Source organism: Polypterus senegalus, chromosome 5, assembly GCF_016835505.1.
Source record: "Polypterus senegalus isolate Bchr_013 chromosome 5, ASM1683550v1, whole genome shotgun sequence".
In the NCBI taxonomy this organism is placed as follows: domain Eukaryota; kingdom Metazoa; phylum Chordata; class Cladistia; order Polypteriformes; family Polypteridae; genus Polypterus; species Polypterus senegalus.
The window spans coordinates 55487050-55631228 of NC_053158.1; the positions used below are offsets into that span (position 1 = coordinate 55487050).

The 144179-nt window shown below is 36.9% G+C and overlaps 1 protein-coding gene across 1 annotated transcript; it reads left to right on the forward strand.

Moving 5' to 3' along the window:
- The first annotated feature begins 48290 nt into the window (after positions 1 to 48290).
- On the forward strand, positions 48291 to 76536 carry dsc2l (desmocollin 2 like). The gene is made up of 16 exons (XM_039754668.1): positions 48291 to 48596; positions 51593 to 51683; positions 52088 to 52293; positions 52794 to 52898; positions 53283 to 53438; positions 55688 to 55829; positions 57474 to 57631; positions 57852 to 57986; positions 58929 to 59114; positions 60938 to 61182; positions 61304 to 61446; positions 64612 to 64833; positions 70342 to 70563; positions 70933 to 71045; positions 71417 to 71740; positions 76001 to 76536. Exons 1-16 carry the CDS (start codon positions 48525 to 48527, stop codon positions 76196 to 76198), a joined length of 2718 nt encoding a protein of 905 aa, XP_039610602.1. The 5' UTR covers positions 48291 to 48524; the 3' UTR covers positions 76199 to 76536.
- Positions 76537 to 144179: the final 67643 nt, after the last annotated feature.

Genomic DNA, 144179 nt, shown 5'->3' on the forward strand with positions numbered 1-144179 from the left:
TAACAGTTTCCTCCATGGGTATTCATTTTATTACAGAGTGTAATTGCTTTCATGCATGTGCATTACGGGAGCATGTTGACAGCTTTGGATGAGGCATACTTTCTAACCTGTCTTCGTTTACTAGTCCTAAAAAGGAGAGACCTCCAAACACCAGTGACAACATTTCCAATCTGCACTGCAAGCCCCGCCCCTTCCAGTCATCCAGCTATATAAGAAGCAATGCATTCATTCATTGATCTGCATCTGAAAGAGCAAGACAGCCTCCAGAAGCAACCAAAACTTGATGATGAAATGATCCTACAAAACATTATTTTGCTACTGCTTTTTTAATTCCCTTCTGTTTATAAAAATAGCTACTTTTAAACAGAGATCTCACACTTTACTTTGTCCTGTTTCTTTTCATTCCACACTGCATGCTCTTTAAATTATTACCTGTAAATTGGAATAGTGTAGGTGTAGATATAACTGTAACCTGTAATAGAGCAGAATCCCATACAGCAAGATATGATTAAAGGATTTAAAATTCATCTGCTATAACCACATTGAACAAAAAGTCAAAAGAAGAATTTGCATTACTGAAAAGCCAAACTAGTTAAGCAGCCTTTATCAGAGATAGTACTGAGAGAAACAGGAAGATGACATTTGAGGAGAAAGATTTAGAACACACCATTAAAAGCAAATTAAACAAGACAGAAAATGAATGGGGGCATCAATGGTGATGGATGGATGAACGTCTCTCTAAAACTTATTCTAAATCTTCCATTAAAGGTATATTGCTTTATAGGCTAATATTCCAGAATAGATAGAATTAGTTAGTGGAACTCTCCCTGAGGTTTTCACTTTTACCAATATGCTCTTTTTTCCCTATCTTCTTTGTGACAGAAAAATTAGCAGAAATGTATGTTTATGCAAATTAGCTAACCATCAGTGTAATTGTGGAAGAAATAAGAAAGCTTGGTGAGGTGAGTGTAGATTTTCACCCTTTTGACTTTATTAAGAATGTGGAGAAGGAAATACATTAAAGGCTAATGGTATTAGTATTTCATATATTTACAGGATAAGTACAGGAGCTGAACCAAGAATGAACCAGCAAACATGACAAATTAATATCCTGAAACATGCCATATATAGGAGAGAGCTCCCTAACTCCAAGGATTTAGGCCAATGTTTATTATTTTTAAGGTATTGGTCTGAAATTTACATTATTTTGGAGAAATAAAACATAAATATAACACAAAGGCCATGTGAAAAGACAATTTCTCCTTGAGGACTACCAAAACCAAAAATATTCAAAGTATGAAAAATCTCCTTGCCATCCATATCCTTTCTTCTGTGTTTTACAACAAGTTGCTGGTTTCCACAATACATATAAAATGTATGGTTAATATTTTTCTTTATTTGAAGAAAACATAGTGATTCCTCAAAAAAGAGAATGAAGAGAAAGTTTGGTATAACACTCAAAAATGGTCTCAGTCACATCTGAACAAATGAAAACAGCATATTTTTGCATACAGCATTATACATTTAGCATTGTTTTTTCAGTCAATATTTAATTTATTCTTGATCTTTAGAGAAAATCATTTTAATTTTCTAGTCATGTTTAAGTCATGCCTTTAGCATTAGTTGTATTTAAAAGTTCAGAAAGAGGATGAAATATTAACTAGCCTGCTTTTGCCCTGTTTTATTTTTTAAGACTTTGTAGAGAAACCTTCTCATAATTAAATACACAAAACTATGCAAACTTTTTAGTTGTATATGATATACATATTGGAAGTTCAGTTTCAGTCTTTTGATGTATATGGAAGTGTAATTCGCTCAAAATCATCTCTAAATAATAAGCGATACAAGTGGTTGCATAGGGTCCCACAGCTACCAGAGTGCCCCCCTACCTAATTAATTGTTTAATAGAATTTGCTCATGAGTGAGATACAATATTGAAAATTCTGTTGCAGCAGCAGAAAGTCACAATGATGCCACAAGTAAAGTGAAACCTTTAGGAACAAGGAAAAGGGAAGAGAAAAGGAGAAGAAAAACATAAAAAGATCTGTTACTAACCATTAATTATTAATCTGATGCACATACCACAGACACAGCTGTCTGACCTACCACCAACTCATCCCCCCACAAGGTACACAATTCTCTTATTTATTACATTCTTTTTTACATTCTTTTTTCAATGTACTGGTTAAAGAAGGTATACATTTGATATTTAACTGTATTTGTTTTTGTTGTTATTCAGCTGCTAAGTTACATTTCCTTCTCAACTCAGTTATTTTACATTTGTTGCCATTAAAATGCCTAGTTTATTGAAAAATGTATCCTGCCCCATATTATTTTTAGTGCTGTCAGTGGTAACATATTATTTATTCTGTTTAATATAAAATGTATTGTTATATAGGTATAAATATATTTAGACAATTCGTAAATGACTGCATCCAACTAACTTAACAGATCAAACAATTGTTTTCTACATTGTTATTAAGTGGATGTTTATATAGTATATTGTAAATCTAAATAGTAAATTTTTATTTCAATATTACTTTACTATTTATGGGGCTCAAATTAAAATCCCACTCAGGGCTGAAGCAGCGATTTTTGACATGGAAAGATTTAGCAATTATATGGTAGCTCCAATGGGACTATCGTTATTTGTGACAAACATTTAATACCTCGGGCGGCACGGTGGCACAGTGGGTGGCGCTGCCGCCTCGCAGTTAGGAGACCTGAGTTCACTTCCCAGGTCCTCCCTGTGTGGAGTTTGCATGTTCTCCCCGTGTCTTCATGGGTTTCCTCTGGGAGCTCCGGTTTCCTCCCATAGTCTAAAGACATGCAGGTTAGGTGCATTGGCAAATTGAAATTGTCCCTAGTTTGTGTGCGTGCCCTGCGGTTGGCTTGCGCCCTGTCTGGGATTTGTTTCCTGCCCTTTGTTGGCTGGGATTGGCTCCAGCAGACCCCTGTGACCCTGTAGTTAGGTTATAGCATTGTTGGACAATGAATGGATGGAGGGATTTAATACCTCATATTACTAGAAGCCCTTTTAACAAGCTATGAAGTTTCAACAAAAATGTTATAGCAGGTGATAAATGATATATGCAAGTTAAGGATTGATTAATTGATTGATTGAACCTGCTGTCCTGAAGTGAAGACACTGAAGACATCTGGCGGTTTTTTTTAATGACCACTGGAGTACACCAAAAGGGCCATAAATTCTCCACATTTCACCATTGACATACAGTACATAGTTTAGATAATTTTATTTTTAAATATAATCAAATATTCTCCAATTTTCCCATAAATACCTGAAGAAAAATGCACAGAATTCCAACATATATACCCATCTGTCTATCCATTTTCTTAACCCACTGATGCCAATCCCAGAAAATATTGGGCACAAGGCAGGAACAATCATTGGACAGGACACCAGTCCAAACCAGGGAGAACACACATTTAAAGTTAATAAACTTTGTTGTTGGTTTCTGCAATTGCAACTATGTAAGATTACTGTCAAGGAATTATGGGTAGAATATAACCGCACTTCCCTCTATCTCTGTTGGTGCCATCTCAGAGACTGAGAATGGCTAATGACATGGCGTATCTCCATCTCTCTCTGTCTATGTGTATCAGTAGTTTTTTGTTTAGTTCTGTCTCTAATATTACTCACCCTGGATGTTCTTCTGTTTCCTTTTTTCCTTCAATTATTCCTTCTATAATGTATTGTAATATCTTGCGCTTTTAAAATTCTTTCTATTTATGTAAAGTATTTAACATTTCTTCTTTTTATTATATTTTCTATTTCCAGTGTCTTATTCAGTGTATGTAGAACCACTTCATTGTTGATTTTCTCTGTCCACAATATACATAGAATGCACCTGTACGTCCACATCCTGAATGCATTTACCCTGTGTAGGCTTTTTGATATTAATGGCAATGACTCACAACTGTAAAGAACTGTTGACCAAATATAATATTTTAGAAGTTTCCATTTTAGATTGAATTTTCTATTATTAGGATGTTTTTCACTTTTACAAAAGTAGAACATGTTCGCTCTGTTCTAGCTGTTACTTCCATCTTAGTGTCAAAGTGGTCATCTTACCATCCATTCCAGATATTTGTATTTTTTAGCTTGTTCACTTTGAGTGTTGTTCCTTCTAATATTGATGTTAATCCTGTTTAACTTGCAATCATGACCTTTGTTTAATTCAAATTCAGATTTTGACCTATTTGAATATTTTCCTCTGCAATTGCATCCAATATATCCCTTAGTATTTTTTAAAGCATTTCACAAGTCAGCTGATTCTGTGAGTGTGACTTTAAAATATAAGTCATCTTTCATTCTTTTTCACTGTCCTCCCTTGTGTCTGTACCTTCACCTTCTGAATAGTTCTCTTAGGAATATGTTATTAGTTTATTACTGGCAATTTTTCTATGTTTAAAACACATCTATCATGACCAACAATTAGTTGTGTTGTTAGTGTTATTTTCTCAAACACAGAGACAGGCGCAACAACAGACAGACATAATAGACAGCCTACACAGACATAATCTGTCCATCCATCCATCCTCTTCCGCTTATCCGAGGTCGAGTCGCGGGGGCAGCAGCTTAAGCAGAGAGGCCCAGACTTCCCTCTCCCCGGCCACTTCTTCCAGCTCTTCCGGGAGAATCCCAAGGCGTTCCCAGGCCAGCCGGGAGACATAGTCCCTCCAGCGTGTCCTGGGTCTTCCCCGGGGCCTCCTCCCGGTTGGACGTGCCGGAACACCTCACCAGGAGGCGTCCAGGAGGCATCCTGATCAGATGCCCGAGCCACCTCATCTGACTCCTCTCGATGCGGAGGAGCAGCGGCTCTACTCTGAGCCCCTCTCGGATGACTGAGCTTCTCACCCTACCTTTAAGGGAAAGCCCAGACACCCTGCGGAGGAAACTCATTTCAGCCGCTTGTATTCGCGATCTCGTTCTTTCGGTCACTACCCATAGCTCATGACCATAGGTGAGGGTAGGAGCGTAGATCGACTGGTAAATTGAGAGCTTTGCCTTACGACTCAGCTCCTTTTTCACCACGACAGACCGATGCAGAGCCCGCATCACTGCGGACGCCGCACCGATCCGCCTGTCGATCTCACGCTCCATTCTTCCCTCACTCGTGAACAAGACCCCGAGATACTTGAACTCCTCCACTTGGGGCAGGATCTCTCCCCCAACCCTGAGAGGGCACTCCACCCTTTTCCGGCTGAGGACCATGCTCTCGGATTTGGAGGTGTTGATTCTCATCCCAGCCGCTTCACACTCAGCTGCGAACCGATCCAGAGAGAGCTGAAGATCACGGCCTGATGAAGCAAACAGGACAACATCATCTGCAAAAAGAAGTGACCCAATCCTGAGTCCACCAAACCGGACCCCTTCAACACCCTGGCTGCGCCTAGAAATTCTGTCCATAAAAGTTATGAACAGAATCGGTGACAAAGGGCAGCCCTGGCAATGCGGACCAAGCTCTGACACTGGTTGTACAGAGACCGAACAGCTCTTATCAGGGGGTCCGGTACCCCATACTCCCGGAGTACCCCCCACAGGATTCCCCGAGGGACACGGTCGAATGCCTTTTCCAAGTCCACAAAACACATGTAGACCGGTCGGGCAAACTCCCATGCACCCTCCAGGACTCTGCTAAGGGTGAAGAGCGGGTCCACTGTTCCACGACCAGGACGGAAACCACACTGTTCCTCCTGAATCCGAGGTTCGACTATCCGACGGACCCTCCTCTCCAGAACCCCCGAATAGACTTTTCCAGGGAGGCTGAGGAGTGTGATCCCTCTATAGTTGGAACACACCCTCCGGTCCCCCTTTTTAAAGAGGGGGAACACCACCCCGGTCTGCCAATCCAGAGGCACTGTCCCCGATGTTCATGCGATGTTGCGTATCTCATCCACCCCCGGGGCCCTGCCACCAAGGAGTTTTTTGACCACCTCGGTGACTTCAGTCCCAGAGATGGGAGAGCCCACCTCAGAGTCCCCAGGCTCTGCTTCCTCGTTGGAAGGCATGTTAGTGGGATTGAGGAGGTCTTCGAAGTACTCCTCCCACCGACCCTAGCGTCCCGAGTGAGGTCAGCAGCGCACCATCCCCACCATATACGGTGTTGACACTGCACTGCTTCCCCCTCCTGAGACGCCGGACGGTGGACCAGAATCTCCTCGAAGCCGTCCGAAAGTCGTTCTCCATGGCCTCTCCAAACTCCTCCCATGCCCGAGTTTTGCCTCCGCAACAACCGAAGCAGCGTTCGCTTGGCCTGCGGTACCTATCAGCTGCCTCCAGAGACCCACAGGACAAAAAGTCCTATAGGACTCCTTCTTCAGCTTGACGGCATCCCTCACCGCCGGTGTCCACCAACGGGTTTGGGGATTGCCGCCACGACAGGCACCGACCACCTTGCGGCCACAGCTCCGGTCAGCCGCCTCAACAATAGAGGCACGAAACATGGCCCATTCGGACTCAATGTCCCCCACCTCCCTCGGGGCGTGGTTGAAGTTCTGCGGAGGTGGGAGTTGAAGCTACTTCTGACAGGGGACTCTGCCAGCCGTTCCCAGCAGACCCTCACAACACGTTTGGGCCTACCAGGTCTGACCGGCATCTTCCCCCACCATCGAAGCCAACTCACCACCAGGTGGTGATCAGTTGACAGCTCCGCCCCTCTCTTCACCCGAGTGTCCAAGACATATGGCGCAAGTCCGGCGACCGACCACAAAGTCGATCATCGACCTGAGGCCTAGGGTGTCCTGGTGCCAAGTGCACATATGAACACCCTTATGCTTGAACATGGTGTTCGTATGGACAATCCATGACGAGCACAGAAGTCCAATAACAAAACACCGCTCGGGTTCAGATCGGGGGGGCCATTCCTCCCAATCACGCCCTTCCAGGTCTCACTGTCATTGCCCACGTGAGCATTGAAGTCTCCCAGCAAAACGAGGGAATCCCAGAAGGTATGCCCTCTAGCAACCCTCCAGAGACTCCAAAAGGGTGGATACTCCAAACTGCTGTTGGCGCATGCACAAACAACAGTCAGGACCCTTCCCCCCACCCGAAGGCGGAGGGAGGCCACCCTCTCGTCCACCGGGGTAAACCCCAATGCACAGGCTCCAAGTCGGGGGCAATAAGTATGCCCACACCTGCTGGCGCCTCACGGGGCAACTCCAGAGTGGTAGAGAGTCCAGCCCCTCTCAAGGAGATTGGTTCCAGAGTCCAAGCTGTGCGTCGAGGTGAGTCCGACTATATCTAGCCGGAACCTCTCGACCTCGCGCACTAGCTCAGGCTCCTTCCCCTTCAGAGGTGACATTCCACGTCCAAAGAGCCAGTTTCTGTAGCCGAGGATCAGACCGCCAAGGTCCCCGCCTTCGGCCACCACCCAACTCACACTGCACCCAACCTCCTTGGCCCCTCCCATAGGTGGTGAGCCCATGGGGAGGAGGACCCACGTTACCTCTTCGGGCTGTGCCCGGCCGAGCCCCATGGGTGCAGGCCCGGCCACCAGGCGCTCGCCATCGAGCCCCACCTCCAGGCCTGGCTCCAGAGGGGGGCCCCGGTGACCCCTGTCCGGGCAAGGGAAAACGTCGTCCACAGTTTTTGCTCTTCATTGGAGGTTTGTTGAACCGCTTTTGTCTCATCCCTCACCTAGGACCAGTTTGCCTTGGGTGGCCCTACCAGGGGCATAAAGCCCCGGACAACATAGCTCCTAGGATCATTGGGACACGCAAACCCCTCCACCACGATAAGGTGACGGTTCAAGGAGGAGGACATAATCTGTAATAATAATAATCTGTAATAAACAAAATGGTGAATAATTGTAAAGTGATCAAGTGATGAAACACATTAACCTATTATGCACAGACATAATGACATTTTATGAAATATGATATTCCAAAAATACAGTATGTGTTCAAACAATCTGTGTGTGTGTTCAGGAATTTAACAGTCCCAATAGTTCAGCATGTTGTTTGTTATTAGTGGGAGTTGAGTAGTCTGATAGCCTGTGGGAAGAAACTCACGAGACTGGCAGTCTTGCACCACACACTGCAGTAGCGTTTGCCAGAGGGCAAAAGTTTGAACAGTCCATTAGGGTCTCTGACTATCTTGGTGGTTCTCCTAAAGCAGCGTGACGAGTACAGATCTTGCATAGACAGTAGGGTGGTTCTGATGATTTCTTCTCCTGCATTTACCACTCTCAGGATGAAGTTCTGATCTGAAATAGTGCGGCTGCCATACCGGGCTGTGAGGCTGCTGGTCAAGATGCTCTCCATAGTGCACCTGTAGAATTTTATGAGGGCAGTAAGAGGGAGGTTTACTCTCCTAATCCGTCACAGGAAGTGAAAGCACTTGCTGTAGTTTCTTGACAAGGGAGGTGCTGTTTATATTCTATGTCAAATCATTCAGGACGTTGGTGCTTCTTTCTGACTTCACAGTGATGCCATACTATATTTTAGGATTATATTTTAGGATTAACATGGTTTTCTACCAGTATCTACTGGTCTCCTGCCTCTTTGTATGTAGGATAAGTTCTTTGACGTAATATTTCAACTGTATTAATACATTCCCTGTAGTTGTAACTCATATATTTTTAGTTTGTGCATGACATAAGTAACTTCAATTTTTTTTCATGAACATTTTGATATTGTACGCTAACGTTTAGTGTTTGTCTCTATTGGCGCATATTGTATCAGGAATTTTGTTATCTCTTTTTTTAATAAAGACATTTTTCTCAGTCTTCACTATAAACTATGAAGGGTAAGTGACAGATAGATTATTCCTTTAAAAGACAAATAAGCTAAAGTATTTATCGCCATGCATTAATTTTTCAGATGATCAAGAAATATTTTGGTCCAATTTAGAAATGTTACATTTAAGTAAAAAGAACAAATAATAGCAAGAATAGTAGTTGCTAACCAGAGAACAGAGAGAACTGCAGAATGAAACATGAATTCTGGAAAATACTGTAAGAACAATTAATAAACTGAATGTCATGGCAGGACTATGCTCCTGGAAATATTTAAGACATTTGTGAGTTTAAAGAAGAGTGTGGTGTCTAGTCACAGTGTCTGTAATGTCTGTGCAGGCTGAATGACATTGGAGCAATGAAATCAGTGTGGAATGACTTGAGCCATGAGAAAACTGCCAAAAGAAATACATTGGATTCCAGCAGTATTCAGACCCCTTCACTTTCAGCACACTTTATTATGTTGAAGATTTAATTTTAAACTAATACATTTTACAGTTTTGCCCAAGAATCTTCACTCAATAACCATAATAATGAAGTGAAAACATGTTTTCAGAAAGGCTGCAAATGTATTAAAACTCAGAAATTGAAAACCACTGAATATAAAATTCACTGAATATAGTGGATACAAAAACAAACTCACTGAATATGGCCTAAATAAATACATAAGGAAGATGGGTCACATATAAGATAGATTTATAGCTTTTTTCTTCCAATGGCACTTATTTCAAATTAGTTTTATCAGGAGCTGACTATAAATAATGTATATAAATATAAATCACATGTGGGTCTTTTACGGTCAATTAAAATGTTAAAATATGCTCACTGAATACTTTACTGCATCTGATTATGAAATAAACTTGCTTAGTGGTTAGTGAAATGTTTTGTTTTAATCTGTTATTATTTCTTTGAATGAGAATCTGTTAATTAGCTTGAGGCTGCATCTTGTGGGGGATGGAAGACACATCATTATTAATGACTGGCTGAGTCAGCCCAAAATACAGGTGTTATCTTTGACACTAGTATAGCCTTTATTATATAGAATTTGCATTATCAAAGAGATGACTTTCCCAGAAAAATAAGCTTAATTAGTAATTTTATTTGAAATATAATCTTAGAAGTTATTAATGTAATACTTTATTTAGAGGTTGTTAAAATTGTTCTGTTTCAGCTTGCAGTTACTTCATATGACTGGCTTAAAAATACTAAAGCTAAAATGAATGTCCTTTTGACTCTTTCAATAGATTCCAGTTAAGTTAAGGGATACTTCTGAAAACCTTTCTTTCTAAAAAGAGATTTTTTTCTGAAATATGCCTTTGCCCCCTTTTATGAGTTCTTAGTAATTAATTATTATCATAAGGCATAGGCTTCCTAAATAGAGTATTTATAAGGTAGATTGTGAACTTCATGAATCAATAGTTGACAACACAGCACCATCTATTACATTATACATTTGTTATGTGCTTCACCAAGTAATAAATTAAAGCGTAGAATATCCAGAAGTAGTATGAATGCAGTCAGTAAAATGGTGACTTTACCTTTTCTGAATAATTGTGGATGTCCAGAAGTTTATTTTATCCAAAAATGTTATTAACTTCAGTTTCTGAGTGTCAACAGGCTATAATTTTTTTATTTAGAAATTTTGTCAGAAAAAAATCCTATTTAAACCAAAAATATACATCTCAGTATTGTTGCTTATTTAACTGTTTGTTTATGCAAATTGTTTTTGGTTACATACATTATTGTATGTAGCCACAGGGGATGCACAATCCAGAGTGTTTCTTCATGCCGCTCCCAAGCCTGGATAAATGGGGAGGGTTAAGTCAGGAAGGGCATCCGGTGTAAAATTTTGCCAATCAATATGTGGACAACAATACCAATTTCCATACCAAATCGGTCGAGCCCCAGGTTAACAATGACCGCCGTCAGTACTGTTAGCCAACAGGGTGCTGGCGGAAATTAGGCAACTGTTGGCTGAAGAAGAAGAAGAAGGAGAAGAAGAGGGGGAAGATGTGTCCAGAGGCAAGAGGAGAGGAGAAAGGTAAAGAGAATGGAACTGAAGATAGGAACTTTGAATTTGGCAGTATGACTGGTAAGGGGAGAGAGTTAGCAGATATGAATGAGAGAGGGAAGGTTGATATATTGTGTGTGCAAGAGACTAAATAGAAGAGGAATAAGGCCAGGTGGATCGGAGGTAGATTCAAATTGTTCCATCATGGTGTGGATAGGAGGAGAAATGGAGTAGGGGATATTCTGAACGAACAGTATGTCAAGAGTGTTTTGGAGGTGAAAAGAGTGTCAGACAAAGTAATAATTATGAAGCTGGAAATTGGAGGAGTTATGATGAATGTTGTTAGTGCATATGCCCTGCAAGTTGGGTGTGCAATGGATGAGAAAGAAGATTTTTGGAGTGAGTTGGATGAAGTGATGAACAGTGTACCCAAGGGACAGAAAGTGGTGATTGGAACGGATTTCAATTGACATGTTGGTGAAGGGAATAGAGGAGACGAGGAGGCGATGGGTATGTATGGTGTCAAGGAGAGGAATGAAGAAGGTCAGAAGATAGTTGATTTTGCCAAAAGGATGGACATGGCTGTGGAGAATATGTATTATAAGAAGAGGAAGGAACAAAGGGTGATGTACAAGAGTGGAGGAAGATGCACAATGGTAGATTACATCCTATGCAGAAGAGTCAATCTGAAGGAGATTGAAGACTACAAGTGGTGGCAGGAGAAAGTGTAGTTAAGCTGCATAGGATGGTGGTCTGTAGGATGACATTGGAGATCAAGAAGAGGAAGAGTGTGAGGGCAGAGCCAAGGATTAAATGGGAGGAAGTTGAAAAAGGAAGACTGCAAGGTTGAGTTAACGGAGAAGGTGAGACAGGCACTGGGTGGTACTGAAGAGTTACCAGACAGTTGGGAAACTGCAGCAGATGTAGTAAGGGTGACAGCAAGAAGGGTGCTTGGTGTGATATCTGGACAGAGGAAGGAGGAAAAGGAAACCTGGTGGTGGAATGGGGAAGTACATGAGAGTATACAGAGGAAGAGGATGGAAAAGAAGAAGTGGGATAGTCAGAGAGATGCAGAAAGTAGACAAGAGTACAAGGAGATAAGGTGCAAGGTGAAGTGAGTGGTGATGAAGGCTAAAGAAAAGGAGTAGGATGAGTTGTATGAAAGGGTGGACACTAAGGAGGGAGAAAAGGACCTGTACCGATTGGCTAGACAGAGGGACCGAGCTGGGAAAGATGTACAGCAGGTTAGGGTAATAAAGGATAAAGATGGAAACATGCTCACAAGCGAGGAGAGTGTGTTGCGCCAATGGAAAGAGTACTTGGAGAGGCTGATAAATGAAGAGAACAAGAGAAAGAGAAGAGGTTGGATGATGTGAAGATAGTGAATCAGGAAGTAAGTACAGCCATGAAGGGGATGAAGAAAAGAAAGGCCGTTGGACCAGATGACATACCTGTGGAAGCATGGATGTGTTTAGGAGAGATGGCTGTGGAATTTTTAACCAGATTGTCTAATGGAATCCTGGAAAGTGAGAAGATGCCTGAGGAGTGGAGAAGAAGTGTACTGGTGCCAATATTTAAGAATAAGGGGATGTGATAGCCATCAGCACACATACGTTGTCACTAGTAAAGTAGCACCAAGGATCCCATGAAATGGCTGTAGGCCTCAACCCAAGGTCAGTTCAAGCACCCTGCAATAACTTCCTGGTTCAAGGTGGTCCTATCTTTGGTGTAGGGATGTAAGATTAGAATGCCCTGTAGTGGTTCCTGGTGTTCCTACACCCCAGCACAATATCCAGAATGCTTGTTTCTGGGACTACTAATCATCATCAATTTTTCTTGCAGCAAATACTATCAAGTTTAAATTGTATCATAGAAAATTAAGTAAAGAAATTATAGGTGGCACATTATTGCAGTGGATTACTTTTACTAGCTCACTGCTTTATGGATCATAGCTCAACATGCAACCTAATTGTTTTCTTTCAGGAATTTTTACTTCTCATTGTATTTTCTCTGAGTACTGCAGCTTTTTCTACATCCCATAAATGTGTATGTTAGTTCAGGCGGCAAATGTAACCTGATCTAGTTTGACTGAGTATGGGCAAGTGCACTGTATGACTGAGTGTTACCCTTTCTAACATGAATTCCAGATCTGTAATAACTACAGGGGAATAAAATTGATGAGCCACAGCATGAAGCTATGGGAAAGAGTACTGGAAGTTTGGTTAAGAAGTGAGGTGATTCTTAGTGAGCAGCAGTATGGTTTCATGCCAAGGAAGAGCACCACAGATGCGATGTTGGCTCTGAGGGTATTGATGGAGAAGTATAGAGAAGGCCAGAAGGAGTTGCATTGCGTCTTTGTGGACCTGGAGAAAGCATGTGACAGGGGGCATCGAGAGGAGCTGTAGTATTGTATGAGGAAGTTGGGAGTGGCAGAGAAGTATGTAAGAGTTGTACAGGATATGTACAAGGGAAGTGGGACCGTAGTGAGGTCTGCGGTAGGAGTGACGGATGCATTCAAGGTGGAGGTGGGGTCACATCAGAGATTGGCTCTGAGCCCTTTCTTATTTGCAATGGTGATGGACAGGCTGACAGACGAGATTAGACAGGATTTCCCATGGATTATGATGTATGCTGATGACATTGTGATCTGTAGCGAGAGTAGGGAGCAGGTTGAAGAGACCCTAGAGAGGTGAAGATATGCTCTAGAGAGGAAAGGAATGAAGGACAGTAGGAACAAGACAGAATATGTGTGTGTGTGAATGAGAGGGAGGTCAGAGGAATGGTGAGGATGCAGGAAGTAGAACTGGCGAAGGTGGATGAGTTTAAATACTTGGCATCAACAGTACAGAGTAATGGGGATTGTGGAAGAGAGGTGAAAAAGAGAGTGCAGGCAGGGTGGAATGGGTGGAGAAGAGTGACAGACGGGTATCAGCAAGAGTGAAAGGGAAGGTCTACAGGACAGTAGTGAGACCAGTTATGTTATATGGGTTGGAGATGGTGGCAATGACCAGAAAGTAGGAGACGAAGCTGGAGGTAGCAGAGTTAAAGATGCCAAGATTTGCATTGGGTGTGACTAGGATGTATAGGATTAGAAATGAGTACATTAGAGTGTCAGCTCAAGTTGGACAGTTAGGAAACAAAGTCAGAGAGGTGAGACTGCATTGGTTTGGACATGTGCAGAGGAGAGATGCTGAGAATATTGGGAGAAGGATGCTAAGGATAGAGCTGCCAGGCAAGAGAAAAAGAAGAAGGCCTAAGAAAAGGTTTATAAATGTGATGATAGAGGACATGCAGTTGATGGGTGCAACAGAACAAGATGCAGAGGACAGAAAGATATGGAAGAAGATGATCCGTTGTGGCAACCCCTAATGGGAGCAGCCGAAAGAATTAGAAGACATTATTGTGCTATTTTTGTAACTCTGTATAAGTGTTGTGACTGTGAGGCTGTGCACAACTGTATAAGATAATTAACCTAAAATGATTAGTGCTGAGAAGCAATTAGCCTTTTTCTTTATTACTTGATGTACTTTCTCTAAGAATATTAAGATAAGAAAAGATTTTTCCTTTGTATTTTGATCCTAGTGTGCAAACATGCTTTAAAAGAAAAAATGACTGAATATTAACAATGATAAATTTGCATTCTTAATGACACCTGGAAAAAAAAACCAAAATGATGTTGAAAAAGATGCAAAGTAATTGTAAAATTCAAAATGAAGACTATGAATAAAAACTGACATAGGATAATGGTCTCTGTGTCAGAAAACGTGACAATTATTCTTATACCTTCAGGAAAACTAGAGAGAAATTTAAAAGCAAATGGGAATTACAACACTCCATCCTTTCTTCTGCTTGCTCTCTACAGTTATTTCACTGATCTTATAAAGCTTTTTGCCATTATCTGAAGTTTAAAAGCTATAATTGTGTTTCCAAATTCAGCTTACACTTCTAACATCTGCATTATATACACTTGTTTTAAAATGGTTCTTATTTGCAATTAACAAAAACATGCATTGTCACCCAACAACTTAAGCTTACAGTATGGTATAGTTTACTACACTTTCCCCTTAAACTAGTTATCAAAGTAATCAGGTATTTTCATGTTTCAGGTTGTTTTAACACAACATGCTGCTTTAGCATAGAAAAGAAATGAAGTGTCTTTGTAAAAATGCACTTTTTAAACAGAGAAGATTTTTTCCTTTCTCCAGAACCACAAAATAGACTGGGATAATAATAGTGTGAGAGATTTTGCAATGTCGAAGCCTGAATTTATGTTTGATAGCCATCAGCACACATACGTTGTCACTGGTAAAGTAGCACCAAGGATCCCATGAAATGGCTGTAGGCCTCAACCCAAGGTCAGTTCAAGCACGCTGCAATAACTTCCTGGTTCAAGGTGGTCCTATCTTTGGTGTAGGGACATAAGATTAGAATGCCCTGCAGTAGTTCCTGGTGTTCCTACACCCCAGCACAATAACCAGAATGCTTGTTTCTGGGACTACTAATCATGCAATGGGCAGGAGGTGTTTCTAGTGCTATTGCTCCCTAAACTCACTTCCTTTTTAGATGTAGGGTCAGGCATCTTTGGCAGCTGCTGGGTTAATCAAGTAAATTAAATCAAGTAAACAGGAAGTAAAAATAATAACTAGAACCAAAGTAAGTATATTATTTAAAGCATATGAAATTTTCATTCAGTGTATGACAAATTCCCTTTTTAAAGAGATCTTACTTAAAATTAAAAGATGCCTAGAACCAGGAGATTGGCTTTGCTGTGGTTCCTAGTTTTAGTGGAAAAACAAAAAAAATAAAATTTAGATTTTTTTTAATTTTAAGACAAAAATGTATTATTCAGTTACATTCTCTTCAAGAACAATATATTTCAAAGATTACTATATTTACCTAAGAGTGGTCAAAGAAGCTACTTATACACAATATTCAGTATGTATTTTTCAGTTTCAGTTTAATCTTTGACAAGTAAAATCTAGCTAACAATGATTTTTGCTTGCAGCAAATACCATCAAGTTTAAATTGTATCCTAGAGAATTAAGTAAAGAAATTATAGGTGGCACATTATTGCAGTGGCTTACTTTTACTAGCTCACTGCTTTATGGATCATAGCTCAACATGCAACCTAATTGCTTTCTTTCAGGAATTTTTACTTCTCATTGTATTTTCTCTGAGTACTGCAGCTTTTTCTACATCCCATAAATGTGTATGTTAGTTCAGGCGGCAAATGTAACCTGATCTAGTTTGACTGAGTATGGGCAAGTGCACTGTATGACTGAGTGTTACCCTTTCTAAAATGAATTCCTGCCTTCTACTCACTGCTCACTACAACTTTGGAATGCAAACAGTGGCGTCAGAGAAAAAGGTGGATGAATGGATAGATTGATTATGAAAAAAGAATATTTCCAAAAGCCCTCAAATGGGAGTTAGACAGCATTGTTTATTATTAAGAAAAGAATAAGTAAGGTGGTCTCCAGTAGTTACCAAGTGCATCACAGCACAGATGGAAACTGATTAAGGATATATTCTACATATATGTTAGAATATATTTCTTCACATAGAGAACTGTCTATACTGTACATAGAAAACGTTTTAAAGCAATGTGGTTCAAAGAAGCATTCTGGGAAAGTATAAGTCTCAATTTATTCATCTATTTTCAGAATCTGCTTATTCCATTCCAGAATAGAACTTATCACAACAGCATTAGGCACCAAAGAAGAATCAGCCCTGATATGGATGCAAGTGCACATCTACACACCCATACAATTTTAAAATGAGAACAATTCTGAGTCATGAACCAAGCTAAGAAGTACATCTCTGTATGTGTCAGAAAAAAGGAGTATCCAGAGAAAACACATAATGCACTGTGCAGAATGTACAGACTCTACACAGGTGGTGATTTGGCCAGAAATCAAACTTATGTTGCCTGAGTTGTTGAATAATATCTCACCACTGTGTCAATAAAACATGCAGGCTGTGGGGACCCTGAACTAAAATACAAACTGGTGTTGCCTATATGATTCATGTCTGATTAATGAATATGTTGCTTACAAAGTGAGGTCAGAAGATCTACCAGGTGTCTGCTGGTCTTGTATTCTCTAACAGTTGATGTGGATGCAACTTTATTTCATTATTTAAGAATTTTTATCTTTATTGGTTTATAGGGATAACAACCATACCTAGAGAATAATCAAAATAAACTTATTCTGTAAATGTATAACCAGTCAATAAAGCATGTCAGACTCAAAACAAGTGGTTAGAACACAGTACTAATTTTAAACTTAAGCAATTTTCATTTGTTTTGATTTTACTGTTTTAATAAACTTCTTTGTCAGATTAACACAGTCTCTAGTTTACACATTTATTAGTGTTAAAATGTATTACATATCGACTATATAAAAACAGTGTGGCACAGTTCTGGGTTTGAGTTTCGTCTAGTTACTGTGTAATATTTGCACATGCTCCTTGTGTCTGCACGAGATTTTCTCTGGTTCTCCCACAACATTCCAAAGACTGCCTGTTAGATTATATCCCAGCTTTACACTTGCCTTGTATGAAGGAATGTGAAAGAGTACATGAGTGTGCCTCTGTGAATGGCTGGTGCTCCATCCACACTTGGCTCCTACCATGCTACTGTGATAGGTTCAGACTCCAGGCACCCTGTACTGGATTAAGCAGATTTGAAAATTAATGTACAAATTACAAAAATGCTTTTATGTTGAACAGGAAGAACTAATGTTTACCCTTAATGTGAGTTTATTATAACTTAATATATCATCCATCATCATCATCATACATCATCCATTCTCTTAGATATTATTGTGAACTTCAGTGTAACTTGAGGGGTTTTACATGTGATTTTCTAGGATGAGTTTGAAGTAGAGTGTATTTCTAAATATTATCTGCAGAAGAAATCCAACAAATTACCTTTCCTAAAATGATGTATAAAAGCATAGTACAGTAGTAATTTACACTTTTATTTTTTATGCATATGCAGTTAAATGCTAACGAATTAGTTTTACCAACATGTCTACCAGCAGCTTTTGGCAATTTTTTGGAAAATTGAAAACAAATGCCTTAACGTCTCTGGTAATCACATCACCTGGCTTACAGGCCTGGATTTGATAATCTCTAATTTATAAAAAAGAATAAACAAATGGAAGCTTTTATACTTGACGAGACCTGTTACAGGAATGCAGGTGACATGCTAAAGATTACGTAGTTTAGAAATTTGTCCTACACCCTAATTTATTTTAATACCAGCTTATCCACACATTCTGATTCATGCATTTCAGACCACTGAACGACTGTATGGAGCCTGCGGGAATAAAATGAATGCCTGGTCTTCAATTTGATTTTGAGTTTCTTTCTGCCTTTGTGATAGGCAACATTAGCACTTATCTAGAACTCCGCAGTTTTATGATTTTTATCTAATCTTTGCCTTACTTGAAGTCATGAGACCTTGATGCTTAATTAGCCTGTGGAGAACTTCAGTGCCAGGTTGCTTTTTGTGCAACAGCAGGCACATCCCTAACTTGAAAGAGTTGGCAGTGGTTTCAAGGATTATGGGAGTGAGCCTATCTATAATATAAAAGTACAGTTATAATGGTTTGTTGGGCAAGATTCACTAAGCACATGTACAAGTGCTTGAACAAAATGAAACATAAACTATTAACACACTACACTCTAGTCACTTTTCACAATCTTAGATGAGCTTTTATACCATTGCATTTGTGATGTACTGTAATCGTCATGCTCCTTCCAAAGCCACACCAATAACAACGGGCAGTTGTGTCTTGACAACATCCCTGCAAAATTGATGAGCCCACAAGAAAACACTTCATGAACAAAAAATAAAAAGTGACATTGATAAATACATAAAAATAACACACAGACTTCATTCTGCATGGTGAAAAAACCCAAATCACTTTTAAAAACTGGAAGAAAATTTTATCTGAAGAGTAATACATTTTGAAATACCATAAATCATAGCAACTGCAATCTGCTATGTTCTGGAACCTCTGCAGACTCACACTAAGGTTGCCCTTTTTAAATACTAAATGCAGCACATCATTGTGGTTTTGTCCATTTTTTTTCCAGGATTAAATTAATTTTTCCATGAGACTATATTTTTCAGGACCTCAGTAACATAAAAATGTATCCATTTATGGACATCTTTTTTCATTTGTTGTCTGAAAATTTCCATGAATTTCTTCTCAGTTAATCAGGTGAGTCAAAAAGGGACATGCAGCTTTATATAAAGAGGGAGAAAGAATAAGGCTCTTTAAAATATAAACTTTTGTCATTGCTGTGTAAAAGCAAATAGCTTGGCCATGATTAAATTAACTGTGTCTTTTGTGTGTTAATTCACGTAACCTGCGACTGAACCTACTACACTTTTGTTGAGCTGATCTGTTCAAAACTGAGTTTCCACAACACCAGCCATTTGGTTAAACATAAACTTGCCAGTGCAAATCATGAGACTTTGGAAAGCTGTCAGACAAACAGTTAAAGCTGAGTAAACATGTCTGCTGGTTTCAACAGAAAGTTGTTCTTGTCATGTAAGAAGCCGTTGCTATCTGTACAGTAAATCCCTTCTTTATTCATACAATTCAAAAAGCATTTATTTCATTTATGGTCTCATTTTCATTTTAGTCTTTGGATTAAAGCACTAATAAAACTTTTGTCATATTTGTGTGCCAAACAAAAAACACTGAAACAAGAACATTGTAGTTTTGTGCATGTTACTTGTTTTGGGCAACAATGTAAATCGCACTGTGGTTCAATTGCTTGTGCTTAGCTCTTCTGTAACATGCTTGGTGGAACAAGCTTCATAGTCCAGGGAACTAATATGTTTTGCAAATGGCATGAAGTGTAAAGATATTTTCTTAGGTGCTGGCAGAAGAATAGTTGGGGATGTTAGCTGTGCCAGTACATGGAGTTCTTTATTCATTCATTATTCATTCTTTATTCATGTATCTTTCTTCACTTTTTTAGGAATGAACCAGAAGTCATGAAACAAAACAGTAGTCAGAACCAGATTATCTTTCCCAAAATGTTTTTTTTTACTTATGTTTGGTGTTTGAGCTCTAATCTCTAACAGAGTCATCCTTTTGAGCAGAAAATCTTTGAAAGCTTTGTTGTTTGTAAAACAATCTCATTTATAGTATACTAGTGCCAAAATGGGCACAACACATTGTGCATTACAACAGGTACACACGTCGTAAATGTGGGAAAGACGGTTCTTGCAGCACGGAGAAAAAAAGAAAGAGACAAAAATATATGGGACATTGGGAATAAATTTATGGTACTTGTAAAAGTTAGTTTTTTTCAGTTTTATTTTCTCAATCACAATCACGCTATAACACTACCCCGCCTATCCTGATCTGAGTAAATTCACACCCAATCTGACTCTGTTCGTTTTCAAAAAGTATTCCATTAGTGAGATGATGTTTTCTGATTGGTACTATTCAGGTCATAACATGATTTCTTCAAAATATCATATATACCTACGTCTGTGTTTTTTTTTCTTGACATCATACACCATAAGGTGCATACTAATTCTGTGTGAGCAGGAACACTCAATAAAACGGAATAAAAAAAATAAACTGACGGTGAGATACAAATAAGGCACATTCACCAGCATTTGTGTGTCAGCTTTTATCCCTCCAGATCAGAGAATGTCCAGTTCCATTGCCTCAAAACACCACTCACATCTACAGTTATTCCCAGTTTCAAATAAAACTAACAGGCAGATCCCTAGGGCAGTAATATGCATTGTGATCGTGAGTGAGAGAATAGAAGTGAAAAAAAAGTAACTTTTACAAGTACAGTACTATACTGTAAATTTACATGGTCTGTTACAAATGCAAACCAAATGTATGTGTGTACTGTATAATATTAACAATAAGAGCAGCTCACTACAGAAAACAGTAAATATAGGAGACAGTCATGATTGAACAAGAGACTCTCGAGTATAAGTCAGCAAATCTTACCACTACGCCACGGTTGCTGTTGTATCCTCCTTGAACCTTTTGTGAAAGTGTTTATTTGATCTTTGGACTTCAGGCTTCACATATTCTATAGTTTATGCCTACATTTTATAACATTTATTACTAAAATATGAAAAAGTTTCTGTTTTAACAATGTGTTTACACAGATTACTGTAGAAAGGGAACACACATGAAATGCATGTGTTCCAAATAATGATCTATTATTTCCACTCTAAAACGCCAGCTGTTCATTCCCAGATAATCAAACAAGGCGTGAGCTGGTCGAACTTAGTGAATGTTCTGCGATGGTGGGGGATGGAATAGCAGGCTGCTTGTTGCTTGTCTTAATTGGCACATTTACAGGACAAAAGACGCTAATGGAGAGATACGAATGGATTTAAGGTCGGCCGGATTTACGAGTTTTCTCTTAGGCTCTGGTAATTCTAGTGTTAACCACAGAAAGAGGAAGTGTTAGTAAAGACAGCAGACAGAAGACTAAACTAAAAAAAATAAATTTACCCTTGTTAAATGGAGACTGGTCATTTTTGCTTAATTTCCTTTGGCATAAAAGCAAACTCTCAAGCCATTGCATATATTCAAACATGCATACCCAGCTGGGATGCCTGGAAGGACCAGGAGAGGGACTATGCCTCCCCTGCACCTCAAGAGGGCAGCCGCTCTGGTTTGTATGGGGGTCACGGGAACTGCGCATGGAAGCTCAACCCTGCAAGGGCCCGTGGCCACTGCCAGGGGGTGCCCAGAGGATTGAGGACCCCTGGATGTCAGCACTTCCATCACACCCAGAAGTGCTGCCAAAAGGATTTCCAGGGACACCCGGAGTGCTTCCGGGTGCTCATGCTGCACTTCTGCCACACCTGGAAGTGCCACAGGAAGATTGTCAGAAGGGCACCTGGAGCACGTCTGGGTGGGTTTTTCCTCCAGTCATGGGCCAGAGTCAGGAGGAAAAGGACAAAGCTTGGGAAGGAGGAATGGAGGCGGTGAAGGAAAAAAAGGACTGTTGGAAGGCCCGGACTTAAGGGTGTTTGGTACAGGGACACTGGGTTGTGTGCAGGACTATTGTAAATAGTGTAAATAAATGTGTGTGTGTTTTGGAACTGCTGGTGTCTGCCTGTTGGTGTTCGGGCTGGTTTACCACAGCTGATAAGGTCTGTTGAAATGACATTATACATATAGGTGCTAGGGATGTTCACCTTGGGTTTGAAAAGCTTTAAAAAGTCAGCTTCAAGCATGAAGGAGTATAAGGAACTAGGAAAGAGAAGGAAGAGCATGAAAGAGATCCAAACATGAGATGTAGCAATGAAACCTTAAGAAACAGAATCCCACACACATTGGGTGTGTTGACCAGCATTGTCTAAGACAGCTCCTAAAATATGCCAGGTGTACTGCATTATTGAGTTTGACACACTTTACTTTTATATTCTTTTGCTTTTTTTCACTTTAGGAATTTTAAATACTATAATGACTGAATTAAAGTTTATTACCTGCTTCCTTGCTTTCATTTAATGTTTTAATCTAATTTTTTAATCTCTCCTGCTTCCGTTTGAAGGAATTAACTGGATAGGACTAGTGACCTGTGTTGGGCTGACTGGCCTGTTCGTGTCTAGATTAGATTCTAATGGGGCATAAATGAATAAAGAGAACATGTCCTCGAATAGGGAATGTGAAGCAGAGTGGGCGGGTGTAGAATGAATCCATAGTCCCACATATGGGTAAATTGCAGCCACAGGCTGTGTCTTCTGCCAGGCCCGGTGAGTCCAAGGAACAGACAATAATAGTAGGGGTGGAGAATATATGTGTGGGTCTATATATATGATCACCCACAGTCTTGGGGAGGGGGGTCAGCCATGATTCTGAAATGAGAATTTGTATTACAAACAACTCATTAAAACATTTTGGGGTGAATAGCATCCATGCACTTGAAACCACTGGGAAACTGAACAAAACACTAAAACTGATGTTATTATTTCAGGAGTCAACAAATACCAGGAAACTGAAGCTTAATGATTAATTTAAACATTGTAATAAGCACTGCGACAGAAGGGGCACACTTGTCTCCATCCATTTGAGAAGTATTTCTGTCTGCTATGAAATGTTTCTGTCATTTTGACTCATGCATCACTATATGGAATAACAACAGCAAACAGAGTATAGATAACCATTGGGTCTATGGATATGCAACATGTTAAAGCGTTGCGACTATATTCCAACTTGGCATGTTTGTATTTCCAATTAGACTGTAATGTTAACTTATTTTAGTTTCGACATGCAGTGAAACGGTGTTGTTCAGCCATGTTTGTTATTATACTGGTACCATTTGGCATATTTACTAATCAAGGTGTTTTGATTAATGGTATCTGCATACTCTCTTAACAGCAGTCCTTTTCACCTTCTTTTGACAGGTTGTGACACATACAATAGTTTACTTTGAATGCATATGTTGAAATTCATATTTTCTCAAACATAACTTCCAATTCTTGTAACCTGACTTTAATCATCGTCATAATTGATCAACAGAGAGCACACTCAGGACTTGGAAGAATGTATCGTTCACTTTTAGCACTTAATCATTTGTGTCTTTGAAAGCCAATGTCTGATGTTGCAGAAAGGTTTTTCCCTTGCAATAGGTTATGTTTATTTTTAACACATACAATGTGCTCTCTTCACAACATTAATTAAAATATTTTTAGTACACATTTCCGCTATAGATATTGTAATCAGAAGCTTGCTCTCTGTCATCCCAGGTTAACAAGAGAACTATTGCTCTTTACTGTTCAAAATCACCTCACCTACTTTGAGTTTGGCCTTCATGAGGCATTGGATTTGGTTTAAAAATGGGCCATCTATTTGTTCCTATCTAGTTTTAAGCAAAATTCAATCATGCTCATCTCCAGATGTATTATGTAATTATACATCTGGCTCAGTGGGAATAGATTACATTAAATTGATAAAACACTGATAATGACTCCAGGAATGGCCTGTAAATTTCCTATGGGACAGTCTGTGAGTGGTTTAAATAACAAGAAGAAAATCAAAAGACATTTTGGATAACAATTCACACTATCACATAGTTAGAGTAGCTAGAAATATATGTAAGAAAGAGACTTCTGTTTCTAGAGTAACAAGTCAAGTTAAACAAGCATTCCTGAAACAGCTATAATGACTGTTCCATAATTAGGCCTGCACAAGTGTGCCATTTTCATGTAGCCGTCATTGTTCATTCTCTGTCTTACCCCTCCCTACATAATGGGTGTGTGCAAGCCAAATCTATTCAAAAAAGGAAAAAGAAAAGAAAATTAGCATTTGTAGACATTTTTCTCAGGCTCATGACCGGCACAAGTTGTGCATATTTGTGCACTTTTGACCTATCTATACATACACATAGATTTTGCCACAATAACTGGAATGTATTTCTTTGATTTTAATTTGTTTCACTCTTTCAGCATTATTATAATTTTATTTATTTAAAATGCTTTCCGAGCATTGGAAAGGGTCCTGCCCGGGGCTTACACCAAGTTCCAATGTACTACCAAAGCCAATGCTGAAACCACTAACATGGCTGAAGGGGAACACAAACAATACTCATCTTTTAATCTTTAATAAGCATTTATGCTAAAACTAGCATAGACATGTTGGAGAAAAGATGATGAAAAGCAAAACCACATAATATACAGTAGAAATATGCAGAACAAATTTAGCTTGTAAGTCTGCTCTGGGATCAGGACTCATCTGCTAATGCTTTTACCAGTCTCCTTTGACACTTGAGGATGTCCTTCAAAGTACAGTTGTTGGCTGGAGCTGTTAACGCTGGCCATTGGGTTAATAACATAACATGAGTCTGTAGGAGTAGTGTAGCAAGGTCAGAAGAAACAGGGACTAATGGTCTCCCATTAATGATTGCTGACACTTCCAGCAACTAAGGACAAAGTATGTCATGAGTCAAATGAGACCTTTTTGCTAATAACAACTTGGAATCTAGAATTCTTTGGGTTATGCCATTCATGTGATCTCATGTGGAGGGCTGAATTCCCATGTACAGTCATTCTCATGAAGATAGTTCAAGTGACTGGTATTGCTCCTAAAAGGCTGAATGATGACCCTCTTCGCTGCCTCATGTTCTTTAGGAGTGTGAAGTCTATTACACTGATGCCATCCTTTGCAAGTATGGGATGAATGTAGGATTTGAATGTTGAACAGAAGTTAATTTTTTTCCTCCTCTCACAGTGGTAAGAAGCCAAGCCACTGGAAAATCCAAGACGTCACAGAGGCACTGCCTTTTCTCTTATTCCTTCAAAGTTACCTTGAAAAACCCACCAGAACAAGAAGTGCATATCATTTGAGACCCAGCCCACAAGCAAAACTAATGTTGTCAAAACCTGCATTTTTCCCAACTGTTATCACATCATCTTATGTTATTATTTGAATAACTTATAACTAAGTATATCTCCCTGTTTTAGCCCTACATATATATGCATATACTGTATATTACAGTTAAAATGAACAAAGAAAATCAAACAGGTTGATTGGAATTGAGTCCCAGATAAGAAAATCCCTGTTCATTGGAGTGATTATTAAAGTTAATATTATTACTCTCATTGTCAAAAGTTGCAAAAATGTGTTAATAATGTTAAAAATACAGTATAATAGTGTGCTTGTCGTGAATAATGATACTTCACTGGCAATGCTCCAATGATGAATTATTAGGAATATGTGTGGTTTCTCATGACATGAAAAAGTATGTTAAAGAATTTATTTTGCTAATCATGTTGTTTAAACAGCAATCAGTTAATTTTATTTTTATTTGTAGGGGTAGTGCATATCCTACAGTAAATAAGGTGTTAATTTATTTTATCCATAAGCAGGGCTCAAAAATACAGTAGTTCTACTAAGCATGAGCAAGCAGCAAAGTTAATATATGTGCCTGACACCAGGTTGCACTTTAGTCTGTGTTTAGGGGGATGAGTAGGGTGTACAGTTTTAAATTGTGCTAATCCATGTCTAGCACAAGAAAAAGCATTTTTAGTGTCTTTCTTACTACAGTATGTGAATTTAATTTTAAAATCCAAAAGCCAAGAGCTGTTTTAGGAAGTCAAATGGGAGGTCTCAGTACAGCATTTTTAGAATTTTGAGATAACTTTTACAGTAATATCTGTGGGGTTGTTTAGTAGTAAATACTCTATGTTAGAGAAGGCACAGAATGGAAAACCGAGATGTGCAATCAGAGTATTTTAATTCAGTTCAGCTTGTTTTTATACTGCCCCGAAACATGATTAAATGGGATCTAAAACTAATGGAAAGATCAATTGATGAATGGACAAATTGTTAACTGATTATTGTCTTGGTTCGCTCTTCTCTCCTCTTCTCTCCTCCACCTTGTGATGCATTTCTGGGAGAAAGGATAATGAAGTCTATCTGCCTTAGGGCATATTGTACGTTTTCCAGATGAATCGGAAACTAGGCACAAATAAAAGCCCTCCAGAGGGTGTGTGGAGCACCCAAGTGAAGTCAGTGACCCCTGGAAACAGCCCAGCCACCTCAGTTCACTAAGACAAACCGAGAGAGAGAGAGAGAGAGAGAGAGAGAGAGAGAGAGGGAGGAAAGATGGATTGAAAAGACTTAACACTCTAAGTCTGTGCCTTAAAACTAATTACTTCTACTTTAGGAGGACCTTGAACTCGGCCTTAGAAGGGCCAAGTATTTTTATTTTGAATACTGGAAATAAACAGAATTTTTGCAGAATGCAAATCTTTACTTGAACACCTGAGCACATGTTGCCATCCCACTATTTATAAACCAAGACAGCTTTACACATTTAAAAACAAAATATGCTTAAAATACAAAATAATATTTAATAAAAAGCCAAAAGCAAAAAACAACATAGAAACATCCAATATGTTTAGAGAAATATTCATATAATATGTTTATTTATCTACAATTGAGTGTGGATTTCTGTTTAGAAAACTTGTTACTTAAAAAATAGAGGCAATGTGAAGCATTTAAGAATGTAAGTATGTATGTCTGGAAGACCAGATAAAATGTTAAGTACTTCAAAGGGTAAACAGGAACAAAAAAACCCAACCTAAACAGGAGGATAAAGAGAACCGGCTGGGCAACGTCATGGAGATTGATGAATTACTTAAGCATGTCTGTGTAGACTAATAGCTAAGGTGAAGACCTAGGCTTTAAATTTTACTTAAAATAAAACATGGGGTCTTAGGTGAAAGAAGGAGGCACTACATGTCACAAATCTAGACATTGGAACAAAAGGCCATGAATAAACAAAACTAGACTAAGAATCTGGAATTGCATTATGTTCAAAACATTTTAGGTATGAATTTTGCTATTAGTGTCAGATATTCCATTTACTGATCATCACAAATGCAGAAAAGGTTAATTTATTTAAAATGTTTAAATATATATATATTGTGTAAGATAGAGAGAGAGGCACAAGGTAACAAGCATAATTATTGTACATTTTCCAAACATGAAGATAACATTAATAACTACTGGCAAGAATGCCAGATTAAGAAATAATAAAAGGATCACTTGAAGCCATTATTATAAGGATGATCTTATAATGGAAGGATAATGGGGGACAATAGGGAAATATACTTGTGGTCCAGTACACTGATAGGTAGCAGTTCAGAGGAGGTAATTTCTGGTAATGCACTTCTCCTTGATTCCCACTCAAATGGAAAGGTCACCTTGGGATTGCCTGGCACTTTAAAAAGATGGTTTACAACAGACATACCTTGATCCACCATAGAGTTATCTGAGAACAGCCAGAGCTCCAGAGGTTAGCCCAGATTCCTAAGGTAGTATGGGGAATTCACCCTGAATTTCTACCTAGGTGTAGCTTTAATTCTTCTTCCAAACAGACCGCCAATGAATTAAGTCAAGTGCTTATTTAGCAGAAAAGGGGATTTCTGTTTAATTCAAGAAAAAGTGAAAGGAGACAAGAAAATGTAGTTCATGTGTGGTTATTGGTGTGTGTAAGTGAATCAGTAGTCATGAAGATTAGTTAGGAAATTCTTCTATATTAGGTAGGTTCAGGTAGAATATATTGTTAATGTTTTCTACAGTTAGTGTCAGATATATATCACTTCAACTGCAGAATAGTTTAATTGCATTAAAAGGTTTATTCATACATTTATTCATATATAAACATTTGAGATAGGTGAACATCTTAAGGAGGCTGGTTGAAGTAAATCAGGGGACTGGGGGTAGGAAACAGGGATTTCACTGGCTCTGCACAGACAAATCTTTTCCTCAGGCTCACAGAAGTCTCTCCTGAAGATGAGTGTTGTCCTTTCTTCCCTTTACAGGATCTGCCCCCTCCCAGTCTATGTACCATAAAGACAGTTCAGCCCAGAAGTAAACATCAATTGATCACACCATCCTCATCATGACACATCACTGAACCAGTGTATCTTTTTAAACTGGAGAATGATTGATCATTCCATTTTTTTCTCTTCAATGAATTCTTCATTTAACTGGGTTTCTCAGCTTGAACTCTTCTAGATATCTCCTTTTGATTCCTTTCACAATATAAACATAAACAGGAAAATAATATAATGTAATCATCTGTAAACAGTACATTATAAAGATAGCTTAAGGGATTGTATAAAACATATTTGTGTTAAATGTATTAAAAACATAATGAAATACATACACAGGCATTCCATCTATTCTATGAATCTAGATTATCAGGTACAGAGCCATAAAAAATGTTTCCCAGTTTTTTATAGAATGAAAGTCACAGATGACACTAAGTGATTTGTTGTAAATAGTGCAACATAAACATATTTCCCAAATACAGAGAATATTTTCTTAATTGAGCAATTCAAATTCACTCTCTAATAGCCATATACTGTACATTTGTAAAATTACAATGCATTAGCCTTTGAATTGACATTCATTAGCAGTCTCTGAGATTCAGGACAAAATGTGTAACAGTTTGCTTTGAAATGTCTGAGATATGAAGTACTTCAGAGAGAAATCAATAAAGAGCTTAGTTAATGGAAAAAGGTAAAAGAAAAGCTAAAGTACTTTAGAATGATATCAAACACATATTACTTTGAATAACGTTAATTAAGTTACTCTAATTTAGAAATCCAATGTACTCTGTGTTCAGTTTGCATTATGTACTGCCTTTTACAACAACAACATCATTTATTTATATAGCACATTTTCATACAAAAAAAATGTAGCTCAAAGTGCTTTACAAAATGAAGAATAGAAAAATAGAAGACACAATAAAAAATAAAAATAAGTCAAAATTAATTAACATAGAATAAGTAAGGTCCGATGGCCAGGGTGGACAAAAAAACTCCAGAGGCTGGAGAAAAAAAATAAAATCTGTAGGGATTCCAGACCAAGAGACCGCCCAGTCCCCTCTGGGCAATTGGAATTAAATGTAGCAAATACATATTTATTCACATGTACAGTAACAAAAGTATTAAGAAGGTGGCTATTGTGTAATTAATTGTCTTAATACCTGAAATGATTGCTGAAAAAAGTCCAGAGGTTTATGTTCATAACTTAAAGAATATAATTATCTAAATTAACTCTTATCTGGAATGCAAGTTCATAAGAGATATGGATGCCTTTATATGCTGCAAATAAATTAATTAAAATACTGATACTGGACTTTTATTACATTAGATGATTGATGTAGTTTGCTCATACATTTAAATAAAAAAATTCCAACTTTGTTGCCAGCAGTCTTGTTACAACTCAAAACAAAGAATGGAGACAGTTACAAATCACAGAACTAAGAGTATTAGATGCATTTTGCACATACCACAGAAATCATTTTACCCTTCTACTTTAAAGTGGTTTCTTGTAGCCTCGATAAGCAAACTCTACAAATCAAAGTTGATTCAGCAAGCCAGCTACTTCCCACATGGCCTAGCACTTAACAAATATTACCTAATACCTAATGCATTCAGACACTGTACTGCTGTTCAAGAAAATTACAGAGAATGTTATATTTGTTCTGTTAAACCTTAGTTACAACATGATAAATTCATCTTAGACCACAAGTAATAAATAAGTGAATATAAATACCTAAGCACCCGACCAATGGCGCAGCAATCATATACAAACAACATATCATAATAATTAGATAACAGTAGAGTGAATTTCTAATTTTTATTATATGTATTTTCATATAATACATGAATAACTTTTTTATGTTGAAACTAAATGCTGTAGGACGTTATGCACTGAAGCACAAGAATCAGGAAAAGAGGTAAAATCGGAGGGAAAGGAAATCATGCTTGAGCACTTAGAAAAGCTAAATGATTAATGGTAGAAACAGTGTTATCTCAAAGAATTTAAACCATGCAAGGTTTGTTTACACTGACCTATTTTTAACAGGTTCACACCGATCAGAGCATCCTTATTGTTATTAAAAGGATTGCAAATAAGCTGATCCAATCCACACAACCTTCCGAAAAAAAGTTACAGTTTAATACTTTTGGCTGAATACTAGCCTGTTGCTTGCTTGTTCAAAAACAAACAGATAATAAACATATTTATATCAATTTGTTATTTAACACTGAAATTACCATTCCTCATAACCATAGAAAGTTGATCTCTTTAACCAGACAAAATTTAGGTGTTATCTTTGACACTGATCATTTACAGGTTTCACAGGTTCACAAATACTGCAAAATTAAGGCAGTTTCTTAATCTTAAAATGATATCAAAATGTTAGTTTATTAATTTATAACTGCAATGGTTTACTGTCAGCATTTTAGTCACAATTTATAAAAATACAGTTTTCTTCTTTTGTTCTGCATTTATCCTTGCTTATTTTTTGATTATTTCTTTAGTTAAAACATAAAGCAATAGTCTAGAACCATTAAGACAAAAATACTGATCACCAAAGCTCAATAATGAGATATTTATCAGCATGCTGCTGCTGGAGTATGTGAATTTCCCCTAGGGGGTTAATAAAGTATCTATCTATCTATCTATCTATCTACAGTATAAGGTATTTTATATGTGTAACTGGGCCCACTTTTTATCACAACTCTTTATTTGAGGTTTAATTTCCAATTTATCTATTTTAGAGACATTTTATTTTGTTCAAATATTAATTTCCGTTGTTTATACAAAACATTTTTGATGCATTAGATGACTGTGATTATCATGCCTATGACCTATCAGATGTGTTGATATAATTCTGATAAGCTGATTCCAGGGCTACAGGGGTTGAATTATGAGGACAGATTAAAAGAGCTGAGCCTATACAGTTTAAACAAAAGAGGATTAAGAGGTGACATGATCGAAGTGTTTAAAATTATGAAGGGAATTAGTACACTGGATAGAGACTGTTATTTTAAAATGGGTTCATCAAGAACACGTGGACACAGTTGGAAACTTGTTAAGGGTAAATTTCGCAGAAATAATAGGAAGTTTTTCTTTACACAAAGAATGATAGATACTTGGAATAAGCTACCAAGTAATGTGGTAGACAATAAGACTTTAGGAACTTTCAAAACTCGACTTGATGTTTTTGTGGAAGAAATGAGCAGATAAGACTGGCGTGCTTTGTTGGGCTGAATGGCCTGTTCTCGTCTAGATTGTTCAAATGTTCTACTAAATATGGTGGTGGTTACATTATAAGTGTTCCCTCAACAGATAAACAAAGTCTTCAAGGATGTCTAGGATAGTTATTCAAAAGCAAAGTAGGCCCTAGTATTTGGTTTTCGCTTTGTTTTTGACATTCCTTTTGGCTCTGATTTTGAAGTATCATTCTGCATTCCTAATTTCTGATTGCCTGGTTATTCTCATTTTCTTGGTTCTGACCCATTGCCTGTCGTGACTACAATTAAGCCTGTGTGTAATCTCCTGGTCTTTTTCTAGTTTTCTCACAAGAATCCTCAGACACTTACATGTCCCTTAGCAAAAATACTAACCTAAAACAAAACACTGCGATAAACACCAGAATCAGTTCTGATTTTGAAATAAGTAAATGCATGAGAAACTGTTTTAGAAAATCCAGAGACTTGGACACAGAAAGCAGCATGCTGCTAACTTATATATGGCTATGGACATACAAAACCATGCAAAATGGCAGTGACCTGATATCAAAATCACAACTCAAAACAACATTGTAGAATTGTCACAAAGATTACAATAAAAACAGTAATAATCATTAAACAAAAATAACCAAATTAATTTCAGGCTTTTACAGAATTCTGCAAAAATTATTGACATTAGCATATACCAGAGTACAATAAAGAATTTCATCTTGGGAATGAGAGGCTTCTTGTTCATTTAGCAAATATCAAAGATTTTCCTTTTGTCTGTAGACGTAAAGACACTGGTTAATGTCTTCCAAAATCTACACAGACTACAGTTTTGTGTTTGTATCCTCCAAAATTCAACACTTACTTATATTAATAATATTTGTGATATGTATGAACCTAATGTATAAAAGGATTATAGATAAATACATATATGCAGTTTATATTTTGTGACTGGTGGGACAGACCATAAAGAAACACCAGTGTGTTTAATGTAAAAAAAAAGAAGAAGAATAAAGAGCGCGTGGGTGCACAACAAAAAAGTCTGGCAATGGCCTAAGGCTGAAAGTCACTGTTAACAGTTAGGCTGAATAAATGTGGGAGCACTGTCCAATGCGAAATTCTAGTTAGAGTGAGACATCTCTTTCTGGGAGCCATCTGCTTTAATGGCGTCTGACTGGAAGGGGCATGGTCTGTAGTGCACACCGTAGATGGGGTTAATCAACCTCCCTGGACGTCTCCTCAGAACTGCAGGCAAAGAGAAGATACAGTTAGCAAAAGCACTCACTTTTATCCCAGAGTGGTATTGCTTATGTTAACAAGCAATGATCTCCCGGTGCACATGCATGATAATATATATATGTAAAAAATTTTTGTTTGTTATAATTATGATATATTCTGTATTTTTGTATATGAAACATAAATAAGCTAAAAAAAATGATACAGATGGAACTCGAACCATGAAGGTGCTGACTTGGAGTCTGACATGCTTTCATCTGACTTGCAGCTGAACATGCTATTGTGATGTTAGGAGGGTCATTAAAAGAAATGGAGGGGATAGGTTGTCAAGTCGATCATGTGACAATTGGAGGATGCACATTGTAAGGAAATGTGAGTAAAGAGATTGGAGTTTGGAGAAGCAACTGGTCTTGTGCATTCTTTCGTCAAGACACAACAGCTATCATTTGCGATCTTCTGTTATTTCTGTAGACCAACAGTAAGATGCCAATTTCCATTTATTAAATACAAAACCTCACTGTGGTTTTCCCATATTTTATCACCAATAATTAACTTTTACTGAGGTAAGGGTTTTCTGGGCCTCAGGGCCATGAGAATAATTCATTAGTGAAAGCTATTTTCCTTACATTGTTTACAAATTGCTAAGAATGTTTTTTTCCACAAGCGAATTAATATACCATATGTATTTATGTATAATTGATAGCCTGGTGACCCCTAGCCGGTGTGGTCGATGCTACCTTTCTCAGAGAGGTAGCCACCATTATTGAAGAAGAGTGGAGGACTGTGTACAAGGGCAATATGTTCCCTCATTACACTGGGTGGCAGCACACCTCTGGTATTGCTCCAGTTTAGATTTTCTCAGGGCTGCATATGGAATGAAAATGAAATGGAGTGAACAGCTGTGTCAGGGACCTTCAGGGTTGCTGTAGAGAGCACTTATTGTATGACTTCTCTACCCTCATTTGTCTGACCCAGAAGTTCTTCCAAGATATGTTTTTAATGTATCAGATGTTTTCCTGGGTAACCCTCATCTGTCACAATATACTGTATATACAGTATGTATCCAAGGACATACATATAAAAGGTACCTTCCTTTTTTTAGATACAGATTGACACTCAATTAATGACAGCATCAAATGCCTAGACAAAGCTACCTAAAGAAAGTAAGCAGGTATTAGTAAGTAGTCTCTGTAATTCAGAGAGAGAATGGGCAAGGCTATAGACTTAAATGATTTAGTACTGTGAAGGACAGCCGGGTCCCATGCCCAGCAGGGACGCCCCTGCTGCTTATGTTCCGGGGGAGCCGCCATGGACAGTCCAGTACCTCCCCCGGGACGCTTGGTGGCAGCCTCCCTGGCCGACAGTGTTTTCCCAACCACCCGCAGGGCTCCATGGGAGATGGAGTCCTCCACAGCTTGGTTGGGGCCCAGCGTGGCCGCTAGGGGGAGCTGCCTGCTTCCCACAGCCTGGCTGGACGAGCCTGCAGCCCCACCCGGAAGTGCAATTAGGACCAGGTGGTTAATCACCTGGAACGCTTCCAGGTGGGCTATAAAAGGGCCCAGCCACCACCACTCGGAGAGCCAGAGTTGGGAGGAAGGAGACGAAGCTTGTCTGGGAGGAGTGGTGGAGCGAGGTGGAGAATTGTGCTTTGTTTTGTGCTTTGGGACTGTGTTTGGGCTGTGTGGCACGGGGAAGACGTGTGACACAGCTGAAGAAAAAATAAAGCCTGTGTGTTTTTGTACACGTGCCTCTACGTGGTCTGTGCCGGGTCGGGCGCTATATATCGCCTTTTACAGTACACAATATGTTAGATGGCATCTGACATGCTGACATGAGTGTATTCAAGACATCAGCCCTTTCAGATTTTAAATACACCATACTATTGCAATTACAAGAAGAATAAAAAATGTATTTTAAACAGTAGTCCTGCTCACAATGAACTTCCTGCCAGACACTAGATGCAGTCTCACAGTGTATAGTATGTCTGCAGCCAGACTCTATTGGAGGCAATGGATGCCTGCTATGCAGTGTAACAGTGAGCTACTGTAATAAAGGAATATGAGAATGATGTCAAAAGACATATAAGAATCCATAATGTATCATACAGCAGCAGAGAATCTAAACAGGTTTTATTCTTGCCAGTGGAAAACAAGAATGTGAAATTGCCAAGTGTAAAAGAACACAAACATTAGAGACTTGATGATTAAAATATATTACAACTTCTAATTTATCCTGGATCATGCTGATACCAATTATTTGCTGATAAATGATAAGTGAGCAAGGATATGTTCAAAACGCCACAAGTCTTCACATCTGTATTAATGGTTGTAAACAGTTCAGCATGGTATAAAGTGTATTCATTTTGACTGTGTTTTTGTACCAAATGCAAGGTTCATTGATAGTACTAGTGTGATGTTTGAAGGTTAAATGACATCTAAATCATACTGCTGATCAAATGTATCACTTCATGCCAAGAATACCCCATCTAAGGTTACACATTTTTACTGTATAATGGTCTGCATTGCAAGGTTACAGGAAATTCTATTTCCCGCGTCAAGAGGCATTAGTCTCATTAAGAGTAAGTAGCATGAGATGAAGCAAGCAATTTGCATGAAGAGATGCACAAGCTAATTAGTAATTACTATAGAATGCACTGAAGTCAATGGGAGAGATGTGATATACTTTCAGTAGTTATTAAGGCAATTTTCTAATAGGATAGTGCAACTAACTAATAAAACTCCTGAACGCTGAAGATATAAGTGACAATAATGAGCCTAGAAACCTATATATTACAAATATTAGTTGTAATGAAATAGTTACAATATATTTTGCAAGAAGACCAAGGTGATTCCATCCCACCAAGTATTGCCCTGACATAATTCTCTATAGCTAAAGTTTGATAGTCTAAATCTTATAGACAATAAGTATTCTATAAAATGTGATCTATTTACAGAGAATCATGTCATGTTGGTCAAAAAGAGAGGAAAATGAACAGTACCCTCTCTTTTTCCCTCTGGCATCATCACATACCTTTGGTAAGGTCCAATGTATAACTAAAGAGGAAGGTATCCTTGCAGGTTTCTAAATTGCCTCAGATTAAGGCAAGCTGTAAGTGAATAGTCCAAAAGACTGAAAAAAATATGTTTGCAAAAGACGAAAGGACTGGGATATAGAGAGTTAAAGGGGCAAAAAGAAAAGAAGTCTGGGCACAGAATTGAGAATTGCCAGGAAAACAAACAAAACAATGGAGACAAAATTCAAAAGTAAAAAAAAGATCCTTACTGTAGCTACATTTTCATTCTTCATCATTTTCATCTAAAATCTTGAACAATGGGTACTGCGCTCTGGCATCTTAAATAATCTGTCACAAAGAATGGGTCTAATAACAACCTCATCAAAGACAGCCTGGCCCTAAACTCAAAAGACAGGCTGAAAGGCCTGCACAGGACCAAAAAGAGGCTTAGGTTTTTAAAGTTCAACAATATTCACAATACTCAAAAATGCCCTTCAAATGAGAGGATGACTGTAAACCATTGGTTTAAACGACAAAAAGAAGAGCAAAGTTCTGTTATTAAAAGTATACTGTATATCTAAATAATGAAAAAGTGGGGAAAAAAACAGACAAAGCAGGAAAAATGCAAATGTCAGTTTTATTTTTAAATTATTAAGATTTAACCGGGGCGGCACGGTGGCACAGTGGTAGCGCTGCTGCCTCATAGTTTGGAGACCCAGGTTCACTTCCTGGGTCCTCCCTGCGTGGAGTTTGCATATTCTCCCCGTGTCTGCGTGGGGTACTCCGGTTTCTTCCCACAGTCCAAAGACATGCAGGTTAGATGCATTGGCAATTCTAAATTGTCTCTAGTGTGTGTGTGTGTGTCATGCCCAGGGTTTGTTTCCTGCCTTGCACTCTGTGTTGGCTGGGATTAGCTCCCTGTGACCCTATAGTTAGGATATAGCTGGTTGGATAATGGATGGATGGAAGATTTAACCACTTGAACACATGGAGTCAGAAAACAATTAAAGTATTACTGGAGGAGTTGCTAGTAGATAAGAGGTTTCATGCTCACACTTCTGCTGTCTCATTCCTCCTTACTTTTTTAAAAATGCAAGCAGCAATCAAAAAGAAAACATTTTCATTCTGTAATTAACTATATTACATTCACTAACAATTAAGGTACAGTTCAAGTTACCTTACCTATACACACTCTTTCATTTTTAATTGAAAGTTAAGTTGACATTACAGAAAATAAATCGAAATGCATGTTAAAATACATTATGTCCCTACATTTTTGTTTGATTGGATAGCAAACTTCTTTGTCACTGCAAATCTAATTCCTTTTAAGCTAATTGATCAAGAAGCTGTACATCACAATAAACAAAAATATCAATGCAGCTAACATTTAATTACAAAGTTTCCTAGATACAGTGTTTCCACTGTGTTGTAAAGCTGAACAGTTGTTACCTTAGATCAATCCACAAATGAAATCAACAGTCATGTAATGTCTGCATCACTGATAAACATCTGAAAGTGTAGTAAAATTTAGTGTATTCTATGTCCATACAATGCAAATCAGGTCCGTGACGGAGACTGGGTTACTATGCTCACCTCCTCAAATGTTATGTTAGACAGAACACCAGCACTTCAAGATATTTACATATTATTTCTTTAGAAACATACAGTAAGTGTGTTACAAATAACAACATTATGGTTAACTCAGTCACTGCAATGAGATTACAAGAATTTCTACTGTCATACATTACACTGCTTTATTATTATGAAATTTAGGGGTATCTTTGTACTTGTTACACCCGACTCTGCTTGGATTATATTCCCTCTGCCCAGAGGGGACTGGGCGGTCTCTTGGTCTGGAATCCCTACAGATTTTATTTTTTTTCTCCAGCCTTTGGAGTTTTTTTTTTTGTTTTTTCTGTCCACCCTGGCCATCTGACCTTACTTATTCTATGTTAATTAATGTTGACTTATGTTTATTTTTTATTGTGTCTTCTATTTTTCTATTCTTCATTTTGTAAGGCACTTTGAGCTACATTTTTTGTATGAAAATGTGCTATATAAATAAATGTTGATTGATTGATTGATTGATATTCTACAATGTAATATAATTCTTGTATTTTAGATTTTTCCTTTCCAAGAAAATCACCCAAATGATTTGTGGCCTGAAGAAGATTAATAACTTCAAGTCATTCACTTTACATCTTCCATTTCTTTACAAATATATCATCAAAACAGATGAATGCATCCAGGAATGAATGGGACCACGTAAGAGGTGAACTGCTGGGTTACTTGTCATTCTGTCTCACTGTTAATTAGCTGCTGGTTAAGAAAAAACAAAGTTAAGATGAAGCAATTTAAAACAAAGAACGCAGCTATTTAACACTATAACTAAAAGTTTAGTAACTATTTGAAAAAGTGTTGCTTTTGATTGATTTGTTAAGTTTTAATGGGGTAGTTTGACTAAGTGCCTTATTATGAGTAACAGAAGTGATTCAATTTTTCATAATTGTATTTTTTTGCCCTATTCAGTTATCACAATACACATTCAAATCTGTCACCCATGTTAAAGCTGGTCACATACATACAACAACTTCACAGGAATAGAAGGAACTCCTGCACTGCCACTTTCAAAATGGGAATCTTATATTTCAAATGAGAGGATGCAGGGGACCTCTACGTGAAATAGAAATACCATCTTGGGCGTGGGATTTGTTAGGTCTGGGAGCCAAACCAGAGTGTTGACTGCTTTGGGGTTTAAATAGAGATTATATACATCTACCAATTGCAAAAGTGGTAAACAGGCTATGTGCAAGTTTCAGGATAGTTGGGAGTTTACACTAAATTGATTTTACCTGTTTGGAACAGGGTGGACAAACCAAGTTTTATTGTTTATCTTAAGTAATGGAAGTGATGTACTTGGGGTGTGACTTTGATTTGGTTCATTTGTAGGAAGGAGATATATATCTAAATAGGCTTGAGCCCAGACATGACATCAAAGGAGCCGGAGCCGGCAAGATCTTCCTACATAGGCTCGGACCCAGAAGTGACGTCAACAGGGCCAGGTGGAATCTCCCATGAATGGTCTGCAGAAAGGAAGAAAAAGAATCTGTGCATTCTGCCACATCCCCGTCTGATTCAGAATTGCCCTTACTCAAGCCCTTTAGCTGCCTCCCATGCGCACATGTGTGACAATATCCAAATTATATATATCAGGTCCTACCTAATATAAAGTTTTGTTGAGAACTAACTTTGATGATGGTTGCCTTTACAGGAAAGCCATATTATGATCAGTCCTGCATTGAATGTGTGTCCATCATAAAAGGTTCAGAAAATATGTATAGAAGACAGCAGTGTTCCTTAATTGTATGTGCATTCGATCTCAAATGATTTGTAAATACCTGCTAACAAAACTGTTGCTCTGAGGAGGATACAGGTAAAAATTCAATTAAATATAGGAATGTCTTTGGGTAATTATAAGGGCATTCTTGGAAAATGTGGCTAAAGATGAATACTTGCCCCAGTCTAAATGGAAGTTCAAAACATAGTATCGCAAAAGTTGCTTCAAATCCACTTTAACTTATTAAGTTTCCTTGTTTGTCTGTCAGTGATTGCCATTGCACAATAAAGGGTTTGCCAAACTAAAGAACCCTGACTAAAACAATGGATGCTGGAAAACTATACAATCTGCAAGTATTTGACACAAAATACAAAAAGGCCTCCCAGCCTTTCAGCAGAGAAATGTTGCTTCCATTGAAGAACTGGATGGGTTTAAAAAATGGGATGCTACTACCAAAACCACCATGAATCCTTGGAATGGCTAAAAACAGTAATAAAGTCCATGTTCGGACTGAGTCCATGGCTGTTGTGATTTGGTTAAATTCTGCAGCAGGTCCATTTTGGGGGTTACACATGCTATGACTCCAAAATGTAATTCACTGTAATCCACCAGAAATGTGTTGAAATTAACTCATTAATGTGTGTAATACCTAGCCACAACCGGTCCCTAGAATGTAAGTCATTGTAACCACTAGGAATGAAGTATAGCCACAGTGGAATTGCTATGTGTTATACAGCTTAACTGTGGTAAGATGGAGTATTATAGGCACAGCAAAGTGAGTTTAATAATTAAATTCTCTATAACTGAGAATGACCACCAAAACCCTGCTTCTTGGAAAACTACACTAAGAATCTGGAAGAGGCATGTCTGACAATAGCTCATTGGCAGAGTTTTGTGGTTTTTGTGGTGGCAAAGTAAAGGTATTTTTCTGGCTTAAAAAATTCTTTAAAACCACTGCAACATGTATGTAGGAAGATATCATCAACGGTAAACCCTTGATTCTGAATAAATATTAGATCTTGCCACTCTAACTCAAGTCTGCAAATAAAACTAGGGTAATAACAGTTCAGGATTTCATAACATTAGAAAAATTATGATAAGAAAGTTTGCTTCACATGTATATTGTTCACCACTAAGATGACAACTTTCATTGAACACATAATATGTATGTTGCTAATGGCCACCTATTATAAAGAAAGACCACATGGAAAGGTATCATCCAGTATAATATTATATCTTCAACAAAAATGTCTCCATGGAATCTATTGTGACAATGTATCATATGACAGGATATCATAGTAGCACTGCTCCAGCCATAAGACTGGAGCCAGATCGGTGTGGCAGAAGGGGACACCATGCCATAAATAAGATCTAAGTGCTTTACCTCTGCAAAGTACTTAAAATAGACACTGGAAGATGCTGATGCTTTTTTGGAGGATAGCTTAGACTTGTTTTTCCTTACCAGTGCTGTTGTTTTCAAGTCATACCCTCCTCTCAACCATACAAAACCATGTACACTGTACTCTCACCTCTCATTCGTGTGAATGCTTTTGACAGCTACAGTTCTTGCTCTCTCAGCTCTTATCAGTTTTAACGTTTTCCTCACTTTAATTTCCCAATTAAAGAAGACATATTATGTCCAAGTCTTATTGAAGAATTTCATCATGAAGGGTTATCAACAGTAAAATGGAGTACACGGGCAATCCTAGCACCGATAAACGATGAAGTCAAACAAATTAACACCAAAAATGATTGGTTAAATGCATATCAATAGACTGCTGAAACAGTTGGTGGTGATTGTGCAGAAGATGAAAACATCAACTTACAATATTCCGAAGAATATCTACAACCGTTAACACCATCAGGTCTTCCTCTGCATGAATTACTGTAGAAAGAAGGGTGTACCAAAGAAAGGGAATGTACTATATCTTCAGGGGATAACATTAGACAACAAAGGAGATCTTGATATGCCATCCGTATTAAAACGTTAACAATTTCCTGTTAGAATAGCTTTTGCAAAGACAAATTACAAATCTCAGAGCCAAACATTCGAGAAAGTCATTTTATTTAATAGAAACGAAATTCAGTCACATGCAGTTATACGTGGCGCTGTAGTTATATGTGGCATTGTCATGATGAAAGTCCAAACACAGAATCACAATTCAATGCGAGATTGCTGAAAATTTAATTCAAAAAATTGTTTTTACTTAAGTTTTACAGTAAAAGCGTAAGTTTTTGTGTGTTAATTTCAAAGCCAAACAGAACAAAATCGTATTACACTACAAATAACTCTAACACAACATGAAACATAATTTACATTCAAATTATTACATTTTAATATGTTTTCATATGGTTAATTACTCGCTGTAATGTAAAATAGATAGTAAATTGTACATCCACATCCCCAAATGCGAGCGGCAGAACTGCAAAGAGGCTATCGCGTAGCTTAAGCACTGGGGTTGGCGAGCGAAGCAAGCAGGGGGCAAAGCCCTCTAGTTTATATAAAAATCAAGAAACTGAAATGATGAAAAATTTTTCTTATTGCTCTCACATTAATTCTTTTTTTTATAACTTTCCATAACAAATATTTTTTTTTCTATTTTAGTTTTATAAAACTCAATTTAAATTCAAATGCACCAAACACCTAACAGGTTCTGATACTTATTTTCAATGTTTTTTATAAGACCATTGTACAGGTTATATGCTGCTTTGACATTTCTGCCTGTCACACCTCTGTAGGTGCCCTTGGGTCAGCTACAGGGTTGTCAGCTGAAGACCACCATTCATACCTGTTTTACCCCTTTGCCTTTGCAGTGGCGCATTAAAGACAACTCCCTGCCATCCCCTGCATCTTCCTTTACAGGGGTGTTCATCCCCAAACATTGTCCTTCTTTCGAAGTCACAACTGATAGCTGGCATTTTCTGCCTTCTCTCTCAGCTCCTTTATAGCGTTCCATAGGTTTGACCCTGTCATGCCAGCACCATCGGGCAGCTGAGCTACTGCTTTGCTAACAAAGCCCAACATGCGATCTCTATGGGGTAGACCCTGGACTCCCAGCCAGCATCTTGGCACACTTCTGTTGACACTGTGTACTTGAGATGTTTTCTTTTATGGACTGCTGTCATGCCCTCTTCCCAGGGGATGGTAAATTCTATCATGAGGATCTTTCTTTCCATTTCAGTAATATTATATGGCCGGAATAAAAATCATTGCAAAATATGGAACTCTAATGCTCTGTTGTCTTATGAAAAATTAGGATTTTTCATTTTTCTGGTTGGTTGTAGCAGTCCCTGTATAATAGAAAAAGGTTAACTTTCATGATATTCAGGAAGCACTTCTTTACTAAAGAACATCAAGATAACAAGAAAGGGACACATGTGGATGATTTTACTAATTTTCTCCAAGATTCATTTAATGTACAAAGGTTGTATTGCTAAAATATCACAAAAACCTAGGTAATGACATTGCAGAAGAGGAAGTGGAATAGGAAAGGTAAGCTTTTTTCAAGAATTCCATATCAAAACAGGTGTTCTCCATGGTGTCCTTCAGTAACCTTAAAAGAAGAATCAGCTGTGTATTTAGCAACTGTGAGATTAAAGAAATAGAAAAGAGATGACGTAACTTGTCAAAGGCATAACAATGTTTAGTCATATGAAATAGTATCATAATTTTCATCTACTGAACAGAGACTAAATAGTGTGTCACAGCAGAGGTAAGAAAGAAAAGAAAAAAAAAACAAGCTGAGCAGTCATCACCCTGACCATGAGTGATATTTTACTGTCAAGAGATGTTCCCTCCTCTAACCTCAAGCTATTTAGCAAAATTCACAGACTATTACTTTGTTTATTCAACTTGTGCCCTCAAAAAGTAAAAAAAAATATTTGCAGGAAGTAGTAAAGTAAAATGAGATTTTTTAAAATGTCAATAGGCCTATAAAAACTGTACAATGGCATTGTTATGGTTGGAGAAAATCACAGATTATACCAGCAGAGTTATCCTTTTATTTTATTATTTTTTTTGCTTAGTTATTGTGACAATATCTTTATGGCTTGAAAGTTCAAATGCAATTCTGAGATGTTGGCCTTAGAGGCAGGGTTTCAAAGAAAAGGCCATATATGAAATTGTCAAATAAAAAGAAAAGGTTAAAACAGACATCACCCAAAAAATCCACCATCTAATGTCTGCACTACCTTGTCCATTTTAACCTTTTCGTTTCACTGTTGCAGATGACACCAGTATTTGGTGTGTATGACTTAAAGAAGCAGCCAATTGAGGACCTGTAAGGCATTATTTTCTCAAACTACAGACTCTGATGCACTTATCTTCTTACATAGCTATGCATTTGAGCCTTCCACGTCTTTTTATGTCCTGATTAGTTCTAGTTCTTCTCTCAAGACAGTAGCTGACACCTTTGTGTTAAATCTTCATTTTCCTGCCAATTTGTTTTGTGGAATAACCTTCACTTCCAAAACAACAACAGAATGATATTCTTTTGAGGTACCTATTGTATTGCTCTTTTTAACCCAGAATTGAACTTAAACGAATGCCAGTACATTGCAAACCGAGGAAAGGGGACAAAGACACAATAAACAATTAGCATTTAGACATGAATAATAAGGGCTGAGCAAAGAGAGTTTACCATTAGGACACTGGAGTAATGGCTGCTGAAAATGGAGCTTTGCTGTCACACAGTACAAAAAGAAAAATGTATATATCAGTCATTTCAAACAGTAATAGCCATTAGAAACATTAATTATGCTTTAGCTATATATTTAATTACTTTAATGGCACCTTAACAAAAAAGAATACAGTACCATTAAAAACATTAAACTTTTTGAGCGCTTCTAAACTTTTGAATAATAGTATATTTGCTTTTTAATGACAGATGACTTCCTTTATGGTAAAATAAAACTATATTATAAAAGACAACATGTTTTCTGTACAATTAAGGATTTGAATGGAAAAATACAAAGAAAATGCACTGAGGAGCATAACAGAATTTAATAGGATTATAGGTAAGGGTGGTGTAATGAAAGATAATAGACACTGATTGCTGCTGTAACTCCAGGCATTACTGACTGGGCAACTAGTTATTTATTAACATCTATGCTGATCTTCTATCTTAAACTAAAGATCTTGCAATTTCCATTACTTGGTCACATTGGGCTGGAGCTTGGACTGTATACAACTGACACAATTCAATGACCAACAATGTATAAGAAGCCAGTTGTTATATAATAATTTGTAGTCCACTTATTTTTCATACAGGTTAGGTTGATTTCTTTTTTAAATATACAGTATCTGCAAACTCTTAAATGAAAAAGGAAATGGATTGTCAACACATAAAACCCATGCAAACAAGATTAATTAAGAATCCATAAATCTTTATTTTATACAACCCTTTAAGAGCACACACTGTGACAAGATGCTTAATAAATCAATCAAAAATTACATAAGTCATAACAGCAATGTTTACAAATAAAGACAGACTACTTATCTGTCAGAAAACACAGCTTAACTGAAGTAGCGTCCCATGCCATATAAAAATTTAAATATTCAGAGAAAAAATTACAAAGGTTAGACATCAGACCTGACTTTCTGCAACCTCTACTTCTTCAAGTTGGGCCAAGTCCCATTAATACATTGTTGGACACTATTGCTGCCACCTAATGGAAACAGGAGACAAGCAATATGTTTGACTCCCTTAATATAAAGGGCATCCTAAGGGTACTCAGCATGTACTCTTCAAGGTAGGGTGCAACCATGAGATTCATATACATACAATATTTAAATCTCTCTTGCTCTGTAAGGACTTTGATTTTTTTTTATTTAAAGATAAAAATCTCAGCAATTAGCTACTTACTTGTTGCCTTTTTCAAAACAATTGACACAGGCAAAATTACATTCTTTTTGGTGAGCAAATAAATAGACTGATCTTAAAAAGCAGGTGGTAATACATTAAATTATTTCAAGTTTGTTTTTGCTTTATAAACTTTTGTTTGATGCTACTTGCTATAAGAAAATATAGACTGATAGTTGAAAGGTTAAGAATTGTATTGGGATCTGTCAATAATTATGCATTATATGAAGTCTGATTCTGTAATTCTTAACTTGCCAGTATTCCAGTACTATTATATATATGTATAAGGTCTGTCCATCTGTCATATGATTACTTGCAAACAACTGTGGCTAGAAGGTTGACCCTGGTCTTGATCAAAAGCTTATGACTCGACACGTTATTGTTATTTAAAAAAAAAATGAAGCACCAGCAAACTCAAAAATATGACCTGTTCTCATTACTTTCTTTAGGCAAAGTGATAGACAAACTAAACGAAAGAAAAAGGCTACATCTGCTGAACATTAAGCAAATTGCAGAGGCAGACAATGTGACATAAAACATTATAATAGGAGGAAGAAGAAGAATAGCATAATCAGCTGTGTCAAATGTGTGATACAGAATGCAACAATGACAAAGATGGAGAAATACATGCGACCAGGGGTTCACTTGTAACCACTTTGGCTAGTCTAATGGGCGTCAGGTACAGGATGCAGAATGGAAGAATGACAAAGACAGAGTAATCCTGGGGATATAACCTTGATGTTGGTCTTGACTGAAAGCTTATGACCTTTATGTTCTAGTAATTCAAAAAATTTGAGGTAGCAACAAACACAGCAATTTGACCTGCATTTGCTGACTTTCCCTCAGGGGTGTTATTGGCAAATGAAGTGACATGGCAAAAAGAAAAAGAAGACCAGCAACATCTGCTAAAGATCAAGCTAATACCAGAGGCTCATGACTTGACGAAGAACAACATAATATGGAGAACAACAGCACCCCTTTCTGAACATTAAGTTTGTGATATTGAATGAAACAATGACAAAGACTGAGAAATGCTTGTTCCTGGCCATCCACATTTAACTACTGGGGTTAAAATGATTAATGTCAACTGTGAGATATAGAATTCAAGAACGACATAGACAGAGAAATACTGAGACTAGAACCATGGTCTTGATTGAAAGCTTTTAACCTAACACGTGTAATTTAAAAACTTGAGCTAATGTCAAACTCAGAAATCTGACTTGCGCTTGTGGGTTTCTTTCAGTGAACTGATAGGCAAAAGAAGTAACATGGAAAAAAAAGAAGCCCATTAACATCTGCTAAGCATCAAGCAAATCGCAGAGGCTGATAGGAAGATGAAGACCATCAGGAGGAAGGAGAAGAGGAGCAGTGCTATGTGCTGAATATCAAGTTTGTGATACAGAATACAAAAATGACAAAGATGGAGAAATGCATGTGACCAGGACTCCAGTTTTAACCACTGGGACTAGACTGATAAGCATCATCAGTGGGATACAAAATGCAAGAGTAACAAAGGCAGAGGAATGCATACAACCAAAGGTTCAGGTGTTTCACTTGTTATAAAAATAATACTTTTGTATTATACCGATTGCATATTATCTGGCGTGAATATGAGAGAAAATGTAAGTTCAGTTTTCTTTTATGTGGCTATATCACTCAAGGTTGCCTCTCAGACATCCTGCTTACAGACCATTACTGTAGTCACTTACTATTGCCTATTTTATTGTTTGTGAAGTTTTCATAAGACAACAGCTGAAGTCACCAGTGTTGAGCCTTTTCACAAACAATAAATAACAATAAGTAATGCAAACTGCTTTGCCTCAGTATTAAATATGAATGGGCTTTTGCCATAGCAATCTATTGACCCAAAGGTGTATCAGGTTACCAGACCTGAAAATCACCTTTGGCAAAAAAAAGACATTTTTCCCCCCTTAAGTTTATGAGAATCAATTTTTCTGAATAAACTTTTCTAGTACCGATAGGAGATTGCAGAAAACATTCTTGGACAGAAGGACACTTCCAAACTTATTCACAAAAAAGTTAAATATTATTATATTTTTGTGATAAATGCATTGGTAAGATTTTTTTGAGAAGAAATCAATTTGACTAAAATAAATAACTATGTTAATAAAAATTAGTTACAAACACATTGAAATCACTGACTCATTGGTACGAGAAAATCCCCACATACAATATACTTTATGACTCATTTTGATGTCTAGTTTTAAAGGATGTCAAGATTTTTGGGGTTCTCCTTATTTTTGGCCCCCTAGACCCCCAAAAAAGTTTATTTTAGGCCATTTTTAGACTATACTTTGTGAGAATCTTACACCCTTTTCAAAGACTAAAAAATTAGCAAAAATGATCAGAATGACTTGAGGTTCCCCAGGGTTTCATTTTTAAACGGGATGTGAGGGGTAAAAGTAACTACTTTTCACAAAACGTAAAAAATAAAAAAAAACGGAGATCGGTATTATTGGTATGTGGTATATTGTGTTATACAATTTCAAGGTTGCTGATCACAGATATGATAATATTTGGTTCTTTACTGGTGGTCCTAAGAATTTCTCCCAGGGAGTTAAAAATGACACATTTCAAACATAACCATTTGGAGTATCACTTAAGACTATTTCAATTTCACCGCTTACAAATATACTTTTTAGTTTTGATCGTTTACTAAGGATCAAGAATTTCATGGACTTCTATCAGAGGGTGAAAAGGACAAATCTCTATTCCAATCTTGTACTGTATATTTAGACTTTAAACGTTTAAATCGAAGCAGATTGATATTCCAAATTGTGACGATCTATTCTTGTTTATTGCGTACTGTACTTCTACCTAATGAAGTAAATCATCACATTTCGTATGAACACCCAGAATTAGAGCGGCTTACACTAATGAAGACTTTTTGTTCATTTGTAAATTTGCCATGCACATACAGACAGTGTGTTGCTGACTCGTAATAAATTAATAAATGCCATCCAAGGTGGACCTGTACGTACAGTTAAGATGAGTTGGCATAGAAAACTTCAGTGATAGGATGTGTTTCCTTTCGGTCGAGTCACGTGTTGTGCGTTTCGATTCAGCTGCACTTTGACCAAAGAGCGGTCTCTGGCGAGCCTCTGTTTATAATGTGAAATGTCCGTTCATTATTATATCCATTCAGGTTTCATGACCATGGCATCTGCGTGTGCAGATGCAGAAAATACATGGCATGACACTTCCACGAACCAACACTCACATCTTCGATCTACTTAACTGTTTTGTTAACGTCGTTTTATATGTAGTAATTAAATGCACCGTCAGCCTCGTTACAAGTCGTTGTTTACCCGTTTATTCATGCACGCACAATGCCACTTGTTGATTAAAATGTATCTCTACTTATTCCTAATTCTTTGCAGTGCCTTTTTGAAGCTGTCTGTTTTCTGTACAGCGTTATCACTTCAACAGCACGGTATGTGAAGTATACTCCTGTACAGCAAGGGTGGGGCTAGGCAGGGCAGCCTTGCCTTAAAGAGGCCATGAGCGGGGCGCTCATGGACTTACAGAATCAGACGGCAGAGGAGTGCTGGAACCTGTTCGTGCGCGACAGGGCTGAGATATTAATTAACAAAGGCGTGGAGCTACCTAAGTCGTATGAACACCAACACTCGGTTTTAAACGAGAGTCGTTTTTTTATTCTTTGTCTTCCAGTCAAATACATATCTTACACTTCGGCCTTTTTACCTGCAAGCGCTCAGTTGAAAAAGTGGAATGGACGGCAGGGTATATCGGAGATACAAAATGGCATACTGGAATTATTTCTGCTGGGGAGTTTCGCTGATGGTGAGCAACTACGGAAAATTTAATTCTCTTTTAGACATTTTTGTTTTGGTGTACGGCTTTGGAAAATAGATTTTATTCTCAAAAAATGTTTTTAGGGATAATGAATGACAAAGTAATTAAAATGCTATTCTTGCAACTATTCTTTGAAATTGTTAAAAAGGTTTAAAGGTGGTAATGGAAGAAAATTACTTCGGCTGGACACATGACCGCTATTCTACTGCTTTGTGAATATGCCATACAGCTGAGTGCTCTTGCAGATATCAATGTGGAAAGAAAAGCCGTCTTCTAGTCTTTTTAACTGATGCCCACAAGTACTGCCTGTTAAGTCAAAATTTGCAATTATCGCTGGATATCTTAATAGCTGGCGGTCACGTCCCTTTATTAAAGGTCTATTTAGATATGTTAAAAGTTGACATTGTACAACCAGTATATGACACGGGGACACCTTACTGACATACAGATTGCCAATTAAAACGGTTTCATGGTTTTCGGAAATAAATTTTGTTATACTCTTATTACTGCCGCACAAGTCAACTTTAAATATGAGACAGACTGCCGTACTTCATTACAATACCTTCATTGTTAATAATGAGAAAACTTGTTCGACTGGAACAAAACGACGAGTTTTCTCGGTTTGAATGACCGTTTTTAACACAATTACTGATTTTATTGGTTGTCTAGAGTGCAGTGCATAACAAAAAAGTGCCTTCAGTTTTATTGTAAATGTGTATGTTTATGTTAATACAGCCTACATGCAAAAATGTAATTTTCAAACAATACGGTCTCACTTGTAGTTTTTTTTTTTTGTGTGCGATTTGACGTCCTCTAACAATACAGCCTTTCATGCTTCTCTCCAGACACTTAGTAACAGTGAGTGTGGATAAGAAAGGTGTGTGTAGTGCATACCGTTTGCTGAGTAATCGCATCGGACTTGCGGGTGCCTGACTGATGTGTTTTTTGATGGAAGCATCATCCCCGTTTAACTCTCCTGGTGCCGTTATGTTCTGATAGAGAACATTTTTTAAGGACGCGACATCAATTGTGATTCTAGCAATGCGTTCCTTTGCTGCATTAAAGCTACTTTCCACTCGGGTTTGATGTTAAGGATTTATCAAAGTATTGACGACAGAAAATTACCCAAGAACAAATGTTTTCTTAAGGTTTGGACAAAACCCGAATTAGACGCCGGGTTAACTGCATGGCTTCTTCATTCACACCCCCACGTGTGTATATCCGCTAATACAGTTTTACAATAACAAAGGCTAAGGTAAAATTGTGCCTGTAGCATCCTCGTTCATAATTACTTTAACTGGAAATTTTATTACATTAAAAGTTTAAATTTCTGCGACTCCTCTATTGGAGATGGAATGGCGCCAATTAAATGTGCAAACTGTAATACTTTTTCATTTCTTATACTTAGTAGCTTGAATTTAACAAATAACTAAATACATTTTTTTTTTCGCATATTCTGTTTTTGTAACTAATAGATCGTTCTGTGTTAATACGTAAATCATCATTAACAATAACTGTGGCTATGATTTTAAAGGACAGGATCAGAGGAACATTGTGATAATTGTGTCGTTAGCTTTGGTGAGAGCAATGGTAGTTATTTCCTATTAAAACACAATGTAACATTTGATGGGAAAAAAAAGTTTCTTGTGAATTATAATTATTTTAATTTTAATTGTTATTCATTTGTGTGCTTTTAAAATGTTCTGTGTTTTTGAAAAGGGCCTGTGTATGCATTATCATTTCTGTTAACCAAGTGCGTAGTGTTTTTGTATTTAGCATTTTGTTACATGTAATTTTGTTTCATTTTGGCTATACTGTTATGTTAGAGTAGAATTTTCTGGGCTTAGAAGTTTAACTATGTTCAATAAGAATGATTTGAATTATTATCATGCCATATTAAATACTTCTCCAAATGAACTTTACTGTAAGAGCAAAATAAAATAAATATCACTTTTTATACATTAAACATTTTATAATTATATAGATTGCTAATTGGATCTTTGACACATTTATAAGTACTTATTGAATTTGAATATTTACTATTATATTTACTATACATATGTAAAGTAAATGGCACATGTAAAGTGCATTCTAACAATTATCAAGTCTAGAAATAATCTCACTCTGACAAAATATAACCTTGAATTATATTTTCTATGAAATTTCATTTTAATAAGACTCATTGTTTTGAATTGCATGTTTATTTTGTAGAAATGGTGATTTGTGATCCACACCAGGAATAATAGTTAAAAATGGAGATGAGAGATAGTTTATCATGAGCTGTGTAGCAGCTAGCATCATTGGTTCCACTTTGTTCCTGTTAATATTAATTGCTCACATTGGTTTTCTCAGTTCATCCTCTTTCTGTTTTGTTGTCTGAAGGCATGCAGCTAACTAACTCAAAATTGGTTGTAGTGGACATGGATATATTTGTGTATGCTCTGGGATAAACAGGTCTGGGTTACGCTGTTACTGCTGGGTAGGCTTCTGCCTCCCATGATGTTGTAAAGGAAACAGCAGGTGTAAAACATGGATAGACTGATGTGTTAATAATTTCCCATTATATCACTGTACCTCAAGCTGTTTCATGTTAAGCTTTTTCATAATTATAAGCTAGACACCGAAAGTGTAATTTGTTTGTTGTATAGCTTATTTTTTATTGCACACCTTTTATATTTCTGTCAACTGGTAGCACATAAAGTCACCACATGCCATTTTTATTTTATATATATCTATATATATATATTATATATATAGTACTGTATAAATAATATATATATATATTTATATTACAAAGAAATATTCAAATTTGGGTTAAACTTAAGCATGCTGCCCCTTTGAAGATAATCAAGATTATTCTAGTCAATGTGGTTTTAAGTCAGTTTATTTTGTGCTGATTTTATTTTTAATTTTCTGATGTATTCCAAAAATTAAGTTAATCAGTACTTTGGACAATTTTTAACACTTTTGTTGTTTGATTTAAGGTAATGACAATATCAGCAGAAGCCTGTGTATTTAACACTTTAAAAGTCACAGTTCCCGAAGAATTAAAACCTGGATATGTCATTCATAATGGTAAAGCATTTCTTGTGCCTTTTTCTTACATTTTTGATGGGTACATTATAAAAAAACAGTCAAATCCACATTATCATTTAAATTGGTTTCAATAGATACTGTAGGTGGTCATAAAGCTTATGAGGAAGGAACTATTTATTACTTTTTAAAAAACTGGTTTATGGGATTTTTTTTATTACAACAGAACTATAGTAATTGTTTATCAAATTCATTTTAATAATTTAATATATGGTCATAAAATGTTTAACATTCAATTTTCCTATTTTCTCATTTTGACAGTCTTATGCTATTTTGTTGAAACATAAAGGTGTTTACTTAATGTAATTTATACCAAATTGTACACCCTTTATTACTACACAGACCTTTTTGCATACAAATAATTACTTTTATTTTGTTTTGTGTAGTGGATTTAAAAAGTTGCTTGAAAAATAGTGACTTTACTATACAATTAAGCGACCCTAACTTTGCAGTTCAACCAAGTGGCCTTCTATATGTAAATACCATGACTAATATACCATCTGAAGGAAGGAATTTGACAATAACAGTTCAAAATGAAGAAACAAATATGAAGAATGACATTTATGTAATTTTGTTAGCAGAAGACCACAAGGTAAGGCGCTCCTAAATGTTATAACACTGAATGTAAAACAAGATGTGACTGATTTAAAAATGATGTAAAATCATAATAAAAACTATTAATTACTTAAACTTAGAGGGAAAGTTTTAATAGTCCATTTTTACTTTTGGTCATTTAAAATGTGAAATGAGAAATAGAAGATTGAATTTTAAGTAACATTTCAGGAAAGTATTTGTTCAACATTTTAATTTGGTTTCTGCTATTATTTTTAGCAAACCAAATTAGCCTTCACAGTCCTAATTAGTAAAAGCAGATGGAAAGTGAATATAAATTTAAATTATTTTGTAGAGGGCCATATGAATTAAAATTAGAGCTCACTAATAATTTTAATTTGAAATGCTACAAAAAGATTTACTGAAATAGTTGCTCAATGACACAGTAATACCTGAGCAGTGAAATCCTCTTTAACACTAAGAATGTGTTACCTATATTAAAGACATGTTTATCTATTTTATGCTTTATTTACCCTAAAGGTGCAAAAACGAGCATTGTTAAAGCGAGTAAAAAGAAAATGGAGACCATTGCCTTTCTCCATTAAAGAGAATGCATTACCACCATTTCCACAGGAAGTTCAACAGGTAGTTTTTTTTTTTTAAAGATTTTTACACTGATATTCAGCATTTCAGCAATGTAAAATGTATGTTAAATGTAATTTTTATAATAATTTTTACTAATTTCATTGTTAGTGGGAATTATTTGCATTTGTAATCATTTGAATGTTATTTTAAATTATTGACAAAAGTTAGGAAAAATTAACAATTTTCATCTATAATTAGATATAATAAAACACAATATTAATTAAATCGCCAAATAATACCTCTCTAGATTCAGACTTGACTTATCTGGTTTTAAAGAAACTTTGGTACAAGTTTACTTTTGATTATTAAAAAATATAGACAAATAGTCGTTAAAATCAGTGTAGATATATTTTAAAAATGCATTGTTTTTTGCCTTATCTCTAGATCCAATCAGACGCTTCGCAGAAGTATAACATCACTTATAAAATATATGGAATGGGAGTGGATAAACCTCCTGTTAAACTGTTCTCTGTGATACCTGAAACTGGAATGATACTTATTCATAGATCTGTTGATCGAGAAGAAATTCCACAATACAAAGTAAGTTTTGTTGCAAGAATGTTAAATAGACTGAATTAATATTATTGTAATTTTTATTTTAATTAAATATTACAACATTTATGTAAAAGAGCTTTTTTAAGCTGTCAAAAGTTTATGAGAGTAAGCAGAGTATTGTTATTTGTGCTGCATTTTGTTAAGAAAGGGTACTGGACAAATACTGTATACAGTACATAAACATAGTTGAACTATGGAGTGAAAAAATCTGTTAAATAATAAATGTGTTGTAACTGACCCAAATATTGAAACTCAAATCAGAATAAACAGTCAGTCATTGTCCAACCCGCTATATCCTAACACAGGGTCATGGGGGTCATATCATATGTGTTTACAAAGTGTGTTTTAATAAGTTTACATGTGTTTAAACCGTGTGGGAGCGGTATTTAAAGGCTTAAACTATAAAAAAAAAATGTATTTATATAGTCTTTCTATATAGCTGCAGGAGTTAGGGCACATGGCACACATCTCTTAGAAACTGAACTTAATGTAGCTTTCCATAATAATTTGTCATGTATCCTTCGTCTTTATACAGCGTACATGGCAGCTTTGTATTAGGCTATTCCGTTTTACAGTTTTCAGTCCCCAGTTTTAATTATATCTCAAAAGCGTCTTTATGTATTGTACAAAATAATTAACAAATAAACAGATAAAATACAGAACAAGGGTATTGATGCCCCATATAAATATATGGATACAATTGTTTGGTATTTGCTATTTGGCATACTGTATTAATCCATGAGGGAAAATTATGTTTTTGCATGACCTTTAGAGGACTGTGAGAAATACTCCATGATAATCAGAGAGTCATGTCAGTGGCCCTAACATTTCTATCAATTAGAATATACATATTTTAAGAAGTCATATCACATCATACTCCTATACGCAATCATCAGAACTTGTACTTCTGACCAGCACCATGTAGAACAATCACTTCTTATGACATATATGCACTTGGAGGCAGTGCGTATGCAGCACTAATATAGCCATTTTATCTTGTGAGTTGTGCTAACAGTGTGCTTTAAACCAGTTTGCCATCCCACAATAAAAGAACACTACAGCTTGTTAGTTAAGAGAATGGAAGGCAAAGGAAGATTATTCAAAGGAGATGCACTGTTCCATTGAAATGTGAACATTTTCAGGATCATGGTGTCAGCAATTTCTGTCAATTCCTGCACACTCGTATCACTGAGACCAAGGCAAGCACAAATAGCTCCTTTTTATTTATTTCCTGTGAAAGTCTCAACCAAACGGGCTGCTGTCACTCAGGCGTCTAGCCTGGCCCAGCCTGTGACATGCCTGCAGACAACTGACTTAGCGCAAAGTCAATAAAGAACTGTCTGTTAACTGTTACTATACCTTCATGCACATCATGCACATATTTTATTTTCATCCATCCCCCAACGATTTTAATTTTCAGGATTTCTGGAGGTAAAAAGAGTTAATTACAAGGTCCTAGAGCCCTGGGATCCTTCATATCTCATACCTTGTAAGATTTATAAACCTGTACAGATTTACTCTTAATCAGTATTCAAAAGGATTTTTATTTGTATATTTGAAAAAAAAGGAGTTTAAACAACACCTGCCCAACTGAAGAATACTGTATATTCAAAACACGGGACTGTGAAAATTAAACTTGCAGATAACTGGAAATTGACCATTTTTACCAAGGACAGCATTGAACAATAATAAGTAAAGTATGGTAATGACAGTGTCATAGTTTTCAATATGCAGTTTTACAAATTTGAATTAACAGCCAAATGAAAGTGAAATTCTTTATTCAGCTTGCACTGTATATGGCTAACATTATTCTTTCCTGTATTCTTCATATGTGTGAAAACAGCCACAGAAGGGGTTTCTCATTGTTGGAACAGTAAAAGAATACAACTAACATCACATTAAAAACTTCTAGCATTAGTATAGTGATGATTCAGCCCAATGAGAGTAGAGTGGATAATATTTTTATACATTGGTATATTTATTTAAATCATCTTACAATTATGATGTTACAATTTTGTATAATCTTTCATAAACTAAATTAGCTAACTGTCCTAATATGGTTTTTCCCATATGTAAATGGCTAATATTGAACTATTTGCAAGTTATTGTACTTGAAATTTCAGTTTGCTCCAAATGTATATACATCTGTGTGCCACAATACTCACTGTCTGTAATATAATATCCAAAGTGTCACTTTGGATAAACATATTTCTGGTTTCTTTTCTGCTGTTCAGTTCTGGGCGCAAGCACTAACGCGAGATGGTCAAATTCGGGACAGCGTCCTTGACATTATTGTTAATGTTGAAGATGACAACGATAACACTCCAATGATTCCAGCAGGACTAGTTATATATGTACCAGAACATTCTCCATCTGGTAATAAACATTTGTTGTACATACATACTCTTGGTTAAATGTTCATTTATATTCTTTTTGTTTGTAAGAGTAAATTCATATACTATACCCCACTCCTAAACTTTGAAAACTTTTCTGATGTATTAACTTTCTTGGTGAACAGTCAGATCCTAAGCAATTGTTAATTTTTTCAAGCTTTTAATTGAACTTTCTGCCATTTAATCCAGTGAATATTAATACATATGTTTAGCATGCACGGTAATGCCTTTAAAAAATGTCTCAGTCAAAAGAAATGTTTAGAACATGGAAAATGCCTCTTAATAATTTAAGCAGTAAGTAGCTGAAAATATCACTTCTATTTCTATGATCATTTGACAGATTATTTCTATTGTAAATACTATATACTAAATACTTCAATCATATTATAAACTGAGATTACAGTGAATAAACCTCCAAATGATATTGTCATGTAGTTTTCTCTCTAATGGAGAAAAAACAGTAAATTCTTATGAAAAACTGTATGCAAAATCTTTACAGATGGCAAATCAACTATGCTTACCTACTTAATTATCTTCCTGATTATCTGAGTATTTAAGATAGATAGATAGATACTTTATTAATCCCATTGGGAAATTCACATAATCCAGCAGCAGTATACTGATACAAAAAACAATATTAAATTAAAGAGTAATATTTGTACTGTTCATTATCAATTGGCCTGTTCTAATTGATCATTACAGTTTTCTCTATACTCAGTGTTTAAATGAAATACTCCGCAGAATACTAAAGTTTAATTTTATCCCAAATTTTATCAACTACTTTGATTTTGATACCATTAATTAATACCTTTGAAAAATATATTTAATGAAGTTGTTGGCTGTTTTCATTTATTAGCTCTTTACTGATGCAGCTGTGTATCAGGACTAGGTTTGTGAAAGAATGGATGTAACTCTAAAATAAGCTACCAAACTATGGGGGTTCCATTGAATGTTTTTGTACACATCATTATTGTATGTTTGGAAGTTTGGATATACCTTGTTTGTGTTGGCTTTTATAATTAGCGTACTTTTTTGTAATAGACTGAACTTCAGGCTGGTCAGTGGTACACTGGTTAGTACTGCTGTGTTACTACTCCAGGAGAATGGATAATTCCTTAAAATCCTTATGTCTCTGTGGGTTTTTCTCTGGGTCTGCAGTTTTCCTTTCATATCCCAAAGGGGTGCCTTATAGGTTAGATGAAGTCTAGGGTGCTCACCCGGTGATGGACTGGCAACCCATTCAGGCTTGGTTCTTGCCTTGTATCCAGCGTAGCTAAGACAGTTTGCAGCAAAATACTAAAATTGGATTAAATAGATTCAGAAGGATGGTTGGATTTTTTCATTATCCTTCCTGCAAAATTGAGATGTGGAGAGTTGTTGTTACTCTTAATTTTTTTTTTTTTGCATTATTCTCAGGCAAATCTGATAAATTTTTCTTGTTCTATTTACAGTGTTTTATTACCTGGTTATATGGGTGCTTCATACTCCTTGTATTTAATATTAATTATTTACAGAGCATCATTTTGAATCTCTCAAGTATAATATCTTAACTTTCCAAACTATTGTTTTCTTGCTGTGATACTTTGGGAGAATGAATGAATACAATCTTTTCTTTTTCTAAATACAGGTACCGTAGTAGGGCAGGTAAAAGGGACTGACAGAGATGAAGAGGATACGCTCCATACTAAGCTTAAATACAGAATTATTTCAGAAAATAACAAACTGTTCTATATTCATCCTGAAACAGGAGTGGTCACCACAATGTCAAATGCTCTTGACAGAGAGGTCAGTTTTTCATTTATTTAACTTTAAGACTTTATTCTAAAATCAAAAGTGCCAAAACAATGTACAGTCTAAAATAATTTTCTTAAATGATTCGCATTGTGAAATGGCAATTAGTATTGTAGTTCAGCATGCATAATAGTTAAATTTCCTGCTTTTTCTGCCTTTTTATGTAAATATTTTCTTAAACGAATAGCATATTAAAATTTAAAATGTCTTTTAGGTTAAAGATGCCTATGAATTGCTGATTGAAGTAAGAGATATGAATGGTGAGATTTATGGAAGATCAAGTACAGGCAATGTAACAGTCAAATTAAGCGATATAAATGACAATCCACCAGTATTTAAATCTCAATCTGTAAGTTAAACAATTTATAGATTTATTACAAGCTACTTGTGATTATGTTAAATTCTGTTGAATAATACCATAAGCTAAAATAAAAATTGTGCTTTAAAATCAAAATGAATATCTAGTTTTATTTAAAAAATCCACTGAATGTTTTTGTCATATTTCAAAGTGCATATAACATAGCATAGCTCACCACTCATGTTTTTAAAAGTTACTCATTAAAAATACATAAAAATAATCAATTAATCAATATTTAGTAAATCCCAGAATACATGTTTCAAGGGGGAAGGTTTTCATGAAGTATTGTTAACATTACGAGGAAAATTTAATAATGTAATTTGTAAAAAGCCTAATCCTTCCACTGATGGTTCTAGTATTAGAAAATCTTTACTCATAAATTATAAGATGTACATTTATGGATATACTGCTAATAATAGAAATATTTTTTATTACTTATCAGAAGTATTGGCACTGACAAATATTACGGTTATTATGGCAGTACTATAATATTTAGGCTGATCAGGGAGGACTGCACTTACAAAAATAGTTTGGCTTCAGCTTATGAATCTAACAATCACGATAGCAGGATTTTTATTACATAGAATATCATGTCTGGTGCTCATGAAGCTTTTGCCTTTTTAATTAGTATGTTTTACAAAGTGCTCAGAATGATGTACTCCTCATTGTACATATCCTCGTTCTATAAGGTCCACTTGACTATTTTAATATGAGTGGCATGTCTGATTTTCATTTGTTTCTTTTATGATTTAAGTACCTTTATAAAACAGTACTGGTCCTTTTGCATTTCATTAAATATAAATTGAGAAAAATCTTGCATTTCTTTTGTTTTCTTTATATACAAAACTGTATGAGTCTCCTTTTTTGTACAGGTATAAATATGATTATACAGTACATTATGTGATGACACTGTTTCATTTTCATGTTATATAGTATAAGACAAGTATTGAAGAAAATAAGAACACTACTCTGTTGCTCAGAATTCCTGTTGAAGACAAGGATTTGATAAACACTTCAAACTGGAAAGCTAAATTTGTAATAAAAAAAGGAAATGAAAATGGAAATTTCTATATTGAAACAGATCCTGTTACAAATGAAGGGCTGCTATATGTCATTAAGGTGAGTAGTGCATAGCAGCTATGTGCTATTAAGGTATGGTTAATAAGGCTATTGTTCTGCTTTTTTATCATGTTTTAGTTATTATGGTGTCATTGTGTTTAAAGGATAGAAGAAATCACTACTGTTAACAATTTCTTAATGTAAGGCACGTGTGCACTTTTTAATCTGACTTCCGTGCGCAGTGCAAAAAATGGTTTTAGTTCCATTTCTGCAGACACACAGGAATGCAACAGTTTCTCAGATGAAATGCAGTAATGCATTTTACTAAATACAGAATTAGTACACATAAGGGCACAGACTTATTTAAACACACATGAAAAGTGATTTACATAAATAGAAACCAACAATAATTGTCCATTAATTAATTGCTAAACCATGGCCAGTTGATAGCAGAGGAGAGAAAACTAAAATTCCAGTCAGCAGCATCCATAGACAAAATTAACCTCCTGGATTTTGTGGTCAATTATAAAAGAGAAAGTCAAAGACAGAGTCAAGACACAGCCATAAATCTGGACACCTTGGCCAACTACATGCCCACCATCTCATGGGCATTCTGTTGCAGAATCTGCTAGACTGAAGTAGTGAGCCTTCAGCCTGAATTTAAAAGCTGAAAGTGAAGGAGCATCTCTGTTTCAGGGCCTGTGACTAAAAGATTGATCTCCCACTGTTATTTTATGAATCCATTGAATGTTCAATAGGCCAACATCTTGAACTCTTAATGTGCACTCTTGTTTGTAAGTAATAATAAGTTCAAATACTTTAGGTAAACAGGACCTTGGTCGTTTGAAATCAACCCTAAGCTTCAATGGGGAAGCAGGTGTAAGGAACTGAATTTTTGTGTTCATACTTTCTAGCATTTTGAATTAACTGAAAGCTGCTTAAAGAATGATGTGAACAGCCAGTGAATAACAAGTTGCACTAGAAGTAAATACAATAATGAATTTCTCGGTATACTACGTACTGTATTTAGAAAATGTCTTCATTTTCCAACATTTTTGAGATGGAAAAAAATAGGGTTTTGTAAAATGTGCTTTTAAAGACAAGTTGTTGTCAAAGATATCTCCAAAACTACGTTTATTCAGTAAACCTAATGTTTATTCCCAATGTTGGTAGAATAAGGTGTAAAACATTTGTGTATTAAGGCTTAACCCAGAGAGTAGGGGTATATTGTGTTTTTTTGTCAAATCTGGATGCTAGTGGCAGATCATATAGTACTGTATGATGTCTGTCTTTCAACAAGGACAGGGTTCATTTAATTATTTTTGAATGAAAGCAAAATGTGGTAATATGACTCTCCATTAATTTTAATTTTAAATTTTTTAGGTATCTGCTTTTTTCTGTACAATTTCTAAAATTAAACAAGGTGCATTTTTATTGCATTGGCTTTAGGTTTTCGTTCGGGGTGGCATCTGGTGTTGTGGCTATGTTACAGAACCTTGTTGGTTCATGAATTAGCAGTTGAATAACTACCATGATAGACGATAAGACTAGGTGTTACTCAGTGTTTCAAATAAAATGCTGTCATAATTATTACAGTATAGAAATAGAAATGAAGAATTTTACTAATGTATACTGTAAATGCTTTTTATTCTTCAGTACATTGTGCATGTTTATTAAATACATACTATGAACTTCAGTGGTTACGCATATATGAAATATTATATATATTTGTTTGAATTAGATAAATGATTACTCAAGGTATAGTGGAAACTTCACAGCTGACTTATTTAATGCTACTTTCAAAAACCTAAATAAAGAAAATCAAAGTCTTCTTTCTGACAGAAAATTTGCCAAGTTTTTAATAGCCTGAATATGTATTACAGCCACTGGACTATGAGAAGACCAGCAAGATAGATTTGGAAATCACAGCTGAAAATGAAGCAAAATTAGTTGGGACAGGCACCTGGTTTAGTGTTCCAGTGACTGTCAATGTAATCGATGTAGATGAGGGACCAGAATTTGAAGTACCTGTTATGAAGTTCCGTATTAAGGAAAATGAGCCAAATGGAACATTGATTGGCACCTACAGAGCTTTTGATCCAGAATCAAAGACTGCCAATGGAATGAAGTATGTATGAACCTATTTCTTGAAATTTAAAAATTTATTTCAAACAAATGCTAAGATCCTACCAGCTGTTACCTCATTCTTTATATAATTAATAATTTTTTTCTTCTTTTTATTAAAATAGATATTACAAAATATCAGACCCAGCTTCGTGGATTAATATTGAACAGAGCTCAGGTGCTATCAAGGTTGCTAATACCATGGACAGAGAATCATCATTTGTAAAGAATGATGAGTATAACATTACAGTGAAAGCTGTTGATCCAAGTAAGTGAAAAGCATTTTTTTTCCATTGTAAACTTGTTTTCAGATTCATGTTTTTCATGTTAAACTTTCTGTGCATTTTTGGAATCTAAATATTTTTTGATCATTATCGCAGTGACCATAACTAGCTTGTTTTGTATGGCTGTGGCTAATTTGTTCAGGCTGAAGGCTCTGTTTGAGTTTGAGGAATGTAGAGGAATATAACAAGTTTTTCCAAGAAGACTTTAGTGTTAGTACCTTTTACCCCGTTTCTTTCTCTACACTTGGGTTTGTATTTTTGTTTTGTCAGCTCATGTTGTTTCATCTCACAGTATAAGGCACCTACTTGCCTCTTTGATCTTCATTATTGCCTGTTCTAATTTCGTGCCTTGTCCCTTTTGGTGCTCTCTCTTACACAGCTTGTTCAATTTCCCTGAGACTCATAGCAACTGCATTTTAGTTATCCCCACATAGATGGAATCTTCTATTACCCTAACTGATCATTGAATTACAGTGTAGGAAATTGTACTAATAAAACTGATAAGAAATGCAGGAATCACAACAAAATAAAAAGAAGAATCTATTATAATAGACTATAATTTATAGCAATTAATAGATGTCCAGAAAATTAGTGCAACAGGCAGCATTACTATTGCACACTACTTGCATCAGATTCCTTTCCATGTTGGGGTCACTTAGTTTCAATTTCAATTTCTACTTAAAAGTTTAGAGACATTCTTTGAGGAAGTTTTTTAGAAAGTCTACATTGCTCTTGTTTTAAACATTTGATAATAGGCTGGCATTCAATCTAGGTTAGGATTCTGTCATATAGTGGTACAATGAGAGTAAATCAATAATTATTCACACTGTTTTTAAATTTGTTAGCACTACAGTAAATAATATAACACAGTTTCCTTGCATTTCAATGTACATAGTTAAGCATTCCAGCCATACATGCACTGAAGTTGACGACCTCTTAAAGCATCTTGATAAGTGGACCAAACTGATGATAATTCATGGGCGTGTGTAAACATCAAATTCCAGACTTTGAAGCATTTCAATAGTATGGGCAACAGTGAGCATTACAGTTTTTTAGGGATCCTAAAACAGCTGGGGAAATTCACCCAATATCTAACTGTGAAGGACAAGCTGCTGATAGACCTGCTCTCAACAAAAAAAAAAAAAAGTGGTATTGGGGCAGTGCCTTTATCCAACTAAAAATGAGCTGTTCTCCCCATCTATGCCGACATTGTACAACTCTTAAGGAGCGAAGCAGTCAACTGACACATTTTCATTTGACCTTTGTCTTACTGCAGATTAATAAAGGTCCTTGGAGGCCCATGGCAAATGCTGCCCGCTCATTGTCTCAAAGGTATGCTCAAGCTGAAAAAGAAGCCTCCCTATAACCTGAGGACGTGAACAGATCAGGGCCTTTCTTGTAGCTTGACACTTTCATATAGAGACAGACCATAGGCATTTAGTAGGTCTTTAAGCAACTCAAAGACTTTCTTAGTTCCTGCCCAGAATCCAGACATTATTTCTCAAGCCTAAGAGGTACTCTTATCAGATAAGTCATGTTCCAAGCAATCCATTGCTAACAGCACACATCCTCTCATGCACCAATGAGAAATAGTGAGTACATAAGTAAATCAGACAATTACTTCATGGAAAATATCAATATTTGTTTGGATGTTGTAGTGGGCAATTGCCTTAACAATTGAAAATATCTGAATGAGTTCTGTAAGCAGCTCCAAGCAGACAGAATATGTTCTCGGGTAATGACACTACAGGATTTCAGAATGGCTTGTTGGACCACAATAGACTTGTGTCACAGTACTGGCCAGAGATGGCATCCTTTACAATTCAACATGGTCTCCTACTGACATGCCTAACAGTGTGGTCCTCAATTTTCTGGACATAGCTTTTCTCTGTTAGCAAATACATATGGGTTCCAATACATTAATAGTAGCTCAAAGTTTGCTCATGGTAGCAGAGAGGAAGCACCATATCCAGAATATCAAAAATGCTTAATAAAGTATAAAATCCTTACTTGACACTCCTTGCATATAGAGTATCCCCACTGGCTAATGGCTACAGCCCTGGACAGTTACTTATGGGGTGCAGACTTCCCAACATTCCTTTTATTTGTTATAGTCACCAAAGAGAAAATGAGGAGAACTAATGGCGGACATCCAAAATAGACACTGAGCTCATAAAGATGAGTTCACTTTTGCTAAGAGAGAAGCTGTGGGTCACTGATACTAGGGATTGTGATATCAGTATATCCTTCTCTAAGCTCTTACTTTGTTGAAGGGCACAGCAAGGTGCTGTGAGGAGAATAAGAAATCTTCTTCTGCCTATTCAAACAGTTTAGAGGGCAAAAAAAGTAGGTGATCACTTTTCCAGAGTTCAGTCACTATCCAGTGTCATTTGGACAAGGAGTGGAAGGAAGGTGATTAAACTATAATGACTGGACTTACACAGTTAAGTTTTTTTAAAAAGGTTCTTTCACAAGAAAAACAGTGCATTTTTGTTTAAGTAGAGTATTTCATTGAGTATTGTAAGTTGCAAGTATTGTTTGAATACTGTGTATTTCCCCTGGAGAAAAATAAAGATTTATCTATCTATTGAAATATTTGCATATCTTTTATGAGGAAGAAGATTTAAAAACTGTTTCATTCCAAAGCTTTTTGTATACCGGTAATTATTATTTATGTTGCATCTTGATCTTAAGAGAGGGAGATGTGGTGGTATCTAGTTTTTGAATCAGTTATACTGGTTAATATGGTGTTAATGTAAATTATCACTGAGAAAGCAGAGATTCACTAAAGGAAAAAAGATTGGAGCCCACCCGGAAATAGGAGTTGCATGTATGCTCAAGTCTGTATAAGCATTCTTTACTTTCTGATTACCTTGCAGTGGTGAATCCTTTAAAATGCTACCAAGCATCCATGTCTCCAATATACTGACCACACTTATTAATTAATAACAAGCATTCTAAATCATGGCGCTTTTTGACTTTTAAATTGAATAATTTTAATCATAGAGTTCTTAGCCTTGATATGAAATTATAATGGGCGCTAATTCTACCACTGTTTTCTTTATTTAAATGGATTTTATAATAATTTTAAATGTTTGCACAAGTATATGTTTTCTTTTTATTAAAAATTGTCTTTTTTTCACTAATAGGCTTAAAATCTGGAACAGGAACAGTTGTTATTCAGATTGAAGATGTCAATGACAACGTCCCAAGGTTCACTTTAAAAGACTTCTCAATTTGCCAAGGAGGAGGACAGTTGGGCTATGTGGATATTAATGCACAAGACCTGGATGCAGTACCTAACTCAGCTCCTTTTGTATTTGAAATTCCAGATAATAAAGATGGAAACTGGAAGATAATAAATGTAAAAGGTATGAATCAAAAGCATTACCTCCATCAAATGGTCTCTTTTAATGGGACTCTTCTAACCAAAATTGTAGTGCATCTTTATTCCATCAGTGTTGTATCTTTGTGTTGGAAACTTTAAATATCTGAAATGCCAAAATAAAAGAATTCTTTCCCATATTTACCCTTATTTGTTTACAGACAGTAAATTGTTTTTTTCTGAAAATGTAAAATACATGATCTATGTTACCAACATCCAGGTGTCTTCTGTGCAGGACATATACAACACCCATGACTTCTGAAAGGCAAACGCTATTTTTAAAGACTGCGGCAATTTCAATATTTTTTTTCTGGAAAACTGTACAGGACCATTCATGCTCATACCACTAGATTAAGTGAGAGTTTCTATATTTAGTTTGTAAGATTATCGAACTTCTAGTCATAATAGCAAGTTATCTGTGTCAGTGACTCTGAACCTTTCTGATCTTGGGATCCCTTTTTATCTATGTTTGTTTCAGTAATTACTTTTTTATTAGTGGTCATTTCATTGCAAACTAGCCAGTATTTTTATTTTAAATTCACTTCTTCTTCTTTCGGCTGCTCCCATTAGGGGTTGCCACAGCGGATCATCTCTTTCCATATCTTCCTGTCCTCTGCATCTTGCTCTGTTACACCCATCACCTGCATGTCTTCTCTCACCACATCCATAAACCTTCTCTTAGGCCTTCCTCTTTTCCTCTTGCCTGGCAGATCTATCTTTAACATCCTTTTCCCAATATACCCAGAATCTCTACTCTGCACATATCCAAACCAACACAATCTCGCCTCTCTGACTTTGTCTCCCAACTGTCCAACCTGAGCCAACCCTTTAATGTACTCATTTCTAATCCTTTCCATCCTCGTCACACCCAATGCAAATCTTAGCATGTTTAACTCTGCCACTTCCAACTCTGTCTCCTGCTTTCTGGTATTCTGCCTTGTTCTTACTGACTTTCATTCCTCTCCTCTCAAGATCATATCTCTACTTCTCCAGGGTCTCCTTAATCTGCTCCCTACTCTCGCTAGAGATCACAATGTCATCAGAAAATATCATGTCTGATATCATCTGTCAGCCTGTCCATCACCATTGCAAATAAGAATGGGCTCAGAGCCGATTCCTGATGTAATCTCACCTCCACGTTGAATGCATCCATCACTCCCACCGCAGACCTCACCACTGTCACACTTCCCTCGTACATATCCTGTACTTCTCTGCTACTCCCGACTTCCTCATACAATACCACAACTCCTCTCCAAGCACCCTGTCATATGTTTTCTCCAGGTCCACAAAGACACAATGCAACTTCTTCCGGTCTTCTCTATACTTCTCCATCAACCCCCTCAGAGCAAACATTGTATCTCTTGTGCTCTTTCTTGGCATGAAACCATACTGCTGCTCACTAGTTATCACCTCCCTTCTTAACCTAGCTCCCATAACTTCATGCTGTGGCTCATCAATTTTATCCCTCTGTATTTACTACAGCTCTGCACATCCCCCTTATTCTTATAAATCGGTACCAGTACACTTCTTCTACACTGCTCAGGCATCCTCTTGCATTCCAAGATTCCATTAAACAATCTGGTTAAAAACTCCACTGCCATCTCTTTTAAGCACCTCCATGCTTCCACAGGTATGTCATCTGGACCAACGGCCTTTCCATTCTTCATTCTCTTCATAGCTGTCCTTCCTCCTTGCTAATCCACTACACTTCCTGATTCACTATCTCCACATCATCTAACCTTCTCTCATTCTTTTCATTCATCAGCCTCTCAAAGTACTCTTTCCATCTTCTCAACACACCCTCCTCGCTTGTGAGTATGCTTCCATCTTTATCCTTTATTAGCCTAACCTGCTGCAGATCTTTCCCAGCTCGGTCCCTCTGTCTAGCCAAACGGTACAGGTCCTTTTTTCCCTCCTTAATGTCCAACCTCTCATACAACTTATCATATGCCTTTTCTTTAACCTTCACCACCTCTCTTTTCACCTTGCACCTTATCTCCTTGTATTCTTGTCTACTTTCTACATTTCTCTGACTATTCCACTTCTTCACCGTCCTTTTCCTCTGTATACTCTCCTGTACTTCCCCATTCCACCACCAGGTTTCCTTTTTCTCCTTCCTCTGTCCAGATGTCATGCCAAGCACCCTTCTTGCTTTCACTCTTACTACTTCTGCTTAAGTTGCCCAGCTGTCTGGTAACTCTTCATTGCCACCCAGTGTGTCTTACCTCCTCCCTAAACTCAAGCTTGCAGTCTTCCTTTTTCAACTTCCACCATTTGATCATTGGCTCTGCCCTCACTCTTCTCCTCTTCTTGATCTCCAACGTCATCCTACAGACCACCATCCTATGCTGTCTAACTACACTTTCCCCTGCCACCAATTTGCAGTCTTTAATCTCCTTCAGATTGACTCTTCTGCATAGGATATAATCTACCTGTGTGCTTCTTTCTCCACTCTTGTACATCACCCTATGTTTCTCCCTCTTCTTAAAATATGTATTCACCACAGCCATTACCATCATTTTTGCAAAATCCACTATCATCTGACCTTCTTCATTCCTCTTCTTGATACCATACCTGCCCATTACTTCCAATTTCCAGCTTCATAATCATTACTCTGTCTGACACTCTTTTCACTTCCAAAACACTCTTGACATACTGTTCCTTCAGAATAACCCTTACCCTATTTCGCATCCCATCCACACCATGATAGAACAATTTGAATCCACTTCTGATCCACCTGGTCTTAGTCCCCTTCCATTTAGTCTCTTGCACGCACAATGTATCAACCTTCCTTCTGTCCTTCATATCGGCTAACTCTCTCTCCTTACCGGTCATACTGCCAGCAATTAAAAGTTCCTACCCTCAATTCCACTCTCTTTACCTTCCTTCTCTCCTCTTTCCTCCAGACACATCTCCCCCCATTCTTCTACTTTGGCCAACAGTAGCCCATTTCCGCCAGAATTCTGTTGGCTAACAGTACTGGTGACGGCCATTGTTAACCCGGGCATTGACTGATCCGGTATAGAAATTTGGATTGTTGTCCGCATGTTAATCTGGCAAAATTTTACACTGGATGCCCTTTCTGACGTAACCCTCCCCATTTATCCAGGTTTGGGACTGGCACAAAGAAACATATTGGTTTGCATATCCCCTATAGCAGGGTTTTTATTCTAAAATTCACTCATTGTTATATAATTGTAAATACTGTAAATATCTTTTAAATCTGTAAATACATTTTCAATATATAAATATAATGTACAGTATATAATAGATGAACTATGCATGGTACTCCTCCCTGAATTAATCTTACAAAGGTTGTTTTTAACAATTAATTAAATTTAGTATCTTCACATTTATTTTCTGTTTAATGGGAAACCAGAGCTTGTCTTACTTTCACAAGTTAGTCAAAATTGAAAATAAGTGAAGTAGGTAGAGTTCTGTGGTCCACCTCAACTTCCAGCTTATTCCTGTTTTTTTTCTGATGTTGAGTCAGACCAGGAAATTCAGTCTCACAAAGATAAATGGTATTGAAGGGCAAAAGTACTATGATTGCATGAAAAACAAGTGCAGGACATTCATTTCAACCAAATCATGGAAGACTTCTCTCTTCTTCTCCTTCCTTTCTCTCCTCTGTGAAATAATCACGAAGCCAAGTGTGCAGTTATCCAAATGCTGACAAATCACTTTTTTATCAGTGGATGTTCATAGTTTGTCATATTTTGTAGTTGATTACAAAGGTTGGGCAGGTCTTCCAGTGGACATATACTTAGTCCATAATATGAGCTTTACCTTGAAGGCTTTGATTTTACTTTGCTCGAATGGGTTATGGCCTTTCCCTTGCAGTGACACATTGAGTTTGTTGAGATGTTTAAAAATGCACAGTCAAATTGGAATTATTTTCCTTGAGCAAAGGTGCCAATTTACTCTTCAGCTCATACACTTGTGACAGTACTCAAACCTCTGGAAAGCCAGCAAAAACTTGAATGAAAAAGTGATGTACATGCTCACTGCCCATCTTATGACAAAATGCCCAACAGTATTTTGGCAATATTCTTCATATAATTTACAAACTATACTAAAGTTGAATGAGTCACCATTACAAATACTTGCATGAACTTCCAGTACCATATCTTTAGTGACTAATGTTACCTCTGTAAAAAGCATTGATTCCAGGTGGCTTGTGGTGCAGCTGCATTTTTTTTTTTCCATAACTCCTGAGTGTTTACCTATTAAAACATGCAGCACCATCAGTTGACTTTATGTCATGAGAAATGTTGTATATGCTTCAATTTATTGTGCCATTAAAGTGAGAAATATTGTTTGTTGGTTGTTGACACACCTAGAATTTCAGTGCACAGACACAGTTACACACATATACTTTATATATGTTTTGATTTTGCATGTAAGCCAAAACTTGTGTAGTAATAGAAATTTTGGCAATATTGTATAATGCATAATAAGTATTTTTTTAGGAACATGGTTAGAGCTTATTAGTTAAATAACAGTGAAGCAGTATTACTGTGCTATAAATCACAAACACAAATTAATTCAATCTGAAATTAAACAAAAGATAAAATTTGGTATAACCATTGACTTTGCATAGTCTATACTTCAGAAGAAGGCTGGCTCAGGGAACTGGAGATAAGCATTTATCATTGAATCTGCTTATTTCATTCTGTCTAAAGAAAACTTAGTCCTGTTAAAAACTCTTGCCAAGTATTTCTTTTTTCATTTATGAGTCTATTACACAAATTTCAGAACTTTCTTTAAGAACAACATTCTGGAACAAGTATTTCTTTGCTTAGCAAGATTTGTCTGTTTTTAACAATTTGCTCAACAATCATTGTTATTCTTTGCTTAACATTGATTTGTGTGTCATTTATGGTCAGTTGCAATATTCAAATCAATATTCCCAGTTTATTTTAATTAGTACCCTGTTTATTGACATTTTTCCTCCAAAACTTGATACTGCTAAAAACCAGGCTTACATTGAACGACCCAAAAATGCATTTTACTCTCAGTGAACAAAAACTTGCACTGAGCAGTTGCATGATTTTCAAAGTGTAATATGGTTACCAGTCAGACAGAATATTAGAGGTACGTAGCATTAGCCCATCAAATCCAACACTTGAAAGTAAACAATTCAATGTATAAGACTTTACAAATAAATAAAAATGCATTTATTTAATGTGGAAATAATACAGGAATATTTTCTTTAATGTAAAGGTATAATTTATAGCACACACTTATGTTGAATATTTTTAATTTATTTAGAACTATACATGTAAAATATTCTGCATCTGTTGTTATGAGGATTGTGATGCACAAGAATCATTACTAGTGTTTACCTCCTGTTGACTATAATAAGCTTTCACTAACATTGACAAATAAAAACTATATTCACAAAAAAAGTCTGACAATAGGGTGCCAGATTACTGGACTATGTTTATGACACTAAATCTGCAGTATCTCACTGTTGTGATCTTTTTTCCAGAAACGTCTGCACAACTTGCACAAGCAAAACCTCTTCTTAATGGAATTTACAGTGTCCCTGTAATAATTCGAGACCAGCAAGGCAATGGAATAACAGACACAGTTACTGTCCGTATCTGCAAATGCCATGACTCAGGATGTGTTGAACAACAAAATTCAATTGGATTTGGAACATGGGGCATTCTTGCCATGTTATTAGGCCTTGCCCTTTTCCTTTTATTATGTGAGTGGAGTATTTTCTTTTGAAAACATAATTCAGGCTGAAGAGCAGCATCACAGTCTCACTAGTTTGTACAGTTTTGAAAGACTTGTGAGATAAAGGAATCCTGTTAGTGATTTAGTTAATTAGGTTTAATGGCTTAGCATATAAAGTTGTATATTACTAAAATTTTACTTTTGTCACTTTAATTTACTGCCCCAGTTTAAAACTGAAGTGTTAATTTTTTAATGAAAAAAATGACTAACTGATAAATAATTCCCATAACCTTTAAGCAGCCGTGTTATTTATCAAACTAATGTACAATATTTCTTAAATAGATCTAAATAGCAAAAATGTCTTTTTGAAAATAGTAAAAATACCTTATCTTTTCAGGCATTTTGCTAAACTGCTTGTGTAAGAAAAAACTAGAAAAAGCACCCATTGATGGTGGTGCTGAGGCAGTCTTACTTAAGTCAAATACAGAAGGACCAGGTGAAGAAGTAATGGTAAGTGAAAGAACTGAAAATTACAGCGATATGTTTGGTTATTTTTAAGTGTTTATTTAGAGACAGGTATTTGATGCATGTGCCCAGTGCTGTCTGGATAGTATCAGAAGTGATTGCATAAATTTGTGTTATTTCCTTCAGAATTTGTATGAAGAAGATTGACTGAAAACCAATCTAATTTTATACAGCTCCCACCTGTGCAATATATAGTATATCAAGAATATTTTTATTGAATTCACATTAATATACAAAATAGTTATTACAAGAAAAATGTTTCACAGTCGAGCATCTACTTTTCTTCATAAATCTACACTGTTTGATTTTTCCCTCTAAGACTTTCTATTTTGATATTTTCTTATTCTTTTTTCCAGGCTCCAAATATAAAAATACCTGGGTTTGTACCTGTTGAGGATGACAACTTTCTGCAAAGTGCTAATCATTCTAGCTTAAAGAATTCTCATTTTGCAGTGAGTGGTGGTGAAAATCATTTAAAAAGAGACTCATTTATTCAAAGAGATACATTGAACCGTGGCGAAAGCAGTATTTATGGAAATACTATGCGTCATTTTATGAGGGTCGTCAATAACGGCACCCTCCAGTCAAATGATTTTTATGGAGAATCTGGAGCACAGCATTACACAAATTCATTGGAGGGCAATACATTATGGTTAACCAACAGAATATATCTTGATAAGGTAAGTATTCCAAGTGTTTGGTCTACTGTATAAAGTAATTTCTTTCCATGTGTTTGCATAACTATACAGTTATATGAAACTGTGAAATGTTTTCCAAAACTATACAAATGCATGACTCACTCAAGCTCCAGTAATGCTGTATTACCTGATTAGTGTTCAAATTCTTGTTTTACTGCAAAGGTTAATTCTAAAGATACTGCCTGCCCTTTTTATTTGAAATAAATAGCATTGAGTAATGAAATAATGCCAGGTACAGTATGTAATAGTGCATTTTGAAGCAGGAGTCATGTTCTTGCATTTTGTTTAAAACATAATTTATTTTAGGGCCCTTCTTTAATAAATATAATTTTCCCTCGACAGTAGAACAAATTTTTAAATAATGGCTGGGGACTTTAATTGTGTTCTAAATCCACTTTTAGATAAGACTTCCTCCACAGGGGAACGCAACTAACACCGCAAAGATAATTACAAAGTTTATAACTGATCACAACTTATCAGATCCCTGGAGGTTTTAAACCCAAATTCAAGAACATATTCTTTCTACTCACCAGTACATCATTGCTACTCAAGGATTGATTACTTTATAGATAATAACTTCTTGCCTAAGATTAAATCTTGTAAATACGATGCTATTGTTATTTCAGACCATGCTCCGATGATCTTGGAGCTGAAATTACTAAGCCCCATACACTCACCCCAAGAGATGGCCTCAATCCGCTTCTATTAGCTGACGAGAATTGTACTGAATTTATATCCAAACAAATTGAATTCTTTCTAGAGACAAATACATCCCCTGAGATCTCTGCAGGAATACTCTGGGAAACTCTTAAGGCCTTCTTAAGAGGACAGATTATCTCATATCTTTCCCACAGAAATAAATCCGCTAAGAAAGTAGCAGAGATAAAAAGCGAAATTACTAAAATAGATGAAGAACATGCCAGACTACCAAGCGAGACTCTACATAAGAGGAGGCAGGCTCTACATTCAGAATTAAACCTCTTGACAACTAAAGAAACTGAACAACTAATTTACAAATCCAGACATCATTATTATGAACATGGAGAGAAAGCTAATAAGCTTTTAGCAACAAATTCACAAGCAAGATGTACGCAACGCAATCTCGTAATTACTAACACTAACGGAGATAAAATCATCGAACACAAAAATATAATGTACACTTTTAGAGACTACTATAAATCCCTATATACTACTGAGTTTAAAGAAGACAATATACAATCTAATGCATTTCTGGATAAATTACAGATACCACAAATTGACGCTTTTAGTGTGGAGGAACTCGATAAACCTCTGTCATTATCAGAATTACTGGATGCTATAAAGTCACCCAAGGTGGAAAAGCAGCAGGCCCTGACGGCTACCCTGCAGAGTTTTACAAGAAATTCTCCGCTCAGCTAGCTCCCTACCTATTAGCAACATTTACAGAAGCCAGAGATAACCAATCTCTTCCACAAACCTTTCGCCAAGCACTAATCACTGTCTTTCCAAAACAAAATAAGGACTTATTACAATGTGCATCATACAGACCAATTTCACTTCTGAATAACGACGTTAAAATACTCTCTAAAATCATAGCTAGAAGGATGGAGAAAGTGCTCCCTCAGTAATATCACAAGACCAAACTGGATTTATTAGGGGCCGACACTTATCTTCAAATCTTCGACGCCTGTTTAATGTAATATACTCACCAACTAAATCAAACACCCCAGAAATATTATTATCATTGGATGCAGAAAAGCATTCGACATGATTGAATGGAAATACCTTTTACTATTTTGGAGAAGTTTGGGTTTGGCCCAACATTTGTGCATGGATTAAATTACTGTATACTAACCCAGAAGCTTCAGTTTGCATCAATAACATTTGCTCAGACTACTTTAAACTAGAACGTGGCACAAGACAAGGATGCCCTTTGTCACCACTGCTGTTTGCAATTGCCATTGAACCACTGGCAATACATTGTCGAAATACTGATCAGATAAAGGGGATTAGCAGAGAAGGACTGGAACAGAAAATCTCATTATATGCAGATGACATGGTACTGTATATATCGGATCCAGAAAATTCTGTGCCTGCAGTCTTAGCAGCACTCACAGAATTTCAAAAGCTCTCTGGTCTCAGAATTAATCTGAATAAAAGTGTACTCTTTCCGTGAATTCTCAAGCATATAATATTAGATTAGACACCCTTCCTTTTATCATTGCAGAACAGTTTAAATACCTCGTAAACATCACAAGTAAACATAAAGCTCTTTATCAACAAAATTTCGTCGCCTGCATGGAAAAAATTAAACAAGACTTGCATAGATGGTCAACCCTTCATCTCACACTAGCTGGAAGAATTAACACTGTTAAGATGAATATTCTTCCTAAGCTCCTTTTTATTTCAAAACATACCAATATACATTAATAAATCGTTCTTTAAGCAATTAGATTCAACAATAACCTCATTTATTTGGAATTCTAAACATCCACGCATCAAAAGAGCACCCTACAAAGACAAAAGGCAGAAGGCGGCATGGCTCTACCTAACTTCCAGTTTTATTACTGGGCGCAAATATACAGTCGATAAGAACCTGGACACAAATAGAAGAACATACACAGGCATGGACCGCAATAGAAGTAAAATCCTGCAGTACTTCTTTGTATTCCTTGCTCTGTGCTCCAATAAACACACGCTATCGGCAATACACTAATAACCCAATTGTGCTCCACTCACTTAGAATCTGGAACCAATGTAGAAAGCATTTTAAGACGGAGAAGCTTCTTTCTGTGGCACCCTGCAAAAGAACCACCTCTTTCAACCTCACAAACATATGCAGTTTTTAATATCTGGAAAAATTTGGAATTAACTTGCTTAGAGATCTTTATATAGACAACGCCTTTGCATCCTATGAACAATTACATTCCAAATTTAACATTCCAGCTACAAATTTCTTTCACTATCTTCAAATCAGGAACTTTGTTAAACAGAACCTTCCAGATTTTCCTCATCTTGCACCCTCATCCACGCTGGAAAAATTATTGCTCAATTTCAAGGAGTTAGACTCCATCTCTACAATATATAAAATCCTTTTACAATCCCTTCCTTTCAAAGATCCAAGAGGACACTGGGAAAATGACCTCTCAATTAATATATCAGAAAAGGAGTGGAAAGTAGCAATGCAGAGAATTCACTCAAGCTCCATATGCAAAGCATACAATTATACAACTCAAAATTATATATCGAGCACATCTGTCTCACTAAAACTCTCCAAAATGTTTCCAGGGCATGATCCAACCTGCTAACGTTGCAACCAAGCCCCAGCCTCACTAGGTCACATGTTCTGGGCCTGCACCAAATTAACATTATTCTGGACAAAAATTTTAATTACCTCTCAGACAGTCTTGGACTCACAATCCCTCCTAACCCATTAACAGCTGTGTTTGGGGTTCTTCCAGAGGGTCTTAAAGTGGAGAAAGACAAACAAATTGTGATTGCATTCACTACACTGTTGGCACGCAGACTTATTCTGATAAACTGGAAGAACCCAAACTCTCCTCTTTAAGTCAGTGGGAAACTGATGTGTTATATTATTTAAAATTGGAAAAATCAAATACTCAGTTAGAGGATCTGTACAGACTTTTTCAAAACATGGCAGGATCTAATCAGTAATATTTTGAAATAAGTTTATAAAGCACAGAGAATTTGTTGATTTAGGTATTTTTACAAGCCTTAAATTTTACACGCTTGGCTTGCTCTCTCTCTCAAGGGTGGGGATCGATCTGTTCTTAGCATAATTCTTTTTTTGTAAAAACTTGATTGCTATGTATTGATTGTAATAAAATTAATAAATAAAAATTAAAAAAAAAAAAAGAACAAATTTTTAAATCCATCATTGATCGAGATTGTTTTCAGAATCTCATTGTGATTATGTTAATACTCGTACAGTGCAAAACATAAATGGAATGGAATATCTTATTTTGCAAACGAAAACATTTAGAATCCTTTTGCCATAAAAGTATTGGAACTGATGAACTTCAGTATCCTCAGAAAATAGACTGTAGCATTTCTGGCTATGAGAAAGTTATTTTAACTCAGCATCCTTGATGATTAAACAAGTTTGTTTGCTTGCTAGTTGTGAATTAAGGCCAGATAATGTACTCCTTAGAGGCTGCATTACAAAATACAAAATGGAATACAATAAATAAAATTACAGAATAAAACATAGAAATGTTTGATTTTTGCGTTTGTGTTTTGCAGAAAAGAGATTATTTTGCTAGAGAATGTGAGGATCGATTTGCGGAAGACATTATTCATTCTTATGAAGATGAAGGCAATGGTTCAGTGACTTCAGGTATTGGGTGCTGCAGCCAGCTGAATGATGACAGTGGATTGGAATTTTTAAATAAACTGGAACCAAAATTCAGAACACTAGCAGAAATCTGCTCTAAAAAATAACCGTTGCTGCTTTTCCAGATAAGGTTGTTTGAAGAATAATGACTACAAAATTCAGATACATAAAGAACTTTTGAAATACGTCAGTTATTTGTTTTACTACGAAGTCTGAACCTCTTTCAACTGACGTCTACCATTTGAGGTGCAAACTGCCATCGGTTCTACTGAGGACGACGTCAAGCTACTCAATAGTGCACCAAGTATTATCATAGGTTTAACAGAGTCTGAAAATACTGCAACAGTATACAGTACACTTAAAGGTAATTTTAGGTATAGCACCTTTTGCAATTTTCCACATCAGTAGTCTTCAAATGTTATCATCTTTTTGGTGTTTCAGTGAAAACTACAAGTATCCAAGCATGCAAATGATTTAAACCAAGGTAGTATTTGGAGACTCACATGTTCTTGTTTATGTAAATATCTGTTTAGCCATTCCTTCATTCATTTGTAAAATTAAGATGATGCTTATGTTCCATGATCCTGTATTGGAATAAGTGGATTCAGAGATGAACAAATGAATGAATTTCTGAAAAAGTCTAGAGTTAAAATCTAGTAAAAAAACAGTAATTTGATTACAGTAGAAATGTATTATATGTAAAAACATGAATAAATACTGTCAATATATACTGTTCCCATTGGCACTATTTAGTATTCTGTATATACAGTGCTTGTTTTCAGTAACTTATGCTTACAGTGCATAAGATTCTATCCAATTACTGTATATGTTATCAGTTTTGAAAACTGGCTTTAGCACTGATTTTTATAGTTTTTAAGTGAATTTGCTCTAATCCTGCTACTTTTTGAGGTTAATTATACAGTGGAACCGCAGTTCACGAACGTCTCGGTACACGTACAAATCGGTTTACGACCAAAAAGTTCACCAAACTTTTGCCTTGGTTCACGACCACACACTTGGTGTATGAACAAGCCAGTTTCCCTTTCGGTTTGTACATGTTCAGTCTCTTCCTGTGCAGCAAGCAAGAGAGAGAGAGCGTGACACACACACACAGGCGCAAGAGACAGAGGCACACACACACAGGCGGGCGAGACAGAGGCACACACACAGGTGCTCCAGGCTTGTGAAAGAGACACATGCACACACGAAAGAGAGAGAGCGAGAGAGGGAGGGCTGGAGGCATAAGGTAGAAAAGGCTTGTTCTTGTTTTCAGTTCTGTTTACAGCGATCGGTTCATAGCATGCATTGTGGCAATGTTACTTTTCTTGGTGGTTCATTAAATTACGGATTTTTCAAATGTTTATTTTTTTCCTTGTGCTTAAAACTCATTAAAAAAATTTTAGCAAGTGGTTCCTAGCACTATAGCACAAACTATTGCAGTCTTAGTTTTCTCTGTTGTTCAAGGTTTTCTCAGTGTTATTTAATGTTTTTACATTTAGTTTACTATTACACTGTGCATTATATGGTGTAATTAACTAAATTTGTGCTTAAAAGCTAAAAAAAATATATATTTACATACAGTTTGTATGGTCTGGAACGGATTAATTGTATTTACATACAGTACTATGGTGGAAATTGCTTCTGTTCATGACCAAATCAGTTTACGACAAGAGTTTTGGAATGAATTATGGTCAAGAACCGAGGTTCCACTGTGTTGTTTTATTTTCTTTTTCTTGGTATTACAATGTAGGGCCTTGTATTGTTTCATTACTTTGCTTCAGAGTTCAGAATAATGCTATACTAGTACTTACACCTCTCCATTAATAAAATGAGACATCATAAATAAACATCTTTTAGTAAAAGTACGGTACTATAAGTAAACAAATAAAAAAGTTTTACATTTGGAAAATAGATTAGCCAGGTCTTTTTTGTCAAAGATAGCAATCAGGCTCAAGAAACAAAGGTTAAGATACCCATTTTCAGTTTTTCTCATTTTTATGCATATTGCTGCCAAGAACTTGGGTGATTATTTCATGCCAACATGAGTACCATAGATAAGTAGTCTTTTGGTTTCAACCTTATTGCACTATAATTATTTTGTATCATAATTAAAATATGAAAGCTTTAGGTGGAGGAATGGTGTAAGAGTTTTTTTTCACCCTTTAGTTAGGATCTGTAGCTTGCTGCATTCATTTGAATGATGAAAGCGGACTGGACATTTATAAAAACTACAGATGTGCCAACATTAAGATTTCTTTTGAAAATTAATAAACAAAAGTTTTAATTCAGAAAAATAAAACATTTAAATTTTTTACTGAGAATTTCAATTAAGCCACCTGCAAATCCATAAATGGTTATGTACAATCACAACTGTCATGGTGTTGTACATACTTTTTTTAAATTTAATTTATTTAGTACATTTTATTTATTTTAGAGTGTTGAAACAAATAAAACTGGGTTATTCAAGGTCTGGTATCTGATAGTAGTAAAAATGTACAAAAATACAGATATATATATTTAGCTATTACAAAGGTACATGTTTTTCCATTGTCAAAATGACAAAAAAGTTTAAATGTGTGGATGTTTTTGCCTACTGAATTATTACAACTGTAATAAACATAAAAGTCTGATATGCATATTGTATAGCAGCAAATCTGAAACACATTTGCTATTTTTTTATGTTCAGATTAAGTTTATTTTGATATTTTGTTTTAGAGAAGATGAATGTATCGCTTTATATTAGAAGCTTATGTGATAAGCTAAAGCAAATGCTGTAAATGACTTGATGGTTCTTGTAAATTAACATGTAAGATACAATAATTGCATTCTCTTTTTATGGAATTTATGACCTGTTGTAATTTTTTTTTTTTGTGATGAGTCAAGTAGCACTTTTTATGTTCCCTATATTTTATTGCAATTAAAATGCTTGCAGCTTTTTGAAGAGTACCCAATAACAGTTTTTATTTCCAGCAAACTGGTTGCACTAACGGTATATTAACTCAAGGAATTAGTTGGTTGTATGCTGGCTCTGCTTGGAGCATTTTACTATGCTTAATTTAAAATTAACCTGCAAAATTGAGATTAATATTGCATAAAGGGATAATTGATCTTTAAAAAATTAACATAATTGTTAAAAATCATTTTTAGAGTTTTGTATATCTACAATGAGCGTTATTAACCAAATTCAGTAAACAACTTAACTGGCACTAGCTATATATTCATAAGAAAAGAGCACACTCTTCATCTTGTGGTTAGATCCGTGTTCAAGGTTCAAGAATACACATAATGCAGATAAATCCTTTGCACACAAAATAGTTAGGAGTATTAGATTTTTTGACATAAACAGTCACGATGTTCTGTCATTTATTCTTAATATCTTAACTCTATCTATGGCCTTATTTTGTATTTTTCTCTGTCTGATCCATCACCTTCACACTCCTAAACTAGCACAGCAAACATGTAAAAATAATTGGCTTGTTTGTTATAAAGATACTGATAAATTGTTTTAAGTTTGTCATTTGTAGTAAAAATCTGATAATATTCATAATTTTAAAGTAAATAAAATAAAGGCAATATACTTTGAAAACTTTGTAAACCTTGAAAATAAGTTTGAGTGCCTTAATTATGTTGCACATCTGCAATGTAAATAGTTTGTTCCATATTTAGTAACATAATACAGCATTTTATAACCAAACTTTATTAGTCACTGAATAGCTGTTAGAGCACATATTTTCTAGATGCTGTCTGTTTTATGTTATTAGGATATGGGGGTTGCAGCATATTGTTTCTTTTGTATCTTTTTTGAGTTTTTTCTAATAACTGCAATAAAAGTTTTAAAATCATTCTTATTTCAGTAAAACAGTATGTTTTGTGAATGTTTTCTCCCTTACAGCAAATTTCATTGTGTTTTAATGCTTCAAGTGCTTTTTAGATGTATTCATGCGTAATGCAAGTAACTCCTTGCAGGTGTTACCAAGTCTTCCTTCCTTTCCACATGGGAGCTCCCAGTGAACCTATTTTGTTGAGGTGAGGTCCTTATTAATTAGGATATCTCAAATACAGAGTGTGTGCGACATTTTTTTACATTTCAGAAACTCCCATTTATTGCAGACTTAAGTTTTACTCCGTTGGCCATGCTTCTTCTCTCAGGGATGGGGGTCGACTTATTTTCAATCCTACTTTTTGTAAAAATTGATTGATTTGTATGGAATGATTACAATAAAATTAATAAAAATAAAAAAAGAAGTATTGTAGACAGAAATAGTTGGTGTGACCTCAATTACTGAATAATTCACTTTTCCTAGTTTACCTTAAGAGTGGTTATTTCTGCTTAATGTAATTTTTCAGATTTTCCTATTTCACTCACCTGATAGCCACTCTTGCACGAAGTTCTGCAACACCCTCTGAGTTCTCCTGCCGTCTGGAGTCATACCAGGTCAATGAAATCGTCATAACCGTGAAATTCAAACATACAACCACAGACAGCAAAAAGCTGTTTAGCTTATTAATAAGTGAATGAAAGAACTGTGTGCCACAGTAAACCATCATGTTGTACAGTGAAAAAATATGCATTAGTTAACCACATTAGACTAAAACAACCTTATAGTTGCATTAGATTTGCAGATTATGATAATTTGGTATAGTATTTATCTGACACTAAAAAGCACCACAGTAATGTGGTCCATTGTAGTTAACAATTTTATATTTTCATTTTATGTTTTAAAACTTTACATTTAAGAAGTACAAACTACAATTAGTCATAAATTATCATGAACTAACAACAATACATAATTGCAATTTGTACATCACTTCAATTGGTTTCCATACTCTGCAAGTTATTTCAGCCACTACAAACATTCAGTCCCAGTATATGATACAGAAAAATGCTAATTAGAAAATATATTTTTTTCACTAATATATATAATAGCCTTCTATTATTAGTGATTTTTTTTCAGTAAATAACTCAGTCTTACAAAAATAAGTCCGATAGCTGTCTCTGTGATGAAGTAAATAAACAAAAACTTAAAATGTTCCAACTTTCAAAACTGTTAACTAAAGCCCCAAGCACACTGGAATGTTATGCCAAGCATACATTTTCTGATGTGCTTAGTTTGCAGTGAAACAACGGAAGGAAATCAAATTGAATTTGTCAAATAACAATTTTACATGCAGTAAAATATATAGTGAAATGTTTAGGTGCTCAAACTCGACTGTGCATAAAAAGAATATAAAAAGACAATAATACACAACTTTATAAATGCTGTATCAATAAAAATCATTATGTTAAATGATAGCAATAATATGCTGTCAGCAGGGCTTTGCGGCCCAGCTACGTGCTATTTTCCAAAATAGGTGTTAATACATCCTGTCATGACACTCTCAGTCGCGTATATGTAGATGTTCTTTAGTATTTGGGAGGGCAGCCTAAAATCCCTGAGACATCAGAGGTTATAAAGACAGTTTCTTGCCTTCTTCTCTGATGTGTTTATGTGCTTAGACCTGCTTAGGTTCTCTGTGATGTGGACACTGAGCTATCTAATCTGCTTTATTACATTTTGTAATTTCCTATATGTCTGAAACCAGGAATACTGGGAAGGATGTTTTATTCCATTAGGTTGTTAACTGTAAAAAAAACTGATGAACTTACTAGTAAATGTAATCATATGCATATTATCACCTGTCACATTTCCACTAAAGAATTCTGTCAGCAATGCACAAAGAATAGAACAGCCACTGCAACGTTACATTATTTTTTTCCCATTATATCTTAATTAACAACTTTTGATGGCCTACAACAGCATCCAATTATGATTGTGCATTATACTTTGGTGCAACAGCAAGAGACAACTGCAGAACACCTTACATTCATATGGTAAAGTACAGGGTGGTCCAGATCTAATTATGTAGATCCAGATCGTCTGGATGACTTTGATTTATGCAGTGTCGATTCCAGTTCAGCGTGAAGACAATTCTTCATGTCGTCAGTTTGCACACTTCTCGATGGTCCAGGATTTTTCGGGTAATTTTCTATGTAATAAACTTAAGTTATAGTGTAATGAAAATTGCATAATTAGATCTGGACCACCCTATACAGAGCTATGTGGACACATTAGGATTGAGAGATGTACGAGGAGATTTCAAGCACTGTATGCACTGTTATAGTAGATCAGTGTACTGCAGAATAAAAAAAAATGGATGAATATTTTAATATAATTTGTTACATCTTTTATGTTTTCATTTTTATTATATTAAAGATTTTAACATTTTTATCATTGTGTTGTCTTCCATAAAGATTATTTTAAATGTCTGCTCACAGTTAAACTTGAAAATAAATGGGCTGTCAGTTAAAAGCACGGCTGTCGAAGTCCATGCCTGGAGGGCCGCAATGGCTGCAGGTTTTAATTCCAACCCTTTTCCTGTCAGTGACCAGTTTTCACTGCTAGTTAGCGTCTTTTCCTTTCAATTTAATAGCCCTGTTTTTAAGGATTCAGTCCTCTGAATTAATTCTTTCCATCATTGAATGGTAGCCAAACAGAAATGAGACATGAAATGAGCTGACAGATGATCAGCTAAATTGGGGCTTCAAACTCCAACCAGTTCACTCTAACCAGTTTCTTAACGAGAAAGCCAATTCTTGCTGATAAATTCATTATTTCATTTTATAGCTTGTTGCGCTCTCATTCAGCTACAGCAGACATTTCCAAAACTCTTGATTTTCTGTTTTTTCTAAGAACACCGTCAAAATGTTTTCGTGACCTCATTTATCAGCCTTACTGAGTGAGACCTTCACCTTTCTTCATTTTCACATATTGTGTGATGGGTACAGGTTAGCTGGTCATGTGGCAGCTCATTTTGTGTCTTATTATTGTTTGGCTGCTAATTAAGGAAAAAGAAACAACTAAGGTGCCTGAGTCAAGTTAATTAAAACTATGGCAAAAGAAGTTAATTAGCAGCCAGAACTGGTCACTAATGAAGAAGATGGTTAGAAAGACAACCTGCAGCCACTGCGGCTCTCCAGGATCAAAGTTTGACACCCCTGGTTTAAAATAAAAGAAAACAGGAGACTATTAAGGTGAAAGAAAAAAGGAAAATATAGCTCTGAAGAAAAAAAAAAAACCAGCATGCCCAAAACAGAACTCAAACTATGAAACAAAATATTATTTCAATGTCAAGTCTCTGCTTGCATCTTCTAATTCTAGGCAATTTTTTTTTTAAATCTATAAATTAAAAACTCTCAGACTACTTGTCATCTCTGCTGATCCAATGTTTTGATTTTAGAGTTTTTATTCTTCCAAAGATTAATTGTGTGATGCTTAATGCTTATTTGTTTATGGAAATCCCCACCTCTCTCTTTCTGTCGGTTTAACCGTGAGCGTTAATGCTCCAGTTCTGTAATGCACTAGTGTTAATTTCAGTTCTGAACGTCTAAATCGACTTAACTAATGTAAACACTACTGTGCTGTTTCTTGAATCTTTCTGCCAGGTGGGTCTCCTGTAGGAGCTACTTAATATTTAATTCCCTGCAATATGAATAAGCATGTATTGCACTTGCTATCTTTTTTCTTTTGTGGCTTGTAAGATGATATATAAGTTAAGAATTAAAAAATAGAATAATTATATGAAAGTATGTAAATAATCAAGATGCATTGCATCTAGCATTAAAACATTTAATTATAAAATTAACACATAAATAGTGAAGTAAAAACACAGTGAACCATACAATTAATGTAAAACCAACACTTTAAAAGGACTTTAAAAAGAAATTAGTGGCATAGTTTAAACTTAAACAATGACCTTAAACCTGAGCTTTTAACAAAATACAACTTGAGCAAGTACAACCTGAATTTGAGTGCCTTCCTAAAAAGCAAGTTGAAAAGAAGGCAATAAGAAAAAGAGGCCAATGTATTAATTATCAAACTGGAATAGCATAGGAGACTCGGGCACATCAAAGTAAAAAACTATTGAAAAGACATTTGACTTTAAATGCACTGCTAAAACTGATTTAATTGAAGCAACACACATCTCTTAAATGGGCATACATTAAAATTCTGCAAATACTACCCTTAATTGTTCATCACCAGCAGCGACTGAAAATTATACTCTACGCAAGTGCTGCATCTGCGAACTGCAATCTCCAAGCTACTTCTTTTGCTGCCCCTTTACTACCCCTTTAGACAGTTGGTGACAGTGTGGGTTGGCCCTATACTCCCTACTACATGCAGGAACCTCTTGAATCTGCAGCTGTCAGTAGCGTAACTGGGACAAGCCAGCCAGATGTGGACTTGTGTCTTGTGGATAGAACACCAGAAGGTGGAGCCACCCCATGCATCACTAGTAATTTACCCCTCCGGCCCTGCAAAGACAAGCTGGAAAGCAAGTTCCCTCAGGGTTCATTCAAATGTGCTTTAATGAAGTAGAGATTTGTCTTTGTAAGTATTCCTATTGTGTGATTTTCTTGGTTTATTCAATATTTTTGCCTGTGTTTGGATTGCATTTACCTGTTTTTGTGGATATCTGAACTTTATTGCTGCAGATTACCTTCTTCTTTGATATTTTGAGCATTTTGTTATTTTTTGGGGCGGCACGGTTGCGCAGAGGTAGCGCTGCTGCCTTGTAGTTAGGAGACCTGGGTTCGCTTCCCAGGTCCTCCCTGCATGGAGTTTGATGTTCTCTGTGTGAGCTTGCTCCGGTTTCCTCCCACGGTCCAAAGACATGCATGTTAGGTGCATTGGTGATCCTAAATTGTCCCGTGTGTGTGCCCTGCCTGCCGTTTGTTTCCTGCCTTGCGCCCTGTGTTGGATGGGATTGCCTCCAGCAGACCCCCGTGACCCTGTAGTTAGGACATAGTGGGTTGGAAAATGAATGACTGACTGACTGTTATTTTTTGCTAAATTCTGGTGGGACCTTTCACTGCGCAGACTTTTACGGTTCTCTCTCTTGTAAGTTCACAGTTTGAACTTTAAAAGCTGTTTCGACATTTGAGGCCTAGACAGGCCTGAAGCATCCAGGTTTCCTAGGGTCAGGCTACCCTGGGGTAAGACTTGTTTGGGAGGAGGAAATTTAAGATTTAAGCATTTTTGTGAGTCTTTTCAAACGCCTCACTTTGTTTCCGTTTGTGTGCTATTACAATCACAACAGTCTCCTTAGCAATAAAAAAATGATGGCAAAATAATTAAAACAACCCAGCATGGGAAACTCAATCCTGTGTTTACAGCAGTGACACAGAGTAGAAATTAAGCATAAGCCTGAATTAGACATACATACACATACTCACGCAGTACCGACTTGGAGGTCTGTTGTCAGAGTCACTGTGAGCACTTGTGCTGGCTACATGATGCAGAAGATGTGGTCATGGTGGATATTAGCCCTTAATATAAAAGAAAGCATGAAACTTGGTATCCCATTTTTTGTGAATTACCTGTTTAAAATTTTTTTGGTAATAAAAGGACTTTGTTCCACTTATTTGTGTGCTTGTGAACAAAAAATTTTCTACATTTTTGAGAGCATTTTTATGTTTTGTGCTCCCATATGTTTGTTTTAGTTTGCAATGTTCCCAGTTTTTTTTAACAGAATATTGTTTTAATGCTCATCTATGATTGCCTGTTGAGAGTCAAGCAGTTATACAAGCTCTTGCTGTCAGAATTATTGTAAACATGATTGTGAATCATGCTCTTTCATTTTTGGGATTTTTTTTAGCATTATTGTGATTTCACTACATTGCCATTTTGGTGCAGGTTTCCAATGGGTGCTTCCATTTTGTGTTTCATGGGCACTGCCTCTTTGTTAACAGCCAGAGGGCCATAGCATCATATCATCAGAATGGCATTATAAATGAAGGTGATACACATGTCCCCAGTTTCTCTATAACAAATTGTGAGAGATTCACCACTGCTCCTTCCACTAGTCCAGGGGTCCTCAATCACGGTCCTGGAGAGCCGCAGTGGATGCAGGTTTTTGCTCCAACCCAGTTGCTTAATAAAAACACTTATTGCTAAAGTAACACTTCTGCTTCACTTTAGTGATTTTGAGCCCTTATTGCTTAATTTTGTCTTAAACAGCTATTTTAATTGCTCCTTATTATCAATAACATGCAAATGACAAGAGAGAGCAGCATTTCTCCATTTAGCTTATTTACATTTACACCTGTGTGTATTTATCTGCACTATTGGGTTTAATTAAATACTTGGAAGAAAAATGAAGAGAAAAAAGTGAAGGACTGAGAATTACTCGTCCATTTTAGCCTTCAGATCATTTGCATGATAGAAAGGGAAAGAAAATCTAAGATATGAGAATGACCTGACATAGCAGAGTTAATTTAATTTCATAGCTTGTTAGTGCTTTATTGGCAAGAATTGCTTTCTAATTAAGCAACCAGGTCAGAACAAAAACCTGCAGCCACTGCTGCTCTCCAGGACTGGGATTGAGGACCCCTGCACTAGTCTCATCAAGCTCCTACATCTGTTTCTAGTCTAGTACTAGCTGATTAACCAGTGTCTTCAGTCACTGAGTGCAAGGGAAAAAATAAAATGTAGTATATAAATTATTAAACAGTAAAACATTAACATGTAAGAAGTAAAGATACACTGAGCAGCACGCAAGTGCTTTCGGGTAAAGTACATTTTAAAGGCGCTATAACACAACAGATAAGTAGCACTAACAGCAGCTTAAATGTATTTGGATCATCTCTCGGTAGCTCCCTTGTGAAAGGCGCTACACGACCACTGTGGTATAGAAATTACATTTTCTAATGCGATCCTGCAAATTTCTGCCTGACAACCTTGCACTATGTGCCTGTGATTTAAGAGAAAAATTATTCTGAGAAATGTGGATGCTGCCCTTCCGTGCTTAACGGGCAGAAGGTCCAAACAATTCCCAAGTCCAAAACTTAACATGAAGAGGTCGGTGCATCATCTTAGATGTAAACCCTACATCTTAAAATAATTCATCACAAAAGCAACCTTGAATGTTGCAGGGTTTTAGTGACCTGAACTCACCTTAAGGACAGTAAGTAGTCGTGCAGCTCAAATTATCAAAGAGAGTTTTGCTTTGATGGTTCCGATTACACTCATTCGCAAAGATTTCCACTCTCCCACTAGCCGAGGGTGACTCGGAAGTGTCACAAACTGTGCGAGAAGAGAGGATGCCGCCCGAAACTGCAAAGCTCTCGACCCAGCGGAGCAGCCCGACATTCCGGGCCTCCCAGCGTTCACTTTGTTCTCTCAACCCCTCGCCACTGAAAGCGGTGTCGTCTTCATATTGTTTACAGCTCGGAGCAGTTAAAAAGTAGAAAAATGCAAAGCTGTTTTCCTCATCTCTTCTACTATCAAGTCCTGCCAATTAAAAAAAAGTTATAATGTGTCAGTTTCCGTGACAGTCACGTGGACGAATAAATAAAACTTCTCTGTCAGAATGTGCCTGGCGGTGAACGGCTCAGCGCTGGAGTCCAGAGAGGCGTGTTTGTGTTTACTTCTTTTCAATAACAGTAAAGTAACTCTCACACAAATAACACTTCGTAAAGATGAAATAATAATGGCGTCCACAAGCGAAGTGATTGGTTCCTGTATTATAATATGTTCTGTGGTCATACGTAATTTCCGTTTCGCGTGGTCATACATAATTTCTGTTTCAAACGTGAAAAGAATTTTATATATATAGATAGTGAGAAAATTGGTGAAAAGATGGAACCCCACACAGGTGAAAAAAAAATTCTTGCCTAATGCTTTCATTTCATTTTCATTTTTCATTTAAAGTAGCAGTTTAAAATGGAGCCTGATGTGAAGTAATGAAAATCAGAAAATGAGATAATGAGAGCATTTGAAATATTAATTCAGATAATTTTTGTAATAAATGAAGTATGCACAAAATGTTTGAGGAAAGTAATGCCCAATATCTAGAAGCAAATCTGAATTCCATCAAAAAAGAAAAAAATGAAAACATTGCAGTGATGAAATTGTTGACACTTGCAACACATTGTACAAATAAATTCCACTAAGGAAGAAGAGAGATGTCACGATAGCAGCTGCACAGGAGACATGCAATACCTGCACTAGCGACAGAAGTAGAAAGTCTGGGCAGGATCAGATCAGGACATTCTGTTTTACCAGGCATTTGTAATCCCATTACTGTAGATATACAGTACGCTGCATACGTTAATCTGCCTGTGTCTCTATAGATCTGAATTATTTGTGTGCCGTGACACAAACAAAAAGTTCACATACTATAGATAACAAGCTCAAAAACCCAATACCTTAACAAGAGCTGATGCATGAAGTGTAGCATACATTCATACACTCGGTGACCTCGTTTCAACCATATGTCTTACAACAAAACAGTACAAAAAGTACAAACAAACTACCTGCATATGTATAACATCTCTACATGTCTCATCACTGCCACCCTGATGGCACAGTACAATTCCAAACTCAAACAAATTCAGTATGTAGTAAGTCATGGCAAAAGAAAATCAGTCGAATCTGTCAAAAGTCGCAGAGAAGAAAACATTTCTCTTTGTGCCTCTTGATCATCTACTCTTTGCCTGGAGGATGTAATAACACAAAATCTATTTAAGGCACCTGTCATATTTACTCAACAACAAAATTAGCTCTAGAAAGCAATCATGGCCTGCTGTGTTGCTCTCATTCATATGCATACATTCATATATTAACACTACAGCTAAAAGTAAATCAATGCTGATTTTTGGTTCGTTTCTGATTTTTTTTGTTTGACAGTTCAAATTAATTTTGAAAATGATCCAAATCTGATATTGGTGTGCATGTGTACAGTTTTTAGAATGTGCTTTAAATCAATAAAATTATATTCGATTTAACACACCATCTCGAACACCTTTGACATATTGGTTTTAACAACGTCTTGCGGTTCCCGGCCGGGACGCCCAGGAGGACCAGAGGAGGGCTTGTGCCTCCTCCAGACCGCGAGGGGGCGTCTGTCCTGGTTATGTTGGGGGCCTGGACATTGGTGGAATCGGTGCTGGAGGCACTGGGGTTTGTGCACGTGACTTTAATTGTAATTAATTATTGTAAATAAACAGTGGTGAAGCCAACAATGTCCGTCTGTCTGTGTCCGGGTTCCAGTCCACAGTCTTTATGTTGAGGAATTTATTATCGATTTATAGCAAGGAAGGAAAAAGTAAAACAAAAAAATCACAGTGGCTTGGAGTGGAGTTAGCACTCCATCCTATATGACACTCACAATAAATATATTTTTTTAAATACATCTTTAACACTTATTTAATTCTGTGGTATGTTTTTCTCTTTATTGAAAAGATATTTCAGTGTCTTAAGAACATGGCATGTAGTAAATCCACCATCTTCTCACTTTACTTTGTTCTTACCACTTCCACCACCACCACATAAAGCTAAGGAGAATCCTATAAGTTCTTCTCAGTAGTGAAAACTGTTTGAGAAACTGGGCCATGGCCTGACATCTAAACTTGGCATTAAAAACAAGGGAAAACAACCTTGCAGTTGTACTATGCAAGAACGCTATAAGAAAGAATTTGAATTAGTTAGCAATTTAGCTTCACCTACTGCTTGAATAAGCCGTCAGTCCAAATCAACTTAATACTGGTGAGCTCAAAAATGAGACATCGTAATTAAATAAGACTTGTCAGACATTTTTCATTCAATGTCAAAAAAAAAAAGAAAAAATTCTCCCTGTTGCTGCTAAAATGTTTGTGAATCTGTGGCATGTTGTTTACATATTTATGCACATATCTTTCTTTATGTTGACTGCTGCCTATGATGTTAGTTAATTTTACATGTACACCTTTGGTTGATGGGAGGAAGCCTGATTATCTGGAGGAAAAACAAGTGAACACCAATAGAATATACAGTGGTGTGAAAAACTATTTGCCCCCTTCCTGATTTCTTATTCTTTTGCATGTTTGTCACACAAAATGTTTCTGATCATCAAACACATTTAACCATTAGTCAAATATAACACAAGTAAACACAAAATGCAGTTTTTAAATGATGGTTTTATTATTTAGGGAGAAAAAATCCAAACTAACATGGCCCTGTGTGAAAAAGTAATTGCCCCCTTGTTAAAAAATAACCTAACTGGGGTGTATCACACCTGAGTTCAATTTCCGTAGCCATCCCCAGGCCTGATTACTGCCACACCTGTTTCAATCAAGAAATCACTTATATATGAGCTGCCTGACACAGAGAAGTTGACCAAAAGCACCTCAAAAGCTAGACATCATGCCAGGATCCAAAGAAATTCAGGAACAAATGAGAACAGAAGTAATTGAGATCTATCAGTCTGGTAAAGGTTATAAAGCCATTTCTAAAGCTTTGGGACTCCAGCGAACCACAGTGAGAGCCATTATCCACAAATGGCAAAAACATGGAACAGTGGTGAACCTTCCCAGGAGTGGCCGGCCGACCAAAATTACCCCAAGAGCGCAGAGACGACTCATCCTAGAGATCACAAAAGACCCCAGGACAACGTCTAAAGAACTGCAGGCCTCACTTGCCTCAATTAAGGTCAGTGTTCACGACTCCACCATAAGAAAGAGACTGGGCAAAAACGGCCTGCATGGCAGATTTCCAAGACGCAAACCACTGTTAAGCAAAAGAACATTAGGGCTTGTCTCAATTTTGCTAACAAACATCTCAATGATTGCCAAGACTTTTGGGAAAATACCTTGTGGAACGATGAGACAAAAGTTGAACTTTTTGGAAGGCAAATATCCCGTTATATCTGGCGTAAAAGGAACACAGCATTTCAGAAAAAGAACATCATACCAACAGTAAAATATGGTGGTGGTAGTGTGATGGTCTGGGGGTATTTTGCTGCTTCAGGACATGGAAGGCTTGCTGTGATAGATGGAACCATGAATTCTACTGTCTACCAAAAAATCCTGAAGGAGAATGTCCGGCCATCTGTTCGTCATCTCAAGCTGAAGTGATCTTGGGTGCTGCAACAGGACAATGACCCAAAACACACCAGCAAATCCACCTCTGAATGGCTGAAGAAAAACAAAATGAAGACTTTGGAGTGGCCTCGTCAAAGTCCTGACCTGAATCCAATTGAGATGCTATGGCATGACCTTAAAAAGGCGGTTCATGCTAGAAAACCCTCAAATAAAGCTGAATTACAACAATTCTGCAAAGATGAGTGGGCCAAAATTCCTCCAGAGCACTGTAAAAGACTCATTGCAAGTTATCGCAAACGCTTGATTGCAGCTATTGCAGCTAAGGGTGGCCCAACCAGTTATTAGGTTCAGGGGGCAATTACTTTTTCACACAGGGCCATGTAGGTTTGGATTTTTTTTCTCCCTAAATAATAAAAACCATCATTCAAAAACTGCATTTTGTGTTTACTTGTGTTATATTTGACTAATGGTTAAATGTGTTTGATGATCAGAAACATTTTGTGTGACAAACATGGAAAAGAATAAGAAATCAGGAAGGGGGCAAATAGTTTTTCACACCACTGTACAAACTTTAGACTGAAGTTTAAACCCACATTCCTTGTGGGAAATGTCACCTCCCTGTAATGATCTATGGTGCTCATAAGGCAGAATTCTATATTTAATGCAAGTTAAGAACCAAAATTAAAATATCTGATAAACAGTGAAAAACACCAGAGTACAAAACAAATCACAAGTAGATACTATGGGAATATCATGGCATTATATAGTATAAAAAGGCAGCATATCATGTATATTTATTTTTAAAGCATTCATCCAGAATGTTTTACATCAACAAGTTAAGAAAATAAAATTTCAGTGAAATTTCACACTTGCGAACTTTCTGACAAAAGCTATTGAGCCATCAGAAATTGTAGGCAAAAATGATAAAATATTAAACTTGCTGAGCTGACATCTCGATGTAGTGGGTTACAGTAAAATGTACAGTGTCATAATCACAGTACAGCAGAAGTGGGTAGTGCAAAAAAGAGAGGCTTTCAAAACCTTTTAAAGTATACAAAACTGAAGAAGACCACAGCATGGAAGTAACATTTACTTTTTCGTTTGTGGAGTTATAAATATTATACATTATTAGAATAAAATTACTTATTTAACTGTTAATAAATATAAAAAATGTTAGTGATAACATAAAAGAAATTCTCAAAACACTTTAGATAGATAGATAGATAGATACTTTACTAGCTAGCCATTTCATCTTTATTGCACACTCTGCTCTTTTTTGCATTTTAAATCATGTAAACATATATTAAGGCACATTTTATTTTTGCTTATTAAAATACCAAGTCCATGTACTGAATTGAATTCTTGAATGTTTAAATACAAAAATAATTTTAACTGTATAGATATTACAGGACAGAATAACATACCTGGAACACAGATACTTGGGCCAGGCTTTCTTAATGTCAACTAAAAAGTATCAGTTTTTATGACAGGGCCCTCTTCAGAATGCAGCTTTTGTGCCATATCTGATAAGATGACTGATCACACATCAAGTAACACTAACACACAGTTTTTGAGGCACCAAAGTTTGAGTGGTAACCTTAATGGACATACCTTAGCTTCAATAGTCAACCAAAATGGATGGGCCTATGTGCACCTAAGAAACCAATGGCAAGACATCTGCTCCTTCCATTAAAAACCAGAGCACACACCAAATATGTGCCTTCTCTATCAACTCATTGTTCTCAACCTGGCCATAACATCTGCTTAACAGCAGACAACCATTGCTCCTTGGGTGTGCCCTTAACAAAGCCTAGAGTGATTTCTTCTACTCAAAAGGTTAACTGGTGTTGGACTACAAGAAATGAAGTCCAACTATAAAAGGAGCTGGATGAGGGGTGCCATTAATCTAAACCTTGCCAGATAGCAAGTACCCAAGCAGTTGTAGATCATATGTAGAACCGCACATTCATGTTGCTGAAAATGGTGCCTAATTGATCATCAGCTGACCTAGAACTTGAGAATTTGCTTGCCACAAGAGGACCAACACAGTTTGTTTCTAGAGAAACTGCATTACTGCCAGCAACCACAAGGTGAGACAAAGGCAAAAAAAATAAACGAGCTTCTTAAACAAAGAACAAAATCACACTTAATATACTCCTACGTGTCTGGCCAAACAAAACCATAAGTACACCTACTTTGATTCTGAGAACTATTAATTTTAACTTAGTAGAAAGGACAAAACCAGCTAATCGCTTATGATATTGGTGTTGATGTAACTAAAATAAGTTAAAATACTAAAAAGGATAAGTTATAGCTGCTGTAAGTTTCTTCCTAAATCCAGTAAGAAAGTGCAGAGCAGTATCTCACACACACAGAAGCTGTATATTGGAAGCAAGCCAATACAGACTAGCTGTGAGTAAATACATGCCAGGGTGCAGGCAATAGTAGCTTAATAACTAGTTAAAGAACTTCCATCTTAATGACATGAACTGAAAGATCAGAATTCAGAAGGTGTGTGCCTTTTGCTACAGGAGAGAAAAAGTACAACTAAGCTATTTTAATTTGTCTGTGTATGTGTTTGTATATATATATATATTGTGGCAGACGACTGGGAAAGAGGGACATTAACTCCCCTGGGCAACAACAGGGCAGCCGCCCTGGTCTGCATCAGTGCCACAGGATCAGAGCTTAGAAGATCAATTAGTTGACACTCAGAGAATGATTACATTCCGCCACACCCGGAAGTGCTGCCAGGAGATCATTATGGAGCACATGTGGGGTATTATAAAAGGGGCCACCTCACTCTAATCGGAGAGCCGGAGTCGGGAGGAAGAGGACGGAGCTTGTGAGGAGAGGAGTGGAGGTGGCAAAACAGGTGAAAAGAGTTGAAAGGAAAAAAAGGGACTGTGAGCAATTGTGGCTGTTAATGCATTGTGTGGTGGTGTAAAGGCAAGAGAAGGAAACAAAATGTGTGTTTTTGGACATTTGGTGTCTGTCTGTGTTTGGGGGCTGAACTTCCACTATATATATATATATATATATACAGTTGTGCTTGAAAGTTTGTGAACCCTTTAGAATTTTCTATATTTCTGCATAAATATGACCTAAAACTTCATCAGATTTTCACTCAAGTCCCAAAAATATCCATCCATCCATTTTCTAACCCGCTGAATCCAAATAGGGTCACGGGGGTCTGCTGGAGCCAATCTCAGCCAACACAGGGCACAAGGCAGGAACCAATCCCAAAAATAGATAAAGAGAAACCAGATAAACAAATGAGACAAAAATATTATACTTGTTCATTTATTTATTAAGGAAAATGATCGAATATTACATATTTGTGAATGGCAAAAGTATGTGAACCTTTGCTTTCAGTATGTGGTGTGAACCCCCTTTGCAGCAATAACTGCAACTAAACGTTTCCGGTAACTTTTGATCATTCCTGCACACGGGCTTGGAGGAATTTTAGCCCATTCCTCCGTACAGAACATCTTCAACTCTGGGATGTTGGTGGGTTTCCTCACATTAACTGCTCGCTTCAGGTCCTATCACAACATTTCGATTGGATTAAGGTCAGGACTTTGACTTGGCCATTCCAAAACATTAACTTTATTCTTCTTTAACCATTCTTTGGTAGAACGACTTGTGTGCTTAGGGTCGTCTTGCTGCATGACCCACCTTCTCTTGAGATTCAGTTCATGGACAGATGTCCTGACGTTTTCCTTTAGAATTCTCTGATATAATTCAGAATTCATTGTTCCATCAATGAAGGAAAGCCATCCTGGCCCAGATGCATCAAAACAGGCCCAAACCATGATACTACCACCACCATGTTTCACAGATAGGATAAGGTTTTTATGCTGGAATTCAGTGTTTTCCTTTCTCCAAACATAACGCTTTTCAACATGCAGAGTTATTTTGTCATACAGTACAAGCATAAAATAACAGTATCAAAAACTCAACACCAAAAGCAGAAATGCAAAGATGTATACATACATTTCTAATTTTTATTAAATGGGCAAATAGATAAATTTTACTGTATATAAGTAATCTACATTATTTATGATGATAATAATGACAGCTACAAAACAGAGAGATGTACAGGATGAGGCACCTTTTAAATTATGTCATGAAAAATGAAATACATTTGTCACTTAAGGGGTTATAGTCTTCAATTCTGGACAGAATTAAAAGTCCAGACTAATTTATGCTTAGAACACTTGAGGATCGAAACGCTTACCCAAGCAACACAAAAACAGTAGTGCCACTAAGAACAAAGATGTTTTCAAATATTTCAAAAAGAAATATTCTTATTGATATGAAAATTGCATTCAGTATATCACTGGAAACTGAAAAAAATTGAATATAATGGCCACATTGGAATTTTCTATACATATTTTAACAATATATTATTACGGAGGTGAATTTACCACCTTTTTAACTTCTGTACAATACCACCATCTTCTGGGGGATAGTGGTAATGAAAATGACATATCTTACTTAGTCATCTCTCCAATAATGTATAAAACACTTTTAAGTCATAGCTAGATTTTTGTCATCTTTCCACATTTTACTAGTTAATTTTTCTCACAGGCTCATTAAGATAGGGTTGTTTGGGCATCTATGCCACAGTACAGTAGCTTATTGCTGCCATCTTTTGCTGCATTCTAAAGGGTGTCAGAGATTCCAAGTTTTGGCAGACTGTTAAGTTTCTAATTTCTTCATTCAACTGTAATCACAAAAGGCCATTTATTAAACATTAGACTGTAATCTGTGAGAGTTCAGATGGGAGCGTCTCCCTACTAATTCTCAGGCAAATTTGTAGTTGTGTCTACCTCACTAGCATTCCCATCCCTGGTTTATCATACATACAAAATATATTTTCCCCATTACTCAACTTCATCCCCAATTTATCAGCTTCTTTCTGATAATTTAAAGCCCCTTACTCTTACTGTTGGTCCCATTGTACTGTATCTTATTCATTTCAGATGTGGAGATATGTAGAAAACCTGATGGACCTGGTGATGAGATGGTACCTCCACAATCGTTTAATTTCTAACCCTAACCCTTCTCCTCTTGGTGTCAGTCTGGCAGCACTATACTGGGAGATACATTTAGTGAGTCAGGGCTTGAAATGTTATTCTTTAAATGATCTAGGCATCCTATCTGTTCCGCTCCCCACCTTTTCTATTTGGAGCTTCCACTGTTCCACTTCATCCCTTAGACTTGTCTTCTTCAACCCTAACTGCAAATTTTTATCTGGGTTCATCTCCCAACTCCAAAATCATATCTAATTGGCTAAGAGACTTTTCCCCAACCTGTGTACTAGGCAGATATATTATCTTTCAAAACATCAAAAATCGTTAAAAAATTCCTAATCAATAGTACACTCAATTTTAATTTGTCCATACATTTTAATTTGTCCCTACCCACTGGGAATGGCATCAAATGTGGTTAAAACTAGACCTCCCATCAGTGATGGTGAACCTATGACACACTTGTGAAACAGGACAGTGAAGAAGACCTTGCCCAGCTCCCTACTCCTGACGTCACGCTTCCCCCTACCCTCAGCCTGCAGTCTTTGTCTCAGATTAGCACAAATATATCGCTCCTGCAAGCAAACTATGATTCTTGGTGCAATGAGAGAAGTCACAAAATCAACTGGAATGTTCAAGCAAATGATGGAAAAACGCTCAATCTAAATCAGTTAAGTAGTTCTCTCGTTTGCTAGCTAAGCAGAGATGCAGAACGCCCAGAAGATGGTACATAAATGAGGATGGTCCGGCCCCCAACCCCAAACCCTCAGTCTGCTGCGTGTAACTTGGATTTGTGCAAATAAATCGGTACCGCAAGCGAACTATGATACTTAGCTAAAAAATCAACGAGAATGTTCAAGCAAATTATAGAAAAAAACCTGATCTAAATCAGTTAAATAGTTCTCTCGTGAAAAGCTGACAGAAATACAGACAGACAGACAGACATTAGATTTTATATACTGTAAATAGAGATAGGACCACACATGATTGGGCTATATTTGATTAAATAAATTAATATGTAAAGAATTGTTTCTCTTTTGTTTGGGGGTGGTGACACACCAATATAGTTAAGTTAGGCATTTTCAGAACTTTTGACATGCTGAGCCCAAAAGCTTTGTCATCACTGTCTTACAACATGTTTGTTCCTTTGAAGCCCCTGGTACCTTCCTCTATATATTCTGAGAAAGTCCTCCAGCTGCAGATCTCTGGTGCTAAGTTCCTAAATCCCTCTCCATGATTATTTCCTTCCCCATTCCTTTGTCCCCTCAAATGGTCCTCCCCCCAGAACTTGCCTCTCTTTCTCTCTCCCTGTAGAGGGTTTTAACTACAGCTACCATTGCAGATAAATTGCTGAAAATCTCCTGGCCTTGCCTGCACTGCAATGTGCAAGTCCTCACTTTATCATCGTGTGTTTCTTAAACATTTCACATCTCTGATCAACAACTCCTCCTGCTCTGCCATCCAAAAGTGTCTCCAATGCTATACAGTTAGTCAAGGGCTGGGTGGGGGGCTGTCTTGTTCCACCTTTTTCTTATCCCCTCGCAGCGCTGCCCACGCTCCTGCATGAAGTGAATGTGCCAGTTCTCCTATCGACTTCTTACCTGCACATTCTTAAGGTTGGTTGAGTGGAGCAGATGATTTGTATATAATCTAAAGAAAACTTATTGTTGAATAATTTTTAATATACTCCTTTTTCATTTTATTAATAAAAACTTGATTATAACAAAAGGAAAACCCATTTAAGACTTTCTCCATTATTGCATACTGTATTTTGCAATGATTGCTATCAGATCATTAACAAAAATTAATTTAAAAAATTAATAATTTAAAAGAGACCCAGAGTAAACAATTAAAACTACATTGTTTAACTTATTCACTTCAAACTCTAGGCACCATTCAGTTCTTTAAAAGAAAAAGCTTTATTAGATTCAGTAATTGGTGTTGCTATTTTAACTGCAGTAATTTCAATGAAATTGTATTTTTCATCAGCCATTCTAATATAGACTTGTATGCTTTGGATCATTGTCTTGCTTCAAAAACAACCTGGATAGCCTGACGTTCTTCAGAAGAGTAGAATTTATGGCTTAATGATGGCAAGTTCACTTTAATGCCCCAAAGTGTTCTCAAAACCATACAAATGCCACTATGAAGTGTAACTACTGGGCAGAGTTGTTACTGTGGAAGTCAGTGGTAAATTTTGTCTACACATAGCTTACTTTACCCGTATTGACTGAAAAACAGCACTTTTTGTTCATTTGTTTTTTGTGGATCATTCAGTTTCATTTTGGCAAACTGAAAATGACCAGTCATGTTTCTGCATACCTTTTTGCTTTGCTTGTATCCCATTACTAGTATCACTGTTCTAATATAACTATATCCAACTGTATTTAGTACATAGCACAAAAAAGCATAACTTGGTTTTTTTACCAAAAAAACAATAAAAATATATAAATTATCATCTAAGTACTATTAATCTTTGTAAATGTATTAAAATCATGGATATTCCATTGTGCTTTAAATGTTTCCATATCGGTTTTTCAGGTCATTTTATAGATGATGATATAGCCTGAATACATAAAGCTTGCTTATGGGCTGAAGGATGCATTGCAGCTTTATATCACCTTTGCAAATATTTAATAACAAGCTTTTGTGGCCAAATCTGCCTCGCTGGTTCTTTCCTCCTCCACTCCTTGTCCATTAAAGTTCTTCTCCTCCACCTTGACCTTCCTTCTCTATCCTCACTTTCCCTTCTCTTCCCAACAGACGTTTCTAATGACTGCTCCATTTCAGTTATATTACTGTTTGCTTCTCACTGGAAATCTCCAGGAATCATCTCCCCTACAGTCTGTAAGTCTTCACTCTATAATCATGTCTTTCTTAACTCTCCATGTCCTGGATCAACAACTTGTTCAGCTCTGCTATCCAAAACTGGCTTTATGTTATGTAGTTAGTCAAGCGCTGGTTTTGGGGGGCCAGGTTGTTCTATGACGTGGTCCATTCTTTCCACCCTTTTTTACTTTTTTTTCCCCTCTTGTGCCGCATACTCTTCTGCGCTGGGTGTATGTACCAGATCTCCCATTGAGTTCATATTTGCTTTCCTTTTTTTGTTCCTGCTTGCTTTTTATTGATATCTTAGGATATCTCACTGGTGGAGGGGATTTTTTTATTGATCATTCCCAAAATCATTTATTTAATATGTTCCTTTTTATATTATTACAGTGATAAAAATTTGATCACAAAACATTTTTGTTCGTTGATGCAGTGTTTTATTCTTTTAAAGCTGCTAATGTGCGGTTAACATTGTTAGGGAAAATACTTTGTAAACAAAGAATAGTCATGTCCAAGAATTAAGAACAGTCAGAAATTACAAAAATCACATTTGTCCTTCTCTGCCAAAAGAACTAGAAACATTACAGTTGCATATCACTCCAGTAACTCCACAGTGAATGCCATCACGTTGATCCTTCCCACAGTACATTTCACAACAAAGGAGGGAATCATGTGAGAATGTTATTTATAGACTATAGTTCTGCATTTAACACAATAAAGCCCTCTAATCTTATCACCAATCTCAGGGGCCTGCATCTGGGCACTTCATTGTGTATCTGGGTTTGTAACTTCCTGACAAGCAGACCCCGGATGGTTCAAGTGGGTGGCCATAATTCTTTATCCCTCACTCTCAACACAGAAACTCCACAGGGCTGCATCCCGAGACCTCTGCTGTATCTCCTCTGCACATATTACTGCATGGTTGCACATGTCTCTGTCATCATTGTTAACACAGATGTGGTAGGCTTGATACAGTATCTGATAACAATGACCAGGCTTACCTGGATGAAGTGGAAAGTCTGTCACATTAGCGACAGGACTACCGTCTTCTTCTGAATGTCAGTAAAGCAAAGTAGATGAGAGTCACTATTACCTCCTCAGTATTAACAGCTCTCAGGTGCGATGTTCAGATACCTCTGTGTCCACATCACAGGGGACCTTACCAGGTCAACTAAATCAACACCTTTGTGAGGAGGTCATGACAACATTTTTACCACCTCAGATGCTTCAGGTCTTTCAGGCTAAGTTCACAGTTACTTTTATACATCCATCGTGGAAAGTATCCAGACGGGAAATTACTGCATGTTTTGGAAACAGCATACAGCAGGACTGCAAGACATCACTGAGTGTGCACTCCCAAACTTCCAGGACATCTGCACCAAGCAATGTCAAACCAGGGCAAAAAAACAGTTATATCAGCCATCCCGAAAACAACCACTTCTCTTTTTTGTGGTCAGGTAAATGGTACCGCTGGCAGAAGACCAGTTCAATGAGACTGAGGTGGAACTTTTTTCTGCAACCCTGTCTGCATCTTAATTAGAAAAGTGTCTAGAACTACATGATGCCCAATTGTTAAATCTTTTATGTCGTTATTTAAGTTGTTAAGTTATTTATTTAGTTATTGTTTACCACATATTTTATAATTCTATTAAACAGTAATCCCTCCTCGATCGCGGGGGTTGTGTTCTAGAACCCCCCGCGATAGGTGAAAATCCGTGAAGTAGAAACCATATGTTTGTATGGTTATTTTTATATATTTTAAGCCCTTATAAACTCTCCCACACTGTTAACATAATTAGAGCCCACTAGACATGAAATAACACCCTTTAGTCAAAAGTTTAAACTGTGCTCAATGACAAGACAGAGATGACAGTTCTTTCTCACACTTAAAAGAATGCAAACATATCTTCCTCTTCAAAGAATGCGTGTCAGGAGCAGAGAACATCAGAGAGAGAGAGAGAGAGAGAGAAGCAGCGGTGGGAGAAAAGAAAACAATCAAAAAATCAATACGTGCTTTTGGGCTTTTAAGTATGCCGAAGCACCGCGATAAAGCGGCATTATTTAGAGGAGCGTCCGTATCCTCTAGGCAAACAGCCTCTGTGCAAACAGCCCCTCTGCTCACATCCCCTCCATCAGGCTCAGAGAGAGTGAGAGAGACAGAGAAAAGCAAACAATCAAGCACCGCGTGGGAAGTACATCGCATATCATTGAGAAGTTTTATTTAATATGTAATACATGCTCTGATTGGGTAGCTTCTAAGCCATCCGCCAATAGTGTCCCTTGTATGAAATCAACTGGGCAAAGAAACTGAGGAAGCATGTACCATAAATTAAAAGACCCATTGTCCGCAGAAATCCGCGAACCAGCGAAAATTCCATGATATAGATATGCTTACATTTAAAATCTGCGATGGAGTGAAGCCGCGAAAGTCGAAGCGTGATATAGCAAGGGATCACTGTAATGCAATCTGTTTCACTAATTCAACATAATGATCGTTACTGATATTTTTAAAGTCATATATTGTTGTTATTGTCCTTAATATTCTTCTTGAATGGCTTGGAGTTTAGCCACTAAGCATTTCACTACATACTGTACTGAATGCATAATGTGTACTAGACACTCACCTAAAGGATTATTAGGAACACCTGTTCAATTTCTCATTAATGCAATTATCTAATCAACCAATCACATGGCAGTTGCTTCAATGCATTTAGGGGTGTGGTCCTGGTCAAGACAATCTCCTGAACTCCAAACTGAATGTCAGAATGGGAAAGAAAGGTTATTTAAGCAATTTTGAGCGTGGCATGGTTGTTGGTGCCAGACGGGCTGGTCTGAGTATTTCACAATCTGCACAGTTACTGGGATTTTCACGCACAACAATTTCTAGGCTTTACAAAGAATGGTGTGAAAAGGGAAAAACATCCAGTATGCGGCAGTCCTGTGGGTGAAAATGCCTTGTTGATGCTAGAGGTCAGAGGAGAATGGGCCGACTGATTCAAGCTGATAGAAAAGCAACTTTGACTGAAATAACCACTCATTACAACCGAGGTATGCAGCAAAGCATTTGTGAAGCCACAACACGCACAACCTTGAGGCAGATGGGCTACAACAGCAGAAGACCCCACCGGGTACCACTCATCTCCACTACAAATAGGAAAAAGAGGCCACAATTTGCACAAGCTCACCAAAATTGAACAGTTGAAGACTGAAAAAATGTTGCCTGGTCTGATGAGTCTCGATTTCTGTTGAGACATTCAAATGGTAGAGTCAGAATTTGGCGTAAACAGAATGAGAACATGGATCCATCATGCCTTGTTACCACTGTGCAGGCTGGTGGTGGTGGTGTAATGGTGTGGGGGATGTTTTCTTGGCACACTTTAGGCCCCTTAGTGCCAATTGTGCATCGTTTAAATGCCACGGGCTACCTTAGCATTGTTTCTGACCATGTCCATCCCTTCATGACCACCATGTACCCATCCTCTGATGGCTACTTCCAGCAGGATAATGCACCATGTCACAAAGCTCGAATCATTTCAAATTGGTTTCTTGAACATGACAATGAGTTCACTGTACTAAAATGGCCCCCACAGTCACCAAATCTCAACCCAATAGAGCATCTTTGGGATGTGGTGGTACGGGAGCTTCTGCCCTGGATGTGCATCCCACAAATCTCCATCAACTGCAAGATGCTATCCTATCAATATGGGCCAACATTTCTAAAGAATGCTTTCAGCACCTTGTTGAATCAATGCCACGTAGAATTAAGGCAGTTCTGAAGGCAAAAGGGGGTCAAACACCGTATTAGTATGGTGTTCCTAATAATCCTTTAGGTGAGTGTATGTGACAAATAAAATTTAACTAGACTTAAGTCATCATTACAAATGTATTCAAAAACAGACATCCTTTATTTACACCAAGTTGGTGTAGTCACTATTTGCTTTTGTTTAGTGTAACATGGGAGAATGAAAAGATAACACAATTATTGAAAGTAGAGCAGATTAATTTGTTTATCATTTTCAAATAATTTTAAGTTACCCCATACTACACAGAGTTAAATGGCATTGCCACAAGAACAATAAAAAGACATTGATAAAGGTTTGGGGTAGCCACCCATATAATATGCCCTGGCTGCAAAAGGTTAAATTTTGTGAGATGTTCACAAGTCAGAGTCCAAAATAGAACTGATGGTACAGAGGCAAGATTGCGGCTTTAAAGACCAGTATAGGAAGTGACGTCATCGGGACCGGAACCGGAGGTGATGTCGTTGGGACCGGAAGTGGTGTCATCATTAGCACCAAACCTGGAAGTGGTGCCTTCAATGACGACAGTTGCGGAAGTGATGTCATCTATGACACTGATACCGGACATGATATCATCAATGGCGTTGGAACCTAGCGGGATTTCCCGTGGATGTTCTGCAGAGGATTGAGAGAAAGAGTTAGTGCAGTTCGCCACCCCCTGGTCTGGTGTGGTACTACTATTATTCAAGCCCTCTAGTTGCCTCCTAATTGCACGTGTGCAACAGTATATTGTAGTCAAATCTCTAAAGTCCCAAATTGGTTAAACATATTAAAAGTCTTAGGTAAATATCTTGTTTATAGAATAAGGCTTGTTATACTGTAAGTAAATCATTGTCAGAGAACAAATAAAAAGGTAAAATATAATGTGATCTCGTCCATGACTTAATGTCCTGGTTTAACAAGCAGGTGCGGTTTGAATAATCTGAAGCATTTTTACAATCCATTTAGCAAATTTATACCTTTAAAAACATAATATAATATTTTCAAATCGGCTTACATTTCAGGATCAGGGGGCTTAGAGCCTGTCCTTGTATTATTAAGCACAAAGCAAGAATTACTTCACTGCAGTGCCCACTCAAGCACATTTCCACAAGGTCATTGTGGAAAAACCAGATAACCTACCTACCTAGCATACACCTCTAGTAGGGCTAACCTGTGTGCCACCTTAAATTATGCTTTATGATAACATAATAGATATATTAACACATGTTTATGAGAGGCTGTTCATAAGAAATTGGCCATCTCTGACATGCACCTCTTCTAAATGCAAATGACAGCACATATCAAAAATAGCTCACTGATAACATAACCAAATTAATTTTACAAATACCAATGTGGCATCTGTGATAAAAATAGCAATGTGCGGCAGCATACTCAGTAATGCCAAGGGCAAAGAAAAAGAGATTTTTAACTGCTGGCTTCAGCACTTTTAGGAGTTTTCACTTTCTCTGTTCAGCACAGCTTAAGATAATGCTTAATAAAATAGAAAGTGTAAGTGCCTGCATGAGGGAGAAACATAGACATTCACTGGCTAAACATAGTAATATTTTCAAGTTATTATTGTTTTATTTGAACTGTCACTTTGTTTAAATTGTGTTCTATCATATTGACTTTTGCTACTGCATTAATTTCTGACAGGCGAATATACTGTTTTCTTGCAAAACTCATTGAATGTTTAACAGTGCAGTGTATGAAGGGAATTGTAATCTATTGGAAACAGTTTTTTCAGTTCTGATGAAGTTAATTTCATTTTTGGCTCTGTTTGCTTTATCTCAGAGATGTGAAATGTTTATGGAATGTGTTACATTTTTACAATGTGATTTTGTGACCTACCACACTGAGTTAAATTAATTCTGCCATTCAAAACCTCAGCAACTAATGCTTGACTATACAAATGCTAAAGATTTACCACATGTGTATCAGTTTTGTATTAAATAATTAAAACGCACCTCACACTAAGCAGAAGACAGAAAAGTAGAAAGCTCAGTTGTTTTCTTCTACCAAAGACAACTTTAAAATGGTTTGGGTTGAGAAACTGATAACCTCTGACCTGTACCCACTGGTGAGTAGTTGCAGACTTGATAAGACTGTTTAGGAAATAGTTACAAAAAAAACTAAGGGAGAAAAAGTAGTCTTATACGTTGATAACTGCTGTGCAACAGTAGAACTGTTCAATCCGTTGTCTTGTGTTTAAGCTTAATGAATGCAACCCATCCCACTGTCAGCGATCATTGGCTCAACATGGTTTGATTTATTGCATTCCACAAAACAATATAAATATCTCTCTATAGCAAAAGTATTATGTCTACAATGAATCTTATCAAATCATTGCTGGGATATGCTCCTGCCTCCCACAACCTTCCTCAAAAAATGGTATGGTATGAATAATGTCTTCCTAAATTGTCTTATTTAAAGCAAATGTTCCAAGTAGGGAAGGGAAAACAATCGGCATATAATTTCTCGAAACTGGCACTAAATTGAAATTCACAGGTACTTTTGTTGTCACGAAATGCCACATTCACTAAAAAGTTTTTTGGGAAATTTTAACGTTTTTTTGGGGTGGAAAATAAGGTGCATTGCTCCTAAAAACCCTGTTTACATTTGTTCTTTTATACAGCTGCATAATGAATGTAATCTGCAGAACAGATCAATTCTGTTTTGAGTCACATTTGCAAAACTGAACTCCACATCCAGATTGCTTCAAAATTTGGTAATATTCTAAACAATCAGCCCGAATGTAGTTCTTACCTAAATAATATTAATACGGTAAATAGTAAGGTGGAAAATTTTAATGTTAAGGTGAGAGCTGCAGCTAACATTGTGACCCCGAAAGGACAATTAAGAAACCTCCAGCACTATTACACTTTGAAGACCCAAAGAGTGTGCGATTTAAATTGTTTAAGTACTGCGCCTTTCATGGTTAGTTCTTGCTTTGTACTCAGTGCAAGACTCTGACTTCTCATGATACTGAATACACTGCAGTATACTTGTAAATGGGAGCAGTTCTCTAATCTTTTCAATGAATGTGCACTGTTTAATACTAACCTAGAATAAACTGAATTTAGATGGGTGGTTGTGGTGTTAATTATAAACTGTACTATTGCATTCTTCACTGCATACTGCCAAATAGAATTCTAGTATTTTATCATATGGAAGTTCTGCCCCAGAAAAAAAAATAAATTACAAAATTGAAATTGAATTTGACCGCAAAAATCCCAAAAGTTAGTGTCTGAAGAAGTTCATACATACTTGACCTGTATACCTTTTCAAACCACTTCATTCAGGGGTGCAAGGGTCCAAAGCTCATCCTCAGAAGACTAGACACAAAGCAGGATACAAACCTGAACAGGGACCAAGTCCATCACAGGCCATTTAAAAATGTAACCTTTCCCAAGTTGAACATTTTTACAGATTATTTTCACATATCATTTTAAATCTGATACAAGAGAAATTTTAAACACCAGCAGTGCAAATGACATTTTGCAGCATTCAGCCAAATTTCCCTATTCTGAAATTTCTAGTAAAGGTAAGTGCAGAAAATAATGGGCTGATGATGCCATCTACTGGATTAAATAAAAACAGTTTTGTAAAAGCAATGTTGATGTTTCTTGGTTTGGCCATTGTACCAAAAACATGTACAGTACTAAAGAAAAAAGGGGGGAGTCATGAATTTCATAACTTATAATTAAAGGATGAAGAAGTGAATAGCATGTAGTTAATCATTTTATTCTGAAGATGTCCACATTCCCTAGTAATATCGATTAATGATTTGAATTTAGGAAGTGTCTATTTACTACGACTATAAACAAAATTTGAGTTTTATTTTTATTTTTATGGTATTAAGAAATTATAAGGCATTAGCCTAAACCCCCATCCCATTTTTTAAATATGTGTGATCTAATTAAAGGATTGCAGTTGACGGAAGCCTCCGTAAAATAAAGAGGAGATCAGTCTAAAGTTACGGCATTTTAATGATACCTTATTATTTATTCAATTATTTTCAATATAAACTTAATGTTTCTGTAGCTTCTTTTAAAGACATTTTGCTTTAGAGAGTAACTAATTTCAATTTTATTTCAGAAATAATTAACAATAATCTTTTCATCTTCTCAAAATGCTTTATCTGATGAGGGTTGCAGTGGCAGCAGGTCATCCCAGACCACCGTGTCACCAGCTACAGATTCTTGCTCTTTTTGGACAATTCACCCAGGCGTTCCCAAGCAAGTCAAGAGATGTCCCATGTCTTCCACAGGGTCTTCATCAAGCGGTATATGCCCAGAGCAGCTTGGGCAGCCTATATACTCTGGCTGGGTGCATCTGCAGAACAGCTGATGCAACTTTATTATTTTTAGATCTTGTGCACCTTTCTTCAATCACTTGAGGACAAGATTCCAAAATATCATAACTCCTCCACTAAGGGCCCCAACCCCCACATGGAGAGAGCAATCCACTCTTTCGTGACAGAGAACAATGACATCAGACTTTGAAATGCTGATCCTCACCCCTGCAGCTTCACACACAACAGCTTATCGTTGAATGTAAAGTCAGATGAGGCAAAGAAGACAACATCATCTACATAAAGCAGTGATAAAGCATAAAGCTAGCCCTAGCCTTACCAACTCAACACCCTCACATCCTGAGCTACACTTTCATATTCATGAAAACCACAAATAGGAGTGGTGACAAGACACAGCCTCCATGGAGGCTAATACTCACAGTGAACAAATTGACATAACGCCAAATATTTGGACATGCATTTCACTTCATTCATATAGGGAATGTACACACAGCTGTGGTGCACCACTCCATATTCCTGCAGCATCTTCAACATTAAATGCCAGGAGGCAATGCCATATGCTTTTTCCACATTTTCAAAACACATGTAGAATGGGTTATCATACTCCCATGCATACTCCAGCAGCTATACCAGGGAGAAGATTTAGTCCACTGTTCTACAGCAAGGACAGAATCAACATCATTCCTCCGTTATTTTAGGGCAGCAATCTAAGAGTGTCTCCTCTCCCCAATACCCTGGCATAGGCATTTCCTGGGATGCTGAGGAGTGTGATTACTCTGTAATTGGAACTCACCCTCTGGTCCTCTGATATGAGGCCCACCATACCTGTCTGTCAGTCCAAAGGTGCTTTACCCACTTTCTGTGCAACACTGAGTAGACGTGTTAATTATGCTAAATTACCAATGTCCAGTCCTTCAACGTCTCCAGCCAGATCTCATATAGCCCAGCAACCTCACCACTATGACACCTTAGGCATGCTCAGAGCCAACTCATCTGGAGCTTTTCACTCCTGGAAGGGTCTACCTTGGCAAAGAGGTTTAAGCTAAGAGATGAGACAAAGAACAGACTACAAAAACCTTCATTATGATACAAACTGGATATCAGCGTCTCCTGTCCAAGTTTATTGTTAATGGAACCATACCCAAAGATGGCATTTAATGGCAAGCAACTGCTGGTCAGGCAATGCACATAATCCAGCCAAGTTCAGTCTGAAATGATGATATGGTGCCACCTTGTGGGCCAAAGGAAAGGGAAAGGATCTAGACAGACTAATAATAATTGTATTATACAAGGTGAGACTGGGCTTGGTGCTTTCCTGGAAAACTGTCCGGAGGTCAGCCAGACGTGAATCATAGAACTATATCACCTCCTACATGCCCTCTCAAACCGCCAACTGGCCAGGTATATCCTATGAATAGCCCAGTCAGTATTTGTCCAACAATCGCTACACAAGTTGCTGCAATAATGTTGGGTGAAAAAATCAAACAGCAAATCAACATCAAATTTCTCACAAATTTTCTCTTTTTCCGTAAAGTAGTTTTTGACTGACAAAAATATTCCTGTCCTCGATCATCCATCCTATCCATTCGATTTAGCTCCCTATGACTTTTTACTTGTTCCCAAAAATCAAAAGTGACCTGAAGGGAACACATTTTTCTTCAGTGGATGAAGTGAAGACAAAAAGGGCAAGCCTGTTGACGAGCCTCAAGCAAGAAGACTTCCAGCACTGTTTCAATCAATGGAAGATACATATGGAGCGGTGTAGAGATTGGGAGGGGGAGCATACAGAAGGTGAAAATGCTGTAAATAATCAATAAATATATATTTTTTTACCATTCCGGTTATTTTTGTGTCTCACCTCATATTGTATTATATTATATTATATTATATTATATTATATTATATTATATTATATTATATTATATTATATTATATTATATTATATTATCCATCCATCCATTTTCTAACCCACTGAATCCGAATACAGGGTCACGGGGGTCTGCTGGAGCCAATCCCCGCCAACACAGGGCACAAGGCAGGAACCAATCCTGGGCAGGGTGCCAACCCACCGCAGTATATTATATTATATTATATTATCTGGCCCACTAAACTATAAATCAGAGAATATTGATACTCTAGCACTTACAGTGAATCTAAATGCAGTAGCGTCAGCTAACCAAAATGAATTCCACAGACTGTCTCTGCAGTCCATAATACATACAATGTCACTCATAACACTCACTCAAGAGCGTCATTCTCGATATGCGCATTGGAAAGTGTTTTTTTTATGAATGTATGTACTAAAAAAATGCATTCCATGTTTCATTCTAATACATGAAATATGCAACCAACACTATAGCATCCATCCATCCATCCATTTTCTAACCCGCTGAATCCGAATACTGCTGGAGCCAATCCCAGCCAACACAGGGCGCAAGGCAGGAACCCATCCTGGGCAGGGTGCCAACCCACCGCAGACACTATAACATAATAAAAGAAATTATAAATGGGAAAAATTAAGAAGAAGTACTAGTCCTTTTGGGGCTCATTGGCTGTCACACAAAAGCATGTAGCTGATGTTATGATTGCAGGGCCTCACTTGGGTATTGGGAGCCCAATGAACAAACCTTTCTAGCTGTTAATACACTGTTATTTAATCACACAATTTATTCCTGCTGCAGATCACCAGAATGTTTAATGGACACAAATAAGTTTAATATTGACTCTACCATTCTTTTTTATTTTCAATTTCAAATTTCCTTAGTTAAGTTACAGTGCCAGTTTGTCTGTTACCTCTGCTAATGTTTGCGATGTGCCATCTGTTGGAATGACAAATGCAATGTATTTTATTACTATATGCATTACACAATACATTCCAATAGATGGTGCATCACAAACATCAACTCTGAACACATGCAAAAGAGTGAAACTGTTGGAGTAACAGAAATTGACATATCAACATATGTATTAAAATGCTGAGGGTTGTCTGTCTGTCATGCAAAAACCTGTTAACCACTAGGCCTTAAACCTTGATCTTGGCGTCATTTGAGAGCTTACTGAAAAACAGGCAATTCAGCACGACAAAGCTCACCAATCCTATCCACTTAATTTCTCCAAAATAATATCTAGTCAAGTTTTGAAAGTCCCTAAAATCCTATTGCTTACCACACTACTTTGTAACTAATTCAATATGTACAGTATATGGTTCTCTATGTGAAGACAAACTTCCTAATGTTTGCATGAAATTCATCCTTAACGAGTTTCCAACTGTGTCCCCATGTTCTTGATGAACCCATTTTAAAGTCACAGTCTTGATCCACCATGCTAATTTGAAACACTTCAATCACGTCACATCTTAATCACCTTTTGCTTAAACTCAAAAAAGTTTGTAGCATTATAGGTTCCATTTATCATATATTTTGTAAAATCATCTCTTATTTAAGTCTACATTTTACATATCAACATAAAAAGAAACAAATATATAAAATGAGAAGCCTTCTATAAAGTGTGCTATTTTGAGCTGCATTCTTTTAAAAAGGCCAGCTATTCCCAGCAGATTTCATTAATAATTAGTATGTAATTAATAGCCGCTGTGAGTGCACCGTCACTGGCTGAGCTTAATTAGATGGTTTCTTCTGTAGACGCCTCAGTGGTTGTACCTTTAGGCCCCTCACCAGACCTCATGTTGACTTCATTGTACATTTCCCCTTAATGCCAATTGCCAACCTTTCCTACATTTATCATATTCTGCATCTAATGTGGCACTTTGCATAAAAGATTAAAGAAGCATACTGACATCACAGCTGAGTGCTCTGAATTTTCACTTCTTGCTTCTATCACTGTATAGGCTGGGCATACGAATTCCTTTTTTTTTCAGTTCATTTATCTCTGCTGACATACCCTGAATACATCAAGCCTGAAAGTCAGCAGAGGTAGGCACTGCAGCTTTATGACTGCCCTTTCACCTATTTTACAATGTCATTTAAATGGCTTTCGTTACTTTATGCAGTAATTTATATCTGAAATGATTTTAATTTACTTTTGGACCATGTAATACAAGTACTTAAATGTGTTTACTTAAATCTGTCATTGAGAAATCAGAAACCTTTGACTTTCACCTCTTGTAAATGCAAATGGTAAAAGTATATTCAAAAATTGCTCCTTGATGGCAAAGCAAAAACCACCTTACAAATGCTAATGTTGCATCTGTGATAAAAACAGCACATTTACTTCTGTAACATTCATAGTTAACTGCATATTCAATCATTCCAAGGGCAGAAAGAGATTTCCAATCGCTGACTTCAGCATTTTTAGGCTAGTTCAGGCATACGGCTTAAGACGGCATCTAATATTACATTACCTAAAAGTAGAAAATAATCAAATTTTCTTTCAATAGTACATTTTTTTTCAGAGTCTGGTTAAGTATTTATTAACATTATTCTAAAATAGATCTTCCGGGCTTCTGCTTATGTTTCTTTTTATTTCGAGTGTTTTCCTTGATAGGAGGAACAATGATAAAACGGGTCTTTGATATCAAATAGCTCTCTGCATGGGGTATAGGTAGGGTTCAAATTATATGTCACACTGATTGCACTGTTTGTTTCATTATAGTATTGTGTTTGTTTTGTTATAATAGGATAATTTGAAAGAGAAACGAAAGAAGATGTCAGATAAAACAGCATTCATAATATCAAGAGAGACACAACATTCTACATGCTGTAAAAATAGGGACAAACAAATCTTTCACAGATTAGCAAATATGATCTGCTGACAATAATTATTTTCATTTAAACATTTACTTTGAATTTTTAAGTTACACTCAAACATACCTATTTCAGTGCTAATTCTTGAGATACAAATGTTTAAAAAGAGAAGATCAATCCTTTTTAAACTTATGTGCTGGTTATAAAATGTATTAAGATCTGTAATAACCAAATTGTTTTTATAACTATTCTTCTGATTTGTTTAAAATAACATAACATTTTAAAACTTGCTGCATCCAGGGGCCTATCCTATAGCATCAGGTACAAGATAGGAATTGGCCCTGGACAAAGACCCAAACCCACACTCATACTGAGTCAATTAGCCTAACTTTGGTACGTTGAAGGAACAGCAGTGTATCTGGCAGAAGAAAAGCATGGACAGTCCACACAGACCACACATAGATGTGGTATTTAAAACCAGGATATGCTTAAGAAAGTGTTTAATGACAAGCCAAGGAGGACTAGATACAAAATTAATTAATTAATTTGAGACTCTTATAACAGCCCAAATACAGTATTCCAAAAAGTAATTAGAAACAATCATAATACTTTCTGAATTAAAAGTTATGTAAAATGTTTGCTGAATATACTGTGGGTTTAAAAAATGATTTCCTGGTGTATCTCCATTGACAAATTAATGCAGAAGGTACCCTAATAAATTTAACTTTTAAAGGAATAGTCCTCCCAAAATCATATTACATATATGTTACTTACCCCATGGACTTTGTAGTGGTTGCAAACAAAAAAAATAATCTTATGTTTTCATAAAGAATGAAAACGTTTATGACTTAATAGAAACCAGGGCTGTACAATAACAAACGATGTGGAAAACTTCCATGGAAAAATGAAATACAATGTTCACTTTACTCATGTCACTTAATATAATATAACTCAATATACTTAATGTAACTCACTATATGTCAATTAACCAGTTGCATTCTCAACATGTGTAAAATGCATGCTTTTTTTGCAGAAATATTGTTAAAGAGTTACTTCTGGAATGATCAATGACCATCAAGTCAATTCAAGTCAAACTGGGGAGCATGCACTGGCGAAACAACTCAGGATCCCGGTTTGCAACCCCCCAGGCAGACACGCAGTTCAGTCCCAACCTCTGGAAATTACCCTGTATCTGCTGCAGCCAGGTGTTACGTGGGCGACCCCTTGGCCTGGTCCAACCACTCGGGTCCCCAAAGGTGGGAATCTTATGAACTGGATCACCCTTGAGGAAACGCGCCACATGGCCGTAGTGCTGCCAGTAACTGATGCTCCCTCACAATGCAGGTAATGTGCCTCATTCGGGACTCCATGAGCAACCACTCATTCAACACAAAGTCAAACCAATGATACCCAAGGATTTTCCAGTGAGACACAGTACCAAAGGAGTCCAGTCTTCGTCTCAGGTCATTGGATAGCATCTATGTCTCGCAACCATATAGCAAGACAGAAAGCACCAGGACTCTAAGGACTTGGACCTTCGTCCTTTTGCATAGATATCAGGAGCACCACACACCCCTTTCCAGCGACCTAATGACCCCCCTTGCCCCCCCAATCCGTCTACTGACTTCACAGGAAGAGTCACCAGAGACATGAATGTCACTGCCAAGGTAAGTGAACCACTCAACAAGGCCTGATGGCTGTGCCCAAGAGGTCATTAAAGGCCAGGATCTTGGTTTTTATCCAGGACACTCGCAAGCCCAGACACTCAGAGTCCTCGCTCAGTCTCTCGAGTGCCCCGATCAGAGCCTCCATTGACTCCGCGAAGATCACAGCATTATCAGCAAAGTCAAGATCTGTGAATCTTTCTTCACCAACAGATGCCCCACAGCCGCTGAACCCCATGACCTTGCCCAACACCTAGTCCATACAAGCATTGAACAGAGTAGGAGCAAGAACACACCCTGACGAACCCCAGAATCAACTGGGAAAAAACACAGAGGTCCTGCCTCCACTCTGCACAGCACTCACAGTACCAGTGTACAGGCCAGCCATGATATCCAGCAACCTCGAGGGGATCACACGAACCCTCAGGATGTCCCACAGGGCAGCTCGATCAACTGAGTCGAACACTTTGCGAAAATCGACAAAGGCTGCAAAGAAACTGTGCCGATATTCGCAATTGCGCTCCATGAAAACCTTCAGTGCCAGGATGAGGTCGATGGTAAACTTCTTAGGCATAAAACCAGACTGTTCTGGCAGCTAGTAGGTGAGCAAGTGATCACGGATCCTATTGAGGACGACCCTAGCATGGACCTTATCTGGCACCGTGAGCAGTGTTATCCCCCTGTAGTTGTAGCTGCAATCCAGGCGATCACCCATCATAAAGATGAAATTAAACCCTCATGGGATCGCCTTCTTGAAGTGAAGACCAGCCTCTCCCCCTCATTCATCATGTTAAATGGATTTAATTTTAATGAAATGTAAAGTTCAGCATAAGAAACGTTTTTTCGAGCAGAAATGGCAACCGAAGATAATAATGCAAAAAATAATGCCACATCTACACTTTTGCTGTATCTTGAGAAACCTGCAACAGGCTGTCTCTTTCTTGTTAGACCAAATGAAAGTGACAGTCTCTTGCGAAATTTCCGGTCTATGGCAGTCTCAGAGAGGCTAGGTTAAAGTGTAGGTGGGACATCATACACATAGCCAAATCAATGCTAGACCTAGCATCCACGTGGGTAGCTGTGTCATGTGAGGCTACTGTACTGTCCAAGTTTCATAGCTGTTCTCAAAGTTTTCTTTGTGATGAACATAAAAAAGGTGAGAAGCAGTGTCATTTTACGCTGAAAGAAAAATTAACAATCCTGGAAAAAGTTGATTCCAGAATGAAAAAAGATGGCATGGCAAAAGCATTTGGATTCACGCCTTCAATGGTGTCAACAATTTTGAAGTATCAAAAAACTAGAAGACAAAGTAAAAGATTATAAAAATAATAGAAGAATGTTAGTAGTTCTATAAAAAATCTTACATCTCATGTCTCATTTTCATTCTGCATTCATATCTGTAATTGTGTAAAAAAAGTTACATCTAATGTCTCATTTTCAAATAAAATATTTTTTACAGTTTAATAAGTGCTGTTTTTTAATACAGGTATTATACAGCTTGGGTCACAGAGTTGGTCACACGAGAGACAGAAACGTGAATTAGATTGAGTGGTAAATGTTCTAAATATCATGCAACAAGCACAAGATACTGCAAGACACAGCAGAGCAGCTACAGTCCTGTCCTTGCTCTGCTCCTGTTAGAAATGGCAAATCACTGGTGACCGCAGTTAGAATAGTATACATATTTTCCTCATATTCATTATAAGTAAATTTCCGTTATAACGAAGTATTTCTATGGTCCGATATATTCCATTACAACAAATATACACACACACAATGGTCTGAACACGCACTAGAATAACCAAAAAGAAAGAAAACTTCTGACTTGGCTGTCACAGTCCAGGGGCCTCATGTATAAAAGGTGCGTACGCACAGAAATGTTGCGTAAGAATTTTTCCACGTTCAAATCGCAATGTATAAAACCTACACTTGGCGTAAAGCCGCGCACTTTTCCATGGTACCTCATACCTTGTCGTACGCAAGCTCTCCGCTCGGTTTTACAGACTGGCGGCATCCAGCGTCAAAACAGTGCTACTGTTCCTGTGTGGTTACTCCTTATTTTCCTGACGCTGCTTTATAAATACACTGAAACTAACCTCATATTGTTTATTAGTGTAATACATCTGATTGTAATTAACTTGTAACAATATAATGGTCCAGGGAATAGCCATAGTATTCCAAATACCATAACTGTTTTAGTGATGTTACTCTAACTGCACCTTTTCTTCTTTCAGCTGCTCCCGTTAGGAGTTGCCACAGCGGATCATCTTTTTCCATATTACTCTCACTGAACCACTCGGAGTATTTATATCACTGTATCTGAGTGTGAATCACAGCAGCAGCTGATCGGAAAGAGAATTATCGGTATACAGCTTCAAGCACACGTTACCTCAGCCACGGCAAAACGCTTCAGAGACTTTCCTGTACGGACCTTGCGGTTCAGAAACAGTTTCATCCCAAGAACTTTAAATGTACTCAATCAAGTGCTCCTTGTAGAAATGTTTGTACTTATAAGTACAATCACCCCACTGTAAACTTGCACTACAGTTATAATATTACACAACCTGCGCCACTTTATAAAGCGCATATTTACATAGGATGACGATATCATTTTTATGATGAAATGCAGCAAAATATGTTTATTATATTATACAGATAAAACTTTAACTTCATTTAAATAATCTATATTCTTAACTGGGACTGGCGTGAAGGATAGAATAATTAAACATGTACTATGAAGATATTTCAATGTGCCTTAAACGTTTTGAAGAATCGGCGCTCTAAGCTTACAGATGGCTTAACGTCTATTACAGAGCTGATTGTATGGCGATACAAGAAGAGAAAGAAAAGCAAGGACTGCAGGGGCGGTCACGCCAATATATAGTGAATATAAAACAGAAAGAGAAAATAACGACACAGCTAAAAATGCAGCGGCAAATTTCGACATAAGTTAAACGCTTGTGTCATGAGCATGAGGTGGCTATGCAGTGTCCACAACGGACGTGACCATCCACCATACATAAGATACCATATTGACATTGGCGGGCGAAGGGGCCACCGATTCTTTCTCTTCCCACAAGCCTAGAGCCACCCATGAATACTGCTGCAATAAATTATTTCATCGAAGGTCGCACACAATCACTGCACTGTGAAACCCATGTTTAATACCGTGCTATAACTCCTATCATCATGAAAATGATATCACGTATACATCTCAGTATTTTAGTTATTCAGAGAGCTGTAATATCACGAATCTAATGGATTCTGTGTCCTGTTGGAGGAAGAGAGCCGGTTTAAGAAGCAAGTAGTGATTCACACACATAGAGCACATAGAAGATCAAATACAAAACAAAGCATTTAACATGCTACTTTAATTACGATGTGATTTGAGAAACTGGTTAATTAAACGATTTTAAGATGAAGTTTATGATGTTCTACTTTAATGACAAAATAAACTACATGATTAAAGTGGAAATTTCAAGATTGAAGTTGACATTTCGTGCTTTTTCCCCACTGTGTGCCTTTTTTTTTCTCTGTACCCTAATAAGCTTTCATATGACACTCAGACAGTGGGCTACAACTCGCCTTTTAACGGCGACTTTGATATGTGATTTCTTTTTTATTTCCGGCACTGTGCAACTTTGTGAACGTGAGTTTTCAAGTTTCTCCAACACGCTATGTCACTCGATCAACTTCCTTTTGTTGATTATACCACGGTTTAATTAAACAAATAGTATATTTTCCTTTGCCTCCACTTGGTATTCGCTGAAATTCTTATATTTTCCCCTGTGCTTTTCCCATTGTCTTTTCACAGAAGGCTGAGCTTAAGGGTGATTTATATTGATTTGCATATTCAAAGAGGTGTAATTCTGGGAGGAGTTGGGGCGTTACATGAAGTGCGTGCACGAGCGTTACTTTTCATGCTGACCGGGATTTAAAACGCAGAAGAACGTGGAAGTTGGAGTACGCACAGATGCCTGCATCTGGATTTTCTGTGTGTAAGCACATTTCGGCTTTTGTGCTTATGCCATGTTATAGTGCGAGTTCTACACACGGCGTTATACATGAGACCCCAGGTGAGGCATTATGCAGTGTGTTAGTGTGTCAGAGAGAGGATGTGCAGCATTGTTCATAATGGCACTCAGTTTTGTTTTTGTTTTAATTCTCTCCTTCACTACTACCTGCAGGAGTCCAGAGTGTGTCCTATAACTGACCTTGCCTTTTAAATTAGCTTATTGATTCAGTGGGCTCTCTTGAAGTGATGTTACCAGACCAGCACACCACAGCATAGAAAATTATGCTGACTATCAGAGTGGTAGAAGATGTGATTCTATTATCTATATAATAAGGTTTTTCTCTCTTTTCTGTATGAAAACATATGGTTAAAATTGTTTCTCAGTCACTACAAAGTACACTGAGTAAGTAATATAAAAAATGTAATTTTTGGGTGGAGTATTCCTTCAAGTTTTGTTGCAAACATACTCTCACACTAATCCACAAACAAAAAAGCCCAGAGTCTTGTTTACGCTTGGTCACATTCTTCTGATAACCTTTAATCTGCTGCATCTTGTGAGTAGACAGTGCATAAGAAGTCTGATCATACAATTTTCACCTTTAGTTTCCATTTTACAGATTTTCTGTTCACAATAAATATATTAAAGCAAATACAAATTAACTGTTATATATTTATTTTATATAAATAAAATGTAATGTCTATAGTTTGTAATTTGTAGTAAAAAATCTTGTAAAAGATTTCCACTCCCATGTATGACAGATTCATAGTACAGCTAAACATTTATGAAATACTTATGGTATGCATTCTTTTAGTGAAATGGAGGTTTTCACATTTATAACTTGCATTTTGCTCATCATAGCCATGCTGAATACAACTGTTCATTTAGGTATAGTTAAACTGACATCGGAGTTTCAACATTAAATTAATTTACTGTATTATTTGCTTTCCAGAGCAATAGATGGGTCACATAATGCATTTACAATAATACCATTTGCTGCCTTCTATATGGTTATATAGCCTATACCTGAAAAATATAGCATCTGAGGTTAGGAGACCACAGCTTTCTTTTTGCTATTTCATTAAATTTAAAGACATTTGGATTCACTTTAATATATTATTTATGATTGCTTCTCGTTAAGCAAAACATTAAAGGTACTTTGCTGCATTACAAGAAGAGGTAATTTTTTACATTTTGGCATTTATATTGTCCTCATTTATGAGTATTTTTGGTTGTGTATGCTTTCCCTGCTGCAGTTAAATGATATGCTACAATGAGACTATTGTTAGTGTCAGAAGGTTGATGGCCTGTTCATTCTAAGAAACAGGCCATTTAAAACCCAAAGTTTTCTCAAAAATCACACAAACATATTAATTTCCACTAAGTAATTTATATCACAGCAACAACATTTATTTTTTTGAAAAGCCCCACAACATAGCAGGAATGTCTCAATGGCTTTTACAGGCCCTGTTTTTTAACAGTCTCCCAGCCTTGACACTGTAGGATGATAAGAAAAAAAAAACTCCCAAAAAACTCTGGCAGGGATTAAAAAGGGAAGAGATCTTGGGAAAGGCATCTCAGATAGAGAACCCCTTCCAGGTGAAAAAATGGGTTAAATAGAACAGATGAAAAATGGCCAATCTATCATTGCTACCACAGAAATACAATACAATAGTACAAACTACAAGGCTAAATGCAACAATACTGTAGAATAAACAACTCACTTAATATAGAAGTATCACATGAGGATACAGATTTGTTAAAATACATCAAAAACAGAGAAGAAACTAATTAACATAAAAGCAAAAATATTTGTTAATCATCTAATTGTGGGACCACTGCCAAGTTGTAGAAAAGGAGTCAGACAAGCCAGACACAGTCAGAGAGACCTGGAGACCTCGGCCAACTAGCCGCCTCCCCCCTATTGGCCATTCCATAGCCGAGTCAGTGTTAGGCCAGCCAATCTGATGAAAGGACCCTTATACCTGATGATTCTATCCTTCCTTTATCTGAGATGACTTTTCCATAGGCAGGCAAACAACTTCAAGATCAATGGCACCAAGTGCCACATATGAGTACCAAGAAGAGAAATAGAATAGGGGATGGTTATTAAGAGTTTATAAATATCATATTACAATATTTTTAGTACTCATGGCTAACAACAGATATGCAGTATGCACAGGTAACCAACTGCTCTACTCAGGGTATGCTAAACTGAAGTACTGAGTCTTCAGCCTGGATTTAAAAGCTGAGACTGAAGGGGCACCTCTTATAGTAGCAGGCAGACCATTCCACAGCCCTGTAACTAAACTCTTAAGCTCCTACTGTTAATTTATTAATCGTTGGAATCAGCATCTTTAGATCTTAGTACCCATTATAGTTTGTAAGTCATGATAAGTTCAAATAAGGAAACAGGGCCTTGGCCTTTTAAGGCTTTATATGTTAAAAGGAGGAGTTTGAAGTACGCCCTAAACTTAACCCGGGAGCAAGTGTAAGGGTTTAAGAACTGGAGTTATGTGTTTGTATTTTCTTGTTCTTGTAATAACACCAGATCATGCTTTTAATAGGCTGCATCAGGAGTGGACAGGAGGAGGAGTATAGGAACCTAATCAAGGACTTTGTTAAATGGTGCGACTCAAACCACCTACAACTGAACACCAGCAAAACCAAGGAGCTGGTGGTGGATTTTAGGAGGACCAGGCCCCTCATGGACACTGTGATCATCAGAGGTGACTGTGTGCAGACCTATAAATACCTGGGAGTGCAGCTGGATGATAAATTGGACTGGACTGCCAATACTGATGCTCTGTGCAAGAGAGGACAGAGCCGACTATACTTCCTTAGAAGGCTGGCATTTTTCAACATCTGCAATAAGATGCTGCAAATGTTCCATCAGATGGTTGTGGCGACCGCTCTCTTCTACGTGGTGGTGTGCTGGGGAGGCACCATATAGAAGAGGGATGTCTCACGCTTGGACAAACTGGTGAGGAAGGCAGGCTCTGTTGTAGGCACGGAGCTGGACAGTTTGACATCCATGGCAGAGTGACAGACACTGCGCAGGCTCCTGTCAATCATGGAGAATCCACTGCATCCACTGAACAGTATCATCTCCTGACAGAAGAGCAGCTTCAGCGACAGATTGCTGTTACTGTCCTGCTCTACTGACAGACTGAGGAGATCGTTCTCTCCGACACGCTATGCGACTCTTCATTTCCACCTGGGAGGGTAAACGTTTACATTATACAAAGTTATTGTCTGTTTTACCTGCATTTTTATCAATCTTTAATCTAATATTGTTTTTTATCAGTATGCTGCTGCTGGAGTATGTGAATTTCCCCTTGGGATTAATAAAGTATCTATCTATCTATCTATCTATCTATCTATCTATCTATCTATCTATCTATCTATCTATCTATCTATCTATCTATCTATCTATCTATCTATCTAATTTTAAAATTTCAAGGACCCACACAATTTTAATTTTAGAATTTTCAGGGGGTCTGATGGATTCATTTGTAGATCCAGGACCCATCAATATTTTACTTCTTGCTTTTGTTACATTAAACCATGGTCTTTTCCCTGTGGCAGTGCATTGACCTTTGTTGTAGCTGTTATGTATTAGTGCTTCTTTTGGAATTATTGATTTCCAACTTTTTTCTGCTCAGTTCTAAAGCATAGGTTTTTAAACTATGGGTCATGGCTCATTTTGTGCTGCAAGATGCCATCTTTTGGGTTATGCAGGGGTGTTGACCCATTGTTGTTTTCAAATTGGAAAGGATCTCATGCGATTTATAAAGTGTATCGTGATGGAGACACTGAGGGCTATTTAAGCCGTTGACATTGCTGTGATTGACATTACTGTGATTCTTTAAGGGGGAACAACCCCCAAGAACTGTTGGTTGCAGACCTGCAAGTTGGAACCCACATCGGCAGCGATTCACCAAGGTAGAGAAACTAGTGATTATCATTTACTTGGTCTCAAAGACACTAAGGAGGCAAGATTGGGTCACGAAGAATAAGTTTAAGAAACATTACTTGACGTTATTCTGTTATATTGTGTACTGGGACTTGGTTACCAGGGAATGCATTTTATGCAGTTCCTTTTTGCTGAAAGATATACTCATTGATAAAGTTTCTTTGCTTAGAATTGTCTTTAAGGCCAGAGTTTTCACGGTCTCTCCCCGTTGTATAGAGAGAATATTTTAATATTTTAAGAATTTAAAGAGTGCAGTATTTTGAATATTAAAAGCCATTTTCTCCAATTTGGGCATCATCGGGCCAAAGTCAATAGGTGGCTGTTGGGGTCAAACAGGTCAGAGGTGAGCCTCTTCTGGGCTGCCCAGTGAAGATCCTGGATTGTGAAGGCCTCAAACCCTTTTGTTATGTCTACTACTGAAATTTCTTTCCTGTTTGTTTATTTGATACTTACATCTTCTCCTTTTGTTTACCATTGCCTCTGATTTTGGTCAATAAAACATTAGCCCTTCACCTGGGATTTGTAGAGATAACAGTGGCTGGTCTTTTGTTACAATGACATTTGATAATCAATATGTGTTTATTTTGGAAGCAGCAAGATCCAAGCATTAAATAAATTGCTAAAACAAGAAAGAGAAATAAGTGTAGCCTTATCTCCAGTGTCTTTGATGGCCAACAACAGTATCATTGATGGCTGGTCTATAACCTAGAATTATCATCTGGTTGATTAGAACGATTTACAAGCAGTCCTTTCAAAAATATGAAAAGTAAGGATTTATGATACACACTTAACCATAAGGACAAACATTTCTTTAGCAAGAGAACCAACCTTGTATTAATATGAGCCATATCCCTTGCTCTACAGCAGTAGTTTCCAACTTTATTGCTGTCTGGACCGGAAGAAGGCTGGGGAGGTGGAAAAAATCATAAATGTATTTACTTTGTATCATAATTTGTCCAATTAGTGCCTAAAGTGAAACTACATAAGTATTTTTAAATCTGACTTCTGAATGGTGTAGAGCAGGGGACCTCAATCACGGTCCTGGAGGGCCGCAATGGCTGCAGGTTTTTGCTTCGACCCAATTGCTTAATAAGAAGCACTTATTGCTCAAGTAACACTTCTGCATCACTTTAGTTGTCTTGCTCATTAAGATTTTGAACCCTTATTGCTTATTTTAGTCTTAAACAGCTGTATTCTTGGTTTTTAATTGCTCCTAATTAGCAATAACATGCAAATGACAAAAGAGACCAGCATTTCTTCATTTAGCTTGTTACAATTTACACCCGTAATGTGTGTGCACTATTGGGTTTAATTAAATATTTGGAAGGAAAGAGAAGAGAAAAAAGTGAAGGACTGAGAATTACTCTTCCATTTCAGCCTTCAAATCATTGGGATGATATCCTTAGAAAGGGCAAAAAAGTCTAGGATATGAGAATTACCTAACATAGCAGAGTTAAAGCACTAACAAGCTATGAAATTAAATTATTGGCAAGAATTGCTTTCTTAGAACAAAAACCTGCAGCCACTGTAGCCCTCCAGGACTGTGATTGAGGACCCCTGGTGTAGAGCTTCTACTGTCCAGCTTTACTAACATTAGATCAGAGAACAGGTTCCCCTTGAACGTTTTGAGCAGATTTACTAATATTAGTTGGAGGGGGATTCCTGTTGGAGTTTTGAGCTGTAAAATGTACTAACATTAGATCTGTGGTGTGTCTGTGACCCTTTGAGTTTTGAGCATCCAAATTTATTAATATTAGATTGGAGCACAGGAGGAGGAAGGTGGTCCCTCTTGGAGTTTTGAATCTCCAGATTACATGTACACCCGATACATAGAACAGAACATGACATCATTTATCATTCAAAATGTTATCTGAAAAGTGTTCACATTGGCTAAAGAAATGGCCTGAGTATTTACTGATTTTTGCAGACTGGCAAAGATTTTCTACAGACTGGTACCTGTCCATAGATTGGAGATTGGTAAACACAACACAAGCTAAAAACTGCTTGCTGAAAAATTCTGGTTTCTTGGTCTGCTGCAAAAGGTTTGCTGACAACAACAAATTGACACTCCTAAGTCAAGCAATGGGCTTCTAACTTCAGTATTACATCCAATAGTGGCTCATTTTATTCTAAAGGTTTTTCTTTCACTTGTGTATCTTTAGTATCTTTAATTATCTTTTTTTTTTCATGGCTCCAAAATCTGTACTAACCCCTACTTTCTCTGCTATTCTCTTTCTGGTTTTCTGTGGTGGTGATCTGCGCCACCACCACTTGATCAAAGCGCCGTGCAGTCCCTACATTGATGCATTGAAGGTCAGAGGTCCACATGACCATCATCATCTAATTCTTCCATGTGAAGCCTTTAAAACCATGAGGACTGATTAGATCTGTTATGTTTATTTAGAATGCCCAATGGGGGTGGGCGGTCTCATTGCCTTGGAACCCCTGCAGATTTTGTCCCTGGACCTTACTTTACTCTTTGTTGAACTGCTCTTGATGTACAAGTAATATATATATATATATATATATATATATATATATATATATATATATATATATATATATATATATATATATATATATATATATATATATATACAGTTTAATTAACTAAACTTAACTGAAGAGCCCTGTTATTAGGATTGTAACAGCAATTTGATTTGCTGAATATGAAATGATTCTGCATGTCTTTGTAAATGCATGTGCATCTGATGACTTTGAAGTGTGGCTGAATTATTCATACCAAACAACAAGAAATGTGGTGTGTTGGTACAGTAGTAAATACTGATGCTTCAGAGCTCCAAGAGACTGGAATCCAAACCCATCCTGATCGCTGGCTTTGTGGAGCTTGTACATTCTGTCCATTTCTTTCCAGGTACTTCCTGCTACCCACACTATGCGGACTGAGTCTATATCGACTAAGTGTGAGTAAGTATACCCTATGCTGTACTGCGATCCCATACAGAGATTGTTTCTGCATTGTGTTAGGATAGATTCCAGCTCTTTGTAACAAATTAATTTGTTTCAATAAATGAATGGAATTAAAGAAAAAAAAATTAGACTCATATTTTCGGAAAACTTAATTTTCTTGATATTCAATTAGCATTATTCTCTTTTGCAACACAATAACCTTTCTAAACTTTACCATCATTAATCTTTAATTTTATTATGAATTATTATAATGTACTGTATACTTTTTGGAAATCCTGACTTAATGTTTATTTCCACTGAGATGACATGTCTAATTTTTTTAAGCATGTTTGTTTCAATTTGGCTGGTATTGCTCTAGATTCTAAAAACATCTGAGTACAGCCTTATTTATGTCAGGCTGGGTGCTTACACCTTATGAAGTCTATAAAGTTTTAAGGTCCTAAAATCTTTATGGGTCTCTTATGTTTAAGAATTTCACCAGGGTCAAATCTATCTGAAATAAAAGTAATGAATGGTCCACTCATCTAGTTTTGGAATACACTTCATCCATTATAGGGAGTCACATTCTCGTAGCACTAGTTACTTTGAGGATACCAAGCCTTGATATGACCCTAGTTTACAAAAGTTCACATTCACGTACAAGGCCAAGTTCTCTCAAACTGGGACAATTTAGAGACACCAAAGAACCGTTAAAGTGCTGGAAGAAACCCGGAGTAAGCCCACTGAGACATGTGGAAAGCATTTTGGAAATGCTACATTGCTAATGGGCAGCTTCCAGAACTGCACACTGCACCGTCCTACAGGTTACTAGATATATTTATTTTTTTTAGGCCTGCATTTTTACAGTTTCGTTATTAGGAATTTTCTCATCATGGTGAAAATTAACTCTGCATTTTTAATTTAATGGATTTTTAAATAAATGATCAAATACCTCCTGTGGGAAATATTGGAATGTACAGTAGAGTGACTGGTATTGGCACAGCAGATGACCTTGACAACAGAGGCTGTTTTTAATAATAATGTGATTTTGATAGGCTATGAATGAAGATCTAAGGATAAGAAGATTTACACCAAGCTATATTACTGTATTAAAATTTGACAGGGTATGTAATTTTTGATTCATGCAATTTATTAATTGACCAATGAGGCAGAAAGCTTAGCACATGTGTGAGTGTTACAGTATCACAATTCACATCTTTTTAATCATATTGTTTCTGAACAGATGGCATATTTGTTCCACATGTCCTATGTACCCTATTTAAAGTGTATTTATTCAATCAATTATAATTAATGATTATTTAGCATTTCCTGATAATTATTATTTTTATTTCAAGTGGAAATCTTATTTAGAAATATGTGATTCTGGTATAAACTGCAGCACTATTGTTCAAGTAACACAAGGTGTCACTGTTCTCTTTTTTGTGGAGGATAAAAATGCATTTTCATTAACTCAACAACAAAATAAAACATTATGTTTCCATTGTAGCAAATCATTTTTCAAGTGATTAAAAATGTTTAATGTCTGACAACATTTAAGACACTTTGACAAATAAGAGTGCATGGAAATTGTGTATTGCATGTAAATACTTCAAGAATAAAACCACACAGATTAAGGATTATTGCATATTTTTAATTAATAAATGAGATTTTTTAGATAAGACCTCTACCATTCTTATTAAGGCCAAACACATATTAAGGCTTATTAAAAAAAGTCTTTAATGTTTTTATACTTACATTTAATAAAGATAGAAATCCCTTGCTTCTACAATAATAATAAAATGCCAATGATACAAAGCAACTTGACAAAAGGCAAATTTCAGTACTTAGTCAGTTGTAACATTTGCTATAAGCAATGTTTGAGTAGGTGGTAGTTTTAAGTATTTTGTTTTATTAACTCAATGATAGTATTGACAAAACTTTTATCCCAAGTTCAACATGTTATTGGGAACTAAACCTGTTGTTGCTATCCAATTTTGGTTTTTGATTTATCAATTTTTCTAAAATTATAGACATTTTAGTTTAGTAATGTAAGAGATTGAGGAATCCAATTCTGTTTCTTTCCATGTTAAATATGTTTTTAATGATGTTAAAAGTGAATTACTGTACATTTCCCACCGTGCTATTTTAGTTTATTTTGGGCCTGTCATTTTGTGACCTGTGTTGTTATGGTTCTTAGGTAGGATGACTGGGTAAAACGAGCATGTGACACGTGACGTCATTAGTATGATGGTGTAAACGTCAGTTGTTGTGCACTTCCTGTTTGTCCATCCTCTAAAAAAACAATGTTTTATATAGCGTGTTCTAAAGACTTTATGGTTGCAGTCTTTTGTGTTCTTGGCCATAATTTATGTCTTTTGTTTTGGTTCTAGTTTAGTGAGCTTCTGTGGTTGTAAACTTCATATTTTATTTTTCATTTATGACAATTTCTGGCTCATGAATTGGGCCTTCTTAGTATTTATATTTTCCTGTTTAAGACTTTGGATTGCTTACTTCTACTACACAATCTGTCCTCTGATTCTGGTTACAATTAAACTGCTATCACTCAGCGTATGCCTAAGACCTTTTACATGATATTAAAATATTTTCAAAAGAGTGTTTATATAATAGTGCAGTTCAAAGCCAGAAAATCAGTCAGAATCCAGAAGACAAACTGCATTATACTGGGAACATATTGGAATATGTTAATATCCATCCATCCATCCATCCATTTTCCAACCCGCTGAATATTCATATATTATTATACTGGAGTACATTCATTCTCTGGTAATTTTTTAGACTATTAAGAGTAATGAAGAGGAGTTGTTATCTCAAGAAGGTCATCTTTAAAGAAATAAATATAAATTTTTAAACTTTTCTCATTTCTTCAGCCCAATGTCCCTTAAGAAGGTTCTGGAACAATTAATTCACTGGTGACTGGGTGACTGGAAGTTACACAGTAATACAAGGTGGTACATTCCATTATGGCAGCCCAAATGCAGAGCCATTAATGTTGGTGATTAATTTGTCCAGCATTGTGCAGGACCCCTTACACCCCTCACATGGACTTTCCACATTTCTGTCATCCAAGAGAAGATACTGCAGCATCAAAGCCAGATCTGCCAGGCTGCAGGAGAGTTTTTACCCCCAAGCTATCAGACTCCTTAACACCATGCTGCCCCCTGGGATCTTCCACACTGCCTCAACCACCTCTAAAAACAGAACTTTTATACATGCGAGCCACTTTCCTGCAAAGATGAGTGGGCATGTAGAAAAGAACTGAAAATCTCATACTGAAGTATTTGGACAATCTTGATATTCTTCTGCTGTGTCCCTGTCACTTTCCTAATATCATTCATCAACAATCAAACTCCTACTGTGCAAACTAGCTAACCAGTTCATTCTGACCTGTCATTGTTTACTTAAACAACTATTATCATACACTGATAATTTCTGTATCATCTTTATCTATTATTTACTGTATTTATTATATTATGTATTTATTGACTATATTTATGTATCTAGATTGCATAATCATACATTGCATCAATGTTCATATTACTTACTACACATCAATATTGCTGCTACTTCTTTGTCTTGTCTTGTTTGTGTTTTAATTTTAATTTTCAATGTTATTTAAAATTTAAATTTTAATTCTATTTTTAATTAAATTTACATTTTTTTATTTGCACTTCATGTTGACCCTGTGTTCGGATTGAGTGGGTTGGAAAATGGATGAATGGATGTTGTTACACTGTGGACCCTGAGCTTTGCAATTTCGTCTATCTGTATACTTGTATATGGTTAAGATGATGATAACGTTCGCTTTGACTTTGAGTGTATGATGTACAAAAGTCAGAGTCCCTGCTTACATGTGCCCTTGGCTTAATACTAAAGGAGAATCCATGCCTCATTTAGCCAGGTTGAGGATGATGGTTGGCTTCCCTTTTACCTTTTAAAGTCTCAATTTGACTGGCCGACATTCCCTAAGGGTCTTTTTTTTTTTAACATAGCTTGTACCCCCCTCTAAATGAGGGTGTCCTTCTCATCCAGGTGAGGCCTCACTATAAACTCTCTTCTACTGTTTCTACCCTCTGTGGGACACGGGGTGCTTGAAGAATAATCTGTAGCAAACTGCATCCATCCAAAAGTGAAGCCCAATAATCTCCAATCCTATGCTTGATGGAGTGTTGTCTTATGTATAAGTGAGACCAATTGTCTGTTTGTTATTAATTTAAGATGGAATAAAACATAGCATACACTGGCAAGGAGTGCAGCTTGATAATACTCTTGTGTATTTCATACAGGATTTAGAATATACTGGTGAATGTTGTGTCAGTGATACTATTTTTTAGTCAGCTCCTAAAGGTAAATCATCCTCACAGCTAGGTCCATAATCCCATGCCCCTGAAGGGCACAATCTGTTTTTTTCCAGGACATTTTCATAAACATCAGTCCTTAGGTACGAATATGATGTATGCATGTCAGATAAAGCTTGAGAAGCTATTGACTTCTGCTTTAGAGACACACATACAAATGATGAACTAGAATGCATATTTTGTTCTTTGAATCTTTGCAAAAACACATTAAAGATTTAACAATCAAACTGCACATTATTATTATATTTGCTTCTGTGTGTTCAGTTTCTTAAAATCGTCTTTATGATTTGTCTTAGGTAAGAAATGTGTAATGCAGATTATTTCTGAAATCTCCAGCTGAGTAATATAATAAGTAAATGGTATTTTGAAGTCATATACAGTTAATTTATCAACAGGGCTTGGCTGCTTGGCACAGTGAACTGGTTAGCTAGTTTGCACAGTAGGAGCTTGATTCTTGATGAATGATATTAGGAAAGTGACAGGGACACATATCACTGGCTACAAAAAGGTAGCTGGATTCAGGGCTAGGGGAGATGCTAAAGTAAAACAGCTAAAGCATAACATCCAAGTAAATTCTAATGACTGCCACTTATAGCTTATGGGTGAAAAGTGCCACATGTTGTGGCTTCATTCCAATTACTGAGCTCAGCTTTAAAATATAAGTAAATTGTAATCACTAAAAAAAATAAAGATTTAATTTCTAACACAACATAGATTCAGCACAGGGTTGCACTGAGAGGAGAGATGCTGGGTATATTGGGAAAAGGATTTTAAAACATAGAGCTGCCAGGCAAGCAAGTAAGGAAGGTTTATGGATTTGGTCAGAGAGGACATGCAGGTGATGGGTGTGACAGAGGAAGATGTAGAGGACAGAAAGATATGGAAGAAGATGATCTGCTGTGGCAACTCCTAATGGGAGCAGCTGAAAGAAGAAGAAGAAGGGTTGCAGTGAGTCTAAAACTATTGTTAAGACACTGGGAACAAGACAGTAATGGAAGTGATGCAAATCCATTGCACTGTGCTTTCATCCTCACACAAACACACACCCATACTCAGTCTCCTAAGTCAATTTAGAGAGCACCAAATAACCTTAGACACACTTTCTTGGATATGGGAGGAAACTGATCTGGAGAAAAGTTGACAACTGTTTAAAGAATGCTATCTCTATATCTTTAATTACAGCCTTGCGGAAAATAAGCGGGAATCATGGAGATGGGAGATGATCAGAAACAACAGAAAAGTGAACACAACTTCAGAAACAGTGCAAAGATAGCCTGGATAGCTCCAGTAACTATTATTTTATGAGGCATTTCCAGTGGCCTAAAAAGCATGAAAGGTGGTTCTTCTGGCCATACAGCTGTTAATTATTTTTTGTTAAAAAAACAGGCCCGTTATCAGGCTTAACTCTCATTTAGTGTGTGACATTGGTCTTTCCATCTCAGTGCTCATTACAGTATTATTGTTGATGCTGATGTGAAATTGGCCTGGTTTCACACATGGCTGTAGAGTACTTGATGAGAGTGGAAATCAGGTCCATTTAAAAATAATAATTATTATCTTTATGGTTAAGCCTTAGCATTAGTATCAGAAAACTACAAAACATCATAATTTGCAAGAAAACTACAAAATGTATTCATGAGTGCCATTTTGTGACTGGGTGTGCCATAAAATCATGATGTTATTTATTCTCAAAGGTGAACATCTGCTCTTTCCAGGGACTAGGATTAGAGTGCTTCCACTTTTCATGTCCCACCCGGGAGTAAGACAAATTGTTATCCATCTCAGACTTTTATTGCAAATCCTATTAGTATTTCTGAGACACTTGATAAATACCAGCACTGGTCAGAATTATTGAGCATATCCTTCCTCACACATTTCCATTTTCTTCCTGCAACAAGAACATTACAGGCGCTGAAGCATTCAGAATTCTCTGACTAGTCATTCTACTCTGCTCCAAACTCATTTTGCATGGGGAGTCAAAGTGAATTGTGAGAATATATAAATATTAAGTAGCCAAAAAAAATATGTTGGGCCAGATCTGTGCGTCTGTCTCTTTGTTTTCTGAAATATTATATACTTCTTTAATATGTATTCCACATTCAACTTCTCTTATATTTAATAAATTTAAATGGGTTTACCACATGTCAAAATACATTACTAAAATACATTATTATTGTTTATTGAATATTATCTTCTTTTTACTGGGAGAGTGTGATGTCTTGGATTATTGTCAGTAATAAGCACAGAAGAGGAAAGGAGTTGTTTCAAGGATAGGATTAAATTTTGACTAATTAACAGACACAAGATCAGAGCCAAAACATTCAAAAAGTGATTCCAAATGACAAAATGGGGCAACCGAAACTCAAAGTAAAAATGAAATTTCATAGGAAAGACACTTACTTTACACAACATCTTGCATTGCTTCACTGTCTATGTGATAACAACAGCTCTTGGTAGTGCAAACAAAGCATTACAATAAATACAACAGTAATAATGCAATAATTCTTGGGATTAATAAAAAGCACAATAACCAAGAATTATAATAAAGATATGTGGATCTATAAAGGGAATCTGACTTGACAATAATACGTTTGTTTATTTAAACTTGAACTTGTCAGGAATATAACAATAAAAGATATATTAACAATATAAACATGTTTATGTATTGTCTAGCTGGAATGGAGTTGCCAAAGGCCTTAGGTGTCAAAAGTCAGGAGAAGGGATTGACAAGGAGTGTTCATGGAAAGAGAAACCCACAATGATGACTGAAATACCATTAATGGCTGAAAAGGACTGGTAGAAGTTAGTAAACCCTGCAAATATACAGTGGACCATGATTGCTGATTCCTTTAGGCTAACCAGATTGAAAGTGGTGTCATGGCTGACTGGTAGGAGCCACCGAAGAGAACGGGGGGACCTAGGTAGGTACTTACTATATTTAGTGTATTAATACTTTATCTTTTTAAATGTCAATCTTTTAATGTGTCTTCTGTATGTCAGAGTAGCATATGAAAAACTTGTCAACTTACTGACTCTATACCATCTTAAACATACAATAGATAACCCTTTTCTCAAAAGAAAACACCCAGAATGTGAAATAAACTTTGATCAACATTATTATTGTTTAAATTCAATGGGGGCACCTTTATTGTTTGATTATCTGTATTACATTTCTGCGCAGGGTATGATGATTTCATATTATGTGATTTTCTGGAACAAAGAGGTCAGTCTGCTTTAGAACTAAAATGTGAAGGAAAACAAAAGATGTTAAAGTTGCCTTGCTAATGTCTAGCAGTGGATGGCTATGCAGTCTAGGTTTACCATCCAACATCTCAATAAACCACTTGTCTGTTCCTCCCCTTTGCTACTGTGGACCACCAGGGTATGTACAGCCGCACTAACATAATAGACAAAGACAGGCAGACACGAGTTTGCCACACAACACACCTATTATTTGCACAGTTCATGGTTTAGTTCACAGGAGAAAGTACAACACATTCCCTTTTCCTTTTCCTCCTCCTGTTTCTGTTTCTTAGCCACCTCCACTTCTCTCCCGGGAAGCTTCATCTTCTTTCCTCACGACTCTGGCTCCCCAAATGGAGTGAGGCGGCTCTTTTTATTCAGACCCTGGGAGTGTTCCAGGTGGCTCATCGGTATTACCTGGAAACACTCCCAGGTTATAGGGCTCTACAGCTTCCCCTGATAGCCCCCACGGAACCCAACAGGGTTGCACCAAACTACAGCTCCCAGCATGCCCTGCAGGAATCTGAGGTGCCACAGCCACCCAAGGGGATTGCCCTCTAGCATCCCAGGGCAGATATTTCCTCACTGACACACTCTCTCCAGGTCCTTCCTTCCAGGTGGCGTCCCAGCCAGGTAATGGCTGATGTCATCCGTCACACTACATATTTAGTATGATCATGTAAAATGTGAATGTTATGACATAAATTTTGCTTCTTTGCCCTGCCACTCTCTTTAAAAAGATTGCTTATTTTTACTGTCAACAATCAACTGCAATAATTACATGTAAGAGGGTCACTTTTTCTAAACATTTGTCCAATTTTGTTCCTGTTATAATCTGAATAATAATTGCTATTGTTACTGTCATTATTTTGATTTCTAGCATGCTGAAACTTTTAATAAAACATTTTTAAATAAGAATTGACTATCATTGTTTTGTGGATGTGAAATTATTAGTCATTTCAATAGAACTACAGTACTTAAAAATAATTTAAATATTTGCACACCATTTAATGCTGGGATTAAAATATTGGAATTCTTTCAAATGTTTTATGATGTCATTTTAAGTAACCTACTGCAAATATTGATAAGATTAAGAAGAATAACAGCAGGCAAAAAAGATAGACAAAAATATATTAAATTAGCAATACTATATCCAAAAAATAACAAAAGTGCTTCCTCCAAATAGAAGAAACAATTATCAATTATTATACATCTGTAGAGCTTTCTTTTTAATCTAAAAGGATCTGCCTTTAGGAGGAGCTAGAGGCAAACTATTCACACATCGTTCAGATATCCATGTGAATCGAGACTAAATACTGTAAATAAATCATGGAGTTTTCTCAAAAGGTAAGAAGAGAGGCAAAAATTTGACATGTTAAAAGAAGTAAAGTAACCACCTTCTATATACACTTTAGAAAAGTGCTACTTACGTGAGAGAAGGAAATAAGTCAGTCAGATAGGCACAGTTTATGTAGCAGCTTGAAATGATATTTCACTTGTAGAGAATTGATACGGATATCCCAGAGGAAGGATTTGAACCTTCAGTCTTATGGATCATGTTGACAGAATTACACACATAGGCATGATTTGTTATTCATTCTTTATTTCTTTGTTCAGAGAGTGTAGTTCTAGTCTGAACTATTTGTTATGCAAATAAAACTGAATTTGGAAAAGAAGCTGCCTGCTGTCCCTTATCCATACCATTTCCAGCGGTAATAATACACAGCTTTGATTGAGTTAACTTGCGTTCATACAAGAAGCTCTCATACAAAAAATATTTCTTCACTTTAGACAATGCGATATGAACAAAGAATGAATTACTGCTGTGCAAATTACTGTTGGGGTCCTTGCATTCAAGATTTGCTCCATCTGCAATTATGACAAGGGGAAAATAGTCTTTTATTATAACATTACAAGGAACTAGATTGTTAAAGCAGAAATAGGACAGTAATATGGTTAGCAAAAGCTAGAGAAATTGTGTGTTTGTGTGTGACAAAGGGGGAGACAGAGAAAGAAAACAATGCAACAATATCAAATTACAACATAATGCACTAAGACATGGAAAGGCAATGTGCAGTGGTGAAAGACAGAGGGAGAGTAAAAGAGAGAAATGCAAAAGTTGGGATTGTTATAAAGCTGTTTTTCACAGTCCAACCTAATATGTAGTTTTACACTGTCCTACAGCATAAAGTGTGGGACTATGCTGTTCCTTTAGGTGATACAGTAAGAAGCTTTTACCAGACCACATTTAATGAAAATTTATAGTTTATGTATCAATCTGTAAGAATGTATAGATTTTGAGTATCATATGGGATGGATTGGATGATGGCTCCTTGCCTGGCAGGGATGCCATAATGGAAGGACAGAGATGGAGTGGCGCAGAGGCGGCCTTAGGTGTGTGCGGGTCCTAGGGCTGACCAACCCCATGCGTTACATCAGATTCTGTTACCAGTATGTGTGGACTGTATAAATTTGCGCGCACATTTAATAAAAATGTTAAAATACAGTGATCCCTCGCTATATCGCTCTTTGACTTTTGCGGCTTCACTCCATTGCGGATTTTAAATGTAAGCATATCTAAATATATATCACAGATTTTTCGCTGGTTCGCGGATTTCTGCGGACAATGTGTCTTTTAATTTAAGGTACATGCTTCCTCAGTTTGTTTGCCCAGTTGATTTCATACAAGGGACGCTATTGGCGGATAGCTTAGAAGCTACCCAATCAGAGCATGTATTACGTATTAAATAAAACTCCTCAATGATATACGATGTGCTTCCCGCACGGTGCTTGATTGTTTGTTTTTCTCTATCTCTCTCACTCTCTCTGCCTGATGGAGGGGGTGTGAGCAGAGGGGCTGTTTGCACAGAGGCTGTTTGCCTAGAGGATACGGACGCTCCTCTACAAAATGCCGCTTTATCATGGTGCTTCGGCATACTTAAAAGCTCAAAAGCACGTATTGATTTTTGATTGTTTGCTTTACTCTCGCGCGCTCTCTCTCGCTCTCTCTCTCTGACATTCTCTGCCCCTGACGTTTACTTCTTTGAAGAAGAAGATAGGTTTGCATTCTTTTAATTGTGAGAAAGAAATGTCATCTCTGTCTTGTCATGGTGCACAGTGTAAACTTTTGACTAATGGGTGTTATTTCATGTCTAGGGGGCTCTAATAATGTTAACAATGTGGGAGAGTTTATAAGGGCTTAAAATATATAAAAATAACCATACACACATATGGCTTCTACTTTGCGGATTTTCACCTATCGCGGGGGGTTCTGGAACGCAACCCCCGTGATCGAGGAGGGATTACTGTACACTGGATTTTCTCATTAGAGTATTCAGCTAAATTTTTGCAAGATAACATGCAGACTTTATCAAAATATATGTGGAGAATATAACAGTTGCCACACTTGCCACCCCAAAACACCTCTCTTGGACTGACGTCTCAACCGGGTTTACCTTACCAGGAAGAAATGCCTGCTCAGAAGAACAGAAGATGCCTGCGGACCGGGATTATATACTGTATTTCTTTGGTACACAAGGTAGCAGCTTACCACTGGGGGAACCATAAGAATACCTGCAGGGCAGCCTGGGAATTGTAGTCTCGTGGGACAGCCATGTTGGGAATCCTGGGGGTCGCCAGTGGCAGCTATCAGGGAACCTTGCACCTTTTTTGTGGGGTAAGTACTCCCGGGTCCAGGATAAAAGGAGCAAGTCTTCTCCTGTAGGGTAGTCAGAATTGGGAGGAGAGTGGATGAGACTAAGCAGGAGGTGTGGAAGGAGTGAAGAAAATATATTTTGTATTATACTATTGTGGAAGAGAAGTTAAAGGTCAGTGAAGTTACTATAAAAAAGAGTCTTTGGACCCAGGACTGTGCCGTGTAGTTATGTCTCTAGATTTAGGGGCTCAGTGGTGTCCCCTTACTGGCCACAAGCAGGGATTCATAGTGAGACTGTTGTGTTTTGTGATACTGATGGAGGTAGTGACCACAGAAGTGTGTTAAGGGTTGATACGAGAGCTTTTCTATGCTAATAATCTCATTTTATTGGCAAAAAGTGAAGCAGAATTGAAGAAGATATGGAAATAGAAAGCTATCTTGGAAGTGAAAGGCTTCCAGATAAAAGCAGAAAAGACAAAGGTGATGTTTGGAGGTGAAGGGAAATGAGGATAGAGAAGTGGTAGGTGCATGGGTGTGTGTGATAAAGGTATTGGAAATAGGAGAGAAGTGGGGGCATACTGTACAAGATGTTATGGTGTCTGTTTTTGTGCAGGCAGCAAGCAAGAACTTCTGAATTAGTAAGTGAAAAGTTGTGTAAAGTAAATGTAATTTTGTGCTACTTAGATGGAAGGTTCAGCCCAGGCAGCTGTGTGTGCATAGCACTAGTAGTGATCTATCTCCCATTATGGCTGTTAGAGAAGCCTTTCTGGTATAGTAGGGTCAAGTTTATGAAAGCTAGTTACAGGTAGTTTAGTCGATGAGGCAGATATGAAAGCAGAGCATAAATTAAAAGTGTAAAGATTGAGATGAAAATGATCAAATGGATTTGTGGAGTGTCACAAAGTGAGAAGGAAAACAAATGTTTAGCTGATAGGAGGACTTGCCCTGTAGCTAGTAGGTCTTGTGTTAAGAAGAAAGACGGTGAGGCGGAATGGGCATGCAGAGTAAAATACAAAGGACGATTGGTGGGCATGCAGAGTAAAATACAAAGGACGATTGGTTGAAGGGATGCACCAAGTTCAAAGTGGAGATGAGGCCAAGAAGGAGGACAAAGAACATGTAATTGGAAGTGCTGTTGGATGATATGTAAAGAATGGGTCTCACCATTAAGGATGTTCGTGGTGAGGACCGTGGATTGTGGAGAAAAAGGGTCTGGGGTGGGCAACCATTTTCTGAATAACCCAGAAAGTGGCCATTAAACCACTGTTGATGATGATGATGATGTTGAAGATAATGATTATATGGATCAAATTCATTAACTTAAGATAATGACATGCACATCTGAGAATGGCTATAATAAAACCTGAGATATGTTAGCACATACTACCCTGACATTTCAAAACCCCTTCACCATGAGCAAAATTTGACAGTTGTTTGGTTAGGCCACAATGACCAAAAAAAGATAATTGCATTTTTTTATCTCAGCTGTACTGCTACATATTTACATTACATCCTATGTCAAATATGGGAAATTGTTCATTTCTGTCTGTATGTCTGTCAGCTTTTCACGAGAGAACTACTTAACGGATTTAGATCAGGTTTTTTTCTAGAATTTGCTTGAATATTCCGGTTTATTTTACAACCTCTCTCTATCGCACTAAGTATCATAGTTCGCTTGCGGTACCGCTTTATTTGCATGAATCCGAGAGAGACCAAGGGGAGAGGGAATTGTGACGTCAGGAGTAGGGAGCCAGAGAGGGCCCTCCTCACTTACGCACCAGCCTCCGTTCGAGTCACTGTATCTCTGCGTTTTTGAGTTTTCCTTGTTTCCACTTAGGTAGCGATACTTGTTGTTTATTGATTTTTAAAGTTTGTCCTGTTTCATTAATAAAGGGGCAGAGCCGCAGGGAACAGCTAGTAATATACATTTAAAATATGAAGTCTCACTTTTCTCATTATTTACATGATAGAAAACACTGCTTATTTAAGTTTTTCTGTGTATTTTAGTTGTGACAAAATAAGCACTTTCTTTTTTTAACAAGTTACAAAATGTATTTATAGTGTAACATTTGGGTGCAGTCTAATTAACTGATTTGAAAGCTGTAGAGGTTTCTGTTATTTATTTGCTTCATCAAAAAGACAGATATCACATTTTTGTTTTTTAATCATTTTGTAACAGAAGTGAGTGTGACATGTGGTGGACATTTGGCCAGACCACCATGATGCTGTTTCTACAGGCAAACATAAGTGTTGGGTCTCTCTTGCAGAATTACTGTTTTGCCAACAAGAGGGTCTAAAAGATGTGTAAAAGAGGAAAATACTGTATCCAAAATATACAAGCAGAAGTGACCTCTCTCAAGCTAAATATGAAACAATCAACTAGTCAGTAATTTAAATTGTACAGAATATTTCTCTCTTTTTTTTAGGATTTAGACAGGGCAAATTATTGCATTTCTTAAACCATCCATCCTCTAAATCCACTTATCCAGGGCAGGGGACAAATGGAGCCTCTCCCAGCAAGCAACAGGCACATGCAAGTGCAATACATGTACAGGCCCATCACACGGTGAACACACACACACATCAGGGAATGATTTAGCATTGCCAATTCACCTAATTTGCATATCTTTGGACTGTGGAAGCAAACCAGTGCAAACCAAGTGGGGAGATTCTGTGGACTTCTTACTTCGAGGCAGCAGCTCTAACACTGCTTTTTCCATGTGGCATATTTTTTGATTATGAACATATTTACATTAACCTCTTTAGTGTAATGTTTACCCACTGAAATATAAGCCAAAAACATGACATTTTTTTCAATAATACACATGATATCATGTGTAACAGAAATATGTAAATACTGAGATGTCAAAATAAATACTGAGACACAAAATAAACACAGTAGGAAGGGTGCATCTAGTATCCACTGTTGTACTGAAGCAGATGTAGTATGTGAACTTTGTATGAAAGGTTTTGAAACACTCACCAACCCACAATCCAACAGCAGCAGCGATGTTGCAATTGGGACTATAGAAGCATGTTTCTTTGCTCACTTTTTTATAGTATTTTTTTTTTGTTTCTTGTGCATGAGGCATAGAATGTGTGAGATCTGCGCAATCAATGTTCCCCTTGTATTATTATAGACTGCCACAGTGCAAGGCTTGGTGACATTCACATTTCCCCTGACAAAAACATTGACAATTGCTGCATTGTGAACAGTGCTTAGGGGGATAGTGTCTTTCTTGTCCTTTCACTTGATTGCCATCATTTTATCTTTCTGCCACACACCTACATGTATCATGTTGAACCTTCAGGCAGCCAAATTCTTGATTTATTTATGCAGCATAATGTTATTTTATCCACTGGATTTCAACAGAATACCGTCTCAAGTGTTATTTTGGCTTAACATTGTATATTGTATCATAACAGCTTAACCTGAGAAACACTTGAGGTTAACTGTTTTAACATAGAATTCTGACCCCAAGATTGGATAACACCAAGGAAGTTAAATGTGGCCCAATAAATGAGAAAACATTACATTTGTAAGACTTATTTCAGTAACATGGGGCATCTGTAGTGGGGTGGCAGGTCACCCTGGCAACCCCTTAAACTCCAATCATGACCTTCACATGCCTTTATAGAGCCGCTCTTGAGCATGCAGTACTACCACCTCCTTGCTCTTCTTTTACATAAACAGCAGCCATTGTAAGCTATATTTTGAAAACTAACCCAGACTATTGTTGGTGTCACTGCATGTTCTAAATGGCTAATTGTACATCCAAAGTCAAGTATTTCACACCAGCTTATGGCATCCCTGAAGTGGGTCTGGTGGCTTATTTTACATTTCAGTATACCAAACAAGAAGGTAGCAAGTTTGGAGAATGGCAAACATGAAAACCATTTTTGAAATGTAAAGGTAATTTTTTACAATTTTTTGTCCATTAAGTGATGAGTTACAGACTTATAAAACAAAGTGCTACAGTTGTTCTCATAAGGTTACATACCAGAAAAGAAAACTAAATGTGCAAAAGACATTTAATTTACTTTTAATGGAATCCAAGTTAAACTATAAGGCCTCACAGAATAGCACAACCATTAAACAAAACATAGTAATAAAGAAAATAATGAGATGGTCCCTGTTCAAAAGTCTGCATACCCTTAGTTCTTAGTGCTGTTTTTTGCCCCCTTTAGCATCAATGTTGGCATGCACTTTTGCGATTGTTGTGGATGAGGCCCATGATTTTCTCAGGGGATAGAGCTGCCCATTCTACTTGGCAAAAAGCCTCCAGGTCCCGTAAATTCTTGGGTTGCCTTGCATGAGATCTCCCCAAAGTGGAACTGAGGTCAGAAGACTGTGATAGCCTCTCCAGCACCTTCACTTTTCACTACTCTAGCCACCAAAGGGTCAACATAGCCTTATGTTTTTGATCATTGTCATGTTGGAAGATCGCAGTGCATCCCATGTGCTGCTTCCAGACTGATGAATGCAAGGTGTTCCTCCAGTATTTTCCGATAACATACTGCATTTATCTTGCCATTAATTTTCACTGTTACTTGTACTACTGTAGCTCACACAACCCCAGAATATAAAAGATCCACCTCCATGCTTCACTGTAGGGATGGTGTACTTTTTGTCATGGGTCTTGTTGCATCTTCTCCAAACACAGCATTTATAGTGAAGACCAAAGTTCAATTTTGGTCTCATCATTCCAAAGGACTTTGTTCCAGAAGTTTTGAGTCTTGTCTAGATGCTGCTTGGCATATTGTAAGTGGGCTTTTTGTGCCGTGAGCACAGTAAAGGCTTTTTTTCCTGCAACTCAACCATGCAGCCCATTTTCATTGAAGAACCCCCTTATTGTGTGTCTTCAAACAGAAACACCACTTGTTTCCAGAGAAGCCTGTATCTCAGCTGGAGTGCCTTGTAGGGTTTTCTTGGCAGCTTGACAAATGACCCTGGCAATTGTGGCTGAAATCTCAGTTGGTCTACCTGACCGTGGCCTGGTAACAAAAGAACCCGTAACCTTCCACTTTTTTATCAGAGTTTGAACACTATTGACAGGCATTTTCAGATCTCCAGATATCTTTTTATATCCCTTTACTGATTTTATACAAATCAGCAACCTTTTCTCGCAGGTCCTTTATCAGCTCTTTTGCTTTCCTCATGGTTGGGTATCCAGCAAAGTCAGTGCAGCTCTGCATGAATTTAAATCGAATATTTATACACATACACTGATTACAATCTAAGAGGTTACAGATGTGGAAAATCTCCCTCAATTACCTTTAATATGAACCTGTGTGTGTCAACTTGTGTGTATATTATTAGCCACAAAATTCAAGGGCATGTAAATTGATTTTAGTTTTCATTATGATTTAAAAGGGGCACACACAATTATCTTTATATATAATATGCTAACGTGGCTGTTCGTTTGTCTGTCTAGGATTTTAAATCATCTGTAGCTGGCAAACCGTTTGACCTTTTCACCTGAAATTTGGTACACATATACTACGTGACGTCTACTATCCTCTTTCAGGGTGATGATTGACCTCCAAGATTATTCCTCTTTTTATTTTTATTTTATTGTAGACTCAACTCTCAACAGCAGCAGTGTGGCTCATGCCTATGGGCGCCGTTCTCATCCCTACCACCCTATCACTTCCCCTACATCTTCATATCTTAAATCATTCTTGAGGCAGATTGCAGACTTAAATGCCAACTTTGGTGAAAAAATTTAAGAAAATGTACTCAATAATTGCAACACAAACACTGACTTAATCAGTTTTAACGTGAAAAGATGCCAACGAAAAAAGAGAAGAGGTGGGCCGCTAGGGTGGAGAAAAGAAGAACTGCTCAGGAAGCAGCAAGTGCATCAACCTCTGAGCAAACAAATGTTAAATATACAGTGAAAGAGTATGAAAACTAGGAATGCTCAAGTCAAGTGTATTCACTGCATGTTATTGTGCAGTGCGCCATTACTGGTGTAATAATAATAAGCCGCGCCTGAGCATACTACCTAATTAAAAGGAAAGCTTTTTGCATGATTGCTTATATTTTCTATACAATGGCCAATGTTTTACAAACTCCACCAGGGTACGTATACTTATGAGTATGACAGTATGTTTAGCAAGTACACTATTTATACTTTTTCCCCCACACATGAAAGAAAATATTACTGAAAAATTAACATTTCCCAAAGCCCTTGAGCATAGATTAACTGCTACAAATATACATGTTGGATTGGATTTTGCTAAATCTATTGGAAATTCAAATATAAGATAGTAAGCAATGGTGCCAAGGTGAAATACAGGAAGGTATGCTCATGGCTGTTAAACTTCATTTGAAAATCAGCAAAGAATCATTAATAACTAATCAACTTAAATGACACACAGATAATTTTTTCCCCTTGAAATTTTTTTTATAGAATCCTACATTGTTTACTGAATTTGGCCTTCTAAAGTCTGGCCAGCAGCAACATTGCAAAGTTCCCGAGGTAAGTGACGAAACTGGAAAAAAAAATCTGCTGTCACATCTGCAGGTGCTACAGAAAAAGGGTCCTTGACATGCTGTACAGCTGCATTTTTTCTTTTTGCTTCAACCAGAATAGATATATACCGTATATTAAGGACTTTTATCTGGTTTTAGAGCCAAGTAAGCAAGTCTGCCTAAAGCTTATAATTAAAGAAACAAATGATAAATTGAGGGAAATTATGTTAACCATTGACAAAGGCTCTTGATTTCGGAAGTGGAACGCAATGGTAATTAAATTTTGATGAAGGAATATACTGAGCTGATTTAATTTTTTTTTTCATACAAATGGCAATATGACAGGAAGTCCCAAATGAATTCAGTTTGCCTGTTTTTCAGTTTCTTGGTTTCCAGTGTGATAAATATGGCTGAAAATACTGCATATACCAAAACAAAGCATCCAGCATCCCATAGCAGGCAAAAATAAGCTAACATTATATTGCCTTTTCAAAATCGGCTCTCTTGCAAACAGTGAGTGTATCAGGGATATCCTTCATTTGTCCATGGTACTAGATTTTACCTAAGTGTTCTGCATTCTTCATTGTTTCTGTTTCCCTCAAAAAGAATTTAGTCTGAAGACTGCAATATTTTTTAACTGAGTGACACAATTAGAGTGCCGCATTGTCAGTGTCTCACTAAAAGCACAGCAGAGATAATGGACTGAAACCCGTGGAAATCATTGAGCACAACCCACGAAAAATCAAAGTACTGATTTATTGGCCATCTATTATGTGAGCCTGTCTATAATCAATGTGCTGTTTAAACAAGGCTCACATAAACACTGGCTCACAAACCTTGTATTTGTTAAAATAGGCATATTCAGCTAGTAATGTTAAGCTTACATTTAAACTATCAGAAAAGAAAACAGAATCCTTAAAGGCTCCCCATGTGAATAGGGAAAACATCAATTCTGTACAGAAGATATCCCCAGCCCAATGTCAAGAGCTGGCACCGGGCAAACAAATACCTTTACTATTTCTGAGTCACTTTCATTTCTTGTATATTACTTACTGGGGAGAAGCTGTTACCCAGCGTTTTCGCATATGATGAATAAACACTGAGAAAGCCCCCTGCAGAGAGAGTGTTAGAAGAACTAGCAACTGTACAGTCTGGGCATAAGTGTATTTTTTACATGGCAGTCCTACAGTGCACTGTTACAGGTATTGATGTTTACAGAATGTTGCTTTGTTGCTATCCTTTTATCAAACATTGGGTTATCTATTGGATACTACAGTAGATCGTTGAATGTGAAAACGACCTGTGATGGTGCATCTAAAACAACTTATAGAGAGTCTTGCCTTGCCTAACTTGAAAATAAATTCTAGTAAATTCTTTAACTTTGAATTTTACTTGTACTGTTATTAAAATACTGCATTCTTATGTCATGTTGCAGGTTACTAAAAAAACGAGTTTGCAGATTTCCAGTCTTAACAGTCATTATAAAATTCTGGGGACAATTGTGCATTTTTATTAAATCACAGAATGGCAGTACCTAACCTTACACCAGGGTCCTCTAGCCCCCCACCCCAGGGAGCTTATGGGCATCTGTTGGAAGGCTTCATCCTTCTCTCCGATCTTGGACATGAAACCCTCTGTGTTTTTTTTTCCTCAGGGTCACTCTTTTGTCCCTATCTTCCATGTACTGTAATTTAATGTTTGGGAACAGCTTTTTCATATTGTCTTCAAAGGCTTGGTTAACCTTAATTACACTTATATTTAAGCAGGCCCTCAATGAACACACAGTACTTGGTTATTAAGTAAAATTTTCATTCTTCCAATACTTCTCTTGCTTTTTACTCCTGTCATTTTTAGAATTTCTTTTTTTGAAGTCTTGAGTGAAGCTTTCTAGTTTATTAATGTTATTTTTTTATTGTAGGCTTCTGGTTTCCCCTTCTCTCCATTCTTCAGTTCTTGCCGAGTTTTTTAAACTGCATCTTCCCTTCTCTCTTGCTCCTGGTATTGACTATATACTTACTAAAACTGATGTGAGAACATGTTTTTGTATCCTTATGTGACCCGGTGGAAATATTATCAATTTGTGTGGTATTTATCCATCCATCCATTATCCAACCCACTGAATCTGAACACAGGGTCACGGGGGTCTGCTGGAGCCAATCCCAGCCAACACAGGGCACAAGGCAGGAACTAATACTGGGCAGGGTGCCAA

Excerpts from the sequence above, each read along its gene's own strand:
- dsc2l (XM_039754668.1), top strand. The coding sequence starts at position 48,525 with ATGGACGGCAGGGTATATCGGAGATACAAAATGGCATACTGGAATTAT. Across the intron at positions 48,597-51,592 it reads GCTGGGGAGTTTCGCTGATG|GTAATGACAATATCAGCAGA; the intron begins GTGAGCAACTAC and ends GTTTGATTTAAG. Across the intron at positions 52,899-53,282 it reads TTCCACAGGAAGTTCAACAG|ATCCAATCAGACGCTTCGCA; the intron begins GTAGTTTTTTTT and ends CCTTATCTCTAG.